The 143,925-nt window shown below is 36.2% G+C and overlaps 5 protein-coding genes across 7 annotated transcripts; 1 reads left to right on the top strand and 4 right to left on the bottom strand.

Annotated features, from left to right (window-relative positions):
- Positions 1-35,785: 35,785 nt before the first annotated feature.
- On the bottom strand, positions 35,786-46,175 carry LOC126827821 (RNA-binding protein 34). Its single transcript, XM_050557387.2, has 12 exons — positions 45,453-46,175; positions 44,441-44,592; positions 43,706-43,842; positions 43,048-43,210; positions 40,060-40,119; positions 39,075-39,118; positions 38,472-38,555; positions 37,874-37,934; positions 37,390-37,432; positions 37,041-37,159; positions 36,511-36,615; positions 35,786-36,167 (listed from the first exon to the last, which is right to left on the bottom strand). Exons 2-12 carry the CDS (start codon positions 44,576-44,578, stop codon positions 35,856-35,858), a joined length of 1,266 nt encoding a protein of 421 aa, XP_050413344.1. The 5' UTR covers positions 44,579-44,592; positions 45,453-46,175; the 3' UTR covers positions 35,786-35,855.
- A 7,490-nt stretch (positions 46,176-53,665) lies between these two features.
- LOC126827948 (protein rolling stone) lies at positions 53,666-58,526 on the bottom strand. Its single transcript, XM_050557529.2, has 4 exons — positions 58,449-58,526; positions 57,151-57,382; positions 55,197-55,304; positions 53,666-54,334 (listed from the first exon to the last, which is right to left on the bottom strand). The coding sequence occupies exons 1-4, from the start codon at positions 58,524-58,526 to the stop codon at positions 53,886-53,888; spliced, it is 867 nt and encodes a 288-aa protein (XP_050413486.1). The 3' UTR covers positions 53,666-53,885.
- Positions 58,527-66,989: 8,463 nt separating this feature from the next.
- Positions 66,990-97,301, bottom strand: LOC126828160 (transmembrane protein 26). Its single transcript, XM_050557756.2, has 4 exons — positions 97,075-97,301; positions 75,832-76,003; positions 68,706-68,909; positions 66,990-68,054 (listed from the first exon to the last, which is right to left on the bottom strand). The coding sequence occupies exons 1-4, from the start codon at positions 97,263-97,265 to the stop codon at positions 67,560-67,562; spliced, it is 1,062 nt and encodes a 353-aa protein (XP_050413713.1). The 5' UTR covers positions 97,266-97,301; the 3' UTR covers positions 66,990-67,559.
- A 7,531-nt stretch (positions 97,302-104,832) lies between these two features.
- Positions 104,833-115,136, bottom strand: LOC126827392 (5-hydroxytryptamine receptor 1D). Its single transcript, XM_050556688.2, has 2 exons — positions 114,718-115,136; positions 104,833-106,887 (listed from the first exon to the last, which is right to left on the bottom strand). The coding sequence occupies exon 2, from the start codon at positions 106,861-106,863 to the stop codon at positions 105,868-105,870; it is 996 nt and encodes a 331-aa protein (XP_050412645.1). The 5' UTR covers positions 106,864-106,887; positions 114,718-115,136; the 3' UTR covers positions 104,833-105,867.
- Positions 115,137-121,766: 6,630 nt separating this feature from the next.
- LOC126827065 (ubiquitin-like modifier-activating enzyme 1) lies at positions 121,767-141,651 on the top strand. Of its 3 annotated transcripts, none has more exons than XM_050556241.2 (25): positions 121,767-122,001; positions 123,023-123,124; positions 124,946-125,007; positions 125,557-125,860; positions 126,499-126,605; positions 126,954-127,177; positions 127,288-127,385; positions 127,796-127,942; positions 128,328-128,498; positions 129,040-129,147; positions 131,592-131,672; positions 131,865-132,020; positions 132,516-132,681; positions 132,971-133,053; positions 133,457-133,570; positions 133,884-133,997; positions 134,156-134,302; positions 135,107-135,181; positions 135,918-136,113; positions 136,915-137,096; positions 138,024-138,110; positions 138,843-138,947; positions 139,539-139,622; positions 139,769-139,869; positions 140,953-141,651. In XM_050556241.2, exons 2-25 carry the CDS (start codon positions 123,023-123,025, stop codon positions 141,089-141,091), a joined length of 3,153 nt encoding a protein of 1,050 aa, XP_050412198.1. In that variant the 5' UTR covers positions 121,767-122,001; the 3' UTR covers positions 141,092-141,651. The 3 variants fall into 3 exon arrangements, with proteins under 3 accessions (XP_050412198.1, XP_050412199.1, XP_050412200.1); XM_050556242.2 differs by having other exon boundaries at positions 122,001-122,072; XM_050556243.2 differs by lacking the exon at positions 121,767-122,001 and adding an exon at positions 122,175-122,314.
- The last annotated feature ends 2,274 nt before the right edge of the window (positions 141,652-143,925 follow it).

Raw genomic sequence — 143,925 nt, forward strand, 5'->3', positions numbered from 1 at the left:
AAGTGTGCCACGAGATCTTCCGAGGTGTGCCGCGAAATTTTGAATGGCACACTAAGAAAATGTAAAAAGACATGTGATCCTAATTGCGTATTCACTGATGTCGACTGATAAGTTCTTAGACATTGTGTTTTTCTTTATTTATTTTAAGACATTCTATGTTTCTATGACTAGTCTCTGTCTATGGTTGTATGCCGTCTGACTTTCAATGTTTTTATTTTGCAAAATTCAGATATTTTTCATATATATTTAGCCGGGTGTGCCGCTATTTGTTCATGTGTTCCAAAGTGTGCCATTGGCAAAAAAAGGTTGAGAACCACTGACCTAGGGTGATATCGTAGACAACATGGAGTGGTAAAAAAGGAGTTATTTATAGAGTGATAGTAGTTAATGATAGATAATGATTAAAATATACACAAAATACTTGTGTTTCTTATTTTAACTTCGTCGTCTTGGAAACCAACTGCAAAGCCCAACAAGGTGATTAATCTGAGCAGTAATCTAAGATAATTGCGAAAATATTTTAATTTCTGCAAACTTTCGAACATTCGTTGCTGATGAGCTGCTATGTGACGATATTAGATTGTTATTTGATGATACTGGGTGGTATTTGATAAGTATTTGGTAGTAATGGGTTATTTTTTGCTTGTTTTGGGTAATCGGTAATCGCATTTGAAGTATATTGGCCGAGATATATCTCCCTTTTTTTTTTAAAGAAATCACGTAATATGCTTATTTTGCACCATTATGTTGTAGTATTGGGTTGTTAATTACGTGTAATGCTACTGCGATCTACTGGACTAAGACTAGTAATTATTTCCCTTTATCTAGTGCGAGTTATATATAGATAATTTTTTCCCTTAATTTTTTTCTCCCCTGTTCCTGCATTGGAGAAAAGGGAGCAAATTTTAATATGCAATTTCATAGCAGTTTTGAGTAATACTGATGATATTACAGCTGGGGATAGGGGGTGTAAAGTGTCTTTCTGCAGAGCAATCATTGTGTCGGGAGTGAGATTTTGACCCCAGTCAACATCAAATCCCCGTAGCAAAAATGCTAAACGGTTAACCCCCTACAAAATTATGACGAGGGGATTGCCATATGCGGCCCCCTGTGTGCCTATAAAGAGTGGAACCAACGGAATCTTGGGCAAAAAGCTACAGCCTGAAGTCAACTGGCAAATAATTGCTAGCCTACTTGCGAAGAGCATTATATCCATGGTTGGTCGATCAATACAACCATTGACTATAAACAAAGTTGCCGTAATTTAAGGATTTCATTTTTACCCGTAGATCTAACTGTTTGTTATGTACAGCTGTCAGACTTTCTGTGTCTTGTACAGATGTAGGACTTACTGTGTCTTGTACAGGTGTAGTACTTACTGTGTGTACAGGTGTAGGACTTGCCGTGTCTTGTACGGGTGTCGGATTTGATGTGTATTGTACAGGCTTCTGTATTTTTAACGCCAATGTTTCAAAGCTAGAATCATCACCAATCTTTACACGATATGTATAGTCCAGTCCTTCAGATAAATCTTTGTTCACGGTGATCGCACCAGCTTAAATATAACAAAAAAGCTATCAATAACCAATAGTCCTAATAATAAGGGCTTTATGTCAAAGACACCGTCCCTTAACCCTACAAATAAGTGTATATTTTAATGACATTTTCCGAAAAGAATATTCTAGGCCTATTATAATTTTAGGATTATCTTAAGTTTGTGTCAGACAAAAATCTAGAGCCATCACGTTTTCCGTTTCTTTTTTTCAACTCAGTAAGTAATTGACACGGGAAAACTGTATCGACGGAATTTGTATAATAAAACATTTTCAAAACTTTTAGTTTTTATAATTCAAATTTGGTTTTATCTATCTTCAAAACAGTGGAGCCGGTATAATTTTTTTTTTAATCAGACTGAAGTTCCACAACATCAACTGCAGAATAAACGTTATTGGCAAATTAATTAAAATACCACGCTTTAAACCAAGGATTACTACAAAGAAACCACATTCTATTTACTTATTTTATCCAGGGAAAATGGAGTTGAAGTGTAAAATGTATCTCCTTTCCAGCTGTAAAAACCCACAGCATCACCATTGGGATCAACAGCGGATACTGTAAATATCTCGTCACCTATTTCGGTGTTTTCAGGAACGGTAACTGTTGCTGGTAAATTAGTAAAGAAAGGTTTGGTTCGGATGTTAAATGTTGCTGTTGTTGATTGAAACCCTGGTTCATTCCCGATCACTATAAGAGATACCTCACCGGGGATATCTGAAGATTGTGTACCAGAAACAAATTTCACCATTCCAGACTCTATGAGAAACTTAGCTGTGTATTGTCCATCTTGAATGTGAAATGTTATATTATCTGGTTTGATGTCCATATACTCAGCTAAACTTTGTATTATAACGTATCCTCCCTGGAATATAGTAATTGATTTAAAGATACAATAGTTTACACCAATAGATATACAAACAGTATAGTTCAACCAAAAACATTTGTCCTAATGTCTAATATTTTTTAAAATCAACGAATCCTAACGTAAGTATATAAGACAATCTAATGTTTACATTATTTACTATCATTTTCACGTCAATGTCTTCAATCGTCAGTCAATTGTTTGAAGTAGCTAAGTCTCTAATTCAATACCATCCAAAATCGTGTACCAGAATGCGTTTCAATGCCATTTGTAACAAGGGACTCGAAGAACGAGGCTAGACATATTCCACAAGTCTTGTTAAACTGTGACGCCATATATTCTTATCTGGAGAGTATGCGCAATAAATACTATCGGTGTAGACTGGAATAACCAGACGCTGGAGAGTGCAATTCGATTGAGACTTCTGACGTATTTCGCCGAACTTAGCTGATTAGAAATTACGGTAAAAACAGAAACCATTGAATGTAAACCAGTTTATATATATTCGTATTACATTATTGTATGCGTTTCTACCCATTTGTGTCATTTCTAGGTCCCAAATATTAGCGATTTAGCTCCTTTAAGTATAATTTATTTCACCACGGTGTATGAACATCGGCTCAGTATAGTATCCTACCTAGGTTTTAAATAACAGGGGTGTGGTGGCGGTGGCGGTGGCGGAGGTAGTGGAGGGGGTTTGGGTAAATTTAAATATGGAATATAATTATAATTATTAGAATTATTTACCGTTACATCCTTTTTATCAATTAAGATCGTGAATGTTGAGTTTCTAAACACACTGGAGACTTCGACACTCAACACTGCCGGTACAGATGTGAAATATCCATCAGTAACTGTAAATACCCACTCGAAAGTTTTCACGCCAAGTGTTTGAAAGTCTAATTTATAACTTGGTTTTACATACAGTTCGCCACCTAAATTGTATCAAAGATTTACTGATTTGAGATACAAAACCCCCAGATGATGAAAAACGCCAACACATCAGCTTAGTCTAAAAAAATCTGTAGCCATAGACAGAGCTTATCCAAACGAAGTACTTGGACCGAATTGGATAAGGATCCTTTATGCCTTTATGAAATGTAATCTCTATCGTGTTTACAACCTTTTCAGCACACATAATATATCTCCGGAACTGAATGTCGCAGAATATTCAATGTCGATAATGTTCGTCCTCTCATGAACCCAATGGGTCGTTCTAGCGGGACCTCAATGCTTCACACCACATTTGAAAGAAGACCCTCAACACTATTGCGTTAACGAGTCAATTGTTGATGGACGGGTGGATGTACGGACCAATCGATCGATTGGTTACGACATAATACCACAGTTAAATGTGAGCGTATATTAATAAAAAAATTCCAACTACGTAGCATGATCCAACATAGCTGTTATAGAATCTGATGTTATTTTCATTCCATTTTTTCGGTTGATCACTCCATTCAAATCATGCTTATCAACATCGGTTTCAAGACATATGACCTTTCTTAATGATTGGACAGCCAATCAAATCTCTGAATAACCATATGCTTTTAAAAGATTTCGCGGTATTTTTTGTAGTGTCGACCAATCATAGCCTGTACATTATTGAACGCCCCTTAAAACCGTGTTTAATAGGGAATTGCAGTATAAATGGATATAAAATACTATAAGTTTATTGAAATGTTGTAAATGTAATGAAAATGTGATAAAATGTACTAACACGATCTGTTAAAGATGAAAAATTGCCAAAGACGTCCTACAGTTGTTGCTGTAAAATTCAAATTATCATTAGAATTTTCATCTGTGGCTGCTACCTTATATACTAAACCGGAATTCTCCTGTTCTGCCTTTATGTTGGCTGGTAAATTCTTTATTACAGGCGCAACCTGAGATTCTAAAAATATTTAATATCTTAATAACATTGCTGGACAGATGCTTTATAAAACCTAGGGAGAACAAACAGTATATTAATTCAAAACCTAATACAAATTAAAATGCAACAAACACAACAAGAACACAGATGATTGCTATAAAGCCGTCGTATTTGCAACAGGAGCTATAAGTATAACTACCACCCCTTCAATGTGATAACCTTCCCTTGGCCATTAAACATTACAACCATTCAGAAATACCAAAGCAAAAAATATTGGTCCATGAATGCAAGGGTTCAATTGCAGGAGATCGACTGAACTATAGATTGGAAAGATGCAAGTTTACTGGATAATGGAGAACCAAAGAACATTTCAAAACAAACTGTTTAGACGGTCGCTGGAAACTACACAATAAAATATGTAATGATTAATCCCCAATCACAGCTTATAAAAATTGTCGGTAGTTCTCGCACGTTGATTATGATTGTGCAGATAGGCAACTGGCTATAAAAATAAAAATACGTACTCGGTATACACACTCCTTTAATACACCACTGAAATTATACAATAAGATTTTACATATAATAACGCGTTATAAAACTGCTCACTTGTTAACAGGTGACAGTGAACATATTCATCAGTTCCCCTTTCGAAGACGGCGCTTCCCTTTTAATTTCAATTTCTCAAGCAAATAAACTTATTAATTACCTAACACAAAATAATGATTTAATATTATATTATATCAGATTTATTAATTTTAAATTTTATGACAAATGAATTTTGATCACTCATAATTACCATTTAATACCTGATTCACTCCACATTCTGTATATTCCTGGGGGATAATTTCGAAGCAATATTCGATATCATCTGGAAGTGTGCATAACATCGAGTAACACTTTGAATACTATTTGAACAAATAAAAAAAAATCACACCAACAATAGTATTTCCATCATAGTAGTTAGATCGTTTCATATTCGACAAACGGAATAATTTGGCTCAGGATCACTTAATACCGTTGTTTCTGCGTTTATATTATTATTATTATTTCACATTTCTATAGCACACAACTGCCACATAAATGTGCCCATGTGCGTTTTACAAAGACATGTCATAGAGCAAAAGAACATTACATTAACATAAGCATACTTGATAACATAATATATCAATAAAAATTGTCATTTAGATAAAATTACATGTAATTAGAAATTAAAATAGCTCTGAATAATCTACATATTAAAGGGGATCCATGGGTAAAAGCATTTTTAAATAAATACATTAAGACGACCTGAAGCAAATTAACAAAAAATATAGGTTCAGATCAGCGTTTGGGTTCACCATGGAAGGATTAGAATTTGCGTAAGCAGAAGAAAAGGATTACCCCCCTTGGTGACGCTACAGTAGGTCACGTGAACTAAAACTGACGGTCTCCAACATGGCTTGGTAGCCCGAAGAAATGACACAATACCTCTTACATTCACCCTCTTCACCCCTAGCCAATGTAGATCTTACCCTACCCAAAATAGATCTTATTTAAGACAAACCTTTGGAGCCCATGTACAATAAGAAGAATTTTTTGTAAAAGCTAGCTGACATTGACCATCATAACTGTAATACTCTCCACCTTTAGAGGTAGGTGACACTTCTTTATAGCTACTGCGTTGTCCAACACATGGGGCACTAAATATATAATTGTATATTTTTGATACGTTTATGTAGGAAGGTAGAATAAACAAGAAAACGTCAAACAACTTTTCGATAATATCAATAGTTGCTTTAAATATCACCCCTATATACAACCGGGTATGGCCTACGTTATCTAAACTAAACAGCAAAACTAAACATCATGCTTATGTCAGTTAAGATTTAATCGCTTTTATTGTTCACGCTACGTGTGTTATCAGCAAATTGGTGTTTTCTTTAGTATGGGCGCATACCCGTAACTAACGATAGATAGACCACTGTAGATTGTTAAAAAAAAAAAAAAATAATGACAAATTCAAATTAAATATGACGGTACTTGACTTACAATGATCTGAACTGTCGGTTCATGCGCGTGAAACAGTGATACATGACTTTGGTACATGACTTACAATGATCTGAACTGTCAGTTCATATGCGTGAAACAGTGATTAAGATTGGTTAAACCCACTGGGGCAGTGTAACAATTTCATATAAATATAACAGTAAACATGCTGGTTGGTTCTGGTTAAAATAACACACTAACACGTACTTTAGTTTACTAATGAATACCTTTTCAATATTTCCGTTAAATCCTTAATAGAACAAGGTGAGAATCTCCAATGGTTGCGACCTATTGAAGCATTAGTTGCATAATCCTCCGCTGTATTCATTACGTATGCAAGTTCATCTGAACAATCCACAAGAGCATCATGTTGTAAACCAATACTGAAAACAAATAAAGGGCGATGAAAACATGGATGAATTAATATTATGCGGAGTTATTCCGTCCACCAAAGTCAAAACACTATTATAACTCAACTGAGTTGTCCGAAATATTCTGCATAGAAAATAGATTATTTTAAATCAGTATGCCTACTTTGGAGTCGATTTCAACTTTAATTTAGTCTGGCCTGTTGAAATTTAGTCGGGGTATTTTAGTGTGTTGTCTCCTGTTTAGTTTGATTGATCATAAATGGCATACTTTATAGGTCTTTATTTGTTAGCTGTTACAATTTGCGTTGCTTACCTATGACCTAACTCATGTGCAGCCACGTTACCAACCCTTGATTGGTGATCGTCAAGCACCATAGAAACAGACGGAATTGCAGCGTTGCATAAACCACCTAAATACGCAATACCTATCAAAATATAGTACATCAATGTATAAATAGATGAAATAATTAAAATCTATATAACTAGTCATGGGATATCGCAATTTATACAAAACTATCATAAACGATAGCCATGCAAAACATGGAAATGCCGCAACACACCAGCTATGTCGGATGTGCCCAAGGAAGCCATCACGATATCTGATCTCTGTGGTGTTTACAGGCTTCAAAAATTGCGTTAAAAACTGTTGGCCCTATCAACAAAAGAAAGATATCAAAGAAATGGAAGCTCGTGGAATGGTGAATGTCCAATTATTTACATGAACTTTTAAAGAATACTGTTAAAAACTGTAGCCTCGATCACGTTTCGGGTTTTGGGCAAGGGGGTTCTGGAGGTGGTTGCGGTGGTGGGTGAGGGGGATAACTCCGGAGCGGAAGGTCGCAGTACGTTAAAAAATAAACAATAGGAGTCATCCCCTTATGACTACAATGCTTCACATCACATGTTCACAAGGTTTTCGGCTACGGGGGCATTACTCTGGAAAGAAAAGTCCGGGAACCTCGTATATTGATAGCGTTGGTCCACTCACGACAATGCTTCACAACAAACTCGAGAAGAATCCGTTGAAAACTGTAACCTCTGTCGTATTCAAAATTTTCAGCTGATTATCGATAGGCCCCCCCCCCTCATCTTCAATGATTCACACCAAATCTAAAAAAAAGACCCGATAAAAACTATAGCCTCTATCGGGTTTACGATGTTTTAGGCAAGGGGAAGATAACTCCGAACCCCAATCATTCACACCAAGTTTGAAAAAGATCCGTTAATAACTCTAGCCTATCGCATTTACAGTTTTAGCAGGAAGCTTGCGGAATGCTGAATATCGATAGAGTTCGTGCACTCATGACCACAGTTTGTAACGTTTCCTTGAGGGGATAACCATGTTTGGCGTATGATGAGCCACTGGTGATCAATTCCTGCCTTTCACGAGTCACTGGTGAACGGAAGCTCGGAAGGGTGCGTAAGGACAAGCTACAAAAGGGGGTCAACTACGGATTTATTGCTAAAACTAAGATAAGCTTCACCAAAGTAATAGCAAAAGATTCGTTCAGCTTTCAAATCTTTATATAACAAAAACTCTCAAATTGCATAATAAGTATGGACAGCCTCAACACGAGTTCCAATTCCAGCCAGTAAACTGTATATATAAGAGACATTTATACCCACTGGCAGTTTGCAAATATTGAATTTACAAATTCAAATCATAATAATAGAAAGGCAACTAATACTCTGTATCATATTGATTGTAACAGTACAATATTTTATAATTATAGATATCATTTTAAGAGGTAGGAGTTATCTTTTCTTCAATTTTAAAGTAAGTACCATGGTTAGAAAGGTATGGACAATTAAGGTATTTAAAGAACAATTACGAACGAAAATAATATATCTTATACATGTATGGTATAGATCAGTCTGATTCCTTAGCTAAATTTGCCTCTCCATGGCGTTCACGCGGGTTCCGTAATTGTACCTCTCTGTAGACTGGCTCTGTTAATTTTCTAGCTAGACCTTCTGGTGTCCATCCTTTTAACTTAATACACGTAGGGGGTGCTTCCATCAAATCTTGACGCCACCAAAATTGACTTTTTATAAACTGATTATCTCAATGGTCAATTACGTACCATTCTCTCAGCTTTAGCATTTGCTAAATATATGACTAAGTCGAAAGTCGACAAGACGGTATACAAGCCAAAATGCAAGTCGAAAAGTAGAAATTAAGAAAAAACGGGGGGCGCTATTATCGCGGTGTGTTATTTCTTATTTTCCTATTTTCGAGTTGATTTTGGCTTGTATACCGTCTTGTCGCCTCACATTTTGTCGTAACTTCTACTTTTCGACTTTTCGACTTTCGTGTTCTGAAGAGGCGAAAAGTAGAAATTATGAATGGTAGTTATAGGCTTCCATAGTTATTGCTAAAACTAAAAACATAAGGAAAGACTCGTACAGTTTTCAAAACTTTATATAACAAAGCCTCTCAAAAAGCATATACAAGTCTTTACAGCTTGAACACGATTATTTCCGTCAACTGTGGACGTATATTTTCGTCGCCACTGTCCATCCGTCCATCCGTGTATCCATTCACATTCTGTTTGTGGACACTTTACAGGTCACAATTTTTATCCGATTTTAAAGAAACGTAAAACGTGTTTATATCCCAAAGATCTGTTACGTTCGACATTCGTGCATATCGTACCATAACTTCTGGCATGAAAAAAACAACGTACATAATGGACCTTAACTTCATTACTCGTCGCCCTTATCTTTTTTTAGGTCGTGGCTACTGTACTAGAGGTCACAATTTTTATTCAATTTAAAAAAAAACGTTTAAAAATATCACCGTTACATCCTAATGACGTTTGAGTTCGGAATTCGAGAAAATCGGACCGAAGCTGCCGGTCAAAATGGCCGCTCCCTGTACGCAAATAGTGTTAAAGTACGTAATATCAAGGTTGTGGACCCTCTAAAGGTCACAATTTTTATCCGATTTTAAAGAAACTTAAAACGTGTTTATATCCCAAAGATCTCGGTTCCGTTCGACATTCGTGCATATCGGACCATAACGTCTTGGATGATGGCCGCTAATTGCATAAAAAAAACCGCGACTTTAACTCGTGGACCCTCTAGAGGTAACAATTTTTATTCAATTATTCAAACCGTTTACATATATCACCGTTACATCCTTAATGACGGTTGTTCTCTATTTATCTTCTGCAAAATGTAGGTGTATCTTGCTTGGCAACCGCTGGGTTTTTATTTAGCTTAACTGACCATTTCTTGAAAAATGTGGACGTATCTTGCTTGGCAAACGCTGATTTGACTAGGCAAGTGCTTTTACTTTTTCGGGCGAATAGCATTCGCCGTACTTGGTCTTGAATCAGCAAACTGGTCTTTTTCCAGCAATCACACATTCTATGTAATTTCTGATATTAAAAGGACAGAGTCCTCTTTCGTTTGAGGAGGTTCTGTGCCTTCGGAACGTAGTTTGCAAATATCAGCGGATATACGTTGATAATTAACTGCACTCCCGAAGACCAACCCGCATAGAAAATTCCAGTCAGCATAATGTATCTTTACGAGACACGGATCTGAGGCTATTTGCCCGAAAATTTTATTTGTCGCCCGAATTTTCAGAATGAATCAATCATTAACTAAAACGAATTTTCCGCAATTACACACCAATATAAATTTACAATATGTTAAGTAAAAAACAACTTAATGTTCCCCATTCTCTGATGTTTGTGCCCGAAAAACAGAAATAATCATAATAATAATAATAGTGCACTTTTAACACGCTAAACCCCATACACTAAGTATATGCTCATAGCGCTACAAACAAAAATTCTGATGACATTATAGTTTATGTGCTATAACAATTTTATGTCTCATAGTATTCTTTAAACAGGTGTGTTTTTAATAAACTCTTGAATTACAATAAGGTCGGTGCATCTTTAACTTCTGGTGGTAGTTTATTCCAAAATGTTGCTGAGTTCTACTGGAAAGATCGCTGTCAAAATAATCTTAATTTGACTTTTGGGATACAAAACCAAAGTTTTGGTTAGCCGATCGTAGTGTTCGACTAGGATGATATTTTGAGACAAGTTCCGATAGATAACTTGGTGCGGTTTGGTGTAAACACTGATATGTGAGTGAGAGGATTTTAAATTTCACACGAGCCTCCACTGGGAGCCAGTGAAGTTCTTTAAGTACTGGATTTATATGTGCAGACATTCTCTTTTTCGTCACAGTTCTCGCTGCCGTTTTCATAATCCGTTGCAGTCTGTTGATTTGTTCTTTGGGCAAATTACTCAACAAACTGTTACAATAATCTAATCTTGAGAGCGCAAGGGATCGCACAATGTGGTGAGCAGCATCTCTTGAGATCAGATTTCTTATGGATCCTATGTTACGGAGGTGAAAGTGACAAGTGCGATTAATGTTGGTGATACGTTGTTCCATTGATAAATTTGAATCCAGGTGGACCCCGCGATTTTTCACTTTTTTTGAGCAATCGATCTGTGATTCTCAAATACGGATGGATGAATGTTGAACATTCGCCATTTTACTGGTGTACAGAGTGAATAACATGAATAGATTGCACACGATCAGTCAGATAAGATGTAAACCATGATGATGCAATACCTCTAATGCCAAAGTCATGTGATAGAGACTGTATTAGTTGGCAATATGGTCGATTGTATCGAACGCAGCCGATAAATCGAGTAGGATGAGCAAACTGACCTCACCATTGTCGGCAGATATTTGAAGTTCGTTACAGGCACGTAAAAGTGCAGATTCGGTGCTATGACCAGGCCTATAAGCGGACTGGAATCTATCCAGTAATGAGTGCCTTGAGAGGTGTGATGACAGACGGACTTTTACTGCCTTTTCCAACACTTTCGACAAAAAGGAAAGACTTAAAACGGGTCGATAATAACTGAATAGGTTGGCATCAAGATTGGACGTTTTGATAAGGGGCTTCACAACTGCTTCCTTCCAGATTCTAGGAAATGTGCCAGATTCCAAGCTTAGATTTATAATCCGTTTAATAACAGGTAATAGTGTTTCTAAATGAAACAGCAGAATTTTGGTGGGCACAGGGTCCAACACACATGTTGTTGGTTTGCTTCCCGAGATGAATTCCTTGATCTCTTCTTCAGTTGAAGAATTGTCTATGATTTGACTATTCATAGCAGAATGTTCGGTGTCAAGAACTTGTCTAATATTTTCAATTTTCTCGACAAAGAAAGAGTTGAAAGTATTGGCCAATATTTCATCATCGTCATGTTCTGGCAGGATGTTTGTTTTTTCTTTTCCCATAAGAGAAAAAACAACATCAAACATAAATTTGGGTGAATTTGAGTTTTCTGTAATTTTTGAAATACAGTATTCTGATTTAGCTTTATGAATAAATGATGTGGTATTGGATTTAGCATTGCCTGAATCTGGGTGGGGGGTGGGGTCTAATAGTAAGTGCAGGGGGGCTGCACCACATAATTTACACAAAAACAAATATACGGACAAGATACCACACGCAGAAATCACAAACAAACGAACAATTTAAAATAAGTGAATGGATCCGTCCACTGTGCTGTACAGTCCCGGGCCTGTAGTGATACACACTTCACTCAAATTTGAAAACAATCAGGAATGAAATATAAATATATATAAAAACAAAGTAGTCGCGAAAATCCTGGCTCTTAACATCAAATTTCAAATAAATCCATTAATAAACTGTAGCCTCCATCGGGTTGACAAGCCAAGTGTTAATGTTGACGGACGAACAGACTGGGTGACGAAATAATACACCCACACTGAATTGTGGCTATAAAATAAAATGATTGGTACAAGTCGTTTCTACGAGATGATTTTGCATACTTTAAAAATTAATATAACTTTGAAAGTAACTAAACTTACCCAAAGTATCCATGTCGTATCTGCGAAAAGGAAAGAAAAACAACCTATTTTAAAACTGCACTATATAAAGTAACCCCTAGTTTAAAATGATATTCATTGCAAACAATGAATGGGCTGGGGTATAATATGTCTACACGTGACTTCGGTCTTTTTCATACGCCCATATTTTCACGTGGACGTATTATGCCGCCACCCCTGTTTGCCCGTCCGTCCACAATTTTTTACTGTGGATACTCAACAGGTCACAATTTTTATCCGATTTCAACGAAACTTGAAATATGGGTTTATCTCCCTAAGATCTCGGTTCCTTTCGGACCATAACTTCATGGAATATTGCCCCTGATTGTACCAAAAATTGCGTTTCTAGATTGTGGACTTTTTGTGCCGATTTTAATGAAACTTGAAATGCATGTTTATAACACAAAGATCTCGTTTTCTGTCGATATTCACGCATATTGGATCGAAACTTCATGAATTATGGCCCCTGATTGTACGAAAAATCGCATTTTTAGCTTGTGAAAATCGAACCAAAACTGATGGACAAAATGTCCGCCGCTTGTACGCGAATAGTGTAAATATGGTATATCAAGGTTGTGGATCCTATAGATGTCACGATTTTGATCCGATTTAGTTATTCGCGCATATCGGATCGTAACTTCCTGGATTATTGTCCTTGATTGGTCAAAAAATCACATTTTTAGCTTGTGGATTCTCTAGAGGTCACAATTTTTTTTTCGATTTTAAAAACCGTTTAGATCACTATTCCACCATAATGAAGGTTGAATTGGAATTTTGGGAAAATCGAAATGAAACTGCCGACAAAATGGCCGCTCTTTGTATGCAAATTGTATATAAGTATGTAATTCAAAGGTGTTGGACCCTCTAGAGGTCACAATTTTATCCAATTTTGATGAAACTTAAAACATATCTTTATATATGCCAAAAATCTCAGTCCCTTTTGATATTTGCACATTTCAGGCCATAACTTTCTGGATTATTGCCCCTGATTGTACAAAAAATCACGTTTGTTTTTAGCTTGTTCCCTATCCATCTCAAGAAAAATGTGGGCGTATCTTGCCTGGCAGCCGCTGGTTATTCCATGAAATTCTTTTTAGGTGCATTTTGGCCACAGATATGGCAAAACATAATGAAATATTGCATTCATTTAAAGGTGTTTTACCTAACTTTAATCCTCAGGACAAGGAACAACGCTCAGTGGTATGTTACATTATGATTTGAAATATCATAAATCATACATAATATTTCAATCAGACCTTTTATAATGTGGATATATTTTCATTAAATCGTCCATAACTTTCTGGATTATGGCTCCTGATTGTACAAAAAAATCGTTTTTGTTTTTAGCTTGTTCTCTATCCATCTGTTGCAAAATGTGGGCGTATCCTGCCTGGCAGCCGCTGATCAGGTAAACATACAATTAATTTGCTTTCTCTATCTTTACATTTCTAATTCTCTGGTTAACTTTGCTCGGATTCATCGAGTTCCAAATGCCAATGCGTACACGTTTGGAAACTTTGGGTGTTTGAAACTCTTGTAATACATATTATGGCGGAATGGGGGAATCGCCATTTTGATAGGACAGAGATGCTCATCGTGGTAAAATGACGAACGTATGATTGCAGTAATCAGCTAGCGTAGCGTTGTTTACACGTATGAGCCGTTTGTAAATCCAGTCAGTAGTTTAAAACAATATCAAAAACAAAGAACTAAATGTTTTCCACAATTCGGCGCTACATTTCATTTTATGAAATATAACTAAATCACCTCATTTCCAAGCGGTAATCTTTAAACGAACAAGACTATGTAAAGGAATACCCACCCTGTGAAAACCATGTAATGATCGCTTTTGGTTATGTTGATTTTGTGATTATCTATCCAGTTAGCTGCCTGTTCAATGTATTCGTATGAATCATTGGTGATAGGTTTAAAGAAGTTCTTTCTTTCCTTTAAAGACAATTAATACCATTGAAATGCTATATCTTTTGAATTACATTTGGATAAAAACCGTTTTATGGAAATAAACTATGGTAATAAACATTTTAACTTTAAAAAAACATACCATTCTCATGTTAAATAATGAATCAATAGTATGATGTGTAAAGTGTGTGTTGTTGGGGGATCACGTGACTAAGTGGGTAAGACGCTGGCTCGCTTCCTGGAGGTCGGGTGTTCGATCCCTGCATTAGCCGAGAAAGTTCATTCCGATTTTCCGGCGTGGTTTCCCCTTGTCAGTGATGCAGGACGGAGGGCCTGACAAGGACAGCTGGCTAGTCGTTCGGATGGGACAAAAAACCGAGGTCCCGTGTACACATTGACGTGCACGTAAAAGATCCCATGGCAGTTGGAATTCGATATAAGAGTAGGCCGTAGCGCCGCTGCCCGGGCAAAATGTCCCTCATAGCACACTGTATGGCGTATGCCCGTCTTCATTAGCCCAGGTTAGGAGCAGAACAGGACGTTAAACCCCATTTCATTTCATTTGTAAAGTATCAACAATTGACAAGATAAACCTACCGATGACTAATTAGAAAGAATATAACAAACTCGTTTGTTGATAAATGATTTGGATTGTTTTGTTGATAAATCGTTCGGTGGTGAAATTGAAAAAAGACAGAAACTTGATGGGCATTAACTCGCATGAGACAACAAAACCTCAGAACACCGATACTGTTACTTCGACTAACTTACCGTCAATGGACAAAGGTAATGGGACTTATAGAAATGAAATGAAATGGTGTTTAACGTCCTACTGTTCTGCTCCTATACTGGGCTAATGAATACGGGCATATGTCATACAGTGTGCTATGAGGGAAATTTTGCCCGGGCAGCCGCACTATGGTCTACTCTTATATTGAGTTCTAACTGCCAAGGGATCTTTTACGTTCACGGGGCCACGGTTCTTCGTCCCATCCGAACGGCTGTCATTGTCAGGCCCGCCGTCCTGTACCACTGACAAGGGGAAACCACGTCGGAAAATCCGATGAATTTTCTCGGCCAATGCTGGGGTCGAACACGCGACCTCCAGACTAGCGAGTTAGGGTCTTACCCACTTAGCCACCATGGCTCCGACTTCTAGAAATGAAATCTATTTCACCGAACTAGTACTAAATAAACCAAAAAATGGTACGATACTTTCTTCTGTTCTTTACTTAGATATACATTTTCGACAAAATGGACAAATTCATCTTTGAAGTTGTCCAGTGGCAATATGTAACAATAAAGAACTATTTATTTCTAGAATAGGATCTCTCTTAGGCAAGGTCTTTGCTGAATATGAAATGAAGAAATGTGAGTTTCAAACTATATTCTATCAATTTACAAAATTAATTAAGCGAAGAAAAATTCAAACATCTATGAGAATCACCTACCATGTATGATGTATGTTGCATCAGTCAAATAGACCCCCTCCATCCCCCCTGAATTATATAAATCTGACACCCTGTTCAATTAAATTGGCAACCAGCCACCTAACAACAATTAAACAGCCCTAGTAGTGTGGAGGCTCAGTGCGGGGGGGGGGGGGGGTCCATCAAATGGGCACAAAACCAGACTCAACTTTTCTAGAGTAGAATTTTGCGTAGAATACGACGCCGAGTGGTAATCAGTCCACCGAACTAAATCTTAACGTACTTTTGAATTAGGTTTCGAAGTGTTTTGTTTCTGGGTATGCAAGATCTTTTTCGACGTTCCAAAGTAAATACACGGTGCTAAGACCACCTAAAGATAAGTTTTAAATGTGCCTTTTATTAATTAGAACAGGTTTTGCTTAGTTTTTATATTTTACGCTGACATTTTATTGCTTTAAATCTTCCTAGTGCAAAAACTGAAGATTTGACCTTTTGACCTCCGGGGTTACAAAGAACAAAGGTAAATTTAGCAAGTTAACATTTTTATTGAAAGGCTGGTTACTTTCGATCATTTTTAGCATACAAGATACAAGAATGGCTGCGCATTCACTTTCAGTGCAAATGACCTCATTTACCCTTTGACCCCGAATATCTCGAAAACGCCACAACTGATTACCACTCGGAATCGTATTCTACGCAAAATTGTACTCTAGAAAAATTGGGCCTGATTTTGTGCCCTTTTGATGGACCCCCCCCCCCCCCACACACACACACACCCACACACCCACCAACACCCCCCCCCACACACACACACACACACACACACACACACACACACCAGCACTAATAGCTACATTTAGATGAAGCACCCATCCACTTTAAAAACGTAATCAGCCAGTCATAATAATTTAAATGGAAACTGCATTGAGTCAAATTTAAACCATAAATCAAAAAAGAAAACGCCCACTCGGTTTAAAGCCACTGTCATCCTATTTAAAGATGTAATATATATAAAATGGGTAATAAAAAAATGAATATAATATTGAAAATTTCAATCAAATTATTTAATTCTAAGTGAAGTTATAAATATTTATGTTTTGACAAGATTTGGCCTTAATAGTTTCGATTGTCAAGAACCATTGCTACGGTAATAAACAATGATTCGATTATCTATATTAATATTAAATAATTAAATAATACGAGTGTCCCAAACCATTTAATATTTCGGTCACCGGATGGTCTAGGGTGTTGATTATGGACTTTTCATGTATATAAATGTCCAAATAATAATTTTTATATTTATGACGCACGAAAAAGACCTGCACTAGGCATATATAGCTCTTAGATATTGCATATTTATGTTTTAAAAATCGCCAATTTGATGTACTTAACTAGATCTGACCAATTTTTGCACTCTTAAAAAAGTGTTAGAAAAATACCTCAATAATGAGAAGATCATGTACAACAATCTCAATATTCAACAAATTGTCGGTTTCAGTAATGGTTTCATATCGTATTTTAATCTGAAAAATAAAAATTAATTCGATTAATTATTCCTTCGAAATATTTTTCTAATAATCATTTATAATATATTTAACAATGGGGAAAATAGGACACTCCTTTAAGAAAATGAAAACTTTTGAATCACCAAGAATAAATTGCAATGTATGTGAATTAAACATACATTCAAGAGCTAAATCTGCCAATTGCAGGTCTTTCTTTAGACCTGAAATGTTATCTAAATTATTAATTAGACATTAATTAACTTATCCAGACCATAATCAACTCCGTCTTTATTAGCCCAATATAGGAGCAGAACAGTAAGACGTTAAACCCTATTTCATTTCCATAATCAACTCTCGATGGCATCGCTAGCCTGCGATATTTACTGGATTATAACCCGGTCTTCTGCTTATGATTAAATCAAAAAATGGATAATCGAGACTATGTTTTTTATCGTACGGGGACTTTAGTAATGACCAAAATTCCATCGCTAAAATCTCGGTTCAGAGTAGATCAATTTGACTGAAATTTTCAGCAAATTCCCTTTACATTATCTAGTTTTAACTATTATAATGAGAACTACAAACTTTTGATCTAATCTTCCATAATGTATTCCTATCTTTAATTTTGCTTTATAGTTACTATAGTTGATTTGTTTTGTGGGATAACAATCTGTTTTTGTACGCCAATTTTCGGATATAATCGATTTTGTGTTCAAATGCCAACACAAAAGCGACAAGTCAAACTTGAATTAGCATAAAATAAAACGGGTAATCTTATACAGCGTGTCCCGTCGCTAATCAATTTAATACATTACTTTGATCTGAATCAAAGTGGTTTCGTTGTTTAGGCTGTAATAAAGACTTACCTGTTCTGCTATAAAAGCGAAGTAAACTGACATTTCAGTAAGTGTTAATATCCGGTCGTTGTTGTGTCTACTCATAAAACTGTAAATGAAAATTCATGCTATTAAATATTCCGTTGCATACCATTTTTGTAATAAAAAATCCTTTTTGCAATAATTTCTTATTTTATCATTTTCATCACCACCGTGATCATTTTGTTTCACAGTGCTGACTGTCAGAATTATCAATAATGTTTTCACGCAAGTTATCATCAAAAAATTCATTTTCATACCAATTTTTTCATTATCAAAATTTTATGTAAAAATGGTTTGTATGAAAAAACAGAGATCCGAGTAAACTATTTTTGCAATAATAAAAAAAACACCATTTTTACAGTGATTTCTTCTTTTTCATTTTCATCGCCGCTGTCATAAAACAAGTGGATATGAAAATGCTTTGTATGGCAAAAGCAGAATAATATCTTCTTATGTGATATAGGGCATACCAGCATGAAGAAAGAGCCATTCCTGCAACACAGGTATGCGCATAAATGTATTTTAAACATTTGTATACTTACACTTCAAAATCTACAACATCTGCTATGAAACCAACTTCTATTATATAATATTGAAGAATGGATCGTTTCTTACGTTGAGCTGAATCTTGAAAGAAAACATTGATATTTCTAGTATTTTTGTGTTAAGAAGCAGTGACCAAAATATCCCACATTGGCAATACCGCTGTAGTTTAATGTATGACATGTTCATTTGTTTAGGTTACTCCCGGCTAGTACCAGACATTATGGTATGAATCTCTGGTTGAGGTTGTGTGAAATCGAATCATAATACAAAACATGAAACGTTGATATTGGCAATGGTATCAAACGTTTATATTGGCAATGGTCAATTTAAGACTGGTATCGTCGTTACCGATCTGTTAAAAGTGTGTCTTGTCCAGAAATGTACCTTAAGATTAACAAGGTCTACTTCTTACCGCTAGATGTTTTATCTTCTCCAAGATGATCAATAATAACAGGTTCTTCATCTTCAATAATATGATTAATAAAACTGTCATTTGTGTTCTGATTCCCTTCATCTGGTTTGATATGAATAACTCGATAATTTAATTCGAAATTTCCAACCTTTAAAAGAAAATAATTTTTTTATGGCCAAATTCATGGCAGTCCAGGCGCTTCTCTAAAATGAAACTAGCGAAGAGCCTTCGTTTTACATTGCTTAAAAATAGAGTGTCGGGACTCTTACTTCAGAGAATAAAGAAGGCCGATAGCTACCGCACTATAAGCTGCGTGTTCCCGGTGTATCTTCAACGTCGGATTAACCATGGTGGGGGCCCTGGGGCCTGGAACATGTGGGGGGCCCCTGATCACCGACTGCGGAGCCACCGCGAGCGCCGAAGGAGCCCCACCCCCCGAAAATTTTCAGAAATTGGAGGCCGGAAACGTGATTTCCTGGCATTTCAGGCACTTGTGTGGAACCATTTAGAAGTACCTCCCCCAGAAAAAAATTAAATTCTGCCACAAAATTAGCGCATTCTGGCGTTATTTCAGTGGACCAATCCATGCGAGTGCGATGAAATGATGGCATTTCTAGAGGAGGGGGCTGGACGCAACTGAGATTTTTATGGGGGGCCCTCTAATGTGGGGGGCCTGGGGCCTGTGCCCCATGGTTAATCCGGCCCTGTGTATCTTGGGTCAAATCAGGCTTAGTATTTGATGTGTTTTTGTGACACTATTCTGGTCACAAATCTCCAGAAAACTAAAAGATGTAAAATTTTCCAGTGCCTCGGTAGGACTGTATAGCATATTTTGGGTTAACAGAAATAAAAGATGATCTGGATTCAACATTTTATTCTAACATATACAATGGTATAGTAAATATATGAGAAACCCTTCTCTGTGAGCCACCAAAGCTCGTCTGATTTATATCCAATGATACTGAACAAAAGAACTTAAGATTGTCTTACGATAATCACGTTACAGAACAATTGATGTGTGACAACTGAGCACATTGTAGTAAACGCTGCGTGTTTTCTAACTTGTCCACTATAGTTATGCAAGCCGCTGGATAAATTAAACAATAGTATGGTCAATTGAAGGACATCAGAGATTGTATCACACAAGATGTCATATGGTGATTCTAATATTTTACCTTTCACTGTCGCTCTTATTATGTAACAACTGTGTGCTTTGCAACTCAATAGATCAATTAACTGTGGTATTATAACTATGTTTATATATCTGTATAACATTCATAATACAAGGGGGTTGGATGGCTGAATGGTTAGCGTGCGCGCGCTGTATCATAAAGTCTGTCATTGAGTCGACTGGCGTGGTTTCAAATTCCCGGTTGTATGTGACAAGGATTAGGGTCGCCTGTCCAACCTCGTGGGTTTTCTCCGGGTCCTTCGGTTTCCTTCCACTGCTAAAGACCCCTATGCGCAAGCGAATTATTGAAATAAAATTAAACCGTTAGTCCCGAAATGACCTAGTTGTGTCGAGTGGACGTTAAACCCCATTTCTCTCTCTCTCTCTCTCTCATAGTACAAAGGTTATATACAGAAAACTGCACACACAACTATAACATTAGATATAAGCTAAGTATAAGTTCCCTGTCATCTAGCGTGTTTGAAGCCGACTAAAGGTGTGTCTCTCTAGGAGTACTGCGTGTCCTCCCTAGGAATACTGAATGCTGTCTGAAGCAAATTTAATCGCGCTCTTTAACTTACATAAAACGTCATCTATTAGGACGGACAATTATATATTTCGGTAAGTGTTTCGTTTGGGAGCCCTTGTTCTTTTTAGTTGGACTAATCTTTGCACCAGATGACTGGACAACAGTAACACACTTTCAGGAATGGATAGTGGAAAAACTGTCAGTGAGTCAGTCGAAGAAAGTTGTACAATAATGTAAGGTACCTCATTAGCGTAAATTATCTGCCCGTCACCTATTTGTTTAACAACTTCAATATATTTTAATAACAGAGCACATTTTATAAAACTAAAATAACCCCTATAGTATATATAGTATTACACCTTTTTCTTCTTTGTGTTAGAATATAACAAATAGTTCAATAAAAGATAAAACTGAAGACGGTAACTATTTACCCCACCCACACACACACAAACACCCCCCCCCCCCCCCACACACACACACTCGCATCGCATAATTTCCAAAATTATGTAATCGGTGTGTCTGCACTGGAAGAAGGGTCGGATATCTTAAATTTTCATATCAGCCCACAGTCATAAAACAGATAAAATATTTTTAAGCAAGCCAACAGCGAGGCTGATATCCCCGCCACAATTCCAGCATAAACACATGACTCATATTAATTAATTGCATATTTAACTTTATGAAAAGCATCCATCAATCAAACTGGTTTTTTTTAATAAATAGTAACTATTTACCCCACCCACACACACACACCCACACACACACACACTCACTTTAAAAAATAACAAACAACAAATTCCACTGTTCTTGCAGTCAAGAATCAATTGGGTAACCCACGATAACGCTAGAGATTGCAAGTTTATAACCAAGAGCCGTCGTATTCAAGACCTCTAAATAGAAACGAAATAATTTGCCGCGGCTGATATCATATTCAAAATACACTTACACATATCTAAATCGAAGAGTGTTTAACGTCTCGTCGACACAAGACTTATATGTTTATTTTTTTTACAATGCTGATTTAGACCATTAGCCCAGGGGATCAACCTAGCTGAAAAGTGTACCAATTTTCTCCTATATGGTATCAATGCATGTATATCTGGTATCATCAGAATGTAAGTCTGTCGGGTTTCTGGTGGTGGGTGTGGTATTCCACGCCCAAAATGTCATGCCCCCCAACTAGGCTAGATTAGCTCAAAAGTGTACCACATGAAAATCGCACAGTAGTGTACCGTACATCTTCAGGTATTACATTAACACTCTGACAGACATTTCTAGTGGCGGGGAACCCCTGACAGAGCTATGTAATTGTCAGACATTTGTAGTGGTGGAGTCTCTCTGACAAGAGTTATCTAATTCCCAGTCCATAGCTAGGCTAGATTAGCTGAAGTCTGTACCACCTAAAACAGCTTTAGAGTTGTTTGTACCACCACAGGAATCATTAATGACCACTGCCAGACAGTTTGTGCGGTGGGTTACCCCAACCAGACACGCCCCAAAATGCCACGCCCACGACTAGGCTAGATTAGCGGGTACTGATCTCGTGTTTTAAAAAAATAAATTATTATCAATCTAATTAAAATATAAATCTATATTTCGTTTCGTTTTTTATACTTTCGATGGCCTACACTACATGTAGATCTAACAAGTTATAGTGGGAGTTCACGTTCTATGACGTCAGGTACCAAGCAAGCGACATTTGACCCGATTACGTCAGTCATTCGATTAACCAATTAGCGGCCGCCATGTATATTTTATCTACTTTTGCTTTGTTTTGATTTCTATTGCCGCTAATGTCTACCCAAAGTTCCGCGCAAAAAGGGTCAAACGCTCGATTCGACAGACCATTTGATTGGCTTCCAAGCAGAACACGAGTTAAATAACAACGCTTCCACATCCAAGTGTAGTAAAGACAAGTAAAATCGAAATTTTGAACTATAAAAACGAAACGTAATTGGATCTGTGTTTTAATCAGATTGAATTATTAGCCAAGATGCGTAGAATACTAATACTTAGCACATATGGAAGAGGCGATAAACTGCGGTTGCAAGAAATTGATTTTTGTGCAACCTCAGTTTATCGCCTCTTCCATACGTGCTAGGTATTAGTATTCTACGCATCCTGTCACAATTTTTATACGCCCACATTTTCATGTGGACGTATTATGCCGTCGCCCCTGTCCGTCCGTCCACAATTTGTTTGTGGACACTCTAGAGGTCACAATTCTTATCCGATTTTGACGAAACTTGAAATATAGGTTTATCTCCAAAAGATCTCGGCTGCTTTCGATATTGGCATGTATCGGATCGAAACTTCATGGATTATGGCCCCTGTTTGTACGAAAAATCACGATCGCGCATATCGGACCATAACTTCCTGAATTATGGCTCCTGATTGTACGAAAAATCGCGTTTTTAGCTTGTGGACCCTATAGAAGACATAATTTTTATCCGATTTACAAACCCGTATTATTATATCACCGTTACACCCTAAGGACGACTGAGTTCGAATTTCGTGAAAATCGGCCCAAAATTGACAGACAAAATGGCCGCCGTTCGTTCTCAAATAGCGTAAGAATATGGTATATCAAGGTTGTGGACCCTATAGAGGTCACAATTTTTATCCGATTTTGTTGAAACTTGAAATGTAAGTTTATAACCCAAAGATTTCGGTTCCTTTCGATATTCGCGCATATCGGATCATAACTTCCTGAATTATGGCTCCTGATTGTCCGAAAAATCGCGTTTTTAGTTTGTGGACCCTATAGAGGTCATAATTTTTATCCGATTTAAAAAAACGTATTATTATATCACCGTTACGCCCTAAGGACAGCTGAGGTCGAATTTCTTGACAATCGGCTCAAAATTGACAGACAAAATGGCCGCCGATCGTTTTCAAATAGCGTAAAAATATGGTATATCAAGGTTGTGGACCCTATAGAGGTCACAATTTTTATCCGATTTTGTTGAAACTCGAAATGTATGTTTATAACCCAAAGATCTTGGTTCCTTTCGATATTCGCGCAAATCGGACCATAACTTCCTGAATTGTGGCCCCTGATTGTACGAAAAATCCCGTTTTTAGCTTGTGGACCCTATAGGGTAAAAATATGGTATATCAAGGTTGTGGATCCTATAGAGGTCACAATTTTTATCCGATTTTGTTGAAACTTGAAATGTAAGTTTATAACCCGAAGATCTCGGTTCCTTTCGATATTCGCGCATATCGGACCGTAACTTCCTGAATTATGGCCCCTGATTGTACGAAAAATCGCGTTTTCAGCTTGTGGACCCTATAGAGGTCATAATTTTTACCCGATTTAAATATTATTATATCACCGTTACACCCTAAGGTTGTCTGAGTTCGAATTTTGTGAAAATCGGCCCAAAATTGACAGACAAAATGGCCGCCGTTCGTTCTCAAATAGCGTAAAAATATGGTATATCAAGGTCGTGGACCCTATAGACGTCACAATTTTTATCCGATTTTAGTGAAACTTGAAATGTAAGTTTATAACCCAAAGATCTCAGATCCTTTCCATATTTGCGCATATCGGACCGTAACTTCCTGAATTATGGCCCCTGATTGTACGAAAAATATCGTTTTTAGCTTGTGGACCCTATAGAGGTCATAATTTTTATCCAGTTTAAAAAACTGTATTATTATATCACTGTTACACCCTAAGGACGACTGAATTCGAATTTCGTTAAAATCAACCCAAAATTGACAGACAAAATGGCCGCCGTTTGTTCTCAAATAGCGTAAAAATATGGTATATCAAGGTTGTGGACCCTATAGAGGTCACAATTTTTATTCGATTTTGTTGAAACTTGAAATGTAAGTTTATAACACAAAGATCTCAGTTCCTTTCGATATTCGTGCATATTGAATTGTAATTTCCTGAATTATGGCCCTTGATAGTAGGAAAAATACAGATTTCAGCTAATCTAGCCTAGCTGTGGTCTGGAAATTAGATACTCCACCACAACAAATGTCTGGCAATTACATAGCTCTAGCAGGGGCACCCCACCACTAGAAATGTCTGTCAGGGTGTTTTTGTAATACCCGAAGATGTACGGTACACTTTTTAGCTAATCTAGCCTAGTAGCCTAGTTGGGGGGTGGGGGGCATGGCATTTTAGGCTTGGAATACCATACCCACCACCAGAAACCCGTCAGACTTACATTCTGATGATACTAGATATACATGCATTGATACCATATAGGAGAAAATTGGTACATTTTTCAGCTAGGTTGACCCCCTGGGCTCATGGTCTAATTATCGATGGGGGGTCGCTCTCTCGGCCACCTGCTTCACACCAAATGTGGAAAGAATCCGTTAAAAACTGTACCCTCTATCGCATTTACAAGCCAATTCTTGACGAGTGGTCCGACGGACTGGGTGACGGCTATATTATACCCCAAACTACATGAGGACTTATATAAATATGTGTATTAAAATGTTAAACATTGCAAACTACATATATATGGTTAGTTATTGTTCTTTTAAAGATGCATTCCCGGCAAAACACCCATGGGCGAGCACAATATTAAAATGTAAGGGTGCGATACTGATAAACTGGCAGGCTGTTCGAGTGAAGTAGTGCACGCTGGGAGTGCTTTGTATACGTTAATCGAATGGCTAGCGCTAATGAGAACAGTGAAAGACTTAAGCGCACAACAAACTCTGCGATTGACCCGCAGAAAAAGAAGGGGACAGGGCATCTCGGAATTTACTTAAATGGACAGCGAGCAACAACAATTACAATCTGAGAAGCACCCCCCCCCCTCAGTTAAGTCACCAATCTGATTAAAACGAAGATCATTTCGGGTTTTTTATAGGTATACTTGTCTTTACTACAATAGGATCTGGAAGAGTTATATAATCAGCGTTCTGTTTGATGCGAGGGAATAGCCAATGAAACGGTCTGTCTTATTTTGTTTCGTTTTTTATAGTTCAAAATTTCGTTTTACTTGTCTTTACTACACTAGGGTCTGGAAGAGTTGTTATATAACCAGCGTTCTGGATGATGTGAGAGATTAGCCAATGAAATGATCTGTTGCAGCGAGTTCTTGGCGTGCGATGCACGGAACTGTGGGTATCCTACTAGAAACATCACCGCTGACGTCATAGGTCACTCGTAGACTACAAAATGGTCAAATCTTCTTGTAGTAGAGGTCATCGAAAGTATAAAAAAACGAAACAAAATATATATCTGTATTTTAATCAGATTGTTAAGTCGCGTAACAATCAAGGCGGCTTAAAATAGATTCATGTATTTTATAGCTATCATATAATGTTCTGATGGGGGTTTGAAGCAAACTTTTTATGGATTAATTCGTTTGAATATGTTTTCGTTCAAATATATCATTAAATCGGGGAGTTTGAACATGGAAAGGTATCTTAAAGCAAATACATGTCAACATGTTACACGATATAAATCATATGATAAGTAATTATTTCGTTGTAAATTATTAAGTAACAAGCGGTTGTCATGCAAGATATATACGCCCCACATTTTACAAGGGGTGGGCAGTGAACAAGCTAAAAACGTGATCAGGGGCGGCCATAAACCAGGAAGGAGCAGAGATCTTTGGGGTATAATACATATTTCAAGTTTCGTCAAAATCAGATAAAAAATTGTTACCAATAGAGAATTCATAACCTTGGCATTACGTCGTTTACACTATTTGCGTAAATGGAAGTGGCCGTTTTCACGTGCCGGTCCCAGTGGATGGCCATAAACTGTTGATATATGTGAATGTATATCACTTCTCGGTGGGGTATGGGTCCTGTAATAAAATTGATTTTTATTTTAAATGCAAGTTCACAAACTGTTGAACCATTTTCATTATATCTTCATATCAAACAAGACACTCGGCCTACATTTATAGTGATTTACACTGGTTGTGGATTTTATGTCGCCATTTTAAAAGCTCTGGAAGGGGTAAAAACATTAATGCACATAAATGTTTAAATTGTGGCAAATGTTTTAAATATAAAATTCACATACAGACCAGCAAAGGAATACAGTTATAATAAATGAATCAATCCCATGAAGATATAAAGCCGATAATCCACTAAAACAGAATAAAACAAAGTTAAGATGTGTGTTCTATTTTTTTTTTTTTAAGTGCCGGTATCTTTTTGTGTAAATATTTGTAATTAATAGAACCATGTACGTAACATGTGCGTAACTGCCAGTTCAAAATCAAAAAAGGATGGTCAGATAGACGTTGTCCGGCTAAATTCTTCTTCCTTGCATTTTACAAACAGTCATAGAATTTAGATTACCGAATGTGATCCTAATGTGGAAAGCGAGCCACGCACTAAAACCGGTCGCCACATCCTACGTACAACCCATGCGTCTTTTCTTACTACATATCTTCATAGCCTTCACGTTGTGTATTCTCTTCTTCTTATCTAAGTAGTTACGACGTTTGTCTTCTCAGTAGTTAAGACGTTTGTCTTACCAGGAATAACAATGCAACAGTTTGTTTTTACATTTTATATGTCAAGCTGCTTACATATTGCACAATGCATAACATATTACAATAAAGTCATTCTCCATTCAGCCAGACTCACTGGTTCGATTCTGTTGATAGAGATTTCTACATCTTCTCCGTCTGGAAATCAAGCGGCTGTCTAACGAATGCCCAAAGATATGATGGTCCTGTAGCTTTAGGTTTTGGACCTTCAATTATCTAACTGGTCAAATATGGCGTAATTAATTATAACGATTGGTTAATTAGCCTAATGACGTCGACAACCACCCTTATATGGATTGTGGAAACTTACACCAGAAATTTCAAGCGTGATATCTGTTATCAACCTAGAATTGAATGTTTACCATATTATAACTCTGTTTATGTATCACTTATCAATCATTCACTTATTTTGATTTAAGTGCATATGAGACAATTTGACTTCTATACAATGTGTGAATCTAATAATTAGCCGAAGATATTAATTAATACAATGTAATGCTATTATTAATTGCTACAACTAAAGAAGACAGGCATGCGCTATACAATGTGCTATGAGGGAAATGTTCCCTGGACAGTGGCATTTCATTATCGAAAACCAATTTTGAAGGGTTCTTCTATGTGCAAATGAAATGTGTATACAGTTGTGTTTTTGTCCCATTTACACAACTAGACAATGTTCTTTGCCAGGCCCCTTGTCTTGCAATACTGATAGGAAGGAAACACACTGCAAACCCCCGGGGACCTTTCTTGAACAACACCAGAATGAGTGTACATAATCCTAATATTGAGATGAACATGTTCGCTTCTATTATTGTTCTGGAAAGGCGACAACCCGATATCACGACAAATAATAATAATAATAATGTTTTATTCAGTAAACAGGTCATCGACCCAAAGTTACAAGGTTGTAAATATATAAATAATAAATATATACATGTATACAAATATATCAAACAGGTCATTAAATAAATAAATTAGCTACTATTATGAACATTTTAAAAAGTGTTAATTTATTTACAATAAACAGTTTAATTCATAATTTGATGATTTCTAATCTTTATGGCTGCATTTATAAAATTTGACAAAGATAATAAAAATTCTCTATCTTTATATGTACACAATTTATAAAAATAATTAATATCGGAAGAGTCTACAAAATCTAAATATTTAACACGAGTGTCTTGTAATAATTTACATTTACATATGAAATGAAAAGAATCTTCTGGTTCTAATTCACATAATGGACACAAATTTGTTTTACTTAATTTTCTTCTAAACATATTTACATATAATGGCAATAAGTTTAAACGTAACAGAGTGATATTTCTTTTGGCTACTTTTGGAATATGTACAGACAAGTATTGTTCTGGAATTAAATTAAGCTTGAAACATTTATATTCTGATAGACTACTGCTCTCGTTTAGTTTCGATGACCATTCCTGTGCGTTAATATCAGTTAATCGTTGTTTTAATAATGTCATAAATATTCGTTTGTCTCCAACATTTTGGTTAAACCATACATAGCCGAATCCCAAAGAACAAAGCACATGTTTTACTTTGGTCGCCCATGTTTCCCTTCCAGCACTATCTAAATTACACAACATTATATATACTTGCTTAGGGTATCTATCTGAGGTCATATTTAATAATTTGACCCAATATTTAATACAATTTGAAATATAAGATACCGATAAACCATAGCGGCCACATTCTCCCAGTGATCCTACGGTTGTGCCAGATTTGTGTACGCCTAAAATGTATTTACAATATGCACTATGAACTTTCTCAATATCTTCTCTGTATTCGAAGCCCCATACTTGTGACCCATACAACAATACCGGCTTGATAATTACATCAAATATTTTGAAAGCATGATCTAGGGATATACAGTCGACAGTTCTAAGAAGACATTTTACGGGTGTAAGAGCTTTATCAGCTTTGACACTTAAACTATACAAAGGTTTACTCCAACATAATCGCGACGAAAATAATATACCTAAATAATTGTAATAAGAAACAACTTCTAATTTTACATTATTATAATAAAACACTTCGATATTCTTAGTAATACCACCATTTCTAAAAATTACAATCTTTGTCTTTGAAAGGTTTACATTTAAATTAAAATTAGTACAAAATTTATACAAAATATTTAGTTTTCTTTGTAAATCACCAACCGAGTCTGATAATATGCTAAGATCATCTGCATATAATAACATAATTATATCGTTTGCTTCTTGCGTAGTGAACAACCCTCTTACATCACTAGCTTCCATCATTTCTACGAGTTGATTGACATAAAAACAAAATAGAAGAGGACTTAATATGCATCCTTGTTTAACGCCTGATAAACAGTCAAAATAGGGGGTTATGTTGGATGCTACTTTTACGCTTGATAATACATTGGAGTACATGCTTTTTAATGCTAAATACATCTTACCATTCACACCTTTTGTTAGCATTAATGCTAATAGTTTCTTTCGATTCAATGAGTCAAAAGCACGAGAAAAGTCTACAAATAAAGAATACATTCTCCCCTTTGATTTTGTGAGATATTTTTGAATAAGACCATGTAAAGTAAAAATATTATCGACAGTAGAGTACCCTTTCCTAAAGCCTGCTTGTGCTTCACAATACTTATTTTCGACACAACACCAATTTTGTAATCTATTATTGAGCACACCACAGTATATTTTACCGATACAATCAGTCAGAGATATGCCTCTGTAGTTTGATGGGTCATGTTTTGTTCCTTTCTTGTGCAGAGGTGTGATTAGGCTCCTTGACCACGAGTTTGGAAATCTGCCTTCATCAAATAGGGTATTATACAAAGTTGTGAGAACTGGGCCTATTAGTTCTACACATGACTTATAGAAATCAATTCCTAGACCGTCTGGACCAGGTGAAGTACCTGCTTTCATATTGTCTATACATTTCTTAATTTCATAATATGTTATAGATTCATTTAAAATATTACTAGACTCACTAATTGTAATATTAATATTAATATTATCTACTCTCTGTGAATCAGTTATTGGATTTAGCAGTGTTTCAAAGTAGTTCACCCATTGACTTGGGGTTATTCTGTCAGATACCGAAACCTTTTGACGAAAACCTTTTACAGTCTGCCAAAACTTACTTGGATCATTTAAATTTTGAAGTAACTGATTACAGACATGTCGATTATATTCTATTTTTTTAAAACTACACAATTCTTTGAATTTATTTTTGCATGTATTAAATAGTTTCAAATCAATAACAGAATTACTAAGTCTAAATTTATCTAATGCGCAGTACTTACTATTCTTGCTATTTACACAGTCGGAGTCAAACCATGGCGGTTGCTCCTCTGTTTTAAAATGATATGACCTTTTCCTGCTGTTCATTGATTTTGCACAAGATTTAATAAAGTTCGTTACACATTCTATAGCCAGGTCCACCTCCGTTAACAGTAAATGTTTGAATTCAAAATTAAAATTATCAAAGTTCGTATTTATCTCCATAGCGAATTCGTCCTTTTTACTGGGCTTCCATACATATTTGTTGTAGGGGGTTGTCTGTATATTTGTGCTTTCGGTTAAGAAACCTTCTACATGGCATTGAATATGGAATTCTAAGGGCAGATGATCCGATTCGTCTTTACATTGAACATAAAAATAGTCAATAAGATTGAACATTTCAGTGGAAGTAATGACATAGTCTACAACACTAGAACCATTATGTTTTATACAAGTCATTGCACCAAACTTATCACGATCACTCCTCCCATTTAGCATATGAACATTGAATACAGCACACATGCGTATTAATTTAAGTCCAAATTTGTTAACTTCATTATCCTGCGAATTTCTTGGAATGTCAAAACCGTCAGTATTGTATTCAGCATCTTCGAGACCCGGTAAATATTCAATGTTATCATCAAATATATAATCTTTCAGCTGGCCACATCTGGAATTGAAGTCCCCAGCCAATATAAAATTTACATCAGGATATTCACTTTCAACTTCAACTAAGTTTTCTTCAAATTGTTCAAACAGGCAGCCATTCGTGTGTACTTTACTCCCTTCAGGTGCAATATAAACAAAACAGAACACTGCATCCTTTTCCCAACCAAAGTAGGCAGCATTCAATTTCAAAAGTATAGTTTCTGTATAACAACTCTTTATTCTAACAATACCAGCTGCTATAGTTTCTCGGAAGTACACGACTAACCCACCCCTTTCTTTACCATTTCCTCGAATACATACTTCATATTTATAATCTGTAAGAACTTCATCATATTTAAAGTCATCTCCACACCATGTCTCTATTAAACATATAACATCAAATTGGCTCAAATAATGTTTAAAATCGCCAAATTTACATTTACTCTTTAGTCCATTTACGTTCCAACAGACACATTTTAGTTTTTTAACACTCGAATAAAATTCAGAAACTTCCGGATGTGATGTGATTTGCTATTTGTTGTTTTCACTTAGAACTATTATCTTTTCGGCTTCAAGGTCGAACGTATACACATCTTGATTAACTATTAACTTGTCGAATTTCAAATACGCTCTCGCATTTTGATCATTCTTCTTAACTTCATTCAACTTAGGTATGAGCGCTCTTCTGATTTTTCGAACTCGTTCACTGAAATCTTCTCCGACTCTCAAATTAGAGTCAAATGATTTGAGGTGTAGTCTACAACTTCGTAAAATCGTGTCTCGGTCTTTTAATCTATTTAACACTATTAACATAGGTCTTGGTCTTGTTGCGTTTGGCGTTCTTTTTCCAATTCGGTGAGCTCGTTCAATCCCAATATCTTTGTCACTCTTACAACCTTCAATATTAAATTCCTCAGACAAAATTTTCCTTACCAGTTCTTCTCCATTTTCATTCCTATCGCCTGTTTCTGCTATTCCATAGATAATAATATTTTTCTCTTTGCCTTTATTTTCCAGTGAATCCAGTTTTGAGCCGAAGTTAACAAAATTAGTTTTCATGTCATGCACATCCGATTTTAGTTTAAGAAACTCTTCTTTAATATTCATATCTCGCATTTCTTGTCTCATATCGGCTATATCACCTTTTAATGATTGAAGCACAGTCATAAGGTCTAAATCCTTATCTTTGTCCTGTGGATAAACAATATCTCCGGTCCTTGAGATCTGACCTTGACGGGTAGAAGGGCCTGGATTACTCTCGATATCACCCGATAACAGCAATACCAGCGTGGAGATTATCAAAAGTGTCATAATCCTATTATTCTGTCGAATAATTCCAACATATGTCTTCAAAGATGCACTTTTGTATCGACAACAGCTAATTTGCATCCTCCAAATAGCAATTTCAGGCCCCATTTCAACAAAAATTGAAAACCTAAAAACGGTTACGGATGGGTGAATCTCACTGTGTTAAAAGTGCGACCGTGATATTCTCACATATTGTTTGCTCAACAGCAGCTTATCACGACAAACCGACATCACGACAATCCGACATCACGACATTTTTACGCGACATTAGGACATTTTTACGCGACATTAGAACATTTTTACGCGACATTACGACAATTTCTACTGGGTTAGAATGTCGTAGCGTCTGGTTATCGAGTTGTCGTGGTGTCGGGTTAAAATGTCGTGATGTCGTGTTGTCGGGTTGCCGCCTTATGATGGTCGACATCACGACACCTCGGGATTTGGCGCAATGGTTAGAGAGTAGGATTTGTGACCGAATGGTTGCAGGTTCGAGACCCGAATTGTGCGCCGAGTTCTTGTGTCCTTGACACTTTATCCCTGTATTCCAGTCTACCCAGCTGTAAATGGGTACCGGTAGGATGGTGAATGTATTATACAAAAAACTGTTGCGCTTCCTTGAAGCAGCATATGTTGGGGCTCTTTCTAAGAGTTCAGGGGTAAAGGGAGGTAATCAGGCTTTACCTGTATCCTAGAGACCGGGATAATAATTGTGTAGCGCTTTGAGCATAAACTTGGTTTATGGATATAGCGCATTATAAATATACTCATTATTATTATTATTACCAATCAGCCTTCATAATTAACCCCTTCGCGTGAAGGCAAATAAGTGCAAATTATGCATATTATTTCATACTCTTATAACATTCCAGCGATATTCCTGATCCGATATCCTGGCATTTGACGTCATTGCTGGGAGCAAATTCCTGTGAATGAGGGGTTTGAAAACGGGAATCGATGGGACAGAATCTTGCGATTCTACCTGTCAATTCCGTCTGTTTTGTAAGAGTTGGCAGAACATGTGTACAGTTTGTCGCCCCACGACCTACACACTAGTAGTACTACTAACTGGGTTGTTTACTATAACCGTGAATATCATAGTGATGAGACCACAGAGGAGTGAAAGAATGATGCCATAATGTAATCGAGCGCCGAGGCGCGAAACAATTTCAGATTGCAACGTATAATATGTAACTGTGCTTTTAATTTTTAGGGACTGGACCTGAAAATTTTAGTCAATTTCCTGGCATTTTAGTGCATTGGTGGGAGCAAATTCTTGTGAATGAGAGGATAAGCAATGGGACAGAATCTGGAGGCCTGCCTGTCAATTCCGCCTGTTTTGTAAGAGTTGACAGAACATCAGCTGTTCAGTCTGTGGCCACACGACCCACTCACTACCGGTACTACCAACTGTGCGATTCGCTATAACCGTGAATCTAATAGTGATGAGATAATAGTATAAAACCGCAGAGGAGTGGAAGACATATTGGAACCGAGCGCCGTAGCCGCCAAAAAAGATACATGGTCTCCAGCGTCATTTTGGCGTATATCTGGGACAACTGGAGGTTACTTTGCTAAAGGTTTACCAGAACAACACACCAAATACCTGTACTACGTTTTAGTTTACTGGTGTAATAATAATGAGATGTACATGATTTGACAGGGAGTCTTGAACAGGCATTATTTAAAAGTTAAATCTGCCTATTGCTGGTCTTTCTTAGGCCTTAAATGTTATATAAATTATTAATTAGACATTTATTAACATGACAAAACCATAATTAACTCTATATGGCATCGGATGCCTAAAATTTTAAGTAAATTAGAATGGTTCGGTCATTTAAAGATTTAATTTAAAAATGGAGAAGCGAGACTAAGACTCGAATGGCCAGTACAGTAGTTAAGATCAATGCACACATCTTGCCAAAACTACAATTATTGATAACTTTGCTCAAAATAAAGTAATTTGGTCATCAAAGTTAACAGTAGTGCCAAGTAATTTTCAATGCTTAAAATTGCCAGACTTACTTGTCACTCCCGGCATGCACTATTCTTCAAGTGGCTCTTTATATGAGCCAATTTGCTACTGTTACTGATATAGTTAAAACAAATTTGAGAGCTATGATAACATTAGGAAAAAGGGTATTTTTTTTTACTAATTTATACCAATTTTTTTTTTAAATTGCTCGACATACATCCGGACTTCTCTAGGCTCCGGGCCCCTGGACAACGTCTCAGCTGACCCTCCCTCTCACGAGACCTGGACAGAGGCTTCAGAGTCTTAAAGCATTGGGGCTTAAGAGGACGCCTGTCTTCATTAATCTAGTTGTTGCAGAACAGTAGGACGCTAAACCCCATTTGATATCATATATAAGAGGACGATCACTATCGATATTCAATAGAGGCTATATTTTCTAATGGATGTTTTTCAAATTTGGTAGGAAGCATTTGGGTTATGAGAGGACGACGCCTATCGATTTAAAAGTACCAGTTAACGCAGTAAAGGCTACAGATTTTAGCACTGTGGTAATGAGAGGATGATCCCCGTCGTTAGTTCAGACTGTAGTCGCAACGATAGTCTACATCCGAAACTCGCCCAGAGGATTGACCCCGCAAGTTTTGACGCATTATCAAATTTTGTTAACGTCCCAGTTTTTCATTCGGATAAGACTGTTGCTGAGTGGGCGTATTTCCGCCCTAAATTGCGTGGCTATCTTTCATGAACTTTTCTATGGATTTGTTACATTCTTCTGTATTTTCCCCAGATTGAGGCCTAATTAAGTAGTTTATTAGTTTAACTTTTGGATTACTGCCTGTCAAGGGATCTTTTACGTGTACGCCAATGTGTACACAGGAGCTCGGTTTTTTGTCCCATCCGAATGACTAGACAGCTGTCCTTGTCAGGCCCTCCATCCTGTATCACTGACAAGGGGGAGCCACACCGGAAAATCTGGATGACCTTTCTCAGCCAATGCAGGGATCGAACACCATATCTCCAGGCTAGTGTGCCAGCGTCTTACCCACTTAGCCACTGTGACCCCCAAAATATAGATAGACTGAAAGATGAATGGACCAATATTAAATATACCACAGAATATCTTAACACTTTAATACATTATCATATACAAAATAGGGACAAAAAAAAAAATAATAATTTCTGTATTATTTATTTTTCTGTCTTTGTCCTTTTGATGTAGTTGTTGCTTTCTTATTCTTTTTATCGCCTTCAAATACCTTTTTATTGCCAGAATCATGACGATTTTCTTTAAAATGTTTGTCACCAACATGTTTTTTAAAGTTTTGTGCAGAATTTTTCAAATTCCTTGGTATTTTTTTCTTCTTCATTTTATCTTTGAGACTCTTCTTGGCCTTCATGCCCTGAAAACTACTTTTGTTAACAGTATTTGATGATTTGTTATAACCTCCGACCTGTTTAGATTTTTTCCATGGTTGATCATGCTGTGATTTTTCTGAGTAAAATTTGTCAAGGATATCTAAAGAATTGAACAAAAGCTACAAAGGATAAAATGTTCAAAATTTTTAACGACACCCCACTCTTGTCAAGTAACGTCTGACCTGAAGTCCCCACTGCTGAAATTCAAACCTGGAACATTCTAGTTGATAGTCGAGAGTCTCGATCTGTCGGCTACTGCGGTCCTAAGACATAATAAAGAAAAGTATGCAAGGTTTTATGGCCATTTCTACGCCAGGAAAAAGCAGCTGCAACGTAGGTCTATTATTGTTGTTTTGAACTTTGAGAATCATTTTCTAGATTTTTTGCCATTCTCGATGTAATATATAAGTATGAAAAGGATATTTTGTGTTTTTCTGGTCTCTCTCTCATACATCTTTTTACTCTTAACTCCCTTTTATTTAATACATTTCCATCAAGTTTTAATGCCAATTCTACACAATCTTTAGTCTGTAAAATAAATATTGAAGGTATGAATAAATTGCTGAATATATTGGGTAGATATAGTATACAATGGAAGCTAAATGTAAACATAAATGAAACTAAGGTAGTGATTTTCTGATCAAGAGGTCAGTCAAATGAAACTTTTTCTTTATTAAATCACGATTTAGAAACAAGTGATTTATATAACTATCTAGGCGGTATTAAGCTTCTCGCAAGCGAAACAAAAAATTAAAAACCAGGCATCTAAAGCACTGTACTGATTCTAGGGTCCGAAGATAAATTAAAAAAAACAGTCACATCTACTACCACGCTTAACTGTTTTACAGGAAGTAGCTCTATTAAAAAAATAGAAATGAATCCAGAAATACAGTGTAGACTCATTTGTCAAGTATGCAACCCTATAAAACAATATAAAAATTATTTCATCTCACCTTAAATACAACATAGCAGAAACCTTTTCCAAACCCAGTTTTATTATCACGAATTATTCGAATATTTTCTATATCTCCACACACTTGAAACATTTTTCTGATATCTTCTTCGTTAACATCTTTAAATAAAGAAAAAAGTGGTCTCACATGTTGTTGAAAGAGTAAGTAAACTTTGTCAATACTTATTGCCATATCAGTTGTATTAATCATATGTTTCCTTAAGGTTGGATACAATACATACCAAGACAAAAATCAACATCATCATTCTGTTATCCGAAAACGGTTAATTGATTCATAATTATGTCACAATGAATAACGCCACTTCATTATAAAGAATACTGGCACTTACCAAATGGAAGGTTTCCTACAAAAACAGATTTATTGTGATTTGACTGAAAAAACAACAAAGATTTATATTAAAGATAAGTCTTAAAGATAAGAATTTCCAGGAAAAAAATTATAGCATCAATAAACTCATAACAAATTAAATGACTACTAAAATACTGACCACCAACCAGTGTTTCTGACACCAATAGTTGAGCAGTGCAGTGCTCAGGTGTTTAAATACATTGATAGCACTCACAATGCATAAAACATGTGGCAGATATCCAATAATATATACTGTATTAGGCAACAATTGTCTTTTACCCATTAGTTTCATTATGTTTTCCATGGATGGATAAATGAGATAACCCCCACCCCCTCCATCACAAAGTTTTTAAACGATCATTCGTCAGAACACCAAACATAACAAATTCTCCAATTAGGTGACATGGTGGAGGAGTTGTTATGGGGCACCCATGAAGAATACTTTCTAGAGAAAAAATATGTACCTTTGAATTATTTGTGGATATATCCACTCGTAGATGGTATCCATCAACCTCTTTACCATTCCTTCAAAATAAAATATTACAATAGCTTATCTCTCGACAATATAATTAGGTTTTATTTTATAAAGATGTGCCATCTTGCGTGTTTGGTTAGGACACCGGACCAAAACATCCATGCTTGTGTGGTTAGGACACTGGACCAGAACGAACATGCTTGTGTGGTTAGGACACCAAGCAAAAACGTCCATGCTTGTGTGGTTAGAACACTGGACCAGAACGTCTATGCTTCAAATCCTGTTGTCAAGAAAACATTTATGGAAGTCATAAATTGAGTACAAGGAAACACTGCTTTTCAGGTAACCTTTTCCCCCTTGTACGCTACACTATATGTTTAATCCCAAACAGACTGGGAATACGTTGTATGATGATTAGCAATGAATTAGCGCCATCCAAAATTCATGCTCACTTCCAGCTTGTGAAGACTAAAGTGGTAATAGTTCCAGATTACAGGTTAAATATAGACTTTAAGCAAAAACGATTTAAATATTATTCAAATCAATGAAACCTAAGAAAAGTCATGGCCATTTCATGTTCAACTTACATTTGTAATGCCTTTTCAGCTGAAAATTCTTCTTTATAACACACAAAAGCAATCATATTTTTCTTCTCAGGATGAAACTCTTTCCTGAATAAATAAAATTCAAAATGTTATAGTAAACAATGCAATCTGTCTACAATTTTCATCTTCTACATTTATAAATTTTAATTTCAACTAAACAACCTCGAATTAACAGTTTATAGGAATATAATAAATGCAACAATAAGAACAGTGTGTATATGAGTCAACTTTTTTCTTTAAATATTCCAGACCAAAAGGCAATAGACAATATACAATAAAAATCAATTTAACCAAAAAGCAGATTCGTCAAAAAACAATTCAGATCTGTCAATTGTAATGTAAATCATGGCTACGTGAAATTCACATTACTTTCTATTGATTTTACCAGGACATCTTCATTGTCTTAAAACGTCATCTGAAGCCTGAAGGATAACTCATTTATATCCATTGAGAATAAGATGGTATCAGAGCTAGGTTTTATTGTTTTAAGCATCTAAATGTTTGCACAATTTATTTTCAGGCCTTATTTTTGTTAAATGACACAGATGTGAAGTGATAATAGGATATTTACAAATAGTTACTAACTTTATCATAGCTACTCTTTTAGATGTTGTCATGTCTTTAGTTGGCTGAAAGAGTAAAAATATACATTTATTAATATGTCAATGTAGAAAGATGAGCAATTGGCAAAAGAAATTACAATCTGGTGATAATGGACTGATATAGGTCTTAAATGTCTAATCAAGACAATACTTCAGTAACCCAAACAGTGGACTCTGTCACTTCCGACATCTGAATACTAAGGCATTATGTGAAATCTGTCATCATTTTCATGTCCTGATTTATTTCCTTATTACTTCAAACAAAAAAGTTTTGAGTAGTCTGGATTCTGAATATTCGGCGGTCCAGTCACATGTGTCGGTATTTGTTGATTACCTTGATCATTTTATAATCTCTTGTAAGAGAGCGCTTGGCATTTGGTTTGAGTTTCTCGTGTCAAATACAGCGACATTATAATATTGTGTTTATAATGTGTGATCGTACAGAAAGCGTTACCATATGTTAAGTTCTGGGTATTCGAGAGTGCATTATAATAATACTTCTGGTATTCGAAGGTACAATAATACTTCCGATATAATACTTCCAGTATTGAGGCAACTGAGTATTCTGACATGCTGTGTAATCCAGTATATTGTATAGATCCTGCACTACATGTATGTCGGAATTGACATCCACTGTGTTCCTATGTTTACCTGGGCAATGTTTACCTGGGAGAGGGCGGAAATTAGCCCAGAGTGTTTCTGCATTCTCTATCAAGGGTTAACAACTGGAACTCAGATTTTTGTCCCGTAATTAACTAGATACCCTCCCTTGTGATTCATATTTGTTAAAAGAAACCGATTTGGAGTATTATTTAAAATTCAGTCAAGTAATTACTCATTTACAATTATCGTTTGCTTGACTACAGGCAAAATAACTCTAGCCTGTTGTTTTGTTTATCACATTGTTCAGAGGGATGGATGCTTCAATGTAAACTAATTGTTCAAGTAAAATAGTTAAGACAACATACTGGACATCTGAATCGCAAATTTTCAATAGCACCATATTTACTGAACAGTTTCTTTAATTTCTGAAAATAAAAAAATTAAAATTGTGTCTCATACAATTGAACCAACGGCTGCCAGGCAGGATACGCCAACGTTTTCGAGAGATGGATAGAGAACAAGCTAACAAGAAAGTGATTTTTCCTACTATCAAGGGCAATAATTCAGGAAATTACAATTCAATATGCGCGAATATCGAAAGGAACTGAGATCTTTGTGTTATAAACTTACATTTCAAGTTTCAACAAAATCGGATAAAAATTTGTGACCTCTATAGGGTCCACAACCTTGATATACCATATTTTTACGCTATTTGAGAACGAATAGCGGCCATTTTGTCTGTCAATTTTGGGCCGATTTTCCGAAATTCGAACTCGGTCATCCCCTTAGGATGTAACGGTGATATAATAATACGTTTTTTTAAATCGGATAAAAATTATGACTTCTATAGGGTCCACAAGCTAAAAACGTGATTTTTCGTACAATCAGGAGCCATAATTCAGGAAGTTACGGTACGATATGCGCGAATATCGAAAGGAACCGAGATCTTTGGGTTTCAACAAAATCGGATAAAAATTGTGACCTCTATAGGGTCCACAAGCTAAAAACGTGATTTTTCGTACAAACAGGGGCCATAATCCATGAAGTTTCGATCCGATACATGCCAATATCGAAAGCAGCCGAGATCTTTTGGAGATAAACCTATATTTCAAGTTTCGTCAAAATCGGATAAGAATTGTGACCTCTAGAGTGTCCACAAACAAATTGTGGACGGACGGACAGGGGCGACGGCATAATACGTCCACATGAAAATGTGGGCGTATAAAAATATTTGAATAAAACTAATTAGGAAGATTATTGACCAAATAATATAGTGATCATGACTGTTAAACTGACAGAAAACTGACAGAGATTGCCAAGCAGTCAAAAACAGCTGTATTTTATTTATCACAAAGAGAAACATTATTTATAATGGTCAGTAATCATTATTAACATTATTAACAATCTACCAAGTAAATGTGTTTACTCGTCTCATAGTTTACAGAGATAACTCAAGATTATCACAAGTAGTAAGATATGCACCATTGCCATTATTACATATATCAATAATGTGAATAAAACAAAATAAAGTATATACATGTATATATCATCCTGTATCAAATAGCTATTTATACTTGTAAAAGTAAGTTAAATGGTATTTTTTATCACAGAAGCATGAAATTAAGCACAGAGACAGTTTGTATCATGGAAACCATTTTCAGACACAAAGCAATTTTGACCGACACAATAATAAGAAGAAACCAGCTGCTGCCAGGCAGTATACGCCCACATTTTCGAGAGATGGATAGAAAACAAGCTAAAAAGAAAGTGATTTTTCCTACAATCAAGGGCCATAATTCAGGAAATTACTATTTGATATGCGCAAATATCGAAAGAAACCAAGATCTTTGTGTTATAAACTTACATTTCAAGTTTCAACAAAATCGGATAAAAATTGTGACCTCCATAGAATCCACAACCTTGATATACCATATTTTTACACTATTTGAGAACGAAGGGCGGCCATTTTGTCTGTCAGTTTTGGGCCGATTTTCATGAAATTCGAACTCAGACAACCTTAGGGTGTAACGGTGATATAATAATATTTAAATCGGGTAAAAATTATGACCTCTATAGGGTCCACAAGCTAAAAACGCGATTTTTCGTACAATCAGGGGCCATAATTCAGGAAGTTACGGTCCGATATGCGCGAATATCGAAAGGAACCTAGATCTTCGGGTTATAAACTTACATTTCAAGTTTCAACAAAATCGGATAAAAATTGTGACCTCTATAGGATCCACAACCTTGATATACCATATTTTTACCCTATAGGGTCCACAAGATAAAAACGCGATTTTTCGTACAATCAGGGGCCACAATTCAGGAAGTTAAGGTCCGATATGCGCGAATATCAACAGTAACCGAGATCTTTGGGTTATAAACTTACATTTCAAGTTTCAACAAAATCGGATCAAAATTGTGACCTCTATAGAGTCCACAACTTTGATATACCATATTTTTACGCTATTTGAGAATGAACGGCGGCCATTTTGTCTGTCAATTTTGGGCCGATTTTCACGAAATTCGAACTCAGCTGTCCTTAGGGTGTAACGATGATATAATAATACGTTTTTTTAAATCGGATAAAAATTATGACCTCTATAGGGTCCACAAGCTAAAAACACGATTTTTCGTACAATCAGGGGCCATAATTCAGGAAGTTATGATCCGATATGCGTGAATATCGAAAGAAACAGAGATCTTTGGGTTATAAACTTACATTTCAAGTTTCATTAAAATTGGATAAAAATTGTGACCTCTATAGGGTCCAGAACCTTGATATACCATATTTTTATGCTATTTGAGAACGAAGGGCGGCCATTTTGTCTGTCAGTTTTGGGCCGATTTTCACGAAATTCGAACTCAACCATCCTTAGGGTGTAACGATGATATAATAATACGTTTTTTTAAATCGGATAAAAAATATGACTTCTATAGGGTCCACAAGCTAAAAACGCGATTTTTCGTACAATCAGGGGACATAATTCAGGAAGTTACGATCCAATATGCACAAATATCGAAAGGAACCGAGATCTTTGGGTTATAAATTTACATTTAAAGTTTCAACAAGATCGGATAAAAATTGTGACCTCTATAGGGTCCACAAGCTAAAAAGTGATTTTTCGTACAATCAGGGGCCATAATCCATGAAGTTTCGATCCGATACATGCCAATATCGAAAGCAGCCAAGATCTTATAGGGATAAATCTATATTTCAAGTTTCGTCAAAATCGGATAAGAATTGTGACCTGTAGATAGTCCACAAACAATTGTGGACGTCCGGACGGACAGGGGCGACGGCATAATACGTCCACATGAAAATGTGGGCGTATAAAAATTGTATATCTTACCATTTTATCAGCTAATCGTATAGGTAAATTACCTATAAATATTGTTCGATGATCTTTACTAGTGTTGTGTTTCGGTTTTTGTGTTTTCAATGCTACACGTCGAGCAGCACCAGTTAATTTACTCCAATGTACAGTTTCAGTTGCCTCTTCATCAATACCTTGACTATAAAAAACATAAGTCATTTTTTACAACAAACTAATTTTATATAAACAAGAAATTATCTGATTGTCCAACAGCCAAATCTTACCAAAAATCTTTTATACTTTTATACAGATTCTTGACATTTTATTCATTTCCACAATGCAGAGCTTGAATGCCAAACATTCTTGCCTTAAAACATTAAAATACCAGCCAAAATGTAACACAAAAAACTTTCAAGACACTGTTTATGAACATGACCATTTAGGTGTGCTATAATATCCCACATACATCACAATGAGCATGTCATTTTGTTTTATCAAAGTTGAAGCGATTCCTATATCAGGTTAAGAAAGGTTGAAATTATTTCAATAATATATCTCAAAATCTCAAAACCATTTACTGGTAATATGATTATATATTTAAATTTTTTTAATGAGACAAAAGACACCTAAAATGCACAAATCTCAAAACTTCACTACTGGGTATGCTTATGTACATACCATAACTTTAACTTACATATTTTCAGTGGTCTTATTTTTTTTAAAACTTTCTGGTTCACCTGCTTTGTTATTGTTTTTCCTTGCATTGGTGTCTGTCTTTAAACTAGAATCATTTTTCTTATCTTTTTTCTTTTTTAAGGGTGGATCTGGCACCTGTAAGACATACACGTACAAAATGGTCTCCACAATAATGTATGTCATTAAAATAATATCATTTTAAAAATAGGACAAATTTGTACCTAAAATAATAAGTTCTGAGGTCAATGTGCCTCAGTATATTAGTGATGATGTCGCATGAGTACAATGTAAGTGACGGGTTGAAGAGAATAATGACAACATTTGGGTGGAAAAGAATATGTATAAGAAGGTAAATAAGGTATACAATGGCAGAAGGTCAATAAAAAATTTCTTCTTTAAATTTAAACAAAAAGACTTCAAAAATTGTTCTAGATATCGTCTAAGCCTTGATGTTGGGCCATAGAGGTGAGTTGATTACAGTATAAAGGTATAAGAGGAATAACAATGTGCATGAAATCAAAAGAAAGTAATGTGAACTTTAGATGTCCATAACTTCTAGTAGGTCTGATCGATCTGAATAATTTTGGTACCAATATGTTTTTTAACAAAACTACTTATTACTGTGAACGATCTGAAAATCTATATCTGCCATTTTCGGAATATATGTCTTACACACTGATGACATATTATTGAAATCAACACATTCATAGGATGAATATTAAAAAATAAAAACCTCTAAAGACTCCTCTAATAATTTCTTCTTCGGTTTTGGTTTAACTGTAAAGAGAGCATTTAATTTAGAGTCTATTTGGGTTTTTTCTCCAGACTTGGATAACACTGCTGCCACTTGTCCAACAACATAACCTTCCATTTCTTCTACTTAATCTGTAACATATTTTGAACAAAATCTAAACATGTGATTAAAATTACATGTAGATTAGGCAGTAAGCGTGTATTACAAGATTTATCTCCCTTTACTAACTTTAACCAGATTTGGGTCCTTTCCTAATATATACCATAGTCATTGAAATGCAATGAAAATGCACCACTGATTTGACTTGACTTGCTGGAGAGTCATAATGCAGCAGAAATTTACCAACACAGTAAAATCAACAACCCACAGGCTCTGAGACATGAACAACTTTACTTTTACAGTAAAATGTTGGCACAAGAAGGTCAAAACCAAAAGTTAGTAAAGTGTGTGTCCATCTCACCATGCAACGTCACCACATAGCCTATGGAGGAGATTGTCTCCGAATGCCATAATTATAGTGTAGGTGCACTAAGTTTACAAATGAGATGCAATGGGGTTTAATGTTGCACTGCCACTGGGCTAATAAAGATGGCATATGCCAACCAGTTTTCTATGCATAAAACTAAATTTGTCACCCGAGTTTCTGACAACTATTCTTGAAATTCTAAATCAGGCAAATGTAAATGTCAAGGGGTCTTTCTATTTACGGTACATGACATGCCAATGTTGAATGTGTTTTATCCTATCCCCTATCCAACAACTAGATGTCATTCATTGCCACCACCTCAATGCCCCCCCCCCCCCCAAACACATTCTTGCACCAATGAAAACATAACCTGGAAACCAGACTGGAAAATCTCGAGAAACTTTCTAGGAAAAATCGTCTGTCCCTTGCATGATTGTAATGTTTACAATAAATAAGACACGTGTGGTGAATTCTTTTGACAACTGTAATCGAAGTCATTAGGAGTAAGGTAGTATATTTACTTACATTTGTTGAATTTGATTAAATCAACTGTATCTTGTACAAATTGTATGTGTTGTTATAAATCACAAGGCAACACCAAATAAGCTGTTGTCCGTAGAATTAGAAATTAAAATTATTAAATTGTCCTAATGCTCTTCGTTTCAATACTGTCTGTCAACATCCGGTTGTTTCAGCCAATCAATTCTGCTAATTCTCCGGACGCTATCGTCAGTCTCCGGTCTACTTTCATTTTTCTAGGTAAAACTCGACACGTGGTTTGACGCGGTTGGGATTTATTGTGTTTTGACCGGGTATTTCGGTGGGTTGATTAAGATGATAAGATATATAAACCATAGTCTATGGTAGGATGACCCGTGCACTTTACAGAAAGTTGGTCTCGACACGGCTAAATGTGCACGCTTCAGTTGCGTGTCTCGAACTGATTTCTGACTACCCCGCACTCGCTTTGAGTCGATAAATAGCCATGGCACGTGCAATTCTCTACAAATATATCAACTATTACAGCCGTAAAAAATCTATTGTTGACGATTTTGAATAGCAGTAAAATTTAGCTTCTTGGTTATTACAGCAGCTTTAGTAATTACGTTTGTTTTATTTTTTAAATTGCTTTATCATTAACTGTACCGTTAAGAGCGGCATCTTTTGGTTTAGTACAAATACTATCTCTGAATCACTTTCTTTAGCAGGAACATGATACTAGCAGTAGTTTCATTTTACTTTTACAAGTTTCTTTAAACAATTGTTGAGTTGTCTAAAGTACTTATTTCTAAATTCAATTTCTTGTTCTAGCTTTCTGTTATGTTTCGTAAAAAAGTAGTCTTGATTATCCCGACCTGTCAATCAGACGTAGAATGGTCGATAGACTGGTTAAGCGAGACTAATTTCAAAACAAGGGCACGTAACCTATCTTTTACTCAAAAGTGTCTGGATGTTATGGACGCAACTTGGAACCAGTTTTCAGTCTATTATTTATAGATGATTAATGGTCATAGCTTATTAAGTACAACATGATCGTTTATTTAGTGACTATAATTGTGTGAAACTGATTTGAGGCTTGGCATATATATAAATATTATGGCGTAATTGTCAAGATATTTGGAGATATTTATTTATTGAAAGCATGGCATCGTTACAGAGAGTAGACCGCGCATCACCGGAAACAACATATTCATACATAGTACACGTGCGTATAATTTGCAGTTATAAAACTACGGAAGATAATTGTTGACATATGATTAGTGAAGGCACCACAGGATTAACACTTGTTTACATGTTATCATTTCATTATATCCTCATCAATTTATTTCTCAGTTCTGTATCAATATCCAATATATTATTCAATATCAGAATCGTTGTATCTTAGGTGGGGGGTGGGGGGTAAATAAGATCCAAAAGAGGCCCGGGGACGTGCACCGATTAATTTGAAAATAGATAATATTATATTTGGCCAGTTATACATATGCACAAAAAATGCACCCATTCAAGTTTCAACAATTACTGTTGCATGTTCGTACCACCGAAGTTATAATGAAATAAGCAGTTATACTCAGCATTCACCTTTATAAGTTTATAATATAAAAATAGAAAAGGTATATTTGTAGATTTATCAAACTCTAGCGAGCTAACAGAGCTCCGCTCGGCTTTCGTTTCTTGCTTTCGTAAATATTAGAGGTGTTTTCACTCATCAACGAGACCATGGACTGACGCCAGTCCGACAAGGCCTTATATTGAGCAAACATATCAAAAAGGAAATAAGAATGGTGCATACTGTTTTGTGGTAACAAATAAAAGTTTTTAGTTGACGTTGCTCATGGTTTCATTCCTCGGACATTTCACTAGAAAAGACCCAAGACTCTCATTAGCAAAGAGGAAGGACTTCCCTAACTAACATCAGACAGGTAACCGGCTGGTAAGCTATGATCATTATTTTTTTCTTGTTTTTTGAGGAGGTTTTTTTTTTAGTAGAAAGGCTATTTTGTGTTTATTCCATTTCGGTCTGCGAAAAGTATAGATGATTTTATATTATTATAAGTTGTTTATGGTGATTTAATCATGGAATAAACAAATTATCCAGATTTTTTTTTTTTTTTTTTTTGTGGAGCGGGGTGGGGGGGGGGGGGGGTATCTATTTGATTGCCTTACCCTACTATCCAATAATTTTTCTCATCTCAGTTTCCCCATCTAATAAAATTAATCCTAAAAATACTCTTTTAGAACGGTGTCAACATCAAGGAATTTGTTATGACAAAAAATAATTATTTGCAACCCCATTATAGGAGCTAATAAATCTATATTCTTTGGCACCTAGAAATGGACACAAATGGGTCTAAACGCATATAATATTGTAATATGAATCTATATAAACTGATTTACATTCAAACGTTTCTGGTTTTACTGTAATTTCTAATCAATTATGTTTGGCGAAATATGCGAAGAGTCCAAATTGATTGACAGTCTTTGGCGTCTGGTTTATCCAGTCTACACCGGTAGTGTTCTCCTGTGGGTATGTTTAGCCTCGTTAATCGAGTCGCTTCATTATAAATGGCGCTCGAAAGAATTCTGGCTCGCGATTAGCGTGGCAATGTTAAAATTTTCCCTTTGTCTTAAATATTGAATATCAGAAGCCTATCTTTTCACCCTAAGATAACAACATCAATGTTGATTTAAACTGACCAATAAGTCATGTTTGCAATGTCGAAGACTGTGGGTGATATTGAGTTAAATGCTTACCCCCTTTAACATAATAAGCAACGAAATTGGATAATTAGATCACAGAGCAGACGGAAATCGGCTAGATACGATTGATAGAAAAAGCTAGATGTTGGTGGTCAGTAATAAATCTGTGACAATCGCTTCATTTCCACCAGCGGTTAATGACTGGGACAGCTCTTTCTGAACCGCATATGCGGGGACTAGGAGCCCCGCTCCGAACCTTCCGAAAACGCGCCTTCTGAAAAAGTGCCCTCATATCTGAAAAAGTACCCTCGGATTTCGAAAGAGTTACCTCAAATACTTATGGAAATGCCCGTGTCATGTTCCCACTGCCCTAATCACAATGGTGTGCCCTCAGTGTCATTGATCGATGCTTTGGGACAAGATAACTTTGATTCTAAATGATGGAAAATGACAATGAATCTTAGTGTATAGTTTCACTACCATGTACTTTAAAACCTTGACTGAGTTCGATCGTGAACATTTTCTGCTTAGACTAAGTATGGATGATCAGCTTGATTGCTCGATACTTTTCAAAAAGATAAATTTAATATGCAATTAATTAATATGTGTCATCTATTTAGACTAAGTATCGGTAATTGGCTTGATTGCTCGAGACTTTTGAAAAAGATAAATTATGAGCAATTAATTAATATTATCATTGTTTTATTATTGGTCTGTTTTATTAATGTCGCTGAATAGATTTAGGAAAATGAAAACAAAATCGGAAATTTCAACACGAGCGAAGGGAACATCTTTTAGTTCTGACATTCACTCTGTTACCAGCATACTTCCTTGGCCAGGCTTAAAGTAAACTTTTTACGTCGATGCCGCCACGGGCGGTGACTATATCATTTTCATTTCTTCGGGATTTATTCATAATCCCTCAGCGCAGTATCAATGTATGGTATGTCATGGCTCAGATTTATGTCAAATCGATTCTGTACCACAGAAGCACACAAATTTCCCGGCGCTGCCCCCTCCCCCACTGAAGTGCCCTAAGTTTGGCCAGCACGCCTCTGATAGTGTTGTATATGGAATAGATGGGCTCTTTAGGATGTTGTTTGTGATGAGCATTTTATGGAACGAGTATGGTGGATGGTGATGAGACTGTGATCCTTGAATAGTTTATTTGTGTAGTAACGGGTCCTGTTCCCGAGGCACGTGCTTACAGATTCTGGAACAAATGATCGTGGTGACACTATAGCCAATAACCAGTCAAAGATATCTTGCCTTCGCTGTGAGTTATCGGCCATTTGTCCCGGATTCTTGGCTTTGCCTTCGCAAAGAGAGTACTTACTGATTTGTCAATGAAAGATTGTGCTGTTTTCTAACAACTGATTTACATGTCTAATTGGTCGTTTTATGGGCTAATGAAGAACACAATGTGATACGAGGGACATCAATGTAAGCCCTTAAGACAATGATGTGAGATGACCTTTGTCAGCTTCAACTGACACTGTACCGCCCCCGCGGAAATTGTTCGTCGTGCGTAAATGCGGAATGTGACCCCCCCCCCCCCACACACACACATAAACATATACCCACCCACAAAGGGTGGGACGATTTACCCAATACTACACAATACCACCCCAATATCACCTCAATATCACCACATACTACCCAATACTACAACATAATGATGCAAAAGAGACAATCTAATTAAAATATAGATCTATATTTTGTTTCGTTTTTTATACTTTCGATGGCCTCCACTACATGTAGATCTAACAAGTTATAGTGGAAGTTCACGTACTACGACGTCAGGTAGCAAGCAAGCGACATTTGACCCGATTACGTCAGTCATTCGATTAACCAATTATTTTTTATCTACTTTAGCTTTGTTTTGATTTCTATTGCCGTTAATGTCTACCCACAGTTCCGCGCAAAAAGGTCAAACACTCGATTCGACAGACTATTTGATTGGTTGACCCCTCATTTCAAGCAGAACACGAGTTAAATAACAACGCTTCCAGATCCAAGTGTAGTAAAGACAAGTAAAATCGAAATTTTGAACTATAAAAACGAAACGAAATTGGATCTGTGTTTTAATCAGATTTCAAAAGAGACATATCATTTGATTTTTTTTTCAAAAATAGAGAGTTATATCGCGGGATATGTACTTCAAATGCGATACCGATGTCTGCTGTTGCATCTGCCTCCCTATACCACACCAAACAAGTCAATAATAACCCAATACTACCAAATACTCATCAAATACTACCCAATATTATCAAATAACAACCTAATATTGTCAAATAACAGCACATTGGTATAATTACTGCAACGAATATTCGATATTTTGCAGAAAATTGAAATGCTTACTCAGTTATCTCCCTTTACAACCGGTAAATAGATTTTAGATTGCTACTCGGTTTAATCATCTTCTTTGGCTTTGTAGTTGGTTTCCAAGACGACAAACTTAAAATAAGAAAAACAAGTATGACGATATACCATATTTTATTCCCAAAATCACCCATCTGTCTCTTATCACTTGATAGGGCCGTCAGTCAAACAAGTTGTGTTTTCTCTGGTCCCCTGGTTTCATCTCACTGTTAAACACCTCTTCGCGCAAGTAAGTTAATGAAATAATATTGAACTTAGTGTCGACTGTTTGTATTTATTTTAAAATTAATGCTTTAACAAAACAATTGCATAATGTTTATATTCATTTTTTCGTGTCAACTATTAAGTGATTGCGTATTTACTTACTGCACGATATTTTATTTTAAAATTAACGAAATTGCACATGTTTCTTTCCAGTGTGTAATTCTCGACGCGACACTTCTCAGTTCATCAAAACTATCATTTGTGGCCTGTTACAACTCTGTCGGTTTCTTTGATAATATAAATAAACCAGAACTTGATTACCCAATCAACAATCTTAACCCCGTTGATTAATTAAGTCAGTTGGAATGTATACACGAGTAGAGCATTACACATTTGTAATAAACATGAGCATTGTAATAAACATGTACAATTTCGTTAATTTTAAACTAAAACATCGTCCATTAAGTATATATGCAATAACTTAATCGTTGACATGAAAAAATAAACATATGCATATGTGGGAGGAAACTGGTGACCGTCTATTCATTTAGGTGGTAACGACATCGCCGCGACATCGTCACCTGTGGATATATACCGTAATACTTAGAATTTGTTCAATATTGACAATATTCGAAGAATCGGTGAAATTTTGACAAGAGGGGATTTTTCAAAGGCGCCTGGTTTGGAACTGAAAGACAAAGAAGTCGCGTTAATAAGTCATTAAAAGACAGATATAAAGATAAATTCGCGTGCTTTCCTGACATACCCAAATGATTTTTTACAGGACCGCGTGCACTTGTAGACAGCGTGTTATCTTACTAAAATCACCAAAATGAAGAAATAATTATAGTATAAGAAAACTTTTGAGTAGGCACCGAGACCGTTATTTGAACCTCTAATACTCTTTTATTTGGATGTTTGGCTGTTTATTTTATAAACTGATTTTATTTTAATGCATTTTTAAATCTTTGTTAACTTCTTTTAAGTATAAGAAGACTTTTGAGTAGGCCACGCGACCGTTAAATGAACATTTTTAAATCAACCTCTAAAATAATCTTTTATCCGGATGTTTGGCTCTTTATTTTATAAACTAATTTTATTTTAACTTCTTTTAAAACTCTTTTTATTTTATGTTATGTTATATATTGATATGCATTGAACGTGTAATATTGTATGAATACACTATAGCGGAGGCATCTATAATAACCTGTTTTCCTTATTTTAACTTCGTCGTCTTGGAAATGAACTGCAAAGCCCAACAAGATGATTAATCTGAGTAGCAATCTAAAATCTATGTGTAGGTTATAAAGGGAGATAACTGCGTAAAAATTTCAATTTCTGTAAATCATCGAATATTCGTTGCAATTATTATACTGATGTGCTGTTAATTGACGATATTAGGTTTGTATTTTATAATATTTGGTAGTATTTGATAAATATTTGGTAGTATTGGGTTACTATTTGCTTGATTTGGGTGATATAGGGAGGCAAATGAAACAGCCAGACATCGGTAATCACATTTTAAGTACATTTCTCACGATATATCTCACTATTTTTGAAAAAAAAACCCAAGTAATATGCCCATTTGGCACCATTATGTTGTAGTATTGGGTAGTATGTGGTGATATTGGAGTGGTATTGTGGAAGTATTGGGTAGTATTGGGTAAATCGTCCCCCCCCCCCACACATACATACACACATAATATACAGAAGGTCCGAGGCCCAAGGACACCCACCTGGTTAGTCCGGCCCTAGTTAATGTAGCAGTAACTCTGTAAATGACAGGTTTTGAATTTGGATAAGCTGCCTCCTAATTTTTTAGCCGAAGAAATCCAGTAAGTTTAGAACGAAAATCCCGAACAGGCATATTTTGAATACGCAGAGTTGAATTTCTCCCGTAAAGCCCCAAAATAAGGGAATAGAGGTTAAATATGACCTTTAAAACAATACACAATTACCTTTATTTTTAAAAAAATATTTTGATCCATTCAAATCAGACACAATCCTTCAATATTTATATGCAACTTCGCTTTGGTTAGAATAGTAATTATATTCTATATGTTATTTAGTTTAATTCATATTTAATTAGACAAATAAAATACACGTACTAATAATCTTTTCTTACAAGTCAATTCATTATGAAGGTTTCTTTTTTTAAATAATACATATAGATATACATGTATGTGAACGATATGCTCGTTGTGCGTTTACATTTTGTAAAGTAATTAATTATGTATATTGTATATATATATATAACGATATGCTCGTTGTGCGTTTACGTTTTGTAAAGTAATTTATTATGTATATATATATATATATATATATATATATATATATATATAATGGAACTGGCTTTAACGTCTTGTCGACACTTTAATCGCGTCATCATGCGACGGAGAGAATATTACCCGGATATTCGTTTTCTATTGGGGAAGTTTTCCACGGCAAGCTTCGCTACAGCGTACCCTTATTTCGATTTCCAACTGTCAGATGATCATTGACCTGCTGACATTTTGTCTCATGAAAGGGACCGCCAGGCATGCAAATCGCGAAGAAATGTCTTGGCTTAAATCGGATTTAAAATGAAATGAAATGAAATGGTGTTTATCATTCTACTGTTCTGCTCCGGATTTAAAGTAAAATTATATACATAATATATTTGAAATATGGTACTCACTAGGCCGAATTGAAAGGAGTAGAGAAGGAAGCGATGTAAATAAACAAGAAATGCCACACTCGCTAGAATTAATAATAATGTATGAAGAAGAAGAGGAAAATTATAAATAGATAAACAAAATACAACCCTAAATCAAATATTTATATTAATAAGAAAAGTCTCCAGCCGAGTATTTCCTAAAGACAATAAATCTTAGCTGTTTTTTCAACCGAGTCCAATACACAAGGATTAAATTCAAGCTAAGTTCCTATATGCAGACCTTGACATCTGATGTCTGTAGATACACTTTCCTATTCGGATCTTGCCGGAATACGGACATTCAACATCCTAATTTGTAAATAGCAACATAAAGTATTCTTAAGGTTTGAATGCTTGAATGATATTTTGTGACGATAATCTTCACTGCCACGTTAAATAATGAAAATAAAATGTGCTTTAAATAATACATTAGTGTCTTTGGACATAGCCCCACCCCATTGCATAATGGCCCCATTTTATTAATCTTCAGGTTGTTCTGCCACATTGTTCACATTGCCCCCCATTTCATAATCTGATTGTCTATGTTTTGTTTCCGAATTATATAAAGTTTCCATCGAAATATGTCTTTGTATCTGTTTGTTTATATGTCGTCGTAATAATGAAATCAGGAAAATTATGGTATGGAGAACTGGCACTGCTACTAGGACACTGGTAACTCCTATTATTATTGCTAAAGTAGGCTTGTTTTTCCAGTCCAATACCGGATATATGTACGGTTGGCCTTTCGCATTGGTTCCACCGAGGCTTTGATATACAGCATTAAATACTACATACACCAATCCGTATAACATTGGTTGATAAAAATGATAAAGTCTAGTTGGTAAACGGGTAACTACTAAATTTAAAGCTACGTTAATTGAATTGACTGCGTGGACATTAAACGTCGTAGCGCTTAATTTGTTGATAGCTGAAAAAAATAAATAAAAACGCATTACCAAAGTAATATATTTTTATAAATTTAGTGATTTTCACAAATTGTATTTTGAATTCTAGTAAGTACAATCACAGTTTTATTTGTTATTTCTGCACAGAAAGTTACAATGTTAAGACGCAGAATTCGTAGGGAGAGACATCGTAAAGTTTACTGTCCATTTAATAGAAACTAGGTCATGTCATAACCAACACTGTACATGTACATCGTTATTTCAAATGTTCGCTTGCGCTCGGGCTTGTAGGAGTTGGGTGGGGGGGGGGGGTAAAAAACCCCAACGGGGTTAAACAGCCAACCAAACACGTTGTCAAGCATGAATCGATATAATTCCTGATGACCGATAGTACCCGTGTTAGACCACATGGCCACACACCCCTTCACCCGGACCTTGTTAAATAGAATTCATGGCAAAACCGAAGAGACTGAATTTTATGATTTAATTTTTGAGAAAAAAATCGTTGTTCGTTAAACAATATTACGTAATAGATAAAAGGGCAATGTTGAAATATATTGTGCTCAGCTAAAATTCGATTTTACTGTACGTGTAAACAGAATATAACATTTGGTCGTCGTATACATTCAAGTAATGAAACAATGGGTTTTAGATTATTCACCAAAATATGATCACGGACCTGGTGTCAGAAAACATTTTAGTGTTTAAAGAATTAATTTGTTTCATTCTATCTATACTCAAACTGCTGTATTACGACTAAACCATTTAAGATACGAGAAAGTGTAAAATTTATTTCAAGAAGAGAACCACTATCTTTGGCTAACTTGAATATAGTTTTATCAAATATGAGACGTGAATTATAAAGAAGAAATATATTATGCCCACCTGGAAATAATAAACTCCAGAAAAGAATTGTAACAACAAGACAACCAGTTGCTGATATATTAAATAGAACCCACATCAACTTCATATACCATGGCATTTCACCAACACCTACAAACAATCAGAACAGCTGTTCATTTACAAATACTGTTAAACTGTTCCAGTGACATTTAGTAACTGGACTGGAAATACACAGGGCACAATTTCATGGGATCTATTCACTGGTAATTACGGAGCAACAGAAATAAACAGTAGTTAAAATTAGTAAACAAATTACTTCTGCTTAATATTTTGAAACTGCAATTTAATTGTCGAGCTCATCACTTATTGAGAAAAAAATAACCACATCGGAAATGAAGTGAATTGGGGTTTAACATCCTACTTAAACACATCAGATCGGCCCGATTTAACGCTTGATTTTGATCGAAATTAATCAGGTTTTGTCCCCTGAAGATTTGGTTCCAGTTTGATCAATTATATAGGATACAAAACAGTATCGGCATGCATTTCTGCCTATTCTTCCTGGAATTCCACCTCTCAATGTATCTAGTATGTGTGGCGTGTGTTGGTGCCCGGGTGCCGCAGGGTTGAGATCCCATCTTATAAACCAGGTAACAACAAATGTGACAAAGTGCTCTATAACTTTCGGCATAGAACTAATTGACCCCCAGTTGGCTTTTGATAATATATGATATTGACTTTTCAATTCTCTATATATGTCTGTTAGACACTGTTTGTGTTATAATTAAACATTAATTAATCCTATATGTTCTTTACAAGCTAGCCTACATATATATGATCTGCAGGCGCGGATCCAGGGGGCCGTGCCCCCCCCCTCCTCAGCCCCAGTGAGACTGGTCATCACTGTTCAGACCAGCACCAGCAGCCAGCAATGGGATTCCCAGATTTGCGTTTTTGTTTAATGAGGCTGCGACGAAGACTCTGGGGACTACACCAAACCACTAATGCATGCGACACTCTGATGATTACCCATTGCTCCAATGTATGCCCCCCCGTCCCCCGACAAAATCCTGGATCCGGGCCTGATCTGTGTACAACCTCGGCTTTACCTCAATCTGACTTTTCGGACAGACGAGTAAAGTGAACACAAGAATTATTATTTCATAGCAGAAAAACGCATTAATTTGTGGCGGTTAAATTTTCAAATTTTTCTCGGGGAGCGCTAGGTCCCCGTACCCAGCGACGTTTGATTGGTTATTTGGGATTTGGGATTAAGGTAGGCTGTATTGGACCACATTGAAGTTGCTGTATTCACAAGCTGGAATAGCAAGAAAACATATTTGCGGCAGATAAATATTAACATTCATCGGCGTACGCCTATACTTCACGAAACCATTTTATGTATAAATTCATCTGATATTTCTAGATTTATCTTGGTAAGAAGACACCTATGAAAGACCCCTCACAAAAGGCTTCTGGTTATTAAAAAATTTAAAAGTCACGTCATGATCCAAATGTTTAAATAATGAATTACACCAACCATATATTTATCGTATACAATTTCACACCGTCTTCTTTATATTATATATTATTATTGGCATACTTATTCGACAAGGAAGTTACTCAAATATCTATTTTATTTTTACACATGTGACCGCGTTAGGGGCATACAAGGTCTGACTATTCATTTTAATCGTGCAAACCAGTCAGGTGTTACGATATAAAAAGATGTTAATACAATCGTCTTAATGCTAGGTTCCTGTTATCACGGTTCGCGCCAGGAAAACACGTTTGCGGCCGTCAAATTTGCCAAATTTCCTCTTTTTTTTCTCTGGGGAGGGGGGAAGGACGGGTTCCTACACGATAAGCTCCGCTCCTTCGCCTCTCTCAGGCTACCAGGTCCCGTCGACTGTAACCCGAAATTTAGGTCTATAATTTTATTTGACCCCAATCAAGGGTCGAATAGATGACTATTAACATGTTTATATTTAATTACCTTTGAGTATATCCTTTCTACGAGTATGAACATAAATAACTGTGAAGAGCTGAACGAGGTTATCCAACGTTAACACAAGATACGTCCAGTTGGTTAAATACACAAACCATTTAATACGGTTGGCTTCTGAACTGGCCTGCTGGTAATTTAGACTTCCATTAGCAACTATCCAACAAGTATGGTACAAAGCCCAGAATATACGCCAGCCAAAATAAAAGGCATCATTGCCCCACTGTAAAAATACAACAAATACATACATGTATCAATTTATATTATTTGCCATCCCAGTTTCATTGTGGGCTTTCATTGACTACGCAGATCAAACAAAATTATTGTTTTATAAATGCAAGGGTTTAAATAAGCAACTTTAATTGAACATTGTCTTTGGAATACTGCTTTACAAAGGTCATGTAGATTGTGGGAGCATTGATTATCAAACTGTGTAGGCCTATGGGGGAGGGGGGGGGGGGGCGCAAGCAAAATCCTGTTCAGGTATTTCTTTCAATGTCACTTTATACTTTCAAAACTATTTAATGTCTAGCAACAAATCATCTTTAAACGTTCAAACCAGAACCAATTTCGTGATAGATTAAAAACTATAAATACAAATTCAGCTGTTATTCTTCAACAATAAATACCAAAACTGACACAGTTATATGGGACAACAATCACTGGTTTATTATACACAAGCACAACGTTTCGATAAGTATTCTCTTATCGTTATAACTGTGTCAGTTTTGTTATGTTTCCGATTGCTAAATGCCACTAAATGATTACAACAATAAATACGCTGTGTAGATTATGTGTAATTGGGCATTATGAATACCATACACGAAGCCGTGAAGGAAACCTATTTTATGACATCTGCATAACGACAAACTATTATTTTACATTTTCTCGTTTTATAAATATGTCAATATTGCTACCATGACCAAACACATTCCTCCCTGAATCGAGAAAAATAGTCGTTTGTCTGACAAGAATAGGATTATAATTAGTAGCGCATGCGCATTTGTAGATCCAACGAAATCGTGTCCCTTTTAGAAACACAATGTAGGACGGGTTGCCTTTTTTAGATTTCAGTCATATCCGGAGTTTGGGTGTGCTCATACAAGACGATTGCGCAAAAACTGCCAACCCAAAACAATGGTGCAGATTAACGTAGTCGATTACATTAAGTGGATTAATGAATTAACATGTTAGGTTTAATTATCCAAATACAATTTCAAAATTTTTGGGTAATTCATAAACATTAAACATGAAAATATAATAAAACTATCGCCATTTTCTCTACTCACCTGCGGCTTGACAAAAACACGTGGCTCGGGATGATTCAAGTCGAAATTTTTTAAACGTAATTCCTCTGGCATAGCCATACTGAACACCTCGTAACGTGTGGTAAGATATGGTGTGAAACAATAGGTAGGTAAACGTCTTGGACAGATTAAGATGTCTAGAAAGTTAGATAACGAAACAATCTTATCGTAAATACATCGATTACTACAGTCCACGAGTAAATTACTACTTGTCTCACAGATATAGTCGTCACTGATTATATCAATCAAAAAAAACAACAGTTTATCATCAGCTCTAGAAGTGCTTTAATATCTTCATAGTAGTTTTATCTTGTTTTGTTGTGAAATAATCGCCTGATGAATTTCGTCTAATAAAAAGAAGGCGGACCACATCTGCCTTTGGATTAAAGGGCCAATCCCGATTATATTTTGGGGAATAAAACTGCTTAATTTTGTGTTAAAATCCTCTACCTTAGGGCCGAGCAACGAACTTAATACGTGAAACGTTTTCAAACAACCTAAACCCACCAGTTTTCATCTGGAAATGGAAACCGGTGTCCCAAGGGATATTATAACGTGTAGGTGAAATTTAACTTTCGTTATCAAGTACAGTTCGCGGGTCATGCACTGTATAGACCTATAAAGGAGCGGCAATAGATTACCAGGTCACCCAACGAAAAAATTGACCCAAGATCTTAAAAGGGTGACGTGTCCGGATAAGCGGTGTTGAAGTTCACGTCCAAACGACTCAATAGTTTGAGCTGAAATTTTGAGACAAGGTAAATACCCCACTCCTCTGTATTTTGTCGCTTAAATTTCATACGTACACGGACTTTTATATCTGAGACCCTGTTAATATCGGGATGGTCCCTTTAACAAAGACCCGGCCAGTAGAGTTTATTATATTTATGGGCAAATGTGTCACCCCTTTAATATTTAGGATTAATGAAGAGATGATCAGCTTAGTCACCACACTACTGAATATACCACTCCTGTTTTAGGTCTACGGATATTCATGTTTACTTTAAAAATACTTTCCCACAAAACTATTTATCGGGTATGGGGTTTTTTCCAATAAAAGTGTGGCAATTTTGGTATATATGAAAGTAGAAACATCCAATCTTTTTAGAAAAATACTATATTCGCTGAAAAACACCCATGGGGCGCATACGGGACAAGAACAAAAACCCGACGATTAGGGATGTCTGCTGGAGTGTCGTCAAGGTTTGCACGCGACGATTGTCTGAACCCTCAGCATTAGTGAGCGCTTGATGTATATGTTGATAAACGTGATCTTGAGCTTAAGCGTACACCAGTATTTGAGATAAAAAAAAAACCCACGGAAAAAGACGTGAGCAGTGGATAATCCCAGAATTTAAATAGGAGAGAGAGAAATGGGGTTTAACGTCCACTCGACACAAACTAGGTCTCTTCGGGATAAAAATATGGTTGGACAGGTGACCCTACTGCTTGTCACGTACAACCCGAGAATCGAAACGACGCCAGTTGACTCAAAATTTAATTAGGCTTTGATATGTATGATAAATAGACAGAGATTAAAGACAGCATCGTCTTCTATATTATGCAATGAATTCTCCGGCTTTGCACCCGTTGCTAAGTAGCGCGTCAGCCAAGTCTCGTGACACAAACATGATCTCTTTTTAATAGATTTTTTATAGCAGGGATATTCCCTCTCGAATACAATGTTTTGAGAAGGATTTGAAGCAAAATTTTGATAAATTAATTAGTTTGAATATGTTTTAGGCCCAATATATCATCAAATCACCCAGTTTGTACGCGGGAATGAATCTTTAAAGTTGCCTCCCCGTGTACAAACTGGGTGATTTGATGATATATTTAGACTACATATATTTTATCAAAAATTGTCTCTACCTTCCATATATTCCAAAATTGCCACGACGACTTATCGTATGCCACCTTGATCTCAGACCCTTCCACTGAACTTGACCTTGTAGATTGATCGCGTAAATCATTCATTTCCGTCCTATAGTCAGGATTTTTTTTCGTATGCAAATGAGGTTCGTCATAGATTCCATATAAAGTATTTGTGCTATTAGGGAAATTTTGCCCTTACAGCGGCACCACGGTCTGCTCTTATATCGAATTCCAACTGTCAAGGGATCTTTTACGTGTACGCCAATGTATACACAGAACCTCGGTTTTTCGCCCCGTCCGAACGACTAGACAACTGTCCTTGCCACTGACAAGGGGGGGGGGGGCACGCCGGAAAATCTGGATGAACTTTCTCGGCCAATGCAGGGATCAAACACCCGACCTCCAGGCTAGCGAGCCAGCGTCTTACCCACTTAGCCACCGTGCCCCCCCCCCCATGCTAAGTTCTAATATACCTCTGTCTATGCTGCAAAATGCAGAATGGAGAATTGTAATGTGCAAAATAACTATTATACTCTATTTGTATTATCGGAAAGTGTATTCTGTATTTTAACACTGACATTGGTTTTGTGGAGCAATGAAAATTGAAAATTGTAAAACTACGTATTTTGAACTGCTGACATATTATGCTTTTTGCACCGTGAACATAGGAGTAATATTGGCAACGTTATTCTTCCATACTATGCAAGTAGTCTTGTTCCGCGTGTTTACACCCCACTTTTAGCCACCCCCATTCGATGTAAAATTGACTTGCTTATACTATCCATACGATTACTAAAGGAGGGTGGGGAGACAGCTTGGACAATTAGATTTACAATCGCTAAGTAACGACGATGTCAAAGTTACTTTAGATAGCGAAGAGGTCCCAGTTTTCACTGTGTCACCGAAACATAAAGGTTCGTTTAAGTTTGCAAATCATTGTACATAAAATTCTAGTACTCCCTTGAAAGCAGCAACGTTGTTAGGGTGCCCCATGCAGCCAAAATTTTCCCCACTGAAAGTTGAACTCGACACGGCGAATATGCACGCTTCAGTGGCGTGTCTCGAAGTGATTTCTGGCTAGTCACGCGGTGCGATAACACTCAACACAAGAATCTGTGAGTCTATAAATAGTCATGGCACGTGAAATTCTCTACACATCTATCAACTATTACAGTCATAAAAAATCTGTTGTTGACGATTCTGAATAGCCGTAATATTTAGTTTTTTGGTTATTACAGCAGCTTTATAAATAACGTTCGTTTTATTATTTTAAATTGCTTTATCATTAACTATACCGTTAGTAGCGGCATATTTAGCGGTGGTTGAGGGCGATTATTTCACCAAACCAAACTATATTTAGATACAAACAATATCTGTTCAGACATGGGGGGGGGGGGGGGTATTTTTTTGGTTTTCGAAAACAAATTATCGAATTCTACCCACAAAACACGAAATTAACCCCCATAAAAAAACTAGGTAATATTCAGTTTAATTCTTTAGTCGTGTTTCTGGCTGCACAGGCACAAAATACTGTACATTCTAAGCCATCCGTAGTGCAGCTACCACATGGTAGGGTGGCCCATGTACTCTACAGAAATAAAGTCCACTGCTGATCGTTCGAGACTACCACTGAAGCGTACACATTCGCCGTGCCGAGACCAACTTTCTGACAGTATGATACTATAAATAGCCATGGCACGTGCAATTCTCTACAAATCTATCAACTATTACAGCCGTAAAAAATTTATTGTTGACGATTTTGAATAGCAGTGAAATTAAGCTTCTTGGTTATTACAGCAGATTTAGAAATTACGTTCGTTTCATTTTTTAAATCGCTTTATCATTAACTGTACCGTTAAGAGCGGCATCTTTTGGTTTAGTACAAATAATATCTCTGAATCACTCGGGTTAGACAGGAACATGATACTAGCAGTAGTTTCATTTTACTTTTACAAGGTTCTTAAAACGATTGTTGAGCTACCTAACGTGCTTATTTCTAAATTCAATTTCTTGTTCTAGCTTTCTGTTATGTTTCGTAAAAAAGTAGTCTTGATTATCCCGACCTGTCAATCAGACGTAGAATGGTCGATAGACTGGTTAAGCGAGACTGATTTCAAAACAAGGGCACGTAACCTATCTTTTACTCAAAAGTGTCTGGATGTTATGGACGACAATTGGAACCAGTTTTCAGTCTATAATTTGTAGATGATTAATGGTCATAGCTTATTAAGTACAACATGATCGTTTATTTAGTGACTATAATTGTGTGAAACTGATTTGAGGCTTGGCATATATATCAATAATGTGGCGTAATTGTCGAGATATATGGAGATATATGGAGATATTTATTTATGGTGGGTCACCCTACACATGGGGTGTCACTCTTGCATCCGCATCAGTCTGATGAGCCGCATGACAGACTCCGGAGTCAGTTAATCGGCTTTAACGTTCTCAACTTAATGTCCTTCATCCAGCAATAGAGTTCTGGGGAAAGTTTTGGCGGATTACGATCTTCCAGTGAACGCCACACAATAGCTTGGGGATGAAATATTTTTACGTTCCTTGCAAATGCATTATTCGTTGGAGCAAGTCTACATGGTTTAGATGGGGATGATGAAGATACATTTCCAGTTTTGGATCCCCATACCCTCCAGCGTGTTTCAGACATCGATTTGCAAAAGCTCTGTTTGGTTATAATTTTGATAAAAATAAATATATCACATAACAAAAGACCGATACCCGAGTTTAAAAAACAATAGCTATTGGTGAAGCGAAATTGTGCACCGTATTTATGAAGCATTTAAAATACCCCGCTTAACACGTCGACACATTTCTATACCGCAGAACTTTAATCTGATAAAAGGCCAAATAAAGATTGGCTTATGAATGGGGCATGGATCGAGTATAAAGTTATAGATATAAGTGATAACCACATGGATGTAAGAAATGTAACGAATTAATTAAAGGGAAGCAGGCTGTTCCACGGAAAAATGGTACATACTCTTTACCATTGGGCGTAACTCCAAGACAAGTAATAATAATATTAGTTACCGATTGTTCGCGTACACTTGCTGTTTGAATCACCATACTTTTTCAATATTATTTTATTATCATCAACATGAGATGTATATACAGCGTAGATGTGTTTAAGAAAGAAAAATTATATTTTGAATTATTTATAAAATCAAATATCGTTAACTTCTAAACGAAATATTGATACTTAGCCTATGTCTCATTCAAGTGTGTTTTCAGAAGTTTATTTCTTTCATCATCTAGTTCAACGGAACAATGTGCACTCCTAAAATTTAATTCAATTGGTGGCATACATGTACCTTAATGTGGAATGGAAGTCTTGATAAAACAAGGTGCTGTGTGAAATAAATTTGACACAATTGTGTGTAATTTCGCAATGCTTTAATAAAAAATTGTGTACAATTGACACAATCTTGGGTTGGTTTTTTTTAAACACACTGGTCAAAAAGCACACTTTAAGGGTAATGAGCCATAATTTGTATAAGAAAATTAATTAAGGAATAAACTAATTGATTAATTTATTCAAGAATAAACAAAATGTTTAATTTATTCAGGAATTAATTAAATATTTAATTTATTCTGGAATTAATTAAATATTTAATTTATTCAGGAATTAATTAAATATTTAATTTATTCAGGAATTAATTAAATATTTAATTTATTCAGGAATTAACTGAATATTTAATTTATTCAAGAATTAACTGAATATTTAATATATTTAGAAATTAATTAAATAGCTAAATATCTCATTCATTTAGGAATGGCTAAAACTTTTTAATTTATTAGTTTGTTTACTAATGAACCATAAATAATTGATTTATTAGGTAACTATAAACAATTATTTTACTGAGGAACTATACACAATTTGTTTATTCTGGGATTAATTATGTATGTTGCTTATTATTAAACGTGCATTCTGCAAGAGCAAAATCTGCTTATTACAAGTCTTTCTTTAGGCCTGAAATGTTATCTAAATTATCAATTAGACATTAATTAACTTATCCAGACCATAATAAACTCTCGATGTCAAGGCTAGCCTTCGGTGTAGGCTGGATTAGATTCCTATATGCCGCTAACGGCCAAAGATAATTAAATCAGAAAAAGTGGATAATCGAGACTATGCTGTTTGTATTAATGATTTTAGTAATGATGACCGAGACTATGCAAAAATTTCACCCGCTTCTTTTTCGGCTCATAGTGGATCAATTTGACTGAAATTTTCAGCAAATTACCTTTACACTATCTAGTTTTCAACTATTATAGCGAGAAATGCCATCTCTTTATCTTATTTCCCATAATGTATCTTTAATTATTTATAGAATTATTTAAATGATTGATTTTTTTTTCTGGAACTAATTAATTAAATAAAATTTTTTCTGGAATTAATTAATTAAATAATTACCCTTTTCTGCAATTAAATAATTACCTTTTCTGGAATTAATTAATTTAATAATAATAAATTTATTCTGGAATCAATCAAATAATTAATTTATTCTGGAATTAATTAAATAAGTAATTTAATCTGGAATTAATTAAATAATTAATTTATTCTGGAATTAGTTAAATATTAATTTATTCTTGAATTAATTAGATATTAGTTTATTCTGGAATTAATTAGATATTAATTTATTCTGGAATTAATTAGATATTAATTTATTCTGGAATTAATTAGATATTAATTTATTCTGGAATTAATTAGATATTAATTTATTCTGGAATTAAATAGATATTAATTTATTCTGGAATTAATTAAATAATATATTTATTCTGGAACCATAAATAATTGATTTATTAAGGAACTATAACTAACTGATTTATTAAGGAACCATAAATAATTAATTTATTTAGTAAAACAAATCCTAGTAAACTATGAGTTAGCACAGACACCCAGAGAAGACACCGTTGAATATAGACTATAAAAGAAATATATTTCTTACAATACAGATCAAGAACCCTTTACACAAACCACACTATGACTAAGAAAAACAATGGGTTGTATATTGGGTTTTTAATCCTCGTAATTCATTATGATGCAGTAAAATACTTCCCAAATCTTTATGTACCTTTAAAATCTGTTAAAAGTGTGCCAATGCTTTTAAAATATTTAGTAGTGATAAAATACAAATCTACTCATCACAATTCAAGTTTCAAGTTATGTACGCTATATGAAACAATCGACATTATGATGAAAGCAGTAGTCACAGGCAAAAAAATTCGGCTACAATCCAAGATTTTTTCACAAACCAATTATCAGTGCAGGTTCAAGAGTCTCATTTCCTTGTTACGGGTTTTTTCCCCCTTTTTTTATCGAATTAAAAGTCTAAAGGACGTGTCCTCGGCTTATCTATGTATACTATTCAAAAAAAGTAGGGGATATTTGATTTTTAAGTGTTATTAAAGTCACCTTATGAAACTGACGAAGAAACAAATGACAAAATGAAATGAAGTTCACATTCATCGATTTATTCCAAATGATCGTTAGACTAAGTAAGGCACAGAAGGCCATTATAAGGGTAAAATGATACCCGGGGTCAAACAGCAAAGTTACCACAGCATCACAACCAAGTCAGTAACGGGTAAATCCTCCTCTGTTTGCCAAACAAGCATTGATCCGACGTGGCATACTCCTAATGAGACGTCTAAGGTCATTTTGGTCCAGATTGTCCCATTCCTGTTGCAACGCAGCAGCAAGTTCTTGGACATTGGCAGGACGTTGTTGACGTTGACGTAACCTCTGTCCAAGCATGTCCCAGACATGCTCGATGGGGGAGAGGTCGGGACTCAGTGCTGGCCAAGGTAATGTGGTGATGTTCTGTTGTTGGAGGTAACTTGTAACTATCCTGGCCCTGTGACATCTTGCGTTGTCATCCTGGAAGATGAAACGGCGGCCATGACGTCGTGCGAACGGCACAACATGGACTGCCAAGATGTTGTCCCGGTAGTACTGGCCTGTAACACGCCCTGCAACAACATGTAAAGCCGTTCTTCCAGCAACAGTGATGCCTCCCCACACCATAACAGAACCACCCCCAAATCGATCATGTCTGATGACGTTAACGTCTTGGAAGCGCTCGTTTCGACGACGCCAAACCGTCCTACGTCTGTCCAAAAAATCAACAGTGAACCTTGAATCATCTGAAAACATCACATTGCTCCAGCGTCGATTATCCCAGTGTTGACGATCCCTACACCAACGACGTCTTGCCTGAATGTGATGATCTCTCAAACAAGGGATCACGCGAGGACGTCGGGCGCGAAGGTGACCCCTATGCAGTCGATTCCGAATCGTCTGGCCACTCACTCTCACACCAGTGTCTGTTTGAAGACGAGCGCTGATCTGATTTGCTGTGATGACACGATTTCTCAAGGCCAAGGTACGGATAAATCGACCCTGGGCTTGAGTTGTCGCCCTTGGTCGACCTGAGCGTGGTCTGTCCTGTACAGATTGTGTATCACGGTATCTGGACCATAGCCTGCTTATGACAGACTGAGAAACATTCATCGTCCGCGCCACAACCGCCTGTGTTGTGCCGATCTGTAGCATGCCAAGGGCACGTAACCTTTCATTTTGGGTAAGCCGACGCATATCAAAATTTGTTTTCTGGTCACTAAAACAATTAAACTGATGTTTCCACCCTGGAATTCAATGCCACAATGACTGTAACATTCAAAGTCAGAGTCGTGCAAATCTTGGGTTGGACCCCCATGATGATCCCAAGCATCACCTGCATTCCATGCGGTAGCTATTGGTGCGTTTGGGCGTCACATGTAACTGGAAATGTTTCTTCTGTTAGGTTCTATAGTGACTTTTTTCGTAGTCATTTGCATATTTTAGTATTATGCCCCCAAAATCAAATATCCCCTACTTTTTTTGAATAGTATATAAAACATAAAAGTGTTGGATTGATTGACTTTTATCTGGGTTTAGTTTAGGTGAAAACTCTTCAGCGTTTAACATTTTATGACTGTAGTTAAAAACGGGTTAGATAACAGCTGATGCATGTTAGTTCAAATATGCTTATGTATGTATAAATACGCACAATAATATTTATTCTATCAAAATATAATCCAGTTTAAAAGACTGTTACACCAGGACACAAAATCTGGATCTCAAAATTGAGTTATTAACACATGATCAGTTAATTTTTAATATTGTGGTCAAAACCATTTTGCTACAGGATCAACTCAGACCTTCGTGTTTTGTCGCCGCCAAGGTCCTCCATTTTTATCGTCCATAAGTGACGGTGTCTTTCCAGGGGATATCAGATTAACATTCCCGAGTTCATTCCTAGCATCCCGCACCCGCGACTTTTGATGAGATTTACCAGAAACCTTGTTAGCCGCTGTCTCTATGACAACCAGACGATAAATAAGTAGTACTATCACTAAGGTGTTTTTAGAAGTAAAGAACATATTGGTGTAACTGACAACTTTGTATCTGAATATTAAGAGCATCCTGATTACTAGAAAAGGTAGGTCCTGCAATAAGATTGATATTACAATCCCGTATATTTCCGGGTTACAGCATTCGGTGCCCTCCGACTCTCGACCTACGTTTGCAGATGGCACCCCAGATTGGTCTCGCCTAGCCCTTGTTGCTGTTAACACAAGGGAAAATTGAAGTAAACTTGTTGTCCATATTCCCAAAATGATGTAACACAAAAAACGATTGTACTTCACCTGTAAACAATAAATTGAAAAATTAAAGAACAATTAAAATGGTATGTCATTCCCCAATATAGTATGGAATTGAAATGAAACAAAATTGGCTTTAAAATCTAATCTTTCTGCACCAAGCTTAATAATGAAGACGGGCATACGCAGTGCAATGTGCTATGAGGGTAAATTTGCCCGGACAACGATCGTTGAATTCCCACATTCAGGGGTTCTTTTATGTGCACACTAACGGGTAACCTTGGTTTCGTGCAGCCCGAATGACTTGACCAGAGGAACTTTATAGGCCAACATCGGGAACGAACCCCGGACCCTCTGGTTCGTGAATCAAAAAACAAAGCGTTACTCTAAGAATTCAGAATAAGGCAACTTTAATGGGGTCTATTTTAAACACCGAAAGGTCGGACCATAAACGAGAACTACTTCACAGCACATTAATAAGTGAATTAGATGAAAATGAGATGAAAATAACACCTCGGTTGGTAGTCAAATGGATATTTGGGAAATTCGCTGTTTTGTTTTTTTCAGGTCAATTTGTTATTATTTCTAATCCAATTTAGAAATGTGACGTGTTGACGGAACGTTTTGTTATGATATCATAAATCTGAACAGCCATACGTATTTTGGCTTTCCTGAATATCGACGAAAAGCTGTTACCTGTTCTTCACTAAAGGCTTCGTAAAATTCAACAATATCAGCAGCTGTACCAACATAGACCAATAATAACTGCGATAACTGATCATGTGACAGAGGGCCTTTTGGTAACATCCATCGTCCAACAATCAACATCAGTAGCAGAAACTGTTCTATGACACGTAACCATAAATCAGATGATAATGTCAGTGGAATATTTATTTCAAGCTGCAGTGATATAATAAAGATTATATACAAAACAACAAAAAATATGAACACTGTAGCATTTAAAATATTCCATGCAATAATATAATTTAAAGGGCAGCGATGAGTACAGTAACATGCTCCTTTAGTGGCATTTAGCGATTGCAAACATAACAAAACTGACACAATTATATGGGACAACAATCACTGGTTTATTACACAAGCACGATAACGATAGGAGGATACTTATCGAAACGTCGTGTTTATGAATAATAAACCAGTGACTGTTGTCCCATATAACTGTGTCAGTTTTGTTACAGTAACATGCGTTTTTAAGCCGCTGACTGATCGTTATTGGAGGGATGATGAATGTCTTGCAAATAACACTATTGTTTGTGAATGTTCAGTTCAAGTTCTGGTCCTGTTATTAGTGAATGATTTTGTAATCTTTCCATTTGAGGCATATGGCCATGGATTGGATTGGCTGGGATTTCTTGCTTAAATTTAGAAAACATAATGGGATCTACAGAGAGAGAGGGTGGGGGAGAAAATGGGGTTTAACGTCCCACTCGACACAAACCTGGTCATTTCGGGACTAGGTTCAATTTTATTTACATAATTCGCTTGCCTGCGATGTTGGACAGGAGGCCTTCTCCTTGTCACGTACAACCGGGAATCGAAACCACGCCAGATGACTCAACGACAGACCTTATCATACAACGCGTACGCGCTAAAAATTCGCCCCCCACCCTCTAATGGGTCTGCAGCTACCCTGATTGATAGTGGTTGTATGAATGCTGTCTGCATTTTTTGGTTGTATTTTGGTTGAAGCATTAGGTCTATAGGTCTGCAGATCCTTTTCTATGATTTAGTGGAAATAGACGATAGTACAAAGCCAATGCCACCAAAATGTTGGATAATAATCTTTTGACGGGCCTCTTTTTAATCCGAGTGTTTTCTTATATTTTTTTAATTAAATTTTAATGATAAATAATCAATCTGAGGACCTTTGATCATCTGCAAGAGCGATTTCATCGCATCCCAGTGTCAAAACTACTCCTTGCAGATGTTATTAGACTGCACTGTAGTGTATATGTCTTAACAGCATAAAAACTTTCAAAGAAACAACAGAACTGATCATACGGCTGATAAATTTGTTTAAATCTTTGATAATATGCAATACCCTCAAGAAGCGCTGAATGTTTCTGTTATATTGCTATCCGCTACATTAGTACATATGAAATGCAAAGATGTAGGAGAATAATGTGAAGAACACCCTCTAGGGATGCGCTATGGAGTGGTTAAAGTTTGCGTTCCAGCAAATAAGCAAACAAGAAGTAATAAAATAACCCTTTTTAAAAAAAATGAACGCTGTTCTGGATGGAATTGAACAATACACTGCAATTAGAAAGAGACAATCATTCAGTCTGGAAAAAACTGTATTATTGCATTTAATTTCACATCATACCTTTTGTTGATGAAATTGGTAAACTTTTGAGTTTCGCTTTTCGATAATGAGTTATAACAATTATGGCGCTATATTGCCAATTGAAGGTGAACGAACAAATACTTTTTATTGATCCAACGTTGTTGCTAGATCATTCAAATAAAAACAGACTGATGATATATTGTCAGCTTGATTCAGTGTCAAATATTTCTGAAAGGACGTCAAGGGAAATATCATTTATTATTTTCCGTCAAACTTTGAGTGCTGCACCATAACACAATTGTTTTGGGTTAAAGGGAAAAATATCTCTTTTCGGTTACTCGTGTATAGATGAATGCACAAGTTTAATATACTAATAGTAATAACCCTATATATAGCCGATTTTGACATTACCTTCAATTGTGTCTCATGATTGGTGGAAATATTGTCATTTGTCATGCAAATAGCGGGAACAAAGTTTAGTATAATCTTTGAATGACATTTAGCGATTGAACATGAAATTTAATGAAATGAAATGACGTTAACGTCCGACTGTTCTGCACCGACTGGGCTAATAAAGACGGGCATACGCCATGCAGTATGCTATGAGGGAAATTTTGCCCGGACAGCGGCGCTAATTCCAACTCTTATATCGAATTACAACTGCCAAGGTATCTTTTACGTGCACGCTAATGTGTACACGGGACTTCGGTTTTTCGTCCCATCCGAGCGACTAGACAGCTGTCCCTGTCAGGCCCTCCGTCCTGCACCACTGAAACCGCACCGAGCGATTTATAACACAACACAGTTCTATGGACACAATCACTATGTTATATAACACACGACGTTTCGACGATATTTCACTGGTCCTTATTAAACATACAAATTTACTATATTATAGTGAATGGTATCCATAGAACTATGTTGTGTTATAAAGTTCAGATATATATTTATTCAGAATCTGCCCCGAAAAGTTTCTTGTCGGTTGTAGTATGAAATATACGACTCTTTAACTTGCTTTTATTGACAGTTATTTTGATTGTTGGCAGACATAGCTTTTTTGTCATGTATTTTCTTGCTTTTTAGAATTTCCACATGGTTTGATCGAACGCTTAGATGTGTACTTTTCCGAAGATGCATCGTTGGTCTCTGAATGGCTTGAATGTTTAACGGTGTCGAAAACAATATTTAGAATGGTTGCTGTAGGTGTATTGTACACAACATTATTTTTAAACAACGTCCACGATGCATATGGTAATTGTATAGTGTAATGTATATATGATGTAAATTGTGTGTAAATTGTATAATATAAGATATACCTGTGATGTAAATGTAAATTTGGAACATGTATAATATAAGACATATCTGTGTTGTTATCTGTGTGGAAATTGTATAATACGAGAAAGGGGCATAGTCCAAGAAGTTACGGCCCGATATGCGCGAATCTACAGGAACCAAGATCTTTGGGATATAAACATATTTTAAGTTTTATTAAAACAGATAAAAATTGTGACCTCTAGAGGGTCCACAACCTTGGTATTACATAATTTTACACTATTTGCGTACAAGAAGCGAGCAGCCATTCTGTCGGGCAGTTTCCATCCGATTTTTACGAAATTCAAACTCAAGCATCATTATGCATTATAGCGTAACGGTGATATATTTAAACGGTTTTTAAAATCGGATAGAAGTTGACGGTCTATCCGTATTTCGAATAAAAACTGCCAAGGGTTCCTTTTGATGCACGGGACCGCAATTGTTGCCCCATCTGAACATTGTACATTGCCAGGCCTTTCATGAGGAAACCATGGGAAATACCGGTAGCGAACCTTCTGTTTAGCGAGGCAGCGTCTTACTGAGCCCCCACGGCTCTTTTGAAAAAAATTAAAGTAAGATTAGATTTTCAAAAAGGCTCAAATGGTCTTAACGACACTTGCAAATCTTCTAGGTATGATACAGTCGTTTTTCTTTATAACAGTACCACAGAAGAGCTTTCAGGTTAAACATGCATTATGCAAGAGCAAAATCAGCTTATTACAAGTCTTTCTTTAGGCCTGAAATGTTATCTAAATTATTAATTAGACATTAATTAACTTATCCAGACCATAATAAACTCTCGATGTCAAGGCTAACCTTCGATGTTGGCTGGATTAGATACCTATATGCCGCTAACGGCCATTGATAATTAAATCAAAAAAGTGGATAATCGAGACTATACTGTTTATATTAATGATTTTAGTAATGATGACCAAGATTATGAAAAAATTTCACCCGCTTCGTTCTCGGCTCATAGTGGATCAATTTGATTGAAATTTTCAGCAAATTACCTTTACACTATCTAGTTTTTAACTATTATAGCGAGAACTGCCATCTCTTTATCTTATCTCACATAATGTATCTTTAATCTTCTTTTTTTTTAAAGTTGCACAGAACCTTTGTTTATAAACTGATTTTGATAAAAAAATTTTAGAATATGCACCAAATGACTCATTGACATTTTACCTGATTTCAAAGTCTTACACTTTTTTGAAAAAACTTGAATTTTATGACATCACTTTAAATAAATCTAGGTCAAATATCAAATTCCTATTGCGACAATCGATTGCGAATAGTGAATGCTTTCCAAAAATATCATGCTATTCACATTCGGATAAAAATTGTAGCGCGGGTAGGATTTTGAAGATTGACTTACATTTTCAAAATAGTGGCACTTCCGGTGAATTTTAACTTTAATGAGATTACTCTAAAACGTTGATAGACGACTCTTATTAACAAATATTGTTAAATAAGGCAAAACTAAAGAAGTTTAAAATTTGACTTCATCTTTAAAGGGCAGATAATTGGAAATTTTTTATTGACATTTTTGGCTTAATCCACGCATGTTTAATGTATTCTGAAAGTTTCAAGTCGAAATATTCAAAAATAAAAAAGTTACGCTCAGAATGTTCACTCTTTTCACTTTTGACCTTAAAATTGGGCCATAGGCATGCTTCGTAGAGGCCACAATGCCCGAATATAAAAGTTGAGAAATACAAACAGCTACAAATTGGTGAAAACCGCATTCAAATTGCTTGAAAAAAAAAGGTGTCCTTTGATGTCTAATATTGGTCTATTTTTGTCGATGACGTCACTTCCTGTTATGATTTTTAAAGTTTTGGGTATTCATCTACCTTTTGAAATAAATACCTTTTGGATAGTATAGAGTTTTATTCTGTAGAACATGTACTTTTTCCAAAAACGCGAGGAAAAAAAAAATAATAATCCGAACAAAGAGAATAGTTTTTATACTACAGGAATATCAAAGTAGTGAAAAGAAGAAAGCAAGGGAAGATACTTTAGCAATTCTTCTATCTATATTATGTAGCACTACAGATAACAGAAGATCAGCATAAGAACATGAAATAGATATAAGTCGGGAGGAGCTCTATTCCAAGCCTGGCTTACTGTCAGTAAACTCTTGGTTATATAGCGTCCGACAATGTATAAGGGTCATCATCATGTATGGTATTGTTTATTTATCAGATTATGGTATATGTAATTTCACTGCGTATTTCCTTTGAAGTCATTATCAGGTCATGGTATGATGCACTGACCACTGCATTTTCCTTTTAGGTCATGCCGAGTGCTGTACACATATCATATATAGCTTGTAATGGTCATATAAGATTAATAACATGTTTAATTAGAAGACAGATAGACCGGGCGCCTGCTTCAGTTAATCATACTAAGAGAGGGAAATTGTCTGATAGGGCATAATTGTTTGTCAATGCCTACTAGTCAAACATCTGGATTGCGGCCGGGAATTAACCTGCCCATTTAGATGGTGTGGGGGCCTAAAGGGAGCCCATTTTCACTTTTAATCATACTTTGGTAGGGATGGACAATTTTGATAATATTTGATATATAGGTAATACTGAGTCGAAAAACACCATTGACAGCAACTTTTTGTTGACAGTGACCTTGGACAGCAAAGGTCAAGTGCTGTCCAAAATTCATTTATTCATACTAAGTGAGGGATGGCTAAAACTTTTTGAATATGATTCATTAGACGGTTCCAAACATTCCTACATCATTGCCAGCAATTTCACACTGACCGGAAGTGGCGACAGTGACAGTTAAATACCACAACATGGCATCGGGTATGAGGCATCAGATATAATCATACATTGAGAGGGATGGCTGATTTATTTACACAATGTTAAAATATGTATATACACTACAAAAATGGTATATATAGAAGAGTAACACTTTGGTTTAGATAATATAGCTACCCTGCCATTTATGCCCTGCCATCGTAATTTTGCAGTAGGAGATACTTTAACATTTTGTGAATTTATAGCCTTATCAGGCACCCAATTTCATGAGGATGGAGCCTATTACGTAATCATCACTGGCGACACTTCCGGTCAGTGTAAAATTGCTGTCATTTGTATTTTTGTAGTGTATATACATAATTTAACATTGTGTAAAAAATTCAGCCATCCCTCTCAATGTATGATTATATATGAGGGTGGGGCCTATTACATAATTATCACTGGCGACACTTCCGGTCAGTGTAAAATTGCTGTCATTTGTGTTTTTGTAGTGTATATACATACTTAAACATTGTGTAAAAAAATCAGCCATCCCTCTCAATGTATGATTATATCTGAGGATGGGGCCTATTACGTAATCATCACTGGCGACACTTCCGGTCAGTGTAAAATTGCTGTCATTTGTATTTTTGTAGTGTATATACATATTTTAACATTGTGTAAAAAAATCAGCCATCCCTCTCAATGTATGATTATATCTGATGCCTCATACCCGATGCCATGTTGTGGTATTTAACTGTCACTGTCGCCACTTCCGGTCATTGTGAAATTGCTGGCAATGATGTAGGAATGTTTGGAACCGTCTAATGAATCATATTCAAAAAGTTTTAGCCATCCCTCACTTAGTATGAATAAATGAATTTTGGACAGCACTTGAGCTTTGCTGTCCAAGGTCACTGTCAACAAAAAGTTGCTGTCAATGGTGTTTTTCGACTCAGTATTACCTATATATTAAATATTATCAAAATTTTCCATCCCTACCAAAGTATGATTAAAAGTGAAAATGGGCTCCCTTTAGGCCCCCACACCATCTAAATGGGCAGGTTAATTCCCGGCAGCAATCCAGATGTTTGACTAGTAGGCATTGACAAACAATTATGCCCTATCAGACAATTTCCCTCTCTTAGTATGATTAACTGAAGCAGGCACCCGGTCTAAGACAGTCATGAAAAGTCAATATCATATATATTATCAAAAACCAACGGGGGGTTCAATTTGATGAAAGTTATAGAGCACTTTGTCAAAATCATTTACATGCCAATAAGAGCTACTCCGTTGGGTTGATTACATTATTCGTAATTAGTGTACTATAGTTCATTGACCAATCACAAAGCTGAACATTATAAATGCAAAAATAATGACAATCAAAAAACACATGGTATTAACCGCTTTTTACTAAAATAACAAAATGGTGTAAAATATTTACCCCTAATTCTTCTATATTCATTCTCAGGTCTTGTATGGTAGTGTTATTAGCAACTAACGCTGATTCGTTTCTGCCATGACGCAATGCTATCCTTGTTTCCATTTCATGAAGTTCCAAAAACCAAATAGCAGGAACCACACTGGCCAAGTATAGAAATACACTGGGACAAAACCTGAATTTTAATAAAAGAAAGAACTTTCTAAAAAAAATTCCAGAAAAATAAAGGAGTGATCTTAGTTGAATTTTGATGCTTCTAAGGTGTTGGGGGTGGGTCATATTTAAATGATGAACATTTTCGACTAATAAGTAAATAATGGAAAAAATGCTAAGTAGTCTATTCTCTACAGTCTTTGTCAACCTTTTATAGAAAATTATTACAGAGAGTCATAATGTTTTAAATTTCATAACTTCTTTTCGTAAAGTTTGAGGCTGGTAGCGAAATTTGGCGATATTTTATAACGTTATTAACTTGATGCCGATGTTAAATCATATAATTTCTGTTTGTATGACACCGGTCAATATCATTCATATATTAATGTTGACGTAAAATGTTATAGTTAATGCCTTTATTTTTAAGAAACCTAGATAATTACATTTTTTGCGTTCGACTGTACTCTGGTCCGGTAGAACCTGTACCGTAATACTTTAGAGCTCTCATCGTTCTTTTTCATATCAGCGGCATGATTCGAAAGAGGTACAGTTTGATGCATTATTATGTTTTTACACAGTATCCCGTTCCGTCTATTAGTCTAATGATGAAAATCTTTTGAGTTTGAATGTTCGAATAATCAATAAATGTACTTTATTAATTGTTACTGTTTAAACAGGAATTTGTATAATAACCACATCCTCGTTACAATATATCCTTTAATTGAAATCATTTTTCTCGTGTTGTCATTAATAAGATTGTGCTTGATTATATCTAAATAATGTTTTGCTAACTGATTGCGTTTTAATGACACTTTAACTAATTCCTATGGGTATGGACAGACCAGCACACAGTAGTTTGAAACTATAAATTTTATTTTGATATCATTTCGTATAAGAATTATAATATTACAGGAAACATATCATGAAAGGTTCTTCCAGCGACATTTATTTTAATTGACGATTTAAGTTTCGATTACACTTCATGACTTCATTTAAGATGTATTTACATAGTTACAAGTCATTTAATGTTAGCTGAAGAGGATTCATAAAGAGGTTCCTTTTAATCATGATTACACACACGGACGATTCTCTAAAACACCACGAAGTGTACACAGAATATTCTACAAATATGTTTGCAAGATATAATCACTCATTATTATCAAGCGATTTTTACGTGTATTGGAATGAGTTTGGCTTTTCAATTTATATCTGTACTTTGTTGCGCAATTTTCATCAAGGTTTATACAAGAAAAAATACTATTCATAATTGATAAGTATACAGATTAAATACTCCATTTCGTTAATCCTTGTACGCAGATATCTAATAATATACGGATGGCACATATCACGTAACACACGATTCTAATTATTGTTTCTATTAAAGGGTCCAGTTTATAAAATGATATTGTAGTCGTTTTTAGTTGTTTTAAAGTGATAATATTATTGATTTAATGAAAGTGAATATATCAAAGATGCCTTCCCGGGTAAAAAAATGTGTGATTTGATGATATATTTGGACTGAAAACATATTCAAACTGATTTATCAAAAGTTTGCTTCAAATTACTCTCTATTTTAAGTATGTAACTTGGGGGGGGGGGGGGGTCCATTTACAGCTTGTATTTATCATTACTCTCAATTAACTGACCATAAATAACGAAGCCTACGTAAATTCTTGGATTATCCTCTGTAAACTTCGTTTTCCTGCGAATAATCGCAGAATCTGCTTTACGTTTAATCCCTCGCACTTCTCATAACCGTTAGCCATTTGGCCAACACACCCGTGACGCTCCTTACGACAACCCAGCAGACAGCTAAACTGACATTATATTACAAGCAGATCTAGATTTTCACATCATAAATAATGTTGTTAAAAATCACATTAATTTATTGAAATTTATCAATTCTAAAGGAAGTTATGGCCATCTAAAGGTCCCACTGCTTTCTTTTAATTACATGCCGCCATCTTGTTTTCTCAGAGATTGTTAACCAACGCATGGACAATATTTCGGTATCAAACCTACGTGTCTGTTCTTTAAGTGGGGGATTCGGTGGCAAAATGGTTATGGTCTGTCATTGAATGAAGTGGCGTGGTTTCAATTGCCCGCTGTGTACGTGTCGCCTGTCTAACCTCTTGTGTTTTCTCCGGGTTCTCCAGTTTCCTTCCACTGCCAAAGACCCCTACGCGCAAGCGAATTGTTGAAATAAAATTGAACCATATGTTAGTCCCGAAATGACCTAGTTTGTGTCGAGTGGGCGTTAAACCCCATTCCTATCTCAATGTGTGCTCTTTAAGTCGTTGAGATTACTGTTTGAAGGCTCTTTGGGTAAAGGAAAATTTTTATTGGTCGTCTGATGTATTATGATTTTAATGATAGGTATTATACTTTCTTTCCACAGGGGGGGGGGGGGGGGCGAATGGTTAGCACGTGCGCACTGTATCATAAATTCTGACATTGAGTCAACTGGCGTGGTTTCGAATCCCCGGTTGTACGTGACAAGAAGTAGGGTCGCCTGCTGTCTAACCTCGTGGGTTTTCTCCGGGTCCTTCGGTTTCCTCCTACTGCTAAAGACCTCTACGCACAGGCGAATTATTGAAATAAAATTGAACCATGTGTTAGTCCAGAAATGACCTAGCTTGTGTCGAGTGGACGTTAAACCCCATTTCTCACTTTCTTTCCACAAGATGTCGGTCATTTTGAGACTAAAATTTCTACGGTTATGTCTGTAATGCGAGAGATAATTTTTCACAAAAATATGATAAGGGGTTGTTTGGGTGAACGCCAATGTGTACACAGCCGGACCTCGGTTTTCGTCCCACTCGCACGGCTAGAGGCACACATTCTTTGTCGTCCCAACTGACGCATCCATAACAAGTGAAGGACGCCTTTGACGGTGGTGGATTAAGGCGTGTAATATGTGAGGGACCTTCTTTGATGCTACAATGTGCGATGGTTTGCGTGGATGTCTGAAAATCGGTATGTATGGTATTTTCTTAAGTTCTTCTTATTACTAGTACCCTTAAGGCATAAAAGTTCTAATTTTACTGTAGATTTTAAGTCGCAAAACTTGGGCTTGAAAACTGGTGAAGGTTGTTCTCGGCGAAGGACATTACTGTCGAGACTTCAATGTCCTGGCCACTGAACTACCACAATCACCAGTTTGAACCATATAGTTCTTGTTGACAGTTTGGTTTGTGTAAATATCCAATTCATAACTTGTTTTTAACGATTCCACTATTTGCTAAACGTCAATACGGGGTTAATAAGTGCTACGATTAGATGAGATTGGTTTCGTAGAAACAGTCACATTTTCTGATGTAGCTTACCAAAAATAATCACTAGGGACATTACAAGGTAAATACTACCTTTCGTTTGGTAATTGTTCTGTTATTTTGAACGTTTACAGTGATGAAAATAAAATGAGAACTTTGATGAAAAGTTACTAGACTATTCGTACAGCAATCACTTAATTGTTTCATATTGATGACAAGTTTGGCCAGGTAAACATCTCAGATAAATATATAATTATATTTTATATCACAATATAGAAATTAACAAACATCTCGGGTCCACAGTCAAAATGAAGTGGTCATTATCTATTCGTGGATTGAGTAGGAAATGTCGGTACACTGTCCAATTTTATGTGAAATCGTTTCTATCAGAATAAAATAATTTCTAATAACACGGCCTTGCAAAAACGTGGACGGCAAGGGTGCACTACAACATCCGCGGTGTTTTTTTCGACAAGGATGCTCTAATGACGAGCCATAATCAAGGTTAAAAAATCAGGGTGAGTAATTGTAGTGTCAGGGCGTTCGATCAATGGCAACATTTATTTAATGCATCGCCACGTATGAACACATAACATGTAGCATCGTAATCAGGCGGATCAGGTACATCGGTGGACTTTATGAGAGCTCTCTGGAAGTTACCCTGATCCACCAGTGTATGATGCTAAAGGTTATTGGTGGAGACGTTGTTGCAAGTGATCCAGCCCTCTGATACTGCACTTGTTTCGGTGAGGTTCTGACGTTGATAAGATGCGGCTTCATCAGACTAGCCTTGTCGAAACACACAGTACGGATACTTCTGTAGTGCCCACTTGTTATGCATGTTTTTTTGTGCCAGGGAATATGGGGACTGCAATTATAATGAATACACAGATAAGATTACGGCCACTAAATTGAGGAAGATTAATAGTGATTCATGTAAGTCTTGTTGAAATACATATTCAGTAAAATTCATATTCAAAATTTAACTTGTTCCCCCTGGCTTGTTATATAAATCACCTATAGGCTTATATATACAAAATATTTTAGTTTTGGCGACGAGATACTATAACATACGTCTGATCGATTATGGCGCAATTTATGTAATTTGTATATTTAGTTTGTTGAGAGTCATATCCAAAATATATTTAAAAGGTGGGGAGATCCTGATTACCTATATATGTATTGGCTTTTTTTATTATCTCTTATTCTATGTAAGATATTGCCCAAGAATAGAAATTTCGTAATGACAGTACCTAATTTGAATATTCAGTACGTTATGTTTCACATGAACACATCTGTAATGGGCTGATTGGTTCGCAGACCATGGACACGTGGACATAGACACCAATGTGGTAATTTTATCGTGTATATGAACTGAGCTATAGTCAATAAACTTAATTTCGGTAATGGCGGACTTAACTTGCATATTCTGAAAAAGGCTCATTGCTGTCAGGATGGCATCGCGTAGTTTCTCAAAGATATAGAAACTGCGAAAATCATTGTAGGTTCAACCCTTTCACTTCCGGGCTATATGCCAACGCGATATCTAGACACCTGGAGATATTTAGTTTACATTTGAATATAGAGTTAATAATAATCAGAAGTACCAGTATGTGTTGGTTAATTGACTGGTAAACACTGGCCAATAATAGCCACCTTTTGACACATAATGGTAATGGACTAATGGTATAATTATTCTAGCAACTTGTTAAAGTCAGGCTTTATGTGAAAAGGTTGAACTAAAGTCAATATATTTTTATCTCGAAATAAACGTTGTGTCAATTTGAAGTATTTAAATGATTTTTGACCAATTAGGGTGTTGTTTTTTCTCATATATAATATTTCTGGCACCAGTCCCTCGGAGGCATGCAGTCGCCTGCACCGCCCTCATAAATATAAAAACAAAAGAAGCGGGAATGTTTAATAAAGCTCGAATCCGATAACATTTCCAACCAAGGTAAAGGGAGTGTCCTTTAATACTCCACGAAATGTCCGCGTCAATATCATCATATTCCTATTGCTCTAATGACAATATTGTGCCTTCTCTTTTCCTGCTGACCTTTCATAGTTCTAACCGGATCCAGTGATACTAAAACTCAATCACGCTCAATGGACGTTTATGTACATGCACCATCGATCACTCCTTACAACTAGTAGGCTCTCAGCCTTAGTGGAACAGACAACGCTACTGGTGATCGACTGATTGTGGCTGGTATCCAATTTTCTTTGATTTCGGGTTCGTTTTTAAAACGTTCGCAGTTTTATTTCATTTCGAGATCCAACATCTAATCCAATCCTACTGGCGGCTTTCAGATTAGATTTCACAGCTCGGTTAATATTTTCATAATATTCAAAATCAATTAATGTGTCTTTGTTTTAAGTCCTTCGCTTAATGAATTTAGGAAATGAAAACAATCTGGAACGGCGACGGGGACGTTTTAAGCCACTGGCATACTATAGGTCAATACATACGACAACCATTACCAGGAACCATATTGCCACTCATGTCATTCTCGTCATCAGTTACTTCAATGGCCAGGCTTACAGTAAACTTTTGCTTTACGGACACACCAGAGCTGCGTTAATTGCTTATTTACTGAACTGGTATGTGCCTACAGATGTCAATCGTCCATACAAGGTATCAGTAATAAAATATCATGATAAAAATGATTCTGTGTGTTTTATTCAATCTATTATTTGCCCTTCCTTTGTAAGGAATAACAGTTTTTGTTTACTCGTAGGTCGTTGAGTTAATGGTTGTTCCTCACTATGTTCAAATCTTCAGGACTTAATTATAATCCTCAGCCATGTAGGGTATGCCATGGTTCAGCCAAATCGACCTGAACATGTGCCATAATTCTCAGCGCCCGAAGTTGGGTCGGCCTACCCTCCTTCGACGGCAACAACACGCCTCTACATTTCCTTGTTTTCGCCCAGCAACGCCAATAACGCCATATAATCGACAAGCTCTGTAGTATGTGACCCTACCGTGTTGTTAAATAGATGAAGTAACCCTGACTTCCACGTTGCGTATATGATTAATTAACTCAGGGACACTGCGTTTTTATTTTTATATTTCAAATACTGGAAACTACAACATTTATGATAGTTATTATAATATATACAGTCTGAGTTTAACAACCCTAGAACTCAGACCTAACGGCTGAAACACTCCATGCTTCGAACCCGAGGCTGAGGGTGCGGTCTTCTAAGAATACTAAATGATCTCTGTGGGAACGTCCTTCTGAGAATACTAAACCCCGCTCGTTCTTATAAAGAGGATACGTGCATGAGTCATAGACTGGCCCCAGGGAACTTGGCCAGGCATTTCCTTTATCTGATTAGTCAGCTACTCAGAACCAACCCTGGATTTAAATAGAATGTACTAATATGGGCACAAAGGATGACAGGTGTTCCTGTTTCTAAAGCATGGGATTATCATATTTGGATTACCAGACTATTGCATGTTCTAAGCGCATAGAAGATAATAACCAATCCTGACAATAAATAACAAACAAATGAGTTGAGAAGTCTGTATCTCCAATGGTAAGTTATTCCACAAACGTGGTCCACAGACACTGAAGGCTTTATCCCCATAGGATTTCAGTTTAGCTAGCGGCACAACTGATGAGGGCTTATTTTGTGAGCGAAGTGGTCGATTTGGTTGATATGATTGAATGAGATCCGTGGGGTAAGATGGGGGAAGATCATGTTGACACATATAAACCAATGTTAAAATCTTGAAAGTTATCTGGGCTTCTATGCGTAACCAATGTAGTGATTTAAGATGGAAGTTATGTGAGAGTACTTTTGTTTTCTTTTTATTATTTTTATTATTCTGGCGGCGGTGTTTTGATTGTTTTGGAGTTTTGCACACAGGTTTTGGGGAATTCCAATCAAAGCACTGTGGCAGTAATCGAGTCGAGAATACCAAGAAACGCACGAGCAGCTTATAGGCCTCGGGTGTCGAATATTGCCAATACATCGGAGATGGTAATACTACGTACGACAAAGTTGTTCGACCTGTTTCTCCGCGGTTAACGAGTAATCCAGTAGCACACCAAGGTTCTTCACACATGATGAAAACTGAATGTTTGTTTCACAGATTACTACAAATGAATTTGGAGTAGACCTAATTCGTTTAGGTGTCATTGCCTGATTTTAATTTACAAGGTACATCTCATTAGCTCGGTTCTCATTGTCAACTTGTACTAACTAACGACTTGAATGTATTAAACAGAGCATCATTTAGAGAACTTAAATAGCCGCTACTGTAAATGTAGTATTACATGTATAGTAGATATTAATAAGACTACAAGCACAAACAACCTCGGATTTTCCGATCAAATATTGTGTCCGTCCACACTTCCGTATACTCAGATATTAAAAAGACTACAAGCACAAACAACCTCGGATTTTCCGATCAAATATTGTGTCCGTCCACACTTCCGTATACTCAGAGGACACGAGATTTTCTGGAATTTTCTGGAAGTGTTGGGGTAAAGTTTGAGAATGCATCTCTATAGTTGTTTATCGTGATTAATGCGACCGTTTTATAAACTTTAAGTTGTACTCGTACTCACTCTACAGAGTTTCTTATCATTCAGAAGAAAGATTTTGGCATAGTTAGTATTCGGATTATACCGATTTCTATCGATTATGAATTGTGGCCCCTGACTTAAGATTGTTGATTAAATGATATTATCATATTTCATACAATTTTAACAAAATTTGGATCATGACCATTATCTACAGTACAGATACTTAATTTAATGTGTAAATTAATTCTTTTTTAAAAGAATGGCAAGTTATGTTTAAAATTTAAAATAAAGGAAATGAAGACTTTCGGGGAAGATAAAAGGTTTATGACCTTAAGTCATGAAACTAAAATGGCCTATTAATGAGATTGTAACGTACGATTCATTCTGATTTATTTTAGAAAATGGTGAGGATGTTGAGAACTTTAAACCCTTATATCGTACCATAGATTCTAATAAAACCTAATCATCTGTATAATATAAATGGAATGTGTAGTTCCTAGGTGCAGTTAATATCCTCTAATTGATATATTACGTGTCAGTTTCAATACGAATGAAAACCAGACGCCTATATTATTATTCAGTATATTGTGCCCACTACAAGCAGACCACACTATACTAAAATTATGTCAGTGCTCTATTTAAAGACCATGTGTGAATTTAATTGCAAGATCAATAAATTATCCCGGTAAAATGTATGATATAACCTGCATGCAATGTGAATGCATTATATTGTTAGCACCCCTGTTTGTTCGTCCCTTGTCAGTGGTGCAGGGAGGAGGGTCTGGCAAGGGATAACGTATAGTCGTTCGGAAGGGGGGTCGAAAACCCGAGGTCTCGTGTACAGATTGGCAAGCAAGTAAAATAACCATTGACCAAACACCTTTGTATTTGAAATAAGAGTAGGCCGTACATATAGTGTCGCCGTCCAGGTAAAATTTACCACATAGCATGGTGTATGCCTATCTTCGTTAGCACAGTCAAAGCAGAACCGTAGGATGTTAAACCCATTTCATTTCATTTCATTCCTTTTTGTCTGTTTGTCTGTCAATCCCCAATTTCTTTTAAACGCTATGCAGATCCGACTTTTTTAGTTATCTCCTCCTTCACGTCCAAACTTGCGACTTCTTGTAAACGCTCTGGAACAACCCTTTCGAATTTTAACATTTTCGGATTATAAATATCGTTACCGTTATGTCCCATGGGACCAGACAGGGTAACCCTAACCAATTTCAGAAATTTCGACGTAAATTTCTGAGTTTATCTCGCGGCTTACGTTCCGGAGAGGAAAAACTCGGATTGTAAATTTTGAAGTTATGTTTCTTTAAGTGGAACTGTGTAAAAATTGGTGGAGTTGTTCATCGGGGCAGAATGTGGAACCCTATTAAATTAAGAATATGTCAAGTGAAAATCACGAGTTATCGCCCCGTAGGCCTACGTATAAAACACATTTCATTTAATATTTTGACTTTTAAAGATTGTGAAAACGATACGGGGATTAGTTGGATTTATCAAACTTGCTCAATGGGATTTATTGATATTGATTTTAGAGCTAGAACTATGGAGGCGACGAATTACCTCCCATTCCCAACCACTCAAACACCAATGGCAAGTTTGCCATGAAATCTTTTTCTGCGATATAACCCTCGGTAGAAGCGGACGTTAAGCCCCATGAACGAACGGCGAGAGGTAGCACAGACGACTTTCCTGTTGACCGGCCTGACCAGTCCCCGACCATTTTTCAATTTCTTATGCTACTCATAACGTCATTTTTGGCAAATCGATATTAATAATTGGAAACTAAAAAGTGGTCCCAAAACTATGAAATACCAGGGGCGTGTCCAGAGAGGGATTCTGGGGGACTCCGGTAATCCCTCATAATGGTAATTCCCAAGAGCGTACGCTCAAATCCCCGAAAACGCCCCTGGATACTTAATTTTCTAAACATCAACAAATGAAGCGTTGGTTGATATATTATTCTGAAATATGACTAGCCAGTAATTTGTACAATTTTAATTTTACGTAAGCGGGGCCATTCATAATTAAATTATGTTTACAAGAATAAGCCGACTTTTAGTTAAAAAATCTCTCGGAATTTATACACTTAATTAATCATGGAATGACGTTTTCATACAGGATTAATGAAAATTTATTAGTCTATGTTTAACGAAACGCAGATGATTCTCACGGGTCGTTAAAGTACAGACAGTTCCAGTTTCTATATTGAATATCTATTTTCATGTTATTAATTGTAACACTGACTCTAGAAATTTTTCAACATCTTGCCACAAATAAGACACGTGATTAATATAAATACCGAATCGTATACATCATCCAGTTAACAACATACAGAAAAGTTCTAAATAATATTGAATATTCCAAACCTTAATCTTAAGAAATTCATACAGAAAATACAAATTATGCATGGGCGTAAAAGAGGGGGTGATCAAGGTTCGGTCAGTAATTACATTTCTAACAGATGTTTTCGGATATGGAAACCTTTAATTGACAACATGTAATTGACGCCAACTAAATGCTACTGCATTGCCACACCGGCAAAGGAATCTTCATTATTACATTTTAAAATAATGTTTTGAAAATTCTGTAATAGATTTTCAGTAGAACGGACAGCGATTTTTAATGCACTTTCTCTGTTGCCGTGTAGTAAAATACCTAGCTCCAGCGGATATATGTACCACAGCTTGTGTAATGTGATAGACTTATGAAGGACTGTTTTAAAATTGCACTAGACAAGAATATTTACCAATTTGGGTTCATATTGCAAACATTTTACGGTCGTTATCGTGATTTTGTCGATGAATATAAAAAGCCCGTATTTCAGATCTTATTAAACTACAACCTAATGTTCCACTTTGTATTTTACTCGTTTTGATGAATCCCAATAAGACTGGCGGGAAAAACTTTATCGGACACATGATACCCAAGTAATAGTAATTAACCATTCTTGCATTGGTGCAACATTTTAAACTAAAATCTACACTGAACCCGTGTGATAACTGGAAACTTTTCTTGAAAATGTGTGTCTTAAGCAAAGTTTGGAAATTCTGTACAATCTTAGCTGATTTAATATCATTCTCGGTTAGATTGTTCCACAAGATCAGCGTTATAAGCAAAGGACCGTTTATCAAAATTAATGTTGATGTATTTACACGAAGAAGTTTATATACTCAGTATCTAGTTTTCAGATCTCAAAAATTCTGGATGATATTTTTTATGTAACATTTTACAAATGTAACTTGGAGCCAGTTTTGTATTCCTTTCTGGATTTTATGGGAAGTCAGTGAAATTTATGTAGTAATTGGGTAATATGATCAAATTTACGAACCTGATAATGATGCGGGGAATTGTAGTCTGTTCAGTTGTTCTTGTAAAGTATTTGTGAGGATGCTGTTGCAGTAATTAATATGCGGTAGGAAAGTACAAGCATGGTTCCTGCTGATACGGGTGAGGAAAGGAGTACGAAGATGCATATTTGCAGCCTCTCCTTGGTCACATGCTGATCCATTTTGAGCTGCTTATCAAGCCAAACGCCAAGATTCTTTACAACACAAGATGGCTTTAGTTAAAATTCTGCAATGGTAGGGGTTTTATTTTATTAGTTCGCTGGATTTTTATTTTGTCGACCTGTAGGACAGTTTGCGCTTCTCCTACTGCCATGCACTTGGCACTCTTCTGTTAAGAAGATTCTAATGATTAAAATTAATTACATTTGTTTTTCTTGGTGAACCTGGCAGTGTTTCTTTATATAGTAATCATGTATCTTAAAGCATTCTACATTAGTTTGAACGGTGAGTGTGTTTTGGGAATGTGTTACTACGATCAATAAATGAAAGTGTAGTTCACTCGAAGATAAAGAAAACAAGAACAGAACCAGGACAATGATAAGAGTTCAACCACGCAATAATACTATCAATCACCCTGGAAGAATAAAACACAATATACAGATGGTATTTCCTAATAACCAACAATATGCAAACTTCTCAAACAATCTGGTCTCACTACAATCACAGCAATTTACAGATAATAATGGAATATAGGTCATTGTGTATTATTAAATCCTTTAGATAATAATAACATACAAGAAACATACATTATCATCTGGGTCAGAAAAGGGGACCACAAAATCACCCTTTTATTATACGTATCAAAAAAAGGCTGGACTATAAAGAAAATGAAATGAAATGAAATGGGGTTTAACGTCCTAATGTTCTTCTCCTACTGGGCTAATAAATACGGGCATACACCATGCAGTGTGCTATGAAGAAAATTTTGCCCGGACGGCGGTGCTACGGATTACTCTTATATCGAATTCCATCTGCCAAGGGATCTTTTACGTGCACGCCAATGTGTACACGGGACCTCGGTTTTTCGTCCCATCTGAACGACTAGACAGCTTCCCTCGTCAGTCCCTCCGTCCTGCACCACTGACAGGCGAAACCACGCCGGAAAATCCCGATGAACGGGCTATAAAGAATTTATAACCTAAAACATACATTATGCAAGGGCTAACTCTGCCTATAGCAGGTATTTCATTAGGCCTGAAATGTTATATAAACTATTAATTAGACATTTATTAACATAACAAGACCATAATCAACTATCGATGGCATCGGATACTCGAGATTTTAACTAGATGAGAACGGTTACCCATTTAAAAATGTAATTTAAATGGGAAAGCGATACTAAGTCTCGAATATACCAGTGCCCTGGTTACCACAATGCACAGATCTTGTCAAAACTACAAAGTGATAACTTGGCTCAGAATGAAGTAATTTGAATGAATTTTTTTCGATAGTTTTATTTTACATTATTTATTTTTGAGCTATTATAGTAAGAATGGTCAGCTCTTTATCTAAATCTTACATAATGTATCTTTAACAAGAATGTAGAATGTATAACTTTAACAAGGATAATACCCAAAGGGGCATAATTCCAACAGTTAGCCTCGGACATCGATGAAAAGCCTGGTCACCTACACAAAAACCAATAAGATAAGAATATGACTGGGGTGTTGAAATACGTGGACATGTAGAAATTAAAATATCCGCTTTCCTTTTTCTAATTCCACTGGTAGGTCTATATTTGTGAAATCCACACAGCTAATAATTTCTGTATTAGTAACATACATTTTAACTGTTGGCGTAAGTATTTGTGACGTAATGTAACACTTCTGTAACTCTTATTATAACTTCTGACCTCAAATAAAGTGTTAAGCAATAAGGGAGATAATTCCAGCTTCAATCTCATTTAACTGTGGAAATAATTACAAGATAAAGTCTCCAGACAACACTAGTTTTATCCGAAACAAATTCAAACATGACTTTTTTGATTATTTCTACAGAACTGACCTCATGAAATCTCATATTTGCGTGTTTTGTATAAACCTTGCGGACTTTTAATCCCGAATAATGATATTAGGCGAAAAATTAACAAAACGGTGAAAATTGGATTATGCTTTACATCTTACTTTTGACCTCACCCGTACGCAACTGAAGTGTGCACTTCCTTTGAAGTGTTCATTTCTGACACATTTCTAGGAACGCTTCAAACAAAGTGTTCACTTTAGAACCACTTCAAAGACACTTTCATTGAAGTATTTAAAAATCTCCACCGAGGTGTTCATTTCTAACAGACTTCTAGGATCATTTTCTACCCGAATAAATACTACCAATTAAAACGCAATAGGTAACACAAGAAATAAATTGTAAATCATTGGTGACACGCTTTGGTCGGCAGTCATCATCACAGACAAGACAAGAACATCAAAACTTCAAAACTAAACCATGCCTTGCTTCTCGCTGAAATCTACAATGGAATGTCATCACAATGTCAAATATTACAAATGAATTTAACGCATCAAACTATATTATATGACAGTCGTGGAAAACATGATTAAGCAATACGAACATCATAAATGATCGGGAAACCTTTTACACTATTATGGCACTACAAAATCAATCTGATGATGAAAAAAAGGTTTGAGGCCAGATACACTCGGCAACAATATCTTTGTTTCAATTTCAACCCCCTAACTTTTAAAATCGCCATTACGGGTCAGCTACTACCTTGTGTACTCCGGTTAAAAGAAGTCATTATAATCTTACTTAACTATAAGGTATCTACTGGCCTTTGAATACCGCCAAAAGACTAACCACTTATAAGTTAAGGCAGCTTAACTTTAGGGGGAAATTTGATACCTAACATTGTCTTTGAATACCACTTACCCTTAACTTACAGGAAGTTACGTATACTTATGAGAAATCTAGTAGTTAAGTGACTATCTTAGACTTAAGATATCCTTTGAATACGGACCCAGGTGTTCAGTAAAATTGAGTTCGAGAAAACATAAAATTAGGAATAGAAAATGAATCTAAAAACGTCTAAATCTGATTAGATTGTAAAATTACAAAGCAAAATACTGACAAACTGTTGTCTACCTCTCTTGCTTACATAACTTTGGTCTGTATATAAATGTTACTAATAATATGAGTTTACTGATTTTAACATGACGTGAAATATACAGACCAAACTCCAATCACAAAGTTACTTGAGAGAAGCTATAAAGATAGTAAATACGGAAGTATATGTAATCGTGAAGATATTACAGACCTATACATCATTTTTATGTTCGTGCCGCTATAACATCAGTGGAAAAACAATTTTATAGTACCTCACTCTTCGTCTACACCCAGATTTTATGTTGGTGAATTTGGGTACTAAAGAATACAACAATTTTTTTTAGCTACGTGTAGTCATCGATTGAGAAGAGATCTCAGGTCTATTAGAAAGAGTAGGCATACCCTGCATGGAATACCCGCTTCACTTCATATTTTATCGTCTAGTTCACAATTATTATAATTACAAAAACACGGTATATTTGACCCTGTATGCACTGCACTAGGCACTGCCTGATATACTATCCTAATTATTCGATTTATATGAAGAGTCAGTTATGGATATTCATATGATATCGTATTACAATAGTTTAACCGAAGAAAAAACTTTTCGGACATTCAGATTATCGGAATCCCTTTGATATTAGTATATTATGTACGCTCTTTTTCTCAAAGATCTGGCACCTCAAAGCTAGTGTGTTTGGGCTAGAAATGGCAGGCAGGTAATTGAATCTATGCCAGTCTGATTAAACTTCGAGATTTCATTTTTCATATTTGTGACAAGTTAATATCTGTATTAGATTAAACCAAGTCAAGATACGTTTTGTATATATTGTCGTATACATTTGCCTGTTTATATAATAAAATAACAGTAAAAAGAGAGATCAGAAAAGGGTTAAAATGTTTTACTTAACTTTTCCAAGTCGTGTGCCAAAATCTTTACTATGTTGCGTTTATGCTTGTTATTCTATTTTCGTTGCATCGTTTAGTGTAATTAATGGATTGGCCTGTTTTAGATATGTCATTGCTTCAGTTTTTATTCTTAGCATGTTGGTGCTTCATGTATTTAAATAAATAAATTGCGGGTGTTATACACAGAAGAACTAGAAAGCTAGTGGTACCTTAAACCCCATTTAATTTCTATGCACGATGACAATCGCCGTTTCAAATGTTAGATTCTAACGTAACTTAATGGTGACGCCGTTCGAGTGATGAGGCAGATTTTTTTCCCGACAAACACCACGGAGCGTCTGCCTTAAAGGACAATATTGGTGTCAGTCATTATAAAATATGTGATAGAACTGGTTAAATACATCCCAAATATAATTGTAACACAGAGATCATTGCTACGGGAGATGAGTAACAAGCACGGGGAGAAACGGGAAGTGACGCCAAACATGACAAACACGAGTTATCCTTCTATATAACTGATTGAAGTAACGAGCGATAACAGACAAACGATCGAATTTCATTTCACTGATAATTCCGTTGAAGATGAAAAGTTATTATATGAGACGGCGAGAGGATATCTGACAATTCAAAACTAGAATTGACTGTCAGTAGATAAAAGATAAAGCCCGTGCATTACCATGTTTTTATTAAAGAGCAGAATGAATAAAAACGGGGGAATGCACGGGATTTTTCTATTTTTCTCGTTTTCCCTAAAGCGGTGGACACACTAGCCGAATGATTCAGCCGAATCGTTTGGCCGAATCAATCGGCGCCGAATTTTATTCGGCCGAATGGGTGGACACACTAGCCGAATGCTTCGCCCGATTCAACCTGTCGATTGCATCACCTTTCACGTCACATGATTAAACATGGCGGCGTCTATGTCTTCAATCTATCACGTGACTTCTCGATATGAGTGGTGATTGGCTAATGACTTCTATATTCGGCCGAATGCTTCGGCGAAGCGGACACACCAGGCGAATATATCAAACCTGTTTGATTCGGGCGAATCATTCGGCCGAATGACAGTGGACATACTAGGCGAATTTCGACGCCGATTCGGCTAGTGTGTCCACCGCTTTATATAGTGACAGCCAATTCTATTTTTGAATTGTGAGATACTGTCCTTTAAGACCCACATGTCAAAGTAAATGTGAATAAAGCTGTAAATCACTTGTACTTTTAACGCTAGCATGTTATCTCAAAGTGGCTGGGGGTGGGGGGAGTACTTTTTGTAGTTGTTAGTCAAACGTACTAAATGTCGATTAATTACAGACGTTTATAAACAGCGGGTAATTTGTCTACAAAGTTTATACTTCTCCCAATGTATATATTTCTCTTCCAGTAAAAACAATATTTGGAATGTTATGGTATATGCCTAAATTTATAAATATGATTCTAGGGTAACAAAATAATTAGCGATACGGTTTCATCCAGAAAAATAACACGTGTTTATAATGAAATATACAGAAATTGATTTTGAGGAAATCTTCCTGAAATGTTTCTATTATAAGAATATATAGGTATATAGTAAATTTATGTCTGATGGCATTATTATACTTTTGTTTACGATATGTGAAGTGACGAAACCGATGGGCTGAGGTAACAAAATTGTCCATGTGATTGCATTTTATGTTTTGAATTGATTCGTGAGAAATGTATATTTCGGCATTTAGTAAAACATTTATTACCAATGGCAACCAAAATACTGAATGAATGAATGAATAGGATTTGGCGTCCTACCTCCCTGCATACGCCATACAGTGTGCTATTAAAGCAATTTTGCCTGGACAACAACTGAATTCCAACAGTCAATGGTTCTTTTATGTGCACGCCAACTCGTACATGGCACCTTGGTTTTACGTCACATCCGCAACTAATATTCCAACCAACAATAAAGTCAATTTTTGCCGCCTATAAATCTGAGAGAAGATAGTGGACACCAGTTTAACAATCTAAAAAACCTATTTTAACATTTCAAAAATTTGACCGCTAAAGTGTTCTATAAACAGCGTTCCTTAAACCAATTTGTAATTGTTGTGAATGGTGAACAGGTTTTTTTTCCGTGGAATCAGCTAAAAACTCTGTTAAATTGAAATAACTCAAGAGAGTAACTCTGTGATGAATAATTAGAAATCGTTTAAAATCAATAGGAATCTTCCCATCAATAATCGAAAATATCTTTGTTAAATATCTATAAAAACGCCCAGGATAATTAGTGACCAATGCCATGGATCAATGATCGGTATGGCCACAAAATACAGTGACATTAAAATATGGGAAGTATAAAAACTAAATGTAGTTAACGCGTCGACCTTCCCTTTGGATTTAAATAAACAAAATGTTATTTAAGGAAATAACAAAATGATTTCTAAATATTCATATACAAGCCTCCATAATAACATTCTAATTAATCGATTTTCTCTTTGGGCTGGTTTTTTTTTTCATTTTTTCTGCTATTTGGAGGGGTCATTGAAGGATAAAATTTAAAGTTGATTTCATTTAATCTCTGACTTTAAAAATTAATCATTTGTCGGCGATTGATTAGGTATTATCAATTAGATGGTGGATGATTTACACCAAAAGAAATACAAACGAGTCATTTTTTTATTATTATTAGGAGAGAGATGGAGACGAGGGGACAGCGGACCCGAACGTTAGGAAATTGGCCGTGCTTTTACTGTGCGGTAAAAACAACAGCGTCAAAGACATTTAACAGTACATAAGCTTCCAATACCACGCCCAACTTAAGCGTAGCTCTACTAGTTTATAGCAGGTGTTATCGTGTATTCTGGAAAGCGAAAGTAGACCTCTACCCACCCTCAAGCAAGACATCTGCCTTAAGATAAGGCAGAAGTTTTCTGAACATCAATATGAAATCTAAATACAGGCTCGGTTAAATGTTTTTTTTAGATCAAAACTGATGGTACCAATGATTAACACACCACATCTTGTTTGCAATGAAGAAGCTATATAAAGATGAGCATTTAATAATGATCAACAAACGGCAACAATTGACGTTTCTTTAGATCAGTCAGCTGTGGATTTACCTTGATTACGCCCAGGTACAGAAACTGCAGGTGGCGATATAAATACACAATATGTCCTATGGCCATTGATATGATTTCCTCAAGACAACGCCCCCCTTTAAATCTTCGCAAACTACAATGTTCATATATTTTCATCGTGTTTTGTGTTTAGGTCGCGTACGGGTGTTCAACAGTGTGGGGAAACCGTGGGAAAGTCGTGGGGAAACCGTGGGGAGGGAATGGGGGTTAAGAAAACCCACGCGCGATCACGCCATTCTTCTCAGTGACAGACCTTATGATGTAAACCGAACACATTAGAAAACTCGACTGACCCTCCTCACCGCCCTTATCTGGAAGAAGTAGTGGGTTTTGTAAAAAGAATAATGATTTCTCTGGTAAAATATTTATAACACAAATTAAAAACGTTAAAAAAGTCCAGTGTTATTATTAAAATAAATTTCAGATACAGTGTAAAGAGAAAAAAGGCGTGATTCCCCATTGTCTGTGGTTCAGGACAGAGGGCCTGGAAAGGGATGATGTATAGTCGTTCGGGTGGGACGAAAAAATCGGTTCCTTGTACACATTGGTGTGCAAGTAAAGAACCCTTGACAGTTGAAATTCGAAATAAGAGTAGTGACGCTGTCCGATCAAAATTACCCTCAAAGCGCACTGTAAGGCGCATGTCCATCTTCATTAGCCCAGTCGTAGCAGAGTTGTAGGCCGTTAAACCCGGTTTCATTTCATTTTGTATGACATCTGCAGTTATCAGTGCTGAATTTAGATAACGAGAGGCCCTAGGCTATTCCACTTATGAGGCCCCACCCAATCCCCAACCCTTACGACTAGATGAAGATGAAAATGCTTTAAACCCAATTGAGCAAAGCCTAATATGATAAATGACGGATGTTTAGGAAAGTCTTAGAACAGTATCAAAAATATTATACAGCTTAACTGAGGCCCCCCTAGATCTTGGTACCCTAGCCTTCATTCTGCTCAACCTATAATAGGTAAAAACGGCACAGGATTACCAGGGCTTTTTTTTAGAATAATGTAAAACTTCGATTGGACCTGATAATAATACTGTATTTCCCCGGCAGTTACTTTAACCTCTGCCCCAGTTCTTAATTACTTATATCAAAATATGGTTCTTTTTATTATGGATGAAAAAAAAAACTACAGGCTTAATAGATTTAATTAACGTTAATGACAGAAGTATTCCATACACAACCATGATCAAACATAACACACGCGACTGACGTTGGAAGAGAAAATATTTTGTAAGGTGCGTCCTCTGAATCGATTCATCCAAACATTCAATGTTTTGACAATAATAATTACATTTTTCTCATAAATGGTTAAACAGCGCAACGGAGAGTTATTGCCGGTTTGTCGTAGACTTACGCTCTAATTGTGCACCTTACATGTTTGTTTTTCATACTTTGCCAGGCAACCCATAAACGGTCTTTTATTGAGTTTTTTTTTATACTTTTCTGTGCATTGATACTTTGACCTATTCAAGCAAAAGTTTTACGGATGTTTACATATTACATAGTACTCCAACTTTGTCATCGCGACCATTTCGATGTCAGTGGTCAAATCGTATATTTTTAGCGTATACGACCGTTCTCGCGCAAAATGTATCTCTTCTTATGATTTTCTACTGAAATGGCCTAACAATCGATAGGAAATCGATTTTTTTTAATTTCTCAGTGGCATAGCCCCGTATATTTTGGAGGTTTCAGTTGCCGTTATTCAACTGTTTCGAACCAAACTTTACAGGATATAACAGACGTTTGTGGAAGAAATTTACGATCAGGTTCAAATATTGAATTATTGTGATTTTCGTAAAAAAAAAAAAACAACCCAAAAAACGAAATTTTATGTTACTCAGGTTTAGGGTTTGTGGTGGCAGATCGCTTTTTAACCATTTCAACCCGTGGGCTAGATTAAATATTTCTCCAACTGAATAGTGGCATAAGTTTAGTCTGTGTGCAATCCTTATTATTGATACTTCATTCCCATTTTACCGTCCAGATCTGGTCTAAATAATGCTGAAAAATAATCCGGAATCGTTTGGCCTTGTTTTACTTAAGTCAAGCATATTTTCCCAGAACACTTATTGAACATGCACTCTTTTAAAATCTGTGGTTACTAGTATATAATATCGGTTAATAAGTCTTAAACAACCCAATAGACAATTATTTCAGTCTCACGCATAACACACTTCATTATAAGAAAGATCTGGGTTAATTTTATATGGTTTAACATAAAAAATACATTTTGGAATTAGACAAATGGTTAATTGTAGGTAATTAAAGTAATTAGAATTGATAATCGTGTGACACGGAAAGAATTTTTATTTGGTGGGCGAACTAGTTCCTGAAACTATGATTTATCTATACCAACATGTATTTCATTATATCATGCGTTGTTTTTGATCAATGTGCGGTTTCGACAAAAGTTTTAATATCCGTAAAATGTATTCAGTTCATAATTATTAATAAAGAAATAAATAATAATAATAATTCAATTATGTCTACTTTACAATTTTTCTACAGTGAAGGTTTTTTTATAAACAAAAGATTATTCAAAATGCACAAAATGTCAGTTAAAATTGTGAACTATTTCAATAATCTTTATGAATACTGGGCTGGCCTGTACGAAACATATTGCAGAATTAATATTACTATTACTTAACACATTAACATGACGATGTAAACCAACGGAAACAAATGTAATCTTATAATGACAATAAACGATTTACGTCCAAAATGTTTTTTAAATAAACGTGCCCTATATTTAACATTTATTTTGGCATTTAGCGGCTTTAATACGCGTGATTTATTTTGGAAAGAAAAAGAAATAAAAAATGAGTAAATTGACATACCATTTCCATTCTTTGCCTTTTTTGACACACAAAGTAACAACTGTTTCCAGAAGAAGAGCCCCAAGTGCTGCAGTTAAATACCAACACCAAGATTCACCTATAACCATAAACATTCGCCATATTGCAATTAAACCGTGAGCTGCAAAAAGTGCACGCACGAGCAGTGCGCGGAAGATGGTAAACAGGCGCATAGTCCGAATAAAACTAAGTTTCTGGCTTTCGGTTAAACAGACTATAAGCTTCTAGCACTACTAATACTAGCCATGCGCACCACGCTGTAATATAGAAGGGTTTTGATGAATGTTTGCGTGGTGCCTTGTATCACATAAATTGATTAATGTCTGTTGGTGGAAATGATAGGTAATTGTTCGAATGAGCTTCTCTGTAGATTGTTTTGTTACAATTAGAAGTCTGGTTAAAGTACAAAAGAGAATTCACACAACAGAATGTTTTCTTCGCTAAAACAAAGCGAATTGAAAATAATTTATTTCTGCATAAACCTGTGGTATTTATCCATTAAACTACATGTATTGAAAAGGAAAAGTTGTCAAGGAATGTTATTATGAAACATACAGCAACAAAAACGTCAGTACGATTTGAAAATCAGAGAGGCACTTTAATCAAATCATTCTAAAAAAAACGACTTGCTAAATGGATCAAAGCAAATTTTTTGTGAACAGTATGTTGACACATTAGTGATTAATTCATCACAATTCCAAGACATTACGAGGAGGTTTAGAGTCTGTACACAGTCTATACATCAGTATCTGGTGTGTCCACCGCGAGTGTCAATAACAGCAACGCAGCGTCTGTGCATTGAGTGGACCAGACCATTGACGAACGCCATTGGCACCTGGAACCACACTCCATCCATGGGCTGCGTTTGGTCTCGGCACGACGTTATTAATTCTCCTCTGAATTTCATCCCGAAGATGTTCAATCGGGTTTAAGTCCGGACTAATGGTGGTGTGGGCACGGGCATTGTCATGCTGGAAAACGTTGTTTCAATGTCGTGCGAAATATGGTATGCCGTGGGGTCTGAGAGCTTGATCGATATAGCACACTGCTGGGATGCCGCCTCTTCTCCCGGGACCAAGATTTTGGAACTCTCTGGTTCAGGCCGATTCCACCCCAAACCATTATGCTTGGATCTCCCTATGAGTCTCGTTCCATGACACATTGGTCAGAATAACACTGGCCACGTCGACGACATATTCTGGTCCTGCCGTCTGCAGTTGATACGCAATATCGCCTCTCATCTGTAAACAGAACAGTTCTCCATCGCCTGTGTCGTCTGGTGTTGTTTTGCAAATTGTAGACATTCACGTCGATGCCGAGGGGTGAGGATCGGTCCACGGTAAGGTTTACGGCAATGGATGTTCTCTCTGGTGAGACGTCGGCACACTGTATCGGTACTGATGGGTCTTCCGTGTGTTCCCACTGTCTGACGTGCTGTCTCAGATGTCTGTGTGAAGGGATTCTGCACAACTGCGGTCTTGTCGCCTTGTGGTAACCCTTGGTCTACCAGTTCGGGGGCGATCATCCGTGGTGTTGGTGGCCCGAAAGCGTTGCTGAAGTCTGTAGATGGTCCGAACATTGACCTGGAAGTGATTGGCAACGGCTTGAACAGTGTGGCCAGCGTCGGGTCTTCCAAGCGCCTGGTTCCTCTGAGCTGTCGTGAGTCGTGGCATGCTGCTGACGTTGTAGTGTGAATGATTCATGGGGGTGCATTTTATAGGGCTGGTCCCGGTGAACCACACGTGCAGCATGAGTTACATGAACATCACGGAGAACACATTACCATCTCAGAAGTCACGTTGCGTTTCCTGGGTTCATTTGTGTGTTTGGGAAGGAGCTTTATTGCCCAGGTAAAGTTGGAGATGTGGTCACAAATATAAAATAAAAACATTTGGCAAGTTTTATGCAATGCGTCTATTCAGAGTAACATACCAACGTGACGTTTCTTTTGCTGCTTAGTATATAAGGTGGTGGAATCAAAGCTGATGCAGATTGTGGAGTGGCGGCTAAGGTATTTTGTATGGGTAATTATATGTGCAGCAGGAATTGAATTTTTCGGATATCCAAAATGGCCCTTTCTTTTTTGAATGATCAATATCTCGTTATAACTTGATTTTACATACAGTTCGAATGTGTGCAAACTATACCAAGCCATCGCAGGGGCGTGTGCAGAAAAATGAAAAATGAGAATGGGGGGGGGGGGCTGTTCCGGCGTCACTGACCGCGGAGTCTCGATGGGGTATGGGGTTCACCCCTTTCCCATAAAATTGTACGTAGGGGTCCTTAGCAGTGGGAGGAAACCGGAGGACCCGGAGAAAACCCACGAGGTTGGACAGACGTCCCTACTCCTTGTCACGTAAAACCGGGGAATCGAAACCACGCCAGTTGACTCAATGACAGACCTTATGATAAACGTGCTAACCATACGGCCACCCCCACCCCCTCCAGCGACTGCAGAATTACGACCATTTGTGAGGCTAACACCTCTTGGCTTCGCACTAAATTAACGTGAAGGTACGAAGGAACAAGAGGGTTCTTATCGGTTTCCATGAATTAGCCCCAGCAGAAAATACTTATCGTCGAAAGTGGTTAATATGGAACTTAGGAAGTAATGAAACTGTAATCAAAGTTGTCGTGCTCCAAAGTATCGACCTCTCCTATTCGCCCCGCTTAACCTAGGCAGAATGCTTATTATCCAACTCAGTCAAGGTTTTGATATACGCCTATTTGATCACGCTTACTCAAAAGTCATCGTGCCCCAAATCATCAACCAATCAAATAGCGTATCTGTGTTTAGCCTAATCGGAAACTACTCACCATTCATCAGTCAGGGCATTGGTCTGCAATACATACATACACCAAACCTCAACATTCTAGGTCAAAGTTATTGTGTCAGACTGTCTTGTGAACGTGAAAGAGGCGAGGGAATGTAGTCCCGCCAACTTGTGGATATACGCGGAAAATTGTAACATAAATGACTCTAATTATATCATATTCGAACAGGTCTAAAATGTTCCAGGAAAAGGGTGTACTCAAGTATAAAGAAAGTCCGACTTTTGCCGTTAACTTTCTCAAATGGACAAATGCGGGGTCTGCGCCCACATTTGTAGGAGGTTACCATACCAGGAAAATTGCAAATAATCGTAACATTATAACAATGGCGTTTAATCGGCATAAATAATAGTTTGAGGCATGGTAACTAGAAAAATCTAGCTGAATATTCGTACCTTATGGACACTTTATTCATCGTGATGTGGATCAACCTTAGGTTTCGCCGTGTTCAGGCCACTGATGTCTTTGCATTGTCTATACGCCGAGTTGCAGTCAAGTCATTACAGGCAACATGTACAACTCCTGGTTCCGCAGCTCCTTTTACAGTTGCAATGAATAACTTCTAATGACTCTCTGGGAGCCAGTTCTTTATCAGTCCTGATTGGAAGCAACATGGCGTTGGGAGGTTTCCTTCAATATTCCAGGGGATCCAAGTCCTAGTCACCCTTCATTTCTCAAATTTGGTAAATCGTATACGAAAACTGAAAGTCTGTTTGTGACTGCCGTAGCTGGTACTTCCGACAACCTACTTGTGGAACCGTCACTATCGTAAGCTGTCGAATCCTTACCCCACCCAACCCCACTGAGCCATTCTATACTTCCACCATCGCTTTCCCTCCCTACTTCACGACCTCTTTTTGAGAAAGACCAGATTGCCATAGCTTGTCGACAAGATTTGCCCCAGATCTGACGAAATGCAAAAATTACATCTATGGAGTAGGGGGGGGGGGGGCATGCAGCAAATATTTTACATAATAAGTTTTTTTCCCATTATTCTGGCTTGTGACAATGTTGAAAACTGCTTCGGGGTCTTAGCGTCGAAGAAGCAATGACCTCGCCCTTGGTGAACCGCAGGTGATTCTTGATTCACGCAAGAGCGGAGGAGGAACCCTAACCGCTATAGTTAGTCACCATGATAGATAAATAAATCAAGAGAGCAATAAACATTGGGGAATGTATGGATATCAGCATGCGCCCATTATAACGACCGCTAAGAAATATCCAGACACCGAATTCGGCTCGGTGTACGAGAAGAAATGGGCCACACGGGGTCAGGGGTTTTCGGGCCCTTCAAACGACTAAATGTTGTTCCTTGCCAGGTTATCCGTCCTGATAAGCTGCAAAATTAACAATTCATCCGAGAGGAGAATTTATGAAACTAAGTATTTTTCTACAACAGTTTTTTTGCGTCTATTTCTATTCTGGGGGTCATCTGGTGTTTGAGTGGGCTTTTCCGAGATTGGGTTTGGGTTGGTTCAATGTCTAAAACTGTGTGGAAATGGGATGATGGATCTTTACATCTCTAAATAAGTATATGATCCTGTTGTTTTGCGTCGGGGCTAGGGGGTGGGGGTGTAGACAGGCGGTCCGATACCTAAAAATGGCGGGGAATCTCACAGATTACAAAAATATTAATTTATAGCACTGTACATCCCTACAGAAGTGTAGACAACCGCCTTGCTTTGTGGGGAGGGGGAGGGGCAATACCTAAACGGGGACCAGAACCACGTGGTTCGATATTGGTCTTGATGGATCACTCGATAATTTGGTAAAACATTAATTCCTAACACTGTGAATCACTAACATAATATATAGGATGCAAAATGAAATAAAATGGGGTTTGACGTCCTACTGTCCTGCTCCGAGCTGGGCTAATGAAGACGGGCATACGCCATACAGGGAAATTCTGCCCGGACAGCGGCACTACGGCCTACTCTTATATCGAATTCCAACTGTCAAGGGATCTTTTACGTGCACGCCAATGTGTACACGGGATCTCGGTTTTTTGTCCCACCCTAACGACTAGACAGCTGTCCTTGTCAGGCCCCCTTTCCTGCATCACTAACAAGGGGGAACCACGCCGGAAAATCTGGATGAACTTTCTCGGCCAATCCAGGGATCAAACACCCGACCTCCAGGCTAGCGTGCCAGCGTCTTACCCACGTAGCCACCGTGATCTCCCTATATAGGATGCCCTTGGACAACTGGTTTGTTTGGGGGGGGGGGGGGGCAATGACTAAAATTTGCGGGAAATGTGACAATGTTGCTATCAATACTGATCATATTATATAGATTGGTAAAACATTGCTTTATAAAGTATAAAATTTATAACGCTTTACAGCTTTAATTAAGTGTATATGATGCCACTTGGACAACTAGTGTATGTTTGGTGACAAAAACATCGTTAACAACTTTTCCTAAACATGATTGTATTGAATCCTCTTAAAGGGATTCCTTTAAATTATCGAATTTTATAACTTCTTTTGAATTCAAATAAACCTTCAAATTGGCCCTTGAGTAGACCCACCCACACCCTCACAGTACCCTCACCTCCCTAGCAAACCAGTTGACCATATCTGCCCTGTACACTTATTTAGAGCTGCACAGTGCTATAAACTATATGCTTTACGAATCTATACAAATGTTCATCATGTACATCAACATTATCCCATTTCCTATCCATTTTTAGAACAGTCCTTTACTCACATGGTTGTATAGTGTATTCTACACACTTATTTAGCTATATACAGTGTTAGGTGATCATCATTGACATCAACATTATCACATTTTCCGCCAATTTGGGCATTGAACCCATTTCCTGCCGATTTTAGCCCCCCCCCCCCCCTTCACGCATACCACCCCACAAAGCAAATCAGATGTCCAAGGGCAACCTTTATACCATATTGCTAGAAATTAATGTTTTACTAATCTATAAGATTATCATTAAGACCAATCACGCCATTCTTCGGTATTGCACCTACCCACAAAGCGTAAAAGGTTTAACATACACTACTGCCTCCCACCAACCCCTCACAAAAATGAAATGAAATGGGGTTTAACGTCCTACTGCTCTGCTCCTATACTGGGCTAATGAAGACGGGCATACGCCATACAGTGTGCTATGAGGGAAATTTTGCCCGGGCAGCGGCACTATCGCCTACTCTTATATCGAATTCCAACTGCCAAGGGATCTTTTACGTACACGGGACCTCGGTTTTTCGTCTCATCCGAAGGACTAGACAGCTGTCCTTGTCAGGCCCTCCGTCCTGCATCACTGACAAGGGGAAACCACGTTGGAAAATCCAGATGAACTTTCTCGGCCAATGCAGGGATCGAACACCCGACCTCCAGGCTAGCGAGCCAGCGTCTTAACCACCTAGCCACCGTGGCTCCCAAACAACCCCTCACAAAGCAAAACACTTCTTTACATTATATACACTTCTTTACAGATGTGCAGAGCTATAAATTTATATGACATTATCATATTTCCCGCCATTTTAGCACCGGACCGTCTGTCTACAGTCCCTCCCCTCCCCGGGCCCCAGCACAAAACAAAAAGGTTATCCAAGAGGATACTTTATACTTATTAACAGATGCTCTGCTCTACTAAAACTTGGTTTCATAAATTCTCCTCTCGCATGCCCAGGTACGGTAGGATATAAAGGGAGACAACAAAGCCTTACTTATTTTAAGCTGAACAGGTGTTTAAATTATCTAAATTACAGACAAATAACGACTAAATAATATTATGTAGAAGTAATTTAGAAATCAAACCAAACAATGTAGGTTCGTTAATCTCTTGACCTCAATTAGATTGCTTTCCAGTCGTCTCAATATTGATTTAAGTAATTATATTGGAAAAAACTGCTAATTAAGCTGACCCGGGGTACTCTAGACATCAATACCTGGATAAAATACATTAATAATATAATGTAATATGTGGTGGCGCCATTAAATTTTGTTGAACAGACAGGGGTCAGGTAAAAAAAAAACCAAACGTATTTTAACTTAAAATATGTAAAGCCTACTTAATAAGATTGTTTGGCTAGTTCTAAAGCGGACCTTTATAAATTATATACTCAGCCAAATTAAAAACTTGACACTAATGAATTTCAACAAAAAAGAAATTTCTGGTAAGTCAAATAAATTTTAAAGTGTTTCTAACGATAGTAAGTAGTAAGAAGCCCTTAATTCATAAAATTGTAAAGTCACGTGGATCACGTGACTTTTGAGCATATAAAGATGAAAAACCTGAAAAACACGTGCAAACACAAACTCGTGAGGTCAATCGATGCAAGTTTGCTTAAACTGAACACGCACACGTAACTTGAACTGGAAAAACAAATTAAAATGGTTATTTTCATCTTTGTTAGAAAATGCCGCGCCTTTCAAATGTAGAACGTCTACGTGCTATAGGTAGGCTCTATGCTGGTCAGTCTGTGGTCACTGTTGCAAGAGCCTTTAATTGTTCACGCCAGACAATAATTAATCTTAGAATGAGAGTGCTTCAAACTGGAACTATTGCCGACCGCCCAAGGACGGGAGCGCCACGTGTGACGTCACTCCAGGAAGATCAAGCAATACGATTACGTCATCTTAGAAACAGATTTGTCACTGCAACCTCCACAAGTAGAGAGGTGTTTGGTGAAAGGGTAACTGCACAAACTGTTCGAAATCGCTTGCAGGCTGCTGGTTTTCGAGCTCGGAGGCCCTATAAGGGACCAATATTGACACCTCTTCATCGCCGTAACCGACTTGTGTGGGCCACAAGACACATAAGATTTACTCAAAGACTGTGGAATTCGGTTGTCTTTAGTGACGAATCTCGATTCACTTTGAGATTTGCCGATGGCAGGGTCCGAGTGTACCATTAACTTATATCAGTTAATCTTAAACAACAAACATCTATAAGTATATACCGTATTTTATTATTATATATAATACATATCATCAATATCACATGAAAAATAATTACTTTGCAGCAAAATATCAGACCATTTCTACCAGTACAATCAATATACATTATGAAATTAAGCCCAGGTTCGATCTATTATAAATTTCTTCATTTAGACAAAAGCTCAGTCTCATGATATATTGTTACACTAAGACTTGCGCTGGTTCAAACATAGATTGATTGGTTGGCCGAGCACAATATTGCCGGTTAACAAGTCCCTATGGCTCATACCTCAGAATCTATCGTATTGTAAGCTAGAAACTTTGTCTGCAGGGTTTGATTTGAGACTTTAATACCCTCATCTGGTATTAACCGTTATCTTTTAACATGCACCTAGATTATGTTAAAGCTAGCAACATAAGCGACTAGATTACTAAATGATTAGAAATTACATTTTGGCTAGAGTCCATTACTGCCTACAGTATTCATTTAAAACATTTTTTAAAAACTAAATACGTTAATGACTAGTCTTTATATTATACAAATATTTAAATATCTTGTTCTGTTATTTTAACTAAATCCTAAAAGCCAGAATCAAATTCATCCAATTACATGACTAAATTAACACGATTTACATTAATGGCATTGCTAATCTTGTTAAAATTATGGTCAAACTTTAGAAGAGACTATAAACCCAAGCAATCCACTATACATCAACAATTCAGATACGTTTCAACACGAATGGCGTATAATTGGGTGGTTGGTACAAAATACCATAAAACGTCTTCTAGAACCCCTCGAAGAACCTAACCCTTACACTCGAATTCTTTGGTCCACACAACCAGTTAACTCTAGCCCTGGAATACCATAAATGCAGTTCACAGCATCGGTTAACCCTAACCTTTGAACTTCATTGGTCGACAAGATTAGTTGCCTACTTCTTTTGACGGCAAACCACATTTTACCAACCCATACTTTTGAGCACTGCTCGGATCAAATCGGCAAACCACCAGATCCTAACAAAATGTCTTTTTTGATTTAGAAATATATTAATTAATTTCTCTCATTTCAGTATCGTCATTGAGGTCTTCAATCATCGAAAGCCTCGTGTCGTCTGGTCTCTTTTCTGGTTTCTTTCTACAACAGACGAGATCCAAATAACTTTCTCTAACCAATGGATATATTAACCATAGTACTGGAGTTACTCCTGAATTCAAATACCCAAGCCATATTGATAGTTCTAGCATTCTACCGGATATCCCCTCGTCGACATCCACAGCTTGGAGCATCATCAAAACAAAAAATGGTAACCACATCACAACAAAAACAAGGCTGACTAAAGCAACGGTTAAAATTTGACGAGCTGGTCGTTTGGCTGTTGGGACATATCTCTCTTGCCACCTTCTTCTCAGGACACATAGCATTAGTAGAACCGAGAAGTTCAAGCAGATCGCAAAGAAGGCGGGGACAAAGAAGCTAACGAAGCAGGATACTATTTTAAAATCACGGTTTAAGATGACAAGACAATCATTTTCTTGGTGTAACGATTGTCCATTTAGCCACAAAGGGAGAACGAGTCCAAGTCCAACAACCCAGGGAATAAGGATCATCACAGATCCTAATATATACTGCTTCCAACCGGAAGTATAAAACTTCGGCCAGACAAGGTATATAAACCGATCATAACTGACCATAACGATAGCAATGATAGACACGGTACACATGAGAATATCAGTGATGACCCAGAATTGGCAGGCTTCGGCGCCTAATTTCCATGAACCAGCCAACAAATAATCAGCCAAGATTGGAAGCACCAATATTCCTACAAAAATGTCTGCCACCGCAATATTGATAATGTGCAACATGAAGTTGTTATTTCTTCTTTCTTTGCTGGAAAGAACACCAATAATAAGGGCTCCATTGACAAAGATTATCCAGATAGCTAAAATGATTCCGAATGCGGCCATTCCTACAGAATAGTGAACATGGTCGGTAGGTTCCAAAGTGCTATTGGTAAAGCGGATATTTCCGGTTCCGTTTGCCATGTTTACTTTTTACCAGTCTTCGATCTGAAAAGAAAAAGTTTTAGTTTATTAAAGTAATTTGTTATTTTAGTCGTTTAAGGTTTATGTATGAATAGTTGAATGTCTTTAAATTATCATTATGCTTCTCAACAGCCAATCCACCCGCCCCTTTCACCCTCCCAGCCCCACTCCTTCAGAACAAAAGAATATTCTCGGAGCAGGGGTAACGAGTACTAACCGCACATTAACCAGAGGCGGATTTAAAGGGGGTGCGAGGGGCGCCCCCCCCCCCTAATTTTCGACAGTGCCCTTTTTTACTGCTGAAAGTGCCCTTTCTCAGACCCAAATATGTCCGTTCCCAACCCGTTGCAGGGATCCCAAATGACTCAAACCATCGATTCAAACACACCAGTCTGGTTTAATTAATGCTTCCACTTGCAAACGAATTCTTGTTGTTTAGCTGACGGTGCATCCTATAGAGTGACTATAGACAGACTTCTTGTGGGATCGGCGGCGTATACACTCATGCCCATCACCGACGCGCATGAGTGCAACTTGATGTAGCATTGTTTCATGTGTGGACAGTACAAAGTACAAGTTACAAGGCTTAAATAGTGAAGCGGCTAGGGAATAGATTCGTCTTTTTTCCCATCATAATGCCTCGCTCGCCATGACAATTTTCGAGTCGCATGTTCAACTGGCTTTAGTGCTCGATTTTAAGGCTCTTTTTCAACGATTTCCGAACGTTTACTTAGACGAAAATATCAGCCAAATAGCTCTTGGAATGGCTACAGATGCAAGGAAATGACGGATAATTTTCTTGCCCCCCCCCCCCTCCTAAAAAAAAAAATCCCCTCTCAGCGGCATGCCCCGTCTCCGCGGTCAGTGCCCTCATTTTGCGGCGCCCCCCCCTTTTCAAAATTCCTAGATCCGCCCCTGTTAACCAATGCCACACTTATTTTTGATATTATTTGCTTTCATTGGTGTTTTACCTATAACTTATATTTAACTTTATACACCTTTAAAATGGGCATAAGCTTTAGGAAATGCATAGTTTATACCCACCCAAGTCCTACAAATAATGAGATGGGGTCACAGGGAGAACTGTATGTAGTAGTAAGTGTACATGGAGGCGGATTACTTTTCCCTAGCCGACGTTGGGGACGATAACTAATCAGAAACACCACTATACCACAGTAAGTATAGCAATGGTTAATGGGAGGAGGGGGTGGGGGACAGAGTGGATGTGGATGGGTATTTATTAAACTATAATAAGATAGCATCGCAAATGTTCATGAAGACTGTCAATAAAGTGTCCGTAAAGATATCACCTCGGTGGAAGCGGACGTAAAATACAACTAACTCACACACACACTAACTACTCAACGAAGATCACAGATAATTTCAATTTCATAGTATTTGGCGGCTGAATTTATACTGTATATTATTCATCTAAAGGCCTATTTCCAGATTTCATAGAATATGGTTAACAAACATGGTTTAAAGTAGGCTAAACGAATCAAAAACCAAAGTGTTTACCTTGGCGGGAAATTTCAAATTAAAATATTGGGCCGTTTGGAAATGATTATATTTGTGATGAGTACTGGTGACCACTGACCACCACACACTTTTTGGTTATCCAAACACTCATATACATGTAGTTTTTAACACAGAACTAAAAGGTTGAAATCCACTAAAACATATCCGAGACTCCTCCCTTTGGAGTTGCTTTGGTGAATAATTGTAAAGAGGGCCGTTAGTGAATAATCTCTCTCTCCATCCTCGTTGGACCGCTTCTAATTGTCACCATGGAGAGTCTAAATTCGAGTCTTATTAACAAGATATAGCTCTACATAATACCACATCCATGAATGCTACTCGTGTTTTTTATATTAAAAAAATGCAAGGTTGCGGATTGTATTATCAAGTGATGTCGTGACGAACCCATTGCTAAACCACTCTAGACAGAATATTGAAAATCAATATGGCGGCTACTGAAGGTAAACATTTCCACGTATTTTGTTAATACGTTTTAAGGTCTTTGATCTGAAGAAAATATGGGCCTTACATCCGAGAATCAATCTTAAGCATTACAGCTATAGCTTTTTTTACGATCAGATCATATTAATATGTAAATCGAACTAACATTTTTGTTTGTCTTTGGGTAGCTTGAACTTAATGCTTGTTAAAGTTGGTAGTCATGACGATTAACTGGCATGCTCAGGGCTTATTCCTGACAGAATTATTTCAAATTTGGCGTAAAGCCTTGGAGCCATGAGAGAACGAACCACATCGATATTCAATGTTCCGCGACATTTTGCTCCGAAGTTACGATAGCGGCTACAGAAGGCAAGTCAATATCATCCACATTCTTCTACATTGCAAACACGACATATTGGTCAATATAAAACAACATTGATGTTGTTGTCTTACCGTGAAAAGGTGGGCTTCTGATATCCAACATTTGAGACAAAATGAAAATGTTAAAACTGGCACACTAATCGCTTGCCAGAATACTTTCGAGCCCCATGTGTAATGAATCGATTTGATGAACGAGGCTAAACATACCCCACAGGAGAATATTACTGGTGTAGATTGCAATAACCAGACGCCAAAGGCTGCCATTCAATTTCGCCGAACATAACCGATTAGTAATTAAAGTAAAAAAAAGGTAAAGACGATTGAATGTAAATCAGTTTATATATATTCATAATACATTATTACATGCGTTGCGACCCATTTGTGTCCATTTCCATGTTTCAAAGAATAGAGATTTAGATCCTTTAATGAATTCTTTTAGAATTTGGTGTGAAGCATTGTGGTCATGAGAGGGTGAAGCCTATTGATATTCAGCGTTCCGCGATCCCCCGTACAGTTATGCCCCTCTTTTTCGAAAACCTTGGGTTTGGGACATCAGCGTTCCACGATCCTCCTACCTTGTGTTTGTGACAAAGGCTGCTGTATTATACAGATTGTTGTGAAGCATTGGGGATTCGAAAGGACTAACCCCTGGCTGAGTGGGTAGCCTGGAGGTCGGGTGTTCGATCCCTGCATTGGCCGAGAAAGTTCATCCAGATTTTCCGGCGTGGTTTCCCCTCGTCAGTGATGCAGGACGGAGGGCCTGACAAGGACAGCTGTCTAGTCATTCGGATGAGACGAAAAACCGAGGTCCCGTGTACACATTGGCGTGCACGTAAAAGATCCCTTGGCAGTTTGAATTCGATATAAGAGTAGGCCGTAGCGCCGCTGCCCGGGCAAAATTTTCCTCATAGCACACTGTATGGCGTATGCCCGTCTTCATTAGCCCAGTTTAGGAGCAGAACAGTAGGACGTTAAACCCCATTTCATTTCATTTCATTTCTGTTTATATTCTGCATTCCGAAACTTTCTGTTCCGGAGTTATATCCCCTTGCTCGAAAACTGCTGTGTGGGCATATTTCTATGGTTATCTTTGCATTACATAATTACCGAATTTGTATTATCATTTCTGGGGCCTCGAAAGATTTTTTAAAGGCTTTATAATTCAAAGTTATATAACACTTCAAATCAATTGATTTATGAAGGTTGGTAATGTTTTTGTTTTTAATTTTACCAAAATGAAAACGTCTGCGTTTTATAGTTTTAAGCCGTATCGTGCCTTGGTGAAGCATTGTTATAACTATTGCTTATTATAAATATTCCGTATTTATTTAACTGGTTGAGCTGGATGACGTGTATCCGGTTACATTGTTTTATGTAGCAGCTCTAAATTGGGATTAAGAATTTATGTCTTAGTTTTATTGATGTAATGGTATCCACATCTCTATATATATAGTTTGGATTACGACACTAAAATGATATATCGATTTGCTATAAATAATATATGAAAAGTTATATGATCGATATCTTAAAGTATTTTATATTCAAGGTATATTAAAGTATTGCCAGGATATATTCAAGTCGTCCTTGGTTATCTATATGTCAATGTACCTTGTACTTTGACATCTCAATATTAAAACTTCTAAACAAACAGGTAGAATTATTATACCAATGAAATAGCATTTAGTTTTATTCCCCGTGTTTTTACAATATCAAAGGCATGTAATTCCCAAGCCTAATTATGGTGGGATTTTCCGTCGCATGTCAATATTTATATACTTGGTTTGAAAAACAAAATGACGGGAAAATGAACTAAATACACCCAAACGTATCGTATGAACTAAAGTACACTGTGACCTAGGCTAGTGCATGTAATTTCATTAGCTAATGTGCTAAATTCGTGGTCTTATGGTTTTTTAGCACATCATCCTTGAGATCGAACGATTTGCATTTTTAACCAGCGGTTGTCATGCAAGATACGCCCAAATTTTGCAAGAGGTGAACAGAGAACAAGCCCCAAAATATGCGATTTTTTGTACAATCAGGGGCCATAATCCAGGAAGTTACGGTCCGATATGCATGAATATAGAAAGAAACTGTGATCTTTTGAATATAAATATATATTTTAAGTCTCATCAAAATCGGATAAAAAATTTGACTTCTAGAGGGTCCACAACCTTGGTATTACATACTTTTACACTATTTGCGTACAAGGAGCAGACATTTTGTCGGGCAGTTTCGGTCCGATGTTCACAAATATCGAGGTGATATATTTAAACGTTTTTAAATAGAATAAAAAAAATGTGACTTCTAAAGGGACCACTAGCTAAAAGCAATCAGTTATCATAATTCAGAAGGTTACGGTCCGATATGCGAAAGGAACCGAGATCTTTGTGTTATAAACATTCATTTCAAGTTTCATCAAAATCGGATAAAAATTGTGACGTCTAGAGGGTCCACAACCTTGGTATTACATACTTTTACACTATCTGCGTACGAGGAGAGGAAATTTTGTTCGACAGTTTCGGTCCGATTTTCACGAAATTCGAACTCATTAAGATCTAACGGTGACGAATCTTTTTTTTTTTTAAATTTGGTGTTAAATATGGTCTGCGGCCTTCCGTGCCAGAGTTATACCCCATTTCCCGAAAACCTTGTGAACGCGGTCTACGCCATTTAATGGATTTCTTTCAAATTTGGTGGGAAGGGGGGGGGGAGAGAAAATGAACTCTATTGATATTCAGCATTCCACGACTTTCCGTTCCGGAATTATCCTCCGTTTGATAAGAGGTTGGATTCTTTTGATCAATTTGTTCCAAATCCGGTGAAAGTATTGGGGTCAGGTGAGAATAAGCACTCTACATATTCAAAGTTCCGCGGCCTTACGTTCCGGAGTTACCCAGATAGAGGTTTTTGTCGTTTTTAACGGATTTTTTCAAGTTTGTGAACACGATCGAGATCAGATCTCTAGAAAATCGCCTTATCAAATTTGATCGATATCCAAGTTTTCCTTTTCGGATAATCTGCTGTAGAGGCATAGCTTTTGTGTGGACGTATTTCCACGCTTTGCGTGGCTATCCTAATATTTAAATCTGATTTTAGCGAAATAAAGAAAGAAATCAAGAAATCAACGTTATTATGTGATAGTTTGATGACGTCCTAGTAACTCGAAACCAAGAATTATTACGCTTCTTATCAATATACCATTACAGAACAGATACGGTATATCATGTCAAGTAGTCAATACAGGATATAAGATAATCTATATTTATAGGTTTATAATGCATGATCATCTAGTTCCCTATCGCTGCAAATAGTGAATTATTTGTTGATATGCTATGACTGGGTGTGTCCTGTGGAGGGAGGGGGGGGGCTTTTTTTAGTTCGTGTTATATTTTATTTTTGCTTGTGGGTCAATACTTATGGCAATCGATCAGTGAGTACGTCGGTGTTTTCTTCAGAGTTTAGAGACATAATATGTTGATATAATCTATAGAGGCGGTGACATTTGATTTGTATCGATTCTTTGTTGTAATGCACATATTTAGAGATTTAACTCGTATCAGCCAGTCTAATGTTATTGCTTATGTCATTAATAATACCCCCCTTATATCATAATTAACATTTACATAACAAACAGGTTCATATTTACGCCTTGCGGTAGGTTTACTATAGGTCTAAATATACACCTGCAATACAAGCTTACACAAGTTAATAAAAACAACATGGCCAGCATATTGACTCAGTCAACTGACAAAATCTGTACACACAAGCCCACCACACGAATTTAAAAGACTGGTAAAAGATTTCAGACTAGCCCCAACAGTTTCAAATTTTGAACCAATGAAGAAAACCTGCCAGTACGACATTACGTGTTCTCTTACAATAAGTCCTCCAAAATAAGACGCGTATTTACAATTCCACATTCCATTAAATGTTGGAATTTCATTGTCGTTGTTAGTGATATTTTGAATATTGTCAGCGTCGTTCTGTAGTTTGGTTGAAAGGGCAGACCTAATGTTTAATGACGATTCGATACCAGCCATGGCAATGCCAACCCAAATACGGTTTTTATTGCCTATACCTGTCCGTAATATTCTGACCTAGAATTTTTTCAAAAATATCAGTGTGGGTCACTTTGATCGGACTAAATATAGAGATATATTTACCCCGGCAAAGTCATCAGCCTACCACATTTCGTAAAGCAACAACCTATATGTGTGCAATTTGTACAAGAAACTTGCAAGCCCCGTAGGGATCGGTTTTCTATATTTTAATATCGTTTTCAACCTGTGCCTGATTTCCATGTTTATTTATGATGTTTATTTTTGACAGTAACTCGAATACAATTTGTTGTTTACAATATCAAATATGTATATAGAATTTAGCTCAGTGTATATACCGCATACGCCTTGGGGCCTGAATCGAATTGCTTTGGATTATGCAGTAATATCCGCATCAAAAGCTAATTAATGACTTTCGTGTGGTGCAGTAACACGACAAACATATTTAATATATATTTAGAATTATCCTTGGTGGTATATAATTATAGGCTATATAAACTTGTGAATTTTATAGATATGACATATGTCTCTGACCGGTAAACGTGACTATAAGATATTTCGCGTATAGTGTACAATTTTAAAAAAAACATACGCACATACTTGCAACTTTTTTTTAAAAATTCATATAACTCTAGCTCAAACCATCGCTTAAATTGAGCAAATGTATAATAATGTAATATAGGTTACGTGTTAAAGACTATATATTCTACTTGCTAGGAATTTATTAATGCAGATTTCTGTATATCAGACATAGGCCTACTCGTTTTCCACAACTCTTAGCGGGGTTAACTTCCTTACAAAACAAGAAACAGAGGGACAATCCAAAATGTCAAAGTTTTAACATTTAAAATGACAACGACCATTATTACAACGATATAACAATATAAGTGTCCACTAGTAGTAGTGGCCTACCAGGTGTGTTCAAAACAGTAAGAACTGGCTTATGTAACACCCCTTAAAATTAGCAATGGGGCCAAAATAGGTTAATTTTATGGAGGCAACAATGACCCAAAGAAATTTAAATTAGAATCCATTGTAACATGAAGAAGTTTATGGAGGCAACAATGACCCAAAGAAATTTAGAATCCATTGTAACATGAAGAAGTTAGTCTATGCATTCAAAGTGAAAAAGTCAGTAGCAAGTTAGTCAACAACGATTCAACATTCTATAGCCTATTCTTGTTGTTATACTCTTGTAATGGTAATTACCTCTATAGGCCTATATTACATAACGTTTCGCACACAAGAATCGATAGCTGATTAAGCAACCATACAAATCATAACTATTGTATTAGAGCTATAAATTGATGTAGTCTCATGATCGAATTACTTGGTTGTTTCATTATACACCAAACTATGCACTAACCAAACCCAACCCAACTAAGTAAACTTAATATAACACCAAGTCCTACAACTCTACCTAATTCAGTTCAGAAAGCTTGGTTATACTTACTTATAAGTTATAGTTTTTCAAACCCGTTATTCTCGTCTCAGAAGTAAACACACATGCTCCACCCCGACTCTAACATGGATTTACAGTGTTGTAGTTTGATATTAAGGTCATACTTCAATATCAAGTTCATCCGAATTGGGATATATTCTACAAACCATGCACTGCTGCGACACGTTCACATTTTACACGCAACCACTTGAACCAGCCAAAAATACGACAAAGCCCACAGGTGAGACAACAACACTTTCCAAATTCACATGTTATTCTCTCTGCACAGGCCGTTATAACACCAGGTTTATAACCACAAACTTAGACTGTGATTAAATACAAATGACCTCAACTTGTAAATTCTCTAGGTTCACCATTCTCTTCTAGCTGTCACATTTTGTTATTGATGGGAGGGCGTTTGGTCACGTGATCACCCGAGGCTTCAGTGTTTGGTCGATCTTATATAGCAGTATTAGCTCCGGGGGTTTTGGTCCCGGATATATAGATAGATTACAGGGTGTATATTATAAAAGAATAAAACTGCTTTATCAATACTTATTTTCTGTGTGTAAACAACAGCATTCGTAAAATCTATTTCTTTTCTCAGTTTAATAATCAGAGAAGTTATTTTATTAGCAATTTGCGGGGTCTACACATGGACAATTTGTGAGACAACAGATCCCTTGCGATCACAAAATGAACTTTCGTTCCTGCACAGCTTACCCCCCTCCCATCCCTCAACCCCTCCCAAAAGATGTTCCCACCCCACCCCTTTATAAATGGATTTAACCCTTTACTGTTCTAAATCGACGTGGCTAATGAAGACTCCACGGTGTGTGCTATGAGGGTTAAGTTTTTCCCCAACAGTCTACGCGGGACTTCATTTTTTGGTCTCATCCGAATGACCTAGACTCGGTGCCTTGCCAGGCCCTCCGTCCTGCACCACTGACAAGGGGAAACCACGCTGTAATATCCCGAGGTACTTTGTCGGCCAACACGGGGATCGACCCCGGGAACTCTTGGGTTGTAAGCCAGTGCTATAAAACCAACAGATTAAGTCATTTCCTTTGGAGGAGCCACGGTGGCTAAGTGGGTAAAACGCTTGGTCGCTAGCCTGGAAGTCGGGTGTTCGATCCCTATATTGGGCGAGAAAGTTCATCGGGATTTTCAGGGGTGGTTCCCCCTTGTCAGTGGTGCAGGACGGAGAGCCTGGCATGGACAACTTCGGATGGGACGAAACACCGAGGTCCCCTGTATACATTGGTGCGCACGTAAAAGATCCCTTGGCAGTTAGAATTCGATATAATTACCCTCATAGCGCACTGTATGGCGTATGCCCGTCTTCATTAGTCCATTTGGACTTTCGTATTTATGGATTGCCTCACTTCCGCAAATTGAATATTTAACATTGAGCTTCCTTGTTGTAAATGCTCCATCTATGATGTTGTGGTTTGTCACCGTTTTTTTGTGGTTTGTCTCCCTTGTGAATTTGTTTTCATTTAATGCGAAACCTATATATTAATACAGGCACTGTGCGCTTAGTTCCTACGTCCGGGTACACATTTGATTTGACAGTACTTGTATTATTTGTTATTACTTGCTAAAACCTCTCCGATTTATTTGATTCGATATAATTTTGTTGTTTATTACTGGCAATGTCGTTGAATATTGTGTGTCTTGTCTACAGGTTTGTCTTAAGGGTGTTTGTTAATGTGTGATGTGGTCCTCCTGCACTTACTAATACAATGTAAGTGTGTTGTTTGTATGATATGTTTCATCCGCGGATTAACGGTTTTATGCATTAAATAAATCAATGCTTTTCTATTCATTCTTTTTTATACATTTGTCTCTTTTGACAACAAAGATTTATTATTCATCAGGAGAGTTGCAGATAATATAACAAATGACCCCATATAAATGAAAATCTGTTCATTTCTAGGGCCTGTGAACTTTTTAAATTTTCTATAAATTGTTTTCAAGATGTATGGATTTTTTATATTTATTTGATTTATTTGTAAGAAGTTTTAGTGTGATATGGTTATCAATGCAAGTTATCTTTAAACCAAAGTCAGTCAGCCTCGGGATAATTTTACGCCAGTGTAAATAGGGAAGTTACTATATGGCTATGCTACTGATAATATACATGTATGAACAAATCAGATCCTATTAGGTAAGTATGAGTAATAATACCAAATGATATTTTTTTTAAAAAACAAAAACAAAAACAATATTCTGTTCTCAACAATATGAATAGTACAATTTTGTAAATATTAGCAAAATACGGGATACATACTGTAGTAGGGTAAATTTGGACTCAATAGTAAATGATTAATACATCGTGCTAATCCACACAGTATTTTAATGGATCTTAATCCACCTTGCTTATATCTATTTCATATTGTCTTAAATATTTGCTTAAATCACCTGTCTCCAGTATTCTTTGTTTTACACTTATTGATCTTATGAATTGTAATTAACGTCTACGGGTTACAGGGTTTTAGTTATACCATGGTATATTGTTGTTTGGACGATAGATTTATAGGATTAATGTCCTCGGCAATGCATGATAATATATAGACCCAAATTAATGAGTTAGAGGGACGGTTCTACAAACCTGTCAGGAGATCAACTTAGATCACATTCCTAAGGACAGGCCTTATTTACCCGTATTTGGATATTTGGAGACACATGTTTATGTCAATTCCCATATCCATATTGATGAAAAACTGTGTCTTTCAAGAGTTTTTTTATATGAGAAATGTGGTTTAACGTCCACTCGACACAAACTAGGTTATTTCGGGACTAACACAGGGTTCAATTTCATTTCAATAATTCGCTTGCTCGTAGGGGTCTTTAGCAGTGGGAGGACCCGGAGAAAACCCACGAGGTTGGAAGGCGACCCTACTCCTTGTCACGTACAACCGGGGATTCGAAACCACGCCAGTTGACTCAATGACAGGCCTTATGATACAGCGCGCAATTGCTAACCATTCGGCCATCCAACCCCCCTGTTTTTTATATGAATTTGTGAATGGTTTATAACAGATATATATAGGCCTATATAGGTTTAATGAAAATACGAAGCAAAAACACAAGAAGATATATTGACTATTTTGATTAGTCGCAAGCCAACTTCATCTTAGTAGAAATGGAAATTATTTTATCCGATCCAAGCCACTAAGCACATTTTCCAAGTCGGACCCTAATAGATTAGCCACGGTGGCTAAGCGGGTGAGACGCTGGCTCGCTAGCCTGAAGGTCACGTGTTCGATCCCTGCATTGGTCGAGAAAGTATATCGAGATTTTCCGGCGTGGTTTCCCCTTGTTAGTGGTGCAGCTAACAAGGACAGCTGTCTAGCCGTTCGGATGGAACGAAAAACTGAGGTCCCATGTATACATTGGTGTGCACGTAAAAGATCCCTTGGCAGTTGGAATTTGATAGCACACTGTATCGTGTATGCCCGTCTTCGTAAGTCCAGTGGGAGCAGAACAGCAGAACAGTATAGGACGTTAAACTCCATTTCATTTCAATTTGATAAATGACAACCGGGCTTGATAAATCTCAAAGGTGCAACACAGCCCACGCCGGGATTTCGGAAGCCAGTCCCTTACCACTCAACCACCACAGCCTAATAGTACACAAATGAAATATTCTCATATTTAATTCCTGTTGACTTGGCACTGGCAAATGAACCAAAATGAAATGAAATGAAATGGGGTTTAACGTCCTACTGTTTTGCTCCGAACTGGGCTAATGAAGACGGGCATACGCCATACAGTGTGCTATGAGGGAAATTTTGCCCGGACAGCGGCACTACGGCCTACTCTTGGCAAATGAACCAAGTAATAATACAGATACATGGCTTCGAAGACCAAAAGTTGTTTTATGAATTGTCAGATATCCTTTCACAGTCTTACACAACAACTTTTGGTCTTCGAAGAAATTATTAGTGATCAGAAATTCGCCCACGTATCTGTTTTCCTTTTGCGTTCGTCACTTCCGATTGTTTCAACATTGATTACGCATCTATCGTAGCAATGATCTCTGTAATAAAATAATATATGGAACATGTTTAAACAGTCCTATCACATATGACTGACACCAATATTATCCTTTAAGGATCAAAAGATCTTGGGTGAGTTCGATTTTGGTGCGCCCCTGCTTTTTACGCAAAGTGTGAAATATGCTCAAAGTTTGTAGGTCCTCTAGTGTGATTAATTTGGAGCATGAGCATGGTAGCTAAAAAGAACCCTCTTCTCTCGACACCGCGGGTCTCCAGATAAGAGATAGTATTATACTATAAATTTCTTTCTGGAAGATCCATTCAGATCACGTCGGATTTTACAACGTAAAATTGTCAATATTTTCTTCAAAATAACAACTGATCAAGTTATTTATTACATTACTGGCATACGCAAATACAATTATGCATATAATCCTGACACGGGTACAAATCATCTCTTTCAAATCGGAACGTTAAAAGCTTTTGCTACGCCCGACATTGTAAAACGGGAGAGGTCTGGCGTTTAAACAGGTATGGGCCGGGATTTGTTTAAGTAGTCCTATAGTATAAAATGACCTTACGTTTGCCAGGTGAAACTAAAAGGATCCAATCGTAGCTAAAAACAAACACAAGTATATATCTCAATGTTTTTAGTTACGAGCATGAGAGTATGAAACCTATCAATAATTTTCATCGTTCTCTCTTGGGCCATCAGTGCGCGAGCGACGATTAACCCTATCGATAATCTGCATTCCGCGACTTTCTGTTCGCAAAACCTTTTGAAAGCGATACAGGCTACGTACAGTTTTAACAGACTTTATTCAAAGTAATAGGGACATGTGAGCCCTGTCGATTTCCCACACTTCTACGTCCATCTATTGCAAAATGTGGGCGTACCTTGCATGGAACCGCTCGTTTAAAGGAGCTAAATCGCTAATATTTTGGATCTAGAAATTGACACAAATGGGTCGCAACGCATATAATAATGTAATGTGAATGTATATAAACTGATTTACATTCAATCGTTTCTGTTTTTACTGCAATTTCTAATCAGTTATGTTCGGCGAAATACGCCAGAAGTCTCAATCGAATGGCAATCTCTAGCGTCTGGTTATTCCACTCTATACCGATAGTATTTATTGCGCATGCTCTCCAGATAAGAATATGGCGTCACCGTTTGACATGACTTGTGGAATATATCTAGCCTCTTTCTACGAGTCCCTTGTTAAAAATGGCGCTGAAATGCACCATGGTACACGATTCGTGTACCAACGGTAACATGTTTATTTGTCTTAATTATTGGATATCAGAAGCCCATCTTTTCCCCGTAAGGTCACAGCATCAATGTTGATTTAAATTGACAAATAATTCGTGTTTTCAATGTCGAAGATTTTGGATGATATTGAGTTAGAGACTTAGCTACTTTAAATAAAAGCAAAAACCTCCCATATTTTCTTAAGGCATTCTGATCAGCTGGAACAAAATGTTTAATTTTGCAATTATACTTAAAATGCCTTACACTTGCAGACACTCTCGTCTAATTAACATTCACTTTTTTTAACTGTCTGTCTGTTTGTGTTTTCCTGAGTATGATGTCTTGTCCGTGTATTTTTTTTTGTGCAAATTTTGTGTGGTCCGCAGTCCCCCTGCACATACTATTAGCATGCGGCCGGGTATAGGGCCTATACTTTTAAAGGACAATATTGGTGCCAGTCATTATCACATATGTGATAGAGCTGGTTAAACACGTTCCAAATATAATTTTAACACAGAGATCATTGCTACGATAGCTGAGTAATACAGGTTTCCTGAAAAGGAAGTGACGATCGAACGCCAAAGGAAAACACGCGTGATCATCTCTCTATATAACTGACTGATGTGACGTGTGATAACAGATACACGGCCGAATTTCTGCTCACTAATAATTCCTTCGAAGACCAAAAGTTGTCATATGGGACTGTAAGAGGATACCTGACAATTCAATAAAGTAATTGAATGTCATTAGATAAGGGAACACGAGAAAAATAGAAATAGTCCGTACATTCCCTTGTTTATATCCATTCTATACCTTATAAAAACATGGTAATGCACGGACTTTTTCTGTTTTTCTTTCGTGTTTACTTATCTAGTGGCAGTCAATTCTTTTTGTGAATTGTCAGATATCCTATCACAATCTCACACAACAAGTTTTGGTCTTCGAAGGAATTATTAGTGAGCAGAAATTCGCCCGTATATCCGTTATCACTCGTCACATCAGTCGGTATAGAGAGATGACTCGTGTTTTCCTTTGGCGTTTGTCACTTTCGATTCAGGAAACCTATATTACTCAGCTATCGTAGCAATGATCTCTGTGTTAAAATTATATTTAGAATGTGTTCAACCAGCTCTATCATATATGTGATAATGACTGGCACCAATATTGTCCTTTAACGGGCGTTTATAAATAAACACCTTGGACATACTGCAGTGGGGAATGTAAAAAATGTAATAAGTTAACGTTTTGGCTAGATTCGTTTTTAGCAACTTGCGAAGATCTACAATGTTATCGGGAATTTGGTAAGCTTTTGGAAATATTTTTTAGCGACGGATGTAAGCCTGCGGTGGACCTTAAAATTATAATTAATAAATAGTCGCCTAGTATTATTATTAGGCCTAATAGATTTATAATAGCCTGTCCTAAAATGAATGACAAAACCCTACTCGAGCAAGTCGACTAAAATAATTTAACTGCTTTGTATCCTACTGCATTGCAGCTATTTCGTTCTAGAAGTTTCCTTGTTGTAGGCCTAATGTATATTTAGTTATGACAGCATGTGTAAAATTACATGTGAATATACATGACATCATTACTTATTCTTAGAGATACATCCCATAAGGCGCTGCTTTTACAGGGAATAACTATTTCGCTGTTAACCAGGCGATAAAATGCCATGACCAGTCGTTATAAACATTTATCCCGTCTGGTATGTTCAGATAGAAAGAAACCGGAAATACATAGTCTCGATTAATCAAGCCAGTGGCAAGAATTTGTGTTTGTATAATAACAACGAGTTTAGATGATTGAGACTACTGAAAGACGGCTCAGTGAATCGACGGAAAACACCGTCAACAAAGAATTTACATCGAATACTAAAACAATATCAGTTTAAATTTGTATTTCTTTGTGTTCGTTATTTTGGATATTTTTTCAACTTATTCCGGAATTTGGAAAGTATTGTAATTTTGAAGTCTTTCCAATTTTAAAAAAACAGTAAAGCGGCCGTAGAGATCGGCAAATGGTTTATGCCATTTGGTAAGTGAAGTAGGGAGAATTCCGTACCGTGCGCATCGAAGCGGCGCGTTGCTTTCCAGTAAGAGAACGGGGTACAGTCTTATTAGTGGATTCCTTAGTGCTTTATTAATTGGTCAAGAAACAATGGATATTGATATGAGATAGTGAATTATTTATTTATTAGTTACAGATAATGTAATATCATATTATTATCAGACACTTGTTTAAAAAGCTCGCGATCTTCGCACGTGTCGAGAATCCGTTTGCACATCCGCCATTTTTGTTTGGCATTTTAGAAAGTTCGTTGTACAGTTTGCTGATAATTAATCTTCAGGTGTCCATGATGCTATTATTATTGTATTTGTACATAATGTATCATATCCGACCACACACCGCTTTTCTGGAAATGCTATTTATAAGTTCAACAATGTGTGATTCGGCCTTTTATCAGATTTTGTCTGATGATTGATTTGATCATTACGAAACAGGGGGAATTCATATCCTTTTCTTTGTCTGGATTTGTTACAATAAATATTAATTTAGGCGTCTAAAATAATGACATTTTGCTTGAATCAGAAATGAAATCTTTCAGTTTATTCACAAGTCAAGTCACAGGCAGAAACTTCAAAACAAACAATATCAATGCCCAATGTATTTCAATATGAATATTTGGAGCTCAGCTTATCTTTAAGTTTAATAACATAAAATCTTGCATCAAAATCATAATGATAATGCATGCTAAAACTTAAAAAAGGTTAGCCTATGAAACTATTTCATTATAGGCTAGCACAGTATGTGATTGTGAATACAAATAAGCCTCCTTGTTACGGAAATGGTTTTATTTTGGGAAAGAATGAGGATAAGCGGTCATTATTTTAGGGCAGCATTATTTTAGAACATGATGATATTTAAATGCTTAGTGGAGCTTCAGTCTTCAGATGTAGATAACAAGGTACACTAAGTTTCAAAATTAAGAGACATTAATGCCTATGACCCACCTGTTACATACATTATCAACATGTATTAAATTTTGTATTTACAGATGTCCAGTAGCGCCGATTCTCCACCGGCAAAGAAAGCACGCACTGAGCCTCTTACAAGTGCCAATAATATTAGTAATTCAGTAAATAACACCATTAACATGGTAAGTCTTCTACTATGGACTGACTGTCCGCGCCATGCTAAAATATACACTTCAAAAAAAAGTAGGGGATATTCAGAAACAATACAAAACGGCGGAAATGCACTGCTGTTTTTATTAGAGGTAACCAGTGTATGTTAATAATAGGCCAATTGCCTACACATGAACATAAACAGTTCATATGGGCAGCTTATCTGACAGCCCCATCTCACTCGCAAAGTGATACACTGTCAAAAGTGAAAATGGACGTTTTTGATTTTTGTCTTAAGAATGAGTAAATTGCTCCACCAATCCTCAGACATTCAGCAATTCGTCGTGGCATGCTCCTAATCAACCGTCCAATCACGATTTTGCTGTGTTGTCTGTTGACGTCGACGAACATGTCTCCCGATCATGTCCCAGACATGCTTTATAGGGGAAAGGTCAGGACTCATGGCTGGCCAAGGGATATGGACAATATGGTGACGCTGGAGGTAGTCATTCACGACACGGGCGCGGTCGGCACCGGCATTATCATCTTGAAAGATGAAACGTCGACCTGCACATTGAGCAAAGAACAAAACTTTTGGTGCCAGGATGTGGTCACGGTAGTACTCACCAGTGACCCTTCCTTGAACAATATGCAAGTCCGTTCTGCCAGTCATGGCGATTCCTCCCCACACCATAACAGACCCACGCCTGAATTTGTCATGCTGTCTGACGTTAACGTTAGCATGACGCTCATTTACACGCCTCCAAGCGCGAGCACGCCTATCAGTGAAATCCAGAGTAAATCTGGACTCATCTGAGAACATTACACGCGCCCATCGACGATTACCCCAATTTCTACGCTGCCTACACCATTGACACTTGTTTGCCATGTGCTGGCAAGTTAATGAAGGCACAACACACGGTCTTCGAGCATGCAAATGGGCTGCATGTATCTCGAATTCCTGTAACTTGGTACAAGTTTACAGAAAGCTGATTGGCCATTTGTCCTCGATTTCGTAGGACCTGTGTACGAATGTATCATTAGTATCAATCCTGGACTGGTGTAGTGGCTCTAGGACGACCCGAACGAGGTCTATCATCAACATTGTGTGTTTGTTGGTACCGGTTCCACAGTCTGCTGATCAGCATGTTGGCTAATGTTCGCTGTGTAGAACCCATTTGAAGCATGCCAATAGCACGTTGACGTTTCATCATGTTGAAGACGTCTCATTGCAAATTATACATAACACACTAAGCAAAGATATGCTAAACAGAACCCCTCCCACGTGTATGGTGCTATTGTGTGTCGCACGTGCAGCTCAGTGGTTCTATTGGGGCGATAAGTTCTTAATCTGTGAACATACTCTCAAAGCATGTCAAGTGTCCATGACTATTTATCATATCACAACCTGCATAGGTATTTGCATTTCAATATCCCCTACTTTTTTTTTAAGAGTATAATAAAGTGTTTTCATCATATAAAGAGGTAACAAGATGCTATATCTATTGAATTATGACAAATCAGTTGGGTTAAACTCATGATGAAAACTTTTCGGCATTTGAAAAGTTTGTTACCACTCACCCTTGATATCACCAGTGATATCGTTCTGTTCTAGATACTCCTGTAGTCCTCTACGCCCTTGATACTTCTGCTATTTTTATCGACCAGTCGAGTGAGCGAACGTAAGTAACTGAAGTAGAACGGAACAATACCACTGGGGATACCGTGGATGGTTACCACTAGGAAATCTTGGTATATGCTCAACTAGACAATATAATATTGTTGTTTCTAGCGGATTTTAATTTAAAAACCGTTAAAAACATCAAGTTATTAATTTCTTGTTTTATTTATAGACTAACACCACTAAAAATGGATCCTCAAACGATATTGATGAAAGTCTGTATTCAAGACAACTGTAAGTATTACTATGATGTGATCAAATATAAAGTACTGAACATAGGAAAGGATAAAAATAACACTTAAATTCCCTTGAAATTTGTTGCTAAAATATCAAATTTCGTATGATGTTATGTATTCAGATTTTTAATCAACATTTAATGAAGGTTTCTCTGCTACCAGTAAAAGATGGTGGTGCCTTCTTGATAGCGAGTACCATAGATCGATGAAATTTAAATTCCACATATCTTTGTAAATACGTATACTGAACGGAATTTAGCCATTTGTGTGACTGATATTTCTGTGAGAGATTCATCTCTCATTATATTGCAAATGATTCCTATTGCTTAAAGTGGTGCATCAGGACTTTTTAAGAGGGCTTAAATAATTGAGAGAGAGAAAGAAATGGGGTTTAACATCCACTCGACACAAACTAATTTTATTTCAATAATAAAAAGATGTACATATTTTTACCATAATAAAATTACACAATTACATGTTGCCATATATAAATAAAATATTTCAATACTCGGCTGCAATACTCAGCCCTAATTTTATTATCTTTCAGTTATGTGCTGGGACACGAGGCTATGCGACGAATGGCCCACTCTAACATTCTTATTTGTGGCATGAAAGGGCTAGGAATTGAAATAGCTAAGAATATTGTATTAGGCGGTGTTAAGTCTGTTACTGTACAAGATCAAGAGAATGTTGACTGGATGGATTTATCCTCTCAGTTTTTCTTGAGAGAAGAAGATGTGGGTAAGAATCGAGCTGACGTCTCGACACCTCGATTAGCTGAATTAAATACTTACGTTCCTGTCACATCTTATACTGGCGAACTTAATGAGGAATTACTTAAGTCATATCAGGTAAAAAAATTTTTGACTAATTGATGGCTTGTGAAGCTTTATTGTATTTATTTTATATAGAAAAGAAAATCATACTTTTTATACGTCCACATTCTTATGTGGGTGTATTATGCCGTCGCCACTGGATTATGGCCCCATGATTGTACAAAAAATCACATTTTAGCTTGTGGACACTCTAGAGGTCACAATTTTCATCTGATTTTGATGAAACTTGTAATGCATGTTTATAATCCAACGATCTTGGTACCTTTCGATATTTGCGCATACCAGATCATAACTTCCTGAATTATGGCCCTTGATTGTACAAAAAATCCCATACTGTTTAAACAGCTTTCAGAAATATTTGTGAATCTTTAGAAATTCGTCATTTTGCGTATAGCATTTTGGCGTGACATTTTTGTACGATTTCATGATTGTTTTCTGGCTGGACCAGACAGTTTGGAAAACCCCAGATAAGACTTTGACTTCCCACCCACGACATGTTCTATCATAATTGAAATTGGGGTTTCCATGGGATCCCACTATGAGGTATAATATTTGGTAGGCTATGACCTACTGTAGATTTTGTTTTAATTGGTTCATGAAGATTTTGTCTTTATGTTTGCTGTATAATAGTAGAACTTCTTGTTTATATTCAGGTTGTAGTGTTGACTAATTCTTCTCTAGAAGAACAACTTGCAGTTAGTAATATTTGTAGAAAAAATGATATTAAGTATGTAATAGCTGATACTAAAGGACTGTTTGGGTAAGATGTTTTACTCTATATTAGGGTGATGTTGGGTGATATTAGGAGGTCAATTCCAATTATATACGGTATGTTTTAATGTTTAATTGCCCTGCAACCTATCTTTCCATTTCATTCAGTATGAGTTTTTTTTTTTTATAACACATTGTTTGATAATAATAATATAGTAATTTTGTTGGGCTATTAGTAATTGTAATTTAGCTTGTATTACAATCCTAACCATTTATTTTTGGTCATCAACATCAGATTCTATATTTAACATTGTTGACATATTTGTCATACCAGGAGGTGCTGTATATGAACAAATTTAAGAGAGTGTTGATACTAAATGAAATACTTTTATTTCAGTGAAATATTTTGTGATTTTGGTGCTAGTTTTGTGGTATCAGATACAGACGGTGAACAAGCTATTAGTAATATGGTTGCCGCAATAACTAAAGAGACATCTAGTGTGGTTACATGTATTGATGAAACTCGACATGGTTATGAAGATGGTGATTATGTCACATTTCAAGAGGTACAGGGCATGACTGAACTAAATAACTGCAAACCAATTAAAATCAAAGTTCTAGGTAAATCCATTTTACTTTTACTTTATTTTTTGGTCTTTTGGTCACTGATATATTTTTTTAATTGTGATTCCAGTTTCGGAAATTATGATTGGAATTGTTTTATATCTTAGGTCCATACACCTTTAGTATTGGAGATACTAGTGGCTTTTCTGATTATGTTCGTGGTGGAATTGTAACAAAAGTTAAAATGCCTAAAACAATCAGTTTTGTAAGTACTTTTGATTATTCAGCTCTGATTGAAGTTAGGGAGAGATATTGCCATGGGCTCCGTCTGTCTCTCAGTCCCGATTTCATATCTGAAGAACATCACTTAACTCCCATTACCTACAAAAGGATAGATATGCCTAACCCTTGTTGACTATCCAGACTATTTAGCTGCTGTAGGTCTCATTACCTGGCAACCTATTTTTTTGTGGTTGCAAATTCGATTTGAAATAGTTTTGTCGTAATCATGAAGCAGTGTGTAGTGATTTTCCAGATTTAGAATTTTTCTACGACTGTTTATTTTTTTTCTTCGGCAGTGGCACAGACTGTTCTATTGTGGTTTAGTATTTTGTAGATCATTTCTCTTATATAATGAATCGTGATACTGATAGTTTTTATTTTTTATGTTTTCAGAAACCACTAGCTCAAGCTTTACAAGAACCTGAATTTTTATTGACAGATTTTGCTAAATTTGATCGTCCAGGTATTTTACATATTGCTTTTCAAGCACTGAGTGAATATAGAAAAGAGAATGGTTGTTTACCACAATCCTGGTGTAGGGTTAGTATTGTTGTATTATTATAACATCATTTATATTTGTTTATACCTGTATTATAGGTTTAATTTGACTATGGTAGGACAGTTGGCTGTTTGTTTGAAGACTTTGTGTCATGTCGTCTTATTTTAGGTTTCATCTTGGCTTTGTAAGGTTTTAATCTGCTAACATAAATTTGTGACAATTACAGATATATTCTTACCATAAAATACTTCACAATTGTTAAAGCGGATAGCTTTTAGATGATAATTTGATTTCATAAACTTGATATTCTTTAATATAGTTTATATGAAACTTAATCTGTGAAATCTATACTACAACATTTATGACACTTGAGCAAATTTACATAAAATATCATGTAGTCAAATTTAATTCTGTTCTATTTATCAGGATGATGCGGATGCTTTCCTCAAAGTATTTAAAGCTGTAAATGAGAAATCAACAGCTAAATTAGATGAATATGATGAAAAATTAGTAAGAATGTTTTCCTATGTAGCTAGAGGTGATATATGTCCAATGCAAGCTGTGATAGGTGGTATAACTGCACAAGAAGTTATGAAGGTAAGACTCATTTTTTTATGCGTCCACATTTAAATGTAGGTGTATATTGCTGTCATTCTTTTCTCTCTGTCCATCGTCCATGTTTCTTAGGGTATTACAGAATTCAATTATAATCCATTTGAAATTTGATGAGTTGTCCAACTCATTCGTAATAAGACAATTTTTTTATAATCACCTTCAGAGTTATGCCCCTTTGTTCCAAAATCTTGTTACATTTTCAATTATTATCTATTGACTTTGCTACAAGTCGCAATTTGAAAAAGAGTTTACTGTTAATAATAATATACTGAGCCAATAACTGCTGTGACAGGCGTATATAGTTTATATCCTGGGAAAATATGTTTTACATTGGTATTAGTTTTAGTTCCTTGAAGGAGTGCTTTACTCTCAGATTTCCTATACTTATTATATGTCCTTGCTAGAATTATGTTTTCTCATTTATTTCAAATGAAGTAAGCATAAAAATGAGCTTGATTTTTTTTTTTTTTTTTACAAGTCTTTGCATAGAAAAAGTGACATACATATATATTTTGTGTTGCAGGCATGTAGTGGAAAGTTTATGCCAATCCTACAGTTTTTATATTTTGATGCGTTAGAATGTTTACCAGTAGATGCAGAAACAGTTATAACGCAAGATTCTTGTAAACCTGTAAGTTATATTTTATTAAGCATCTCATTTTCTTATGATATAGGTAACTTTCATAAAGGCAAAGAGTCCAAAGTATCACAATTATGGATTTATCTATAAATAACTGGCACTACCAAAGCTCACTATCGTTCGCCAAAGTTGCAATTTTCGATTGAAAAAAATGAAAGTGGCGATTAATATTTGATTATGGCGAAAACATTTTGGGGTACTTGCACTTCCTTTTTAAAAGTGCAGAAAAAAAGATCTTAAAATTCTAATCGGATATATATCCTAGTTCAACCATTACATTGAGTGTCAATCACAATCATGTGGTGGTATACTAGAAATTAATCAACTCGCTGATAATCCAGAGTAATACTAATCAGTTGTCTTGGATTAATGATTAGTTGATTGATAATTGCCAATAATGTATATAAAGCCTATCTCAAGTCATTATTTGATGTTTCGTTTCATCTTAAAAAGATAAGGCAGGACACTACCTAAGAATTTTACATTGATAACAGAAACTTGCCATTTAGTATAATATTAGTATATGATGCCCCAAATCAGATTTGATAATTTGAGCGCAAAATGTTTGTTTGTTTCCGTGGAAATGGTGGCCATATTTGATTTTTTTATATATTCACGGTGGCTATGTTAGGAAATCAAAATCTTCACCAATTTTATTGAAACAAACTATTTGTGATTTGGAATAACATATATAGGCATTAAAGAGTGCAACAAGGCATACATTTTACTATTTCAATGTTAATAAAGAACATTATGCATCCCACATAAAACAAGTGGGTGCGACCGAACACACCACTAAAAAGATTTTGTACAAGGCTGACCTTAAAAATATCTTTGTTTCACCAAACCCGACCCACAATCGAGGAGATGCGTGTCAGAGAAATCAATACAGAAAACTTATTAGCTCTGTAAACTACAGATTCATTAATTTTGTTTAAAGCGGAAATTGCAAATTTTCTAAGAAAGTCAAAACGTAATTATTTCTATGTCTTTTGCTCAATAGGTTGTCAACTCACAATTTTACGATCATAGGTGTCATTCTCACACTTAAGATTCATTTAGACAGGAAATAATAACACAATTTCCTCCCAATTACCTCCCTTCATTTTTCTCGAAAACGGATATTGAAAATATCGTCATGTTTAAAACGACGCACCACAGACATTGAGGCAGATTCATTTCGTGGGAATGGACGTGCTTTCGTCTGCAACCATTTTGTTGAGAAGCGACACCTATGACGCTTTCGTCTTGATCAACCAGTTAATGAATCAAACCATAGCAATAGTAAAGGGAAATAACTCTCGTGATATATTTCAGGTTGACACACAAAATAAAATAAAAAGATCGTGGAAAAGTGCAATAAAATAATTTAAGTCGGGGGTGGTTTTAGTAAGTCTGTCGCGTTAGGCGAAACAAAGATATTTTTAAGGTCAGCCCAATAAAATGTCCAAATGTATAACAAACACTTTGAAAATCACCTTATTGCACACAGTAGCTATAGCACTAATCGTATTCCAAAGATGAGACCATTATCTCTCATAGATTTTGAGAATTCAATTTTCTAAGACCTGATATGGGTGAAAAATTGAGTACGGAAAAAAGCAAGTTAAAAGTTAAAAATTTGATTTACCTATATAAATGACTAAATATTTAACACTATATAATATTAAGGCTGGACACGACTTGAAAAATCAACAAATTTTAACTATTTTGGGCAATTTTAGCTGTTATCAAAATTTGACAGATCAATCTATACAGAGTGTTTTATAAGGTAGTGTCCTGCCTTAATTAAATTAAAAAGATAAATTGAAAGAATCATATGGTCGACATTTCTTTTCGAAGAGAATTTAATAGTTTGATAGTTGAATTTCGTTTACTGTCGCTTCATACAGCATGAAAAATATACAAGCATGCCTAATTGGATATTATTTCAAATTGTACTATTACCATGGGTCGGATTGGAAGTATCTCTTACAAATTTTGTAATTTCTATAAGGGATTTAGATTCTGATACCGCTCGGCTTATTGTATGTGCAAAACATAAATTTAAAGAAAACTTGAAAATTGGCATTCCTTAGATGAGATTAGATGAGTAAATACTAAAAATATTTTGTTCAGTATGGTGTGCGAAAAGACTGGTCTTCAAAAATCTGATTTGTGATAATGTATTATATAGACAGGTTTTTTAAGTTGTTGCATATTGTATATAACGATAAATGTTTTATAATAGGCCTACCCAAGAAATAAAATTGTTACATGTTGTCTTTTTTTATCCATTTTTTTTGGCAGAAGAAATATGAATATAAAATTGTCAATTTTGGCGGGAAAAAATTGAAAGCCAGTGTGAACCCTAGGCACAAAATTCATGTATGATGAACTAGCATGGTAAGATACAAGAGTATAATATAATCATCTTATTGTTGTTTTTATTTCAGAAAAACTGTAGATACGATGGTCAAATAGCAGTGTTTGGAGAAGAATTTCAGAAAAAGATAGAAAATATCAATTATTTCTTGGTAGGTTAATTCTTGATATAGGGCAATAATTAATAAAAATGGTCAGAAGTTTAAGATGTGGCTTATAATTCCTGTTGACAGATATTTCATTTTTATTATCTGCCTACATTATCTGTTTTATTTTCGCCATTCATAACCCATGAATGGTGTTCAGTATAATTTGAATCAATGTTTATATACTATGTATTATAGGTTGGAGCTGGTGCTATAGGATGTGAAATGTTAAAGAATTGGGCTTTGATGGGAGTAGGATGTGGAGAGAAGGGTCACGTTACTGTCACAGATATGGACACCATTGAAAAATCTAACCTGAATAGACAATTTCTCTTCAGACCATGGGATGTTCAGGTATTAGAAATATTGATAATTTTATAATGTTTACCTTTTAAAATAATTGGGGATCACGTGGCTAAGTGGGTAAGACGCTGGCTCGCAAGCCTGGAGGTCGGGTGTTCGATCCCTGCATTGGCCGAGAAAGTTCATCCAGATTTTTCGGCGTGGTTCCCCCTTGTCAGTGATACAGGACGGAGGGCCTGACAAGGACAGCTGTCTAGTCCTTCGGATGAGACAAAAAACGAGGTCCCGTGTATACATTGGAATGCACGTAAAAGATCCCTTGGCAGTTGGAATTCGATATAAGAGTAGGCGATAGTGCCACTGCCCAGACAAAATTTCCCTCGTAGCACACTGTATGACGTATGCCCATCTTCATTAGCCCAGCCTAGGAACAGAACAGTAGGACGTTAAACCCCATTTCATTTCATTTTTTAAAATAATTATGCCAAAGTGCTAAATAAAGAAAGTAAACAAGGTGTGTGTAATATTATATATATTTTTCATCAGAAAACGAAATCATCTACCGCAGCAGCAGCAGTCAAACAGATGAATCCAGCTGTTAAAATAACAGCAAAAGAAGACAGAGTTGGACCTGATACAGAAAATGTTTATACTGACAGTTTTTTTGAGACATTAGATGGTGTAGCTAATGCTCTGGATAATGTAGATGCAAGTAAGTTACCTTTGGAACTTGAAATTATAAATTAGGTCACCGTTTAATCAATTATTGCTAATAATCCTTTAACTGAAAATTGATTCTGAGGTTAATGAGCTGATTGACACAGCTTCATCACAAGTTTGTTATGATGCCTCTCTGAATAATGGAGTAAAAAATTGGACATGCTAGGTACACATTAACTAATGTATGAATGATTAATTACGATACTGTCCATATGTCTTTTGATATGGATGTAGCTATGTAATATATCCTGATTATGGTTTGTTTTTTTATGATACTATAGGAATGTATATGGATAGAAGATGTGTATATTATCGTAAACCGTTATTAGAGTCTGGTACACTAGGTACTAAAGCTAATGTTCAGGTAATTATAATCATGTACCATACACCTTGATGAGTTTAGTAACCAAATTAGTTTCTAATCTGGATCTTTATGTAGAATTGTGTACCCCTCATAAGTTAATTGATGACTTATTTTGAAATGATTTATATACTACTTTGAACCAGTTTTGTCTGGTAAGGAAACTGTATTTTGAATAATAATGTCTTTTGTTAAGATATTTGTTTGGGCCAGGAAATACCTTTGGTACTTCTGCCAACCATATATCACACAAAGGTGTACACTGCAGGAATTCATTTGCGGCCTTTACAGAATTCTACAATGTTTTGCAAATTAGAGTACATTAGAATTATATCAAATGTTTGGCTGAAACCATAAACTTACTATAATTTACTATGTCATGGATATTTAATTATATTATTTTAAGGTGGTAGTTCCTCATGTAACAGAATCTTATTCCTCATCACAAGATCCACCAGAAAAATCTATACCAATCTGTACATTGAAAAATTTCCCTAATGCTATAGAACATACATTACAGGTAATAATTTTACTCATATAAGTATGTAGTTAGTCATTGGAACCATGACTTGAATATGGTACTCAAATTTACTTTTGACCCAAAGCACAGACATTAATTTTCACAGAAAAATGGAAAGACATAAGCAGATCTGGATCTGAATATGGTACTCAAATTTCCACTTTTTACCTAAAGTGCAGACAGTAATTTTTGCAGCAAAATGGAAAGATAAGCAGATCTGGAGGATTGTTGCTATTTATGGCTGCTATTATGAGTTATTTGATAATCTTGGTAATTGTACAGTACAATTAGATGAATGTTTTCTGTTTTTTAGTGGGCTCGAGATGAATTTGAAGGATTATTCCGTCAACCAGTTGAAAGTGCTATACAGTATATAAATGATCCGAAATTTATTGAAAGAACACTTAAATTACAAGGAACACAACCTGTAAGTAACTTTTCCAATCATTCATCTTTTACTGAACAAATAGCTCTAAATAAAATGCTAAAGCCATGCTTCCAGATTGAAGATAAATTTTAATGTTATCAAATTTCTCTTTAGTTTATATTTAAAATGAAACATTTATTATTTCGTCTTTATTGAAGGGTGAAACTTTTGAAGTAGTGAAGAGAGTTTTAGTTGATGAAAAACCTAAAGATTTCCAGGATTGTGTAGCCTTTATGCGACACCATTGGGAAAAAAATTATAACAATGTTATTAGACAACTTTTATTTAATTTCCCTCCAGAACAGGTAAATAGATATAAATTTTCATTTCCACCAGTACATATGTATTGCAACTAGAGCTGTGTATTTCGGCAAAAAATCTTATTGCAATATATTGTGATACTTGACAAAAAGTATTGCAATATATTGTAGTATTGCAATACTTCGATAAAGTCAGTTTATCACAAAGCACAGTTATATTTGAATAGTTTTATTGTTTTTACAACTTTGGTTTTGTCTTTGGACACTTATTGTTTACTGCATAGCCTAAATAATATGACTGATTATGTGAATACACATTTCAGTTTATTTGAATGGATTCTGATGCATAGACCTGTGGCATATGTCAAAGTCTTCATGGCTATTAGATCTATGTTTGAACCAGCTCATTAAGTTTTGTTTGTAAATTCTGTACTGTATTTATGCTAAAAACTTTTAATAATATGACTAGAAAGTGTCAAGTGAATACTCCAAGGGAATTTCCAACTTTTTATGCATGTTTATTAACATTTAAAAGGTGATAAACTGAAATTATTGACCAGCTCTAGTTTAATGGACATTATTGTATTTCCTGTACACAAATAGTATGTAATCCAAAGGTTTTTGACCCTGTAGAGGTCTCAATGTTTATCCGTTTTTGATGAAACTTAAAATATAAGTTTATATCCCAAAGGTCTGGGCCTATCTTGCATGGCAATGGCTTGTTCTTTTTTACCTTTGCTCTGTTTTTCTTGGTCTGTTTGTAAAACCAAGGATCATATATTATGTAAGATTATCTTTTACAATAGTTATCAATTATTCATAATTCTTATCACTTGTTATATCTTGTAGACAACCAGTTCTGGGGCACCATTTTGGTCTGGTCCAAAAAGATGTCCACATGCATTAGTGTTTGATCCAAATAATGTAAGTAGATTTAACTGGATATAATCTGTATTCAGCAGCCATTCAAGGGAATTTTCATAACTGAACGCTTAACAGTGTTTCTAAGTACCGATGTCAAGTAAAATTTTATGCTTGGGTGCATCGGCAGCAAACATCGATACTTGCATTGGTAAATTTGACCTTGGCTTAATCTTACTATTGGAACAAAAATATTGTTTGCACCAACATTAATTACTGCCTACCTTTGTCATATTTATAAATAATATTTATCCATTTTTGTGAAGAAAATCCATGATTTTTATTTAATCAAAAAAACTATTGCTGAATTTTTCACCGATTTTCAGCAGGTGTAACGCTGTGCGTAATATAGTTGGCACTAAAACTTCTGTTAAGCAACAGTGCGGCAATGATCGTGACAAAACTTGTCTTTAACGGTACATTTAGTTTATTCAATCAGTATTGGTCTATTGTTATTTTCAAAGTATGGCCGTTGAATGGGCGATGTTTTGTTAAATTTATAGCTAAAACAGTGACCGTTTATGAAAGAGATGAAACTAAAGAATTTATACTGGGGATTTATTGAGACCGATTACAAGGAGAGGTGCTGAAAAAGAGTGGCTGCTCCAACAAATTCTACTGTAATGGATATCTTAAAGAAAGAATTGAGAAGAATTATTTAGTGGCCATTCTATAATATAACACAAGAAGTGAATAATAATAATCACAGGATTACATTAATGTTTTTGAACTATTTTAGGAAACTCATTTAGATTATGTATTTGCTGGTGCCAATCTACGAGCACAGATGTATGGTTTAAAACAGAATAATGATAGAGCTGCTGTTAAAGCAATGTTAGCTAAAATTAAAGTACCAGAATTTACACCTCGATCAGGTGTTAAAATAGATGTCACAGATGCAGAAGCTGCGTCTCGAAACAATGATGGATTTATTGGTTGGTGTGACTACATTTATCTGATCAATTTGAAATTTATATATAATTACATTAGTGAGACGCTCTATGAACCTTGTGAACGCTCTATCTACAAAAGTTATCCGATCTGTATGAAATTTATGTGCATTTACTAAGATCACTAAATCAAAGAAACCTATTGAATTTCAACAGATTCCATTAATTACTTCTAGAGTTATTGCCCTTGTTTCACTTTATTGAACTGTGTGAACACTGAATCAACAAAAGTTATTATCCGATATGTATGAAATTTATATGCATTATTTAGATCACTAAAACGAAGAAGACTATTGAATTCCAACAATTTCCATAAATTACTTCTAGTCTTATAAATTTACCATCTAAACTGTTTGAAATTTATATGCATTATTTAGATTACTAAAACAAAGAAGCCTAACTAGGATGGAAAATGCCAATGAACCTTCTCAAACAATATTGGGAATGAAATCGGACTTCCTGGTTGACCAAGTGCCCTTGCTTAGCCTCCCTGGTTGACCTAGTGCCCTTACTTAGCCACCCTGGTTGAATTAGCACCATTACATAGCCACCCTGGTTGACCTAGTGACCTTACTTAGCCACCCTGGTTGACCTAGTGACCTTACTTAGCCACCCTGGTTGACCTAGTGCCCTTATTTAGCCACCCTGTTTCCCACCTTCTTGGTGTTTTAGCTTATTTATGATAGTAACGTTGACCTCAACATTATAATTAGTTGCTAATAAATAAAATTCATATACACAATTCAATATTTCAACCGATTTTATTGAGTTCATATTTATTTTCAGATGAAAGTCAGTTAGATGTTTTACAGAAGTCCATTCCACCACCAGCAGACTTTAAATCGTTAAAATTAATTCCTATTGAATTTGAAAAAGATGATGACACAAATTTCCATTTAGATTTCATTGTTGCTGCTTCAAATCTTAGAGCAGAAAACTATGATATACCACAAGCTGATAGACATAAAGTAAGATACAATATACAGTATTCATCTATATTTTATCAAGGTTGCAAGTAGTTACCCAGTTTAACATAATCACCCTATTAACAAATAGTGCAAAGAAATTGTGTATTAACTCCTTTCAACTTGTCACATATCGGAGAGGAGTTGTAGACTATGTTGCCCAAAATGGTGCAAGCTAGTCACTAGAATGTGTCATAGATTACATTGTGACATCACACAATATAATGTTCTGGCTTTCCTGATTATTTCTAATAGGTCTAGTGTTACCTGTCATTTTGAAATGAACCAGCCACTGGGTAACCGATAGTCATCTTTTCAATGACAGACATGTTTGTTTATGCCATACTCTATTCACGTTATTAATTGCATAACATATTCAGAATGATGATACCTAAGACAATACCTTCGCAATTGCATACATGTATTCATACATCGATATAATATCAACATTCATAGTCAAATTTCATCAACTTCCATAATGCATATCCTACTTTTGCTTTTATCCTACCAAACAGAAATTATCATATATTAAAAAGCAAAACTACAAGTAAATACATATTTTATTCATAAGTACATGTCAATTTATAAAATTATATTCATAAGCATAAACTAATTAGTTTGCGTGTATCATCAGAAATATGTCACATGGCTGATTTTTTTTTAGATTTGTTTACTTTTGATATATGAATGATACCATACTGGCTGGTTCATTGTTTTACCAATCGGCTAGATTAAATATCAATCGGCTAAAGCCGACAAAAAACAGTCAATTAAGAACAGTGGTGTCAGGTTTACTTCATGTAATTTACAACTATTATTAGTTAGTCCCTAACAGAGTCAAGTTGTGTTGAATGATGATTTCTACATGTAGTGTGTTTAATTATATTGTAGAATTATTGATATATAATAACATATTATTTCTATTTATAGAGTAAATTAATAGCTGGTAAAATTATACCTGCTATAGCTACAACAACAGCTCTAGTAACTGGTCTGGTTACATTAGAACTATATAAGGTAAGGTTAATATAAATACACTCATATTAATCCAGTAATGTACACCATTCTGGTTCTAAGATATCTCCATGTCATCAAAAATGGGCCATGTCTCATCTTTTCCGCATGTTCTTACTTCCCCGTGATCAAGTGAACTCTATTATGTGTTTCTTGAAAAAAGGAACTAAACACTAGACTCAGCTGTCAAGTGCGTAACCATGGGGAAACACTATTGACAATCACGAACGGCATTGGATAATCAATTGTCAATTTGTTATTCCACAATGATAGCGACATTTTGCGTCAATCTGTCATTTTTTACGATCAAAATGCCTTAGTATCATTCCTGAGAACTACTGATAACTGTGAGAGAGATGACCGAAAGTATTCTACGTGGGGAGATTGAGGACGCAGACTTCAATTAAATAGGCAGAAAAATCCATGCTTTAACAATGGTCGCCAATACAAAAACCGGTGGATTTGAAAACGATTTCACAGGAGTTAATCTAGATGAAGTCACAGAATTATTCGGACGTTATTTCAAAATCTTACTTATTTTTTGTTTGTCTTATTGAGAGGAAAAAAAAATAATAAATTTTTTATTTTTGGGTGTTTCTTAAAAATGAAAAACTATTTTCTTTTTTCTGGAACACCAGATACCAATACCCTTTAAATTCTCAACAATTTGTGTTGTAATGTTGTATATTAGAAGACAGTAGCCTGTAATTTAATATGTAAATATGTTCTTTGTAGTTGACTCAGGGTCACACTAAGGTTGAACATTTCAAGAATGGGTTTGTAAATTTAGCACTCCCATTCTTTGCCTTCTCCGAACCAATAGAGGCCCCAAAAAGCGAGGTGAGTTTGTTTTGTTTGTTTTTTTTCCTCTATATATCTTACTAAATTAAATAGTTTGTTGTAATTTATTCTGGGTATGAAATTCGCAATGGCTCATTGAGTAAGACGTTGGCTCACTAATATGAGATCCCATGTACGATCCCGGTATTGGCCGAGAAATTTTCCAGCATGGTCTCCCCTTGTCATTGGTGCAGGTCAGAGGACAACGAAAAACCAAGCTCCTGTTTACACATTGATATGAACATCAAAGATCCTTTGGCAGTTGGAATTTGATATAAGAGTAGTAGGCTGTAGCACCGCTGGCCAAGCAAAATTTTCCTCATAGCACAATGTATGACTTCATTAGCTCAGTCGGAGCAGAAAAGTGGGACGATAAACCCCATTTCATTTCCATTTTGCCAAGTTAACAGAAAGCATGGAAGGCAGATAACCAGGCTGTATTATTTCCTAGAAACCAAGGGAATAATGGGCAGCACTTTAAAGAAATACTGTCGGATGCATTTTAAATGAGATTATAATGACTTAAACAACTTGTATATCTTAAAATATGTAATATTTGAAAGCAATTCATGGTATATTATTATTTTTCAGTATAATGGGAACAAATTCACTCTATGGGATAGATTTGAAGTACAAGGTGAAATGACCCTAAAAGAATTTATGAATTACTTTCAGGTAAATATTTAGTATTGAACTAACATAATCCATGGATTTTTGTGTTGATCTTGATAAAATAGATAAATCTTGTAAAATTCTGTTCTACTTACATGTAATTAGAAGTTATTGACAATCTGTTTATTATTGTACTTTATTTTTTACAGGAAAAACATAATTTAGAGATTACAATGTTATCCCAGGGTGTGTGTATGTTATATTCATTCTTCATGCAGGCCTCAAAACGAGATGAACGAATGAATTTACCGTAAGTTGATTAATTATCTAACGTGTGGAGTGCACTTTAGAACATAAGGTCTGTTGTTGAGTCAAGTTGTGGTTTCTACAGGACCAAAAATATGGTTGCCTGCCGAACCTCTTTAGTTTCCTCTGCGTCCATCTTTTTCCACTATGTCTGTCTGTTTCCTTGAACTGTTAAAGACCCCTATAATCAAGCAAATTATTGAAATAAAATTGTACCATATAGTACATGCGAAATAACCTAGTTTTTGTTGAGTGGATCTTAACCTTCATTTTTCTCCCACTATCTGAATCTGCCTATTTTACCCAGAAATACTAACATTTAGCTGTTAGATTGAACTGTAATCAGATTCTCCCCAAACACAAAGGAAGTAATTATTGAGAAATATTATTGACATGAAATGATGAAATGGGGTTTAACGTCCTACTGGCATACACCATACAGTGTCCTATGCGGGAAATTTTGGTAGGACAGCGGCACTACGGCCTACTCTTATATCGAATTCCCACTGTCATGGGATCTTTTACATGCACACCAATGTGTACACGCGACTTATTTTTCGTCCCATCCAAACAACTAGACATTTGTCCTTGTCAGGCCCTCCGTCCTGCATCACTGACAAGGGGGTCCACATCGGAAAATTTGGATGAACTTTCTCGGCCAATTCAGGGATCGAACACCCGAACTCCAGGCTAGTGAGTCCGCATCCTACCCACTGTTACCTCCCTAATTGACATGAACTTAGAAGTCGGTACCGCAAGTAAAGTATTTTTAATATAAAAGAAACATAATAATATTAATGCAGTGTTTTATTCTTCAAATAAAAAGCATTATATGTGATTGCACATGTCATCTTCTGTCCGCAATTCCAGGATAGGGATTTTCAATTTTTTTCCAATCCCAGGAGAGCTTTTTTCAGCTCTCCATAATATTTTTAGAGGTGAAGGCCTGCACTATAATATATATCCCAGAAATAATAAGAAATAAAACATTAGATTACCATACATTGTTTGTTGAATTGAATTGAATTGATGACCTAATTAAACTCAAGGAAACATCTTTAAGTTATTAATTTTATTTTCTTAACAGTATGTCTGAAGTGGTGAAGAAAGTATCAAAGAAGAAGATACCAGCTCACGTACGAGCTTTAGTGTTAGAAATATGCTGTAATGATAAAGATGGGGAAGATTGTGAAGTTCCTTATGTTCAATACATTCTCCCTCAGTAATTGTATTCATTCTTCTCCTCAAAACTATACAAGTGCTTATCATTGTGTCAGTTGTATTTGTAGTGATGTTACTGGACACTAAAATGATTACAGACTCAAATACTTCATTTTGTGCTTAACGTTTATTTCATGCCTTCAGCTGGATTAATTTATGTAAAAACGACTTGTACTAAAATATTAGATTGATATTCTGGTATTCCTGAAGTCTCTCCTTATGACAGTCTCACTTATGATATGGCAAGCTGGTTCCACAAGGTTCACAGAGTACTCAGTTTGACACTTGATGTTGTAATGAAATATTGTTCTAAAAATTTTATTGCACTTATCAAAATACATAGATATTTTTATCAACCATTCTTGTGAAATGCTAAATTGTTTTAGCTGTACAATACCTGTTATATTTAAATGTATGGTGCAATGTCTGCAATTAAATAGTCCTTAATTACATGCTATTTTTTTTTTTTCATGCCGAGTCACCAACGAATATGCTGACAAGAATTAACTCTTGTAATCTTAAAATGTCGCCTATTTGTAAAGTTATTAAAACAATCCATCACACATTTGTAGTATTGTTCTAAATTTAAGTATACCAACCTTATAAATTTTCAAGGAAAATTGAGCCGGGAAAACAAGGAATTTGTGCTTGATAGTGCCGGAGACATCACATGTCTGAATACACAACATACTTAAAAGAGGATAGCAACATCTTATCTGTATGGATTTTAAATGCGTCCTTTAAATTAGTGACACGAAGAAGCCTTTTGAATTCCCGTTAATTACATCGAGTTATGGCCCTTGTTTCACTTTGCCAAGCGCTTGAATGACAAGTTATTTGATGTGTATGAAATTTATATGCATTATGGTTTAACGTCCTACTGGGCTAATGAAGACGCTATACAGTGTACTATGAGAAATCTTTCCTGGACTGTGGGGCTATAGCCTACTCTTAATAAGGGATCTTTTGCGTTCACACCAATGTGTACATTGGACATTCAGTTTTTTGTCCCATCCATACAACTAGACAGATTTTCTTGTCAGACCCTCAGTCCTGCACCACTGACAATGAGATTCTCCAACTTTTTCGGCCAACAACGGAAGTAAACCTGCAGTCTAGCAAGCCAGCCTCTTACCCACCGTGAAACCTATTGAATTTCAGCAATTTCCATTAATTATGTCCAAAGTTATGGCCCTTTTACTTTGTTGAACCTTTTGAATTCCCTATAGACAAACATTATCATCCGATCTGTATGAAATGTATATGCATTATTTAGATCACTAAAACCAAGACTATTGAATTCCAGCAATTACTTCTAGAGTTATGGCCCTTGTTTCACTTTGTTGAGCCTTGCAAAATTTATATGCATCATTTAAATTAGTGTAACAAAGAAGCCTATTGAATTTCAGCAATGAGTGCCCCATGCAGCGAAAAAATTTCCCTACTGAAAGTTGAACTGGACACAGCGAATGTGCACACTTCAGTGGCTTGTCTCGAAGTCATTTCTAGCTAAGTCAAACGGTACAATAATACTCAACGCAAGTCTATAAATAGCCATTGCACGTGAAATTTTCTACACATCTATCAACTTTTACAGTTGTAAATAATCTATTGTTGACTATTCTGAATAGCAGTAATATTTAGCTTTTTGGTTATTACTGCAGCTTTAGAAATTACGCTTTTAAATTGCTTTAAAATTAATTAACTAGACCATTAGGAGCGGCATCTTTTGGTTTAATACAAATAATATCTGAAATACTCGGGTTAGACAAAAACAAGATACTAGCAGTAGTTTCATTTTACTTTTACAAGGTTCTTAAAACAATTGTTGAATTGCCTAACGAGCATGTTGCTAAATTCAATTTCTTGTTCCAGCTTTCTGTTTCGTAAAAAGGTAGTTTTGATTATCCCGGCCTGTCAATCAGATGGAGAATGGTCGGTAGACTGGTTATGTGTAACTAATTTCAAAACAAGGGTACATAACCTATTTTATACTCAAAAGTGCCCGGGTGTTATGGCCGACACTCGTACCCATTTTTCAGTCTATTATTTATTGATGGTTAAATGGTCACAAGTTATTAAGTATAACATGACCGTTTATTTAGTGACTATAAACGTGCAAAACTGATTTAAGACTTGTGGTGTAGTTGTCAAGATATTTATTTATGGTGGTGCACCCTAGATCTGTATGAAATTAAAGTCTTATCGGATAGTAATTTTAGCTTCTAGAGCGTCCACAAGCATTGTGGATGCCAGACCGACGACAATATATGACCACATTTCAATGTGGGCGTATAAAAACAAAGAAAATTCTATTTTTCAACAGTTTAAATATCATATTTTGGCAATTTTTGTCTTAAAATTTATCTATTTTTAATTAAAGATACATTATGGGAGATTTTGATAAGGAGTTACCCATTCTTGCTATAACAGTTCAAAAATAGATGATGAAAGAAGAATATATTGAAAATTTCAGTCAAATTACTTTATTCTGAACATAGTTATCACCAGTGTAATTTTTGACTAGAAATGGGATTGAATTCCCTCTTCACTGATTCTTAGTATGGCCGATCGTTTGATTGACAGGCCTACGTAATCTCTGCTGTCTTTTGTCTGCTGTCATCATATCCGAATTTGTGTTTTACCTTTTTGGATTTTTATAACAATTGGACAAAATGAGTGAGAGGGTAAATTTTCATTCTTACTTGTATTTTGGGCATGCATTAAATCAATTGAATATAGAACATAATATTATAATACAATTATGATAAATCTATAGGTATACACCAGTGGCGTCGTGCCTATTGCAAGTATTGGGGAAATAAAAATATTTTTATTG

This window comes from Patella vulgata, chromosome 7, assembly GCF_932274485.2.
Source record: "Patella vulgata chromosome 7, xgPatVulg1.2, whole genome shotgun sequence".
NCBI classification, from domain to species: Eukaryota; Metazoa; Mollusca; class Gastropoda; family Patellidae; genus Patella; species Patella vulgata.

Coding starts and splice junctions, on each gene's coding strand:
- LOC126827821 (XM_050557387.2), bottom strand. CDS start 44,578: ATGGAAGGTTATGTTGTTGGACAAGTGGCAGCAGTGTTATCCAAGTCT. Junction 40,120..43,047: donor TACGATTAGCTGATAAAATG/GTAAGATATACA, acceptor TTTTATTTTCAG/AAATTAAAGAAACTGTTCAG. Junction 39,119..40,059: donor ATTTGCGATTCAGATGTCCA/GTATGTTGTCTT, acceptor TTACTCTTTCAG/CCAACTAAAGACATGACAAC.
- LOC126827948 (XM_050557529.2), bottom strand. CDS start 58,526: ATGGCTATGCCAGAGGAATTACGTTTAAAAAATTTCGACTTGAATCAT. Junction 57,383..58,448: donor GTGTTTTTGTCAAGCCGCAG/GTGAGTAGAGAA, acceptor GTATTTTTACAG/TGGGGCAATGATGCCTTTTA. Junction 55,305..57,150: donor TAGAAAGGATATACTCAAAG/GTAATTAAATAT, acceptor GATTGTTTGTAG/GTGTTGGTGAAATGCCATGG.
- LOC126828160 (XM_050557756.2), bottom strand. CDS start 97,265: ATGCGCCTGTTTACCATCTTCCGCGCACTGCTCGTGCGTGCACTTTTT. Junction 68,910..75,831: donor TGAATATAGAAGAATTAGGG/GTAAATATTTTA, acceptor ATATCACTGCAG/CTTGAAATAAATATTCCACT. Junction 68,055..68,705: donor AAGCCTTTAGTGAAGAACAG/GTAACAGCTTTT, acceptor TATTGTTTACAG/GTGAAGTACAATCGTTTTTT.
- LOC126827392 (XM_050556688.2), bottom strand. CDS start 106,863: ATGGCAAACGGAACCGGAAATATCCGCTTTACCAATAGCACTTTGGAA.
- LOC126827065 (XM_050556241.2), top strand. CDS start 123,023: ATGTCCAGTAGCGCCGATTCTCCACCGGCAAAGAAAGCACGCACTGAG. Junction 133,998..134,155: donor AATTACAAGGAACACAACCT/GTAAGTAACTTT, acceptor TCTTTATTGAAG/GGTGAAACTTTTGAAGTAGT. Junction 136,114..136,914: donor AAACAATGATGGATTTATTG/GTTGGTGTGACT, acceptor ATTTATTTTCAG/ATGAAAGTCAGTTAGATGTT.